Source organism: Vigna umbellata, chromosome 5 (assembly GCF_029865625.1).
Source record: "Vigna umbellata cultivar VRB3 chromosome 5, Vumbellata_1.0, whole genome shotgun sequence".
NCBI classification, from domain to species: Eukaryota; Viridiplantae; Streptophyta; class Magnoliopsida; order Fabales; family Fabaceae; genus Vigna; species Vigna umbellata.
The window spans coordinates 63035928-63156337 of record NC_142169.1 but is presented as its reverse complement, the minus strand read 5'-3'; the positions used below and the strand labels follow the sequence as shown (position 1 = coordinate 63156337).

General features: G+C 31.9%; 11 protein-coding genes across 20 annotated transcripts in view; 6 read left to right on the top strand and 5 right to left on the bottom strand.

The window, feature by feature from the left end:
• The first annotated feature begins 9678 nt into the window (after window positions 1-9678).
• GHR1 (Leucine-rich receptor-like protein kinase family protein) lies at window positions 9679-14994 on the top strand. Of its 4 annotated transcripts, none has more exons than XM_047294426.2 (6): window positions 9679-9825; window positions 9911-10013; window positions 10110-10228; window positions 10331-11700; window positions 11883-13424; window positions 14167-14994. In XM_047294426.2, the coding sequence occupies exons 4-6, from the start codon at window positions 10641-10643 to the stop codon at window positions 14748-14750; spliced, it is 3186 nt and encodes a 1061-aa protein (XP_047150382.2). In that variant the 5' UTR covers window positions 9679-9825; window positions 9911-10013; window positions 10110-10228; window positions 10331-10640; the 3' UTR covers window positions 14751-14994. The 4 variants fall into 4 exon arrangements, with proteins under 4 accessions (XP_047150382.2, XP_047150383.2, XP_047150384.2 ...); XM_047294427.2 differs by having other exon boundaries at window positions 9704-9825; window positions 9951-10013; XM_047294428.2 differs by lacking the exon at window positions 9679-9825 and having other exon boundaries at window positions 9839-10013; window positions 10336-11700.
• A 2262-nt stretch (window positions 14995-17256) lies between these two features.
• On the top strand, window positions 17257-20474 carry LOC124822435 (KRR1 family protein). Its single transcript, XM_047294437.2, has 3 exons — window positions 17257-17350; window positions 17927-20034; window positions 20210-20474. The coding sequence occupies exon 2, from the start codon at window positions 18013-18015 to the stop codon at window positions 20011-20013; it is 2001 nt and encodes a 666-aa protein (XP_047150393.2). The 5' UTR covers window positions 17257-17350; window positions 17927-18012; the 3' UTR covers window positions 20014-20034; window positions 20210-20474.
• Window positions 20475-26852, bottom strand: LOC124822434 (6-phosphogluconate dehydrogenase family protein). Its single transcript, XM_047294436.2, has 10 exons — window positions 26596-26852; window positions 26342-26430; window positions 25683-25797; window positions 24882-25032; window positions 23740-23822; window positions 23149-23244; window positions 22926-23068; window positions 22366-22450; window positions 21425-21504; window positions 20475-20679 (listed from the first exon to the last, which is right to left on the bottom strand). Exons 1-10 carry the CDS (start codon window positions 26689-26691, stop codon window positions 20583-20585), a joined length of 1035 nt encoding a protein of 344 aa, XP_047150392.1. The 5' UTR covers window positions 26692-26852; the 3' UTR covers window positions 20475-20582.
• Window positions 26853-30140: 3288 nt separating this feature from the next.
• Window positions 30141-32465, top strand: LOC124822433 (uncharacterized). Of its 2 annotated transcripts, none has more exons than XM_047294435.2 (4): window positions 30141-30299; window positions 30671-31489; window positions 31684-31842; window positions 32012-32465. In XM_047294435.2, the coding sequence occupies exons 2-4, from the start codon at window positions 30680-30682 to the stop codon at window positions 32243-32245; spliced, it is 1203 nt and encodes a 400-aa protein (XP_047150391.1). In that variant the 5' UTR covers window positions 30141-30299; window positions 30671-30679; the 3' UTR covers window positions 32246-32465. The 2 variants fall into 2 exon arrangements, with proteins under 2 accessions (XP_047150391.1, XP_047150389.1); XM_047294433.2 differs by lacking the exon at window positions 30141-30299 and adding an exon at window positions 30311-30447.
• Window positions 32466-37333: 4868 nt separating this feature from the next.
• LOC124822436 (endoribonuclease Dicer homolog 2-like) lies at window positions 37334-53545 on the bottom strand. 2 transcript variants are annotated; one of them, XM_088116268.1, is made up of 23 exons: window positions 53406-53545; window positions 53091-53196; window positions 52799-52976; window positions 52529-52642; window positions 50463-50597; window positions 48201-48285; window positions 48045-48109; window positions 47450-47587; window positions 47042-47170; window positions 46834-46954; window positions 46630-46729; window positions 44394-44589; window positions 44152-44312; window positions 43789-44007; window positions 43425-43639; window positions 43062-43333; window positions 42569-42975; window positions 42384-42487; window positions 41586-41779; window positions 40995-41204; window positions 39380-39787; window positions 38734-39012; window positions 37334-37857 (listed from the first exon to the last, which is right to left on the bottom strand). In XM_088116268.1, exons 2-23 carry the CDS (start codon window positions 53171-53173, stop codon window positions 37504-37506), a joined length of 4167 nt encoding a protein of 1388 aa, XP_087972394.1. In that variant the 5' UTR covers window positions 53174-53196; window positions 53406-53545; the 3' UTR covers window positions 37334-37503. The 2 variants fall into 2 exon arrangements, with proteins under 2 accessions (XP_087972394.1, XP_047150397.1); XM_047294441.2 differs by lacking the exon at window positions 37334-37857 and having other exon boundaries at window positions 38870-39153.
• A 6457-nt stretch (window positions 53546-60002) lies between these two features.
• Window positions 60003-76053, bottom strand: LOC124822430 (endoribonuclease Dicer homolog 2-like). 5 transcript variants are annotated; one of them, XM_088116071.1, is made up of 24 exons: window positions 75895-76053; window positions 75690-75796; window positions 75373-75550; window positions 74030-74143; window positions 73114-73248; window positions 71861-71945; window positions 71710-71774; window positions 71073-71213; window positions 70748-70876; window positions 70535-70655; window positions 70327-70426; window positions 69255-69450; window positions 69013-69173; window positions 68617-68835; window positions 68265-68479; window positions 67888-68159; window positions 67391-67797; window positions 67200-67303; window positions 66490-66683; window positions 63933-64142; window positions 61838-62245; window positions 61317-61595; window positions 61157-61229; window positions 60346-60482 (listed from the first exon to the last, which is right to left on the bottom strand). In XM_088116071.1, exons 2-23 carry the CDS (start codon window positions 75770-75772, stop codon window positions 61164-61166), a joined length of 3882 nt encoding a protein of 1293 aa, XP_087972197.1. In that variant the 5' UTR covers window positions 75773-75796; window positions 75895-76053; the 3' UTR covers window positions 60346-60482; window positions 61157-61163. The 5 variants fall into 5 exon arrangements, with proteins under 5 accessions (XP_047150385.1, XP_087972200.1, XP_087972199.1 ...); XM_088116072.1 differs by having other exon boundaries at window positions 61157-61226; XM_047294429.2 differs by lacking the exon at window positions 61157-61229 and having other exon boundaries at window positions 60003-60482; window positions 75895-76052.
• A 2718-nt stretch (window positions 76054-78771) lies between these two features.
• On the top strand, window positions 78772-82175 carry MS5 (Tetratricopeptide repeat (TPR)-like superfamily protein). The gene is made up of 5 exons (XM_047294423.2): window positions 78772-79163; window positions 79524-79736; window positions 80092-80240; window positions 80335-80403; window positions 80496-82175. The coding sequence occupies exons 1-5, from the start codon at window positions 78951-78953 to the stop codon at window positions 81715-81717; spliced, it is 1866 nt and encodes a 621-aa protein (XP_047150379.1). The 5' UTR covers window positions 78772-78950; the 3' UTR covers window positions 81718-82175.
• A 962-nt stretch (window positions 82176-83137) lies between these two features.
• LOC124822432 (histidinol dehydrogenase, chloroplastic-like) lies at window positions 83138-87942 on the top strand. The gene is made up of 13 exons (XM_047294432.2): window positions 83138-83467; window positions 83548-83600; window positions 83702-83774; window positions 84252-84353; window positions 84764-84865; window positions 84982-85053; window positions 85124-85186; window positions 85331-85372; window positions 85545-85604; window positions 85715-85825; window positions 86525-86695; window positions 87205-87295; window positions 87427-87942. Exons 1-13 carry the CDS (start codon window positions 83270-83272, stop codon window positions 87702-87704), a joined length of 1416 nt encoding a protein of 471 aa, XP_047150388.1. The 5' UTR covers window positions 83138-83269; the 3' UTR covers window positions 87705-87942.
• Window positions 87943-89130: 1188 nt separating this feature from the next.
• Window positions 89131-92829, bottom strand: ABO5 (ABA Overly-Sensitive 5). Its single transcript, XM_047294431.2, has 2 exons — window positions 92019-92829; window positions 89131-90948 (listed from the first exon to the last, which is right to left on the bottom strand). Exons 1-2 carry the CDS (start codon window positions 92751-92753, stop codon window positions 89743-89745), a joined length of 1941 nt encoding a protein of 646 aa, XP_047150387.1. The 5' UTR covers window positions 92754-92829; the 3' UTR covers window positions 89131-89742.
• Window positions 92830-94287: 1458 nt separating this feature from the next.
• Window positions 94288-99374, bottom strand: PMP (putative type 1 membrane protein). The gene is made up of 11 exons (XM_047294424.2): window positions 99218-99374; window positions 99026-99103; window positions 98345-98440; window positions 98167-98242; window positions 97990-98076; window positions 97799-97872; window positions 97595-97702; window positions 97370-97507; window positions 95605-95710; window positions 95178-95383; window positions 94288-94759 (listed from the first exon to the last, which is right to left on the bottom strand). The coding sequence occupies exons 1-11, from the start codon at window positions 99284-99286 to the stop codon at window positions 94691-94693; spliced, it is 1107 nt and encodes a 368-aa protein (XP_047150380.2). The 5' UTR covers window positions 99287-99374; the 3' UTR covers window positions 94288-94690.
• A 19651-nt stretch (window positions 99375-119025) lies between these two features.
• The window catches only part of LOC124819930 (homeobox-leucine zipper protein HDG11-like), a 4842-nt gene continuing 3457 nt past the window's right edge, over window positions 119026-120410 (top strand). Inside the window, exon 1 of the mRNA XM_088092152.1 lies at window positions 119026-119295. Within this exon, the coding sequence (XP_087948278.1) occupies window positions 119165-119295 (131 nt within the window). The 5' untranslated portion in view covers window positions 119026-119164. The remainder of the gene's footprint in view (window positions 119296-120410) is intronic.

Here is a 120410-nt window from a genome sequence, read left to right as displayed (position 1 = left end):
TCTACAACATTTGTACTAAAATATATATTTTTTAATAATGAAATTAGATATTAATTAATATTTTAACAATAGATAATCCAATAAATTGAACAAACAACAAATCTTTTAATAATAAATAATATAATAAATTAAAAAAAATTAATACCTTATTAAAAAATAAATTTTAAATATAATTTAATTTAATAAAATTAATTTATAAGATAAAATTTGTATTCATTTATATTATATTATATTAAAAATTTATTTCATCTTTAATCCATGACGAGATATATGATTTAATTTTGGTGGTCTATTATTTTGAGAATGATTTTACAATTCCTAAAATAATATTACATCCAAGTAAATTTCTACAAATGAAAAAAAAAAGTAAAAGCAAATTTCTTTCCACTTTAAAAATAAATTATTCCATCAAATTTTCAAAAGCTTTCATTTTATTCCATCAATTTATTACACTTTTTATTTTGATGAACTTTATTTGTTATCCCTTCCTTTTAAGGAACCCAGTGTATGGTTTAAAATGTTCAAGTGATAGTATTCTCCAGAGTCTGCAGCAAAGTTTTCTCAAGTGAAAATCATAACCGTTGGATTTTGTATGATAATGATCGAAGAGCTGTGATAATGTAGGAAGATGGCTGGTGAATAAGTTGCTGTAGAGGATTGGGTCCAATGTTTTAATGTTTATCACATTTGGTGTCATCCTGCATTTATTATGAGTCTGTACTACTTTGTACTAACTTAATAAAAACATCATTATTATTCTGAGGTGGTCTCCTATTCATATATATAATGAGAAAATGTTACACTTTATAAATTCTCTCGAAGCACAATTCAAATAGGCAGAACTGAAAATGGTTAATTTATTCATTTTATGGATATTGCTTTTATAGTATTTAGCAACATTTTTTAATATTTTTTCTGCCTTTAATATCCCATAATAAGATATTTAAGTTGGGTAGCTTCTGTCTTTTCTATATAAGTTAATAATCCTAAATTTTACATAAACCAGAACCCTTAAGTTTTTAAATAGATTTGAGAGTATACTAACGGAAAAAAGGTTATGTTATAACTAATTAAAAATGATTATATGTAAGTGTGTATTATGATTGTTTGGTAAGATATAGTTAATTATAATTTGGATAATCAATTCACAATTCGAAGAGCAAATCAACGAATTTGACTAACTATACACCAACCTGAATGATCAATTCTCAACTCAGAAAATAAACTAGTGAGTCTAGTCAACCATCAAACAAGTCACACAATCATACACCAGTCCAAATAGTCAAACATCCAGTTTAGATAGCAAGTCAATAAGTCTGGTTGACCACTAAAAAGGTTGGTTGACTATACACCAGCTTTGATGGTTAATAACTAATTCGGGCAGTAGGCCACTAAGCCCTTATAATCACCAAACACTTGACCTTGAATTAGATTTATTTAAATGAGCATTATTAAAGTAGATTAACCTTGAAATTGATCAACTTAAGATTAATATATGATTATTCACTTAGGTTATAATTATATCAACTTTAATTAAAAGTCTATCACAAAACCTATAAGTAAAGGTTTAATTAAATAATGTAAGTTACGTGCGTCAACCCCCAATTTAGAAAACAAACCAGCAAGTCCGGTTGACCATCAAACAAGTTGTCTAGCCATACAATAGCCTTAATGGTCAAGCACCAACTCAAAGAACATGTCACCGAGCCTGGTCGGGCACCAAAAAGGTTGGTAGACCATTCACCAGCTCGGATGGCCAAGCACTAGCTCAGAGAGCAAGCCATTGAGCCCTTATGATCACCAAATAGTCGACTTTAAATTAGATCGATCGAAATGAACATTATTAAAATATATTAACCTTAAAATTGATTAACTTAATATTAAGATATTATTATTCACAATTAGATTGTAATTAAACCAACTTTAATCAAAAGTTTACCACATAACCTATAAGTAAAGGTTTAAAGTAAAAATATAGGTTACCTACATTAACTATACCATTAATTGTTATCTATTGAACTTTAAAGTTTATATATTATCTTTTAATTTAGTGTAGTGTCTTCTGTAAAACAATATATATATATATATATATATATATATATATATATATATATATATATATATATATATATATATATTACGTTATTTATGAATAATTGTAATATGAATTTAACGTGTTTTTTCTCGAGTTAACTTTTTTTAATATTAAAAATGTAATATATTCCATAATATCTACACATTATAAAAATTGAGTTGTTACGTAATTTGAATTGATTATATTTTAAACTATCTTATTTTTTTTTAATAATTTGATTCCGATTTATTATAAAGTATTATAAATACTATTAATATTTTTATTTATTTATCAATATTATTTTTTAATTAAAATTTGTAAAAAAAAAGTCAATTGATATTGATAAAGCTTGTTTTCCTATAACATTGTATGAGATTGTTTCTTTAATTTATGTTAACCACAATTATTTAGATTATAATATTATTAATTAAAGTTATATATATATATATATATATATATATATATATATATATATATATTGATTAAAAAGCTTCTCTAATTGAAAAAAAAAATCTCAACAAGGTTTTGTTGAAAAGAATTTCGATTAACAATAAAGAAAAATTTATAACAAATTATTGATAAAAAATATTAATTAAGATAATTATAATTACACATAACAAAATTATAATAAATATTAATTAGAAAATTATAATTCATATATTGGAAAGGGCTATCTTTCTCATGGCGAATGAGAAAAGCCAACAAAAAAAAAAACTGATAAAAATATTAATAAAAACATATAACAACAAAAATATAATCGCAATAACCATAAATAAAAAAAAGTGTTCTAAAAGACCATTTTTCCCATGTTGAACGAGAAAACCTAAAAAAATAGTATTAGTCAAGATAACGATAATTACATGACAATACAAATATATTCACAATAAATATTAATAAAAAATGTTTTAAAAATATTATCTTTTCCATAAAAAAATCCTAATTAATATTGAGTTAAAAATATCATTAGTATATAACAAGAAAATAAAAACGGTAATAGGTTAAAAAAACTATTTCCTATTAATGTTAATAAAAAAAAGTCATTTTAAAAATATGTTTGTCTTAATCGAATAATCAATATACTTCAATGAAAATTGAGTTAAGAAGAAAAATAAAATAAAATACATAATTTTGAAAATATGATTTCAAATTTTACATTTTAAACAAAATTTAAAATTCTCGAGGCCATTAGCTAGTGGATATCATGATACCATTTAGTTGCATTACACCATGGCAAAAATATTCCAATAACATAATTTTTCCATTGTAAAATACTTTTTTACAGTTATACAAATAAAAATCGCATATGTGATAAAGTTTATTAATTTTATGATCATCATCTGATAAATTACAATAACAATCAATATCTAATTAATTATCGGAATAAAAGTTTTTTCCGCCAACAACAACAGCCATTAAAATAATTATATACCACACAAATTTACAGACTTACTTGTATTGTATCTATTTGAACATAAGTACAGTTTTATTTTTTATTTTTAAATAAACTTGTATTTTCAGTTTCTAACGAAATAATATTTGTCGCTTTTAACTTACATATAAAATAAATTAATCAATATTTTGTATTTACTGCTATGAACGAAAATAATATATATATTGATGGATGATGATTATTTTAAGAAAGTTATTTAAATAAAGAATGTATTTACGATAAGGTCAAAACATCTTAAAAGTGAAGTAATTGATTGGATGGTATAGATATTAAAAGGTACTTGATGAAATAAATGAAGTATTTGAAATAATGCATTAAAGTATAAGTAGATAAATATTTATTAAAATTTGACCAAAATACAGTTCAACAATCCCACTCACATTTATAAGTCCACACTTTAAATTACCCAATGCTGGGGTTTCAGATAACCGACTATTTAATATTTTACAATCTAATTCAGATATATTAAATTGCTTTGTTTTTGTTATTATTGAGTCAAAATTAATTCAATTATATAATATTATAAACTTTAGGTGTCTGTGGAGTTGTTAATTTCTCCATTTTGTGAGGCTTGGTCTTGATCAATATGAGGTGGAACTAGGAAAACAAATAGGTTAAAAAAGTTTCCTATTGAAAAAGTTTATAGAATTAAAGATTCACAAAATAATGTGGACCGAATTAATCCACAGGTTTTCTAAAAACATAAAAAAAATATTATTTTTTAAAATATATTATTAAACATATAATTAACAATTAATATGAAGAATAAATTTTCATTTTGAATTGACTTTTAAACATATAATATCAACAATTAAATTGATCTGTCACAACTATCATTCTAAACTTATTTATCTCAACATTCAACCCCAAACAGTCTGTTTCAACCATTTATCTTAATTGACCATGTTTGATATTGGTATTTTAAATCAATCTAACTAATAATAATAATAGTAATAACGAAAATATAATTATTGTTTTGATTAAATTTTATTGATATAATATTCAATATCGATAAGTGAATCACTTGTTTTTTTTTATTGAAGTTTAAAATATTATCATAGTTTTTTCTTTAAGAATAGTTTTGTTGAGTTAAGGTTTGAGTAAAACAATAGTTTAACCGACCGAATTCGAGAAAAAAAAAATAGATGCACGATATATGTTGAATGCGAAGTGATAAATAATGGAAGAATGCACTTGATGAAATGGATACTAATAATAGGATATAAAGATAGTTTTATTACTTTGTGGTACTCAATTCCATTTATATTAATATTTTAATATTATAATTTCTTAAGTATACGAAAGAAAATTACAAACCAAAACCATACTTCCTTGTCCCTTTCCGTAACTTTCATTGTTGGCCAAACTAATTCCACTTCCTGTGGAATTTCCCCCTCTCCGTATCAAATATTTTCATTTTGTGATTGGTCAAAACTTACTCCACAATCAATAATAATAATCATAAACACACCAATCACAGAATGACTAGTGTTAAAATATTGTCAAAAGAAATGTTGTTAAAGTATCATTATCCAAAACTAAATTTTGATTAACACATTTAACCCTAATGTAAATTTGTTTAACCTAATAAGTTAAAAGTTCTTATATAAAATGTTAAAATATTAAAGTTGAATGATGATAGATACCTCGTATTGAAGTTAATTATGACGAAACTAAATTAACATTTGTTTATGAGTTGACATGATTTTAAGTTTAAATATATTTTTTCTTTTAATTCTTCAATGTGTTAAAAGAAAAAACTATGATAAAATTTTAGATTTTAATTCGAATAATATTTTGAATGTGGTGATTAATTTTAACTTTGTTATATTGACGAATCTGTGATCAAAATATCAATACTGTATCTATAAACGAAAATTCATATAATTTTAAACTAAAAGATTTGTTTTAAACACTCAATAATCTTACATATTATCTTAACATACTTGAAATTGGAACATGCTCAAACTTAATCTCTATATATATAATTAATTTTTGTTCAAACTTCATAAACAATTAATTTTAGTTCATATATTTGAAACCTAATACATACAATACATTTTATATTAATTTTAGTTAATAATATTTTAGTTCTCATATATAATTAATTTTAATTGAATATACATATTTCATTTAATTGAATCTCAATTATTTAAATATGATCACTTTTGGTTTTTTTTTATTAAATTAACGTCAATAACAACTATTTGAAATATCTCAAATTTTAACATATACATATACATATTTTATTTAATTGAATCTCAATTATTTAAATATGATCACTTTTGGTTATTTTTATTAAATTAACGTTAATAACAACTATTTGAAATATCTCAAATTTTAACACATGACATATTGGATTAATGTAAATTTAACATTAAAATAAAATTAATTTTATTTAAAAATGTATTGTATAGACAGGTAAGAAAATCAACTCATAAAAATTACGACTAAATAAATCGAAGAGTCTACTTCCAACTCTACAACATTTCACAATCTTATTATTTGATTAACAAAGTAAAAAAATAGTTAAAAGATATTGGATAATAATTGAAGCAACCCTAATCAATTATCTATTTCGAAACTTTTAAATACAAAAATAAAATAAAGAAATAACTGATTATATTCATTGCACATTTAATACTTAACTTTAACAATCGATGTCTGCGAATGTAACATCCCAAAAATACAGTATTAACTATATCATAGAATAATTACATTTAATAATAATTCAGATTAGTCTTAAATTAAAAGAGGGTACAGTTACGGCCGAACGGCCTTACAAACAAATTTACACATTTAAAATGTACAGCGATACGAAACTAATACGAACGGTGTACAAAAGAAGCTATCGAACAGTCAAATAAAACCAAAAGAGGAGGTGGTTGAACGACCACCTTGCTACGCTATACTACTAACCGAATGTCCTACTGTTTGGTCTTTACTTCTACTTCTACCAAATTTTCATCTTCCAGCGCTTCTCCAACAACTCGCCCCTTTCTGCTCACATCCATACGGATGATCATTGCAACGACAAAACGAACGTACAAAACGAGACACGACAGGAAACACAGGGTAAGCTTATGTAATTTAATTCGAGCAAAAACATACATTTCAAATAATCCAACACACAAGATACATTTCAAATAATCCAACACACAAGATACATTTCAATCATGCATATCGTACAAAGCCTATTACTAGACTGACTATCCGGACGGTATGAAATCTGTGTAGCTACAGGCGTTCGTGCACCCAGGTGATGTAGTAACTGGGATGCACTCAACAGCTGCCACCCGAGGTTAGCCATATCTGTCCAAAGTACCCCTAAGGACTAGGACCTCCTACCATTCCCACACATGACCTACCCTCCTCTACGTGAAGACGAGTACTCACGGAACATCAGGATGAACAGCCAGCTTAGCATACCCATAGTCATACTTTACAATTTCCAACATTCATACATGAATCGTTCCTCCCTGGAACGATCGTCCATAATCCACAACATTTCCAACTCACATTTTCTTCATCTTTCATTAATAAATATTTAATTTAATCACCTGTACAACGATTCATGAGGATTACAAATAACGAACGTTCAACCCGAACTTGAAACCGAGTCGAACACATAGGGCGAGAGCGAACACTTGAAGTGAGACTCAGGAGTCTTCAGTTCCAGAAGGGATTTAGACTAAAGGATATTATCGGGTTGAGAAAGAAACCGAGTAAAATCAATTATCACAATAAACGAATGGAACGAGCGTTATTTAAAAGTGAGTCAATTAGATGAACTGACTTTTGAGGACTTCAATCGAATATTGAATTGACCATGCCCAGTACTGTGGCGCTATGCAATAACCAATGAATACAGATACTTCGAGACTTTCCAAGAAGAAGACTTAGGATAATTCCCATGAAGAAACCGAACGATTATGAAAACTTGGTTTAACTGAGTTTAGTATCAAGGAATCCAAAATGTCAGTCAAAGACTGAACACTATAGTGAACGAACCCTAGAGGGCTTTACGAACGCTCATATAAGGAAATTTAACTTAAGGAGATAGGACAAGGGCCAGGTATGAGACCAAACACTGGCTTAGGACGAACACTCGGTGTAAGACCATGTGCTACTAAAGGATATAAAAGACACTGGATAATTATACCAAGATACTATTGAAGTAGTATTTAAGAATAACTAAAAATATTTCAAAACAGAATATCAAGACAGAACTATGCTTGGCCGAACGCTCAAGCACAGAAGTTCGAAGTGTAGGCGCTCGTCCTCAATTAGGATTCTTCCCAAATGAAAGAATCCACTACAAATCCAAATTCACTAGAAAACCGAACGGTCAAGGACCGTTCAGTAACGTACGTACACTTTCTTAGGGGAATTCTTACCAGAATCAATATTATTCAAATTCAGTTCTTAACATATAGTTTCACACCTTTATACATTCATACCATAATCAATTTTTCATATTTCATGCCACCAAATCATAGAATTTTCATACATTTCATGCATCATAACATAGCACAAACATTTTTCATATCAAATCAAATCAACGAACGTTCATGCAACACATAGTCATATAAATTAAATTAATAAGCTTCCCTTACCTCTATTGTGAACGAGCGTACAAGATATATGATTGCGGTTTGTCTGACTAAGATTCTCCTACCCTCAACGTTCAATCAACTCTTCAAGGCAAAACAAACAACAGACAAACTGTTTCAAAAGAATACTACTAACTCATGCAACCAGGAGTTGGTTTGCATGTGCCAGGAAACGAACGACTAAAGGAGAAAAACTTACCAGATCAGAAACCGAAACTGTTCGATTTAGAATGAAGCTTAGGATGCCGGGAACGTTTCTACGGTGCCTGAACGTAGATCGGAGTAGAGGAAGGGTGAGATTTCTTAGAGAGAAGAAAGAGTTTCTAGTGAGAAGAGGATAAATGAGAAATTCAGAGTTTTGGGAAGAAGGTTGCATGCAGAAGAGAGTGGGAAAGAAATTTCAGAAAAATCATTTTTCTTCCCACGTCAAACGAGCGTCCGCTCTTCTGCTGACACCTGCATCCCACTATCTGATTTCTAATCCTCGTTGCTTGACATCTGGCGCCCGTTCAGAGAGGTTTTTGAGTGCGTTTTAATGGTTCTGACAGCGAACCTTGATCCTAAGTATTTAAACAAAAAGTATTAAAACTTAAATTAAGTAAAAAATTATAAAAATTAAAATAAATTATAAATCTTAATATAAAAACCAAATTATTAATTAATTTTTTTTATATTATTATTCAACCACAATCTTTCATCGTTTTTATAATAATCATCTTTAAAAGTATAGTACACGATTTATAATTTTTTTAACAGTGCAAACATTTAGATAGTTTTTTACTAATTAATGATATAAGTTTTTTACCTGTAACTGAAGATGAAATATGAAAATCCACCACAAAAGAAAAGGGCAGTGTGCTTTATGTGGAACCATTTCTGTCTATTCTGTTGTGGCCGATGGGCCATATCATTGGCATAGGGGAAATCCATGGTCCCATCTCCTTAACATTTCTCCATTATTCTCTCACCAACTTCACCTCTGGTGTGCTGTGCCTGTGACTCTGTCTTAATTGAATTGTGTTGGAACCATTGATAAAACAAAGAAACCCTAGTCAAAGGGGCAGTGGTGGGTCACCCCCTCACTCCTACATGGCACTGTTGACACACTCTCCAACCTTTAACCCATAAATCTTAAACTCTATTTCATAAAATCTTTTGACGTCCACTAGGAAAGTAGTGAGAGAGACTGAGATTCCCTCTTTTTTTGGCGGGTAAATCTTCATATCTTACTCATAAAAACTTTAACACCCCAAAATGGGGGCAAAAATATAAATTAAAAAGATCCTAACTTTTGTTCCCGCTTTGCCTTTTCCCCTTGCATTGCCTCCATACTAAATTGCAATGCTGAATGCAGACACTGGAAGCCTCAAAAGGATGAAATGTATAAGCTGTTTTATCTTAAAGTCTTTCATAAACTAACATTTAGGGTTCCATTTTAAGTTGCACCTATAGTCTGTTGTCACATGCATGCCAAAAGACACAGGTTAAAAAGGACAAAGGCCCTCTCTTTTTAATGTTTTGTTGTCACAATTCATTAAAGAATATTTTGGGGTCATTTACTGCTCATAAAATTTTAATACTTTGTTATCGGGTTTTAGAAAGATTTCTACCCATCAATTAAAAGCTTTTTAGCACCAAAAAGAATTTCTGGGTCCCTTCACCTTTATTGCTGCATGGAGTGTCAACCGGTACTCATTTCCCCTTTTCTCTTTACTCGGTTGTGGCTACAATGCTGCTATACTGTACTTAATTTCTGAATTTTAAACTTTAAAGGTCTAATCTTTGTGCTAACCTCTCTTGTCCGCTTCAAAAGATTGATACTTGAGGGGAGGGGTTTCAACTATATTCCACATCTTGCTCTAAGGAGGCGTTTTTGGTAAGAAACGTCATGTTTTATGTGTCAGATCTCTCAACATTCATACATTCTGTTTGGCTCATTTCAGTGCATTTTATGTTTACTTACTCTATGCAGCCTGTGGAGGTCTCTGGTGAAGAAGCTACACTGCAGTTGTAAATTTTTTTATTTTTTAGTTGAAGGGCAATGCTTCTCTTGGAACTTATGGTTTTCATCTTTTGGTGGTCTTTGAGCAAGTAAAGTTTGCGACTTTTTTTGCATTTTTCTTTTCTGTTTTAGTATTTTTGTTCTGGGTTTATTGTTTCTTACTGAATGCTGTCTGTCTTTGCTTGCCGAAGGTCAGGACACTTGTGGTTTTGAAAAATCCGTCCTTCGGGTTTGTCGGTAAATAAGCCCTTCACACATTGCGGATTGAGAAGCTTGAGAATCCACTCTCTGTTTGGGGACTGTGCTTCTTCGGTTCTTTCTAGAGTGGTGTTTTCTTTCTTCAAGAACCGAAGAAGGGTATCTTGGAACTCTATTTGTACCTTTTGTTGGTGGGGTGAACGAAAGTTGCTTATCCTTTTCAGCTAGAAGGGTGAAAGTTCTCTTTCTGTGTTCACTCGAGTGTGAGCCACACAAAAGTAAATATTCTGGTGTCTATAGACTATGAAGCCATTTAACTTTTTAGTGTTATCTTTGTATTTCTTCTCCGTGGTGGGGCAGCTTCCTTCTCAGGATATTTTAGCATTGCTGGAGTTCAAGAAAGGCATCAAACACGACCCCACTGGCTATGTGCTCAGTTCCTGGAATGAGGAATCCATTGATTTTGATGGATGCCCGTCTTCATGGAATGGAGTTTTGTGCAATGGTGGTAATGTTGCTGGGGTTGTCCTTGATAACTTGGGTCTCTCTGCTGACACAGACTTGAGTGTGTTTTCCAATCTCACCAAGCTTGTGAAACTCTCCATGTCCAACAATTCCATAACAGGAATTCTACATGGCAGCATTGCTGAGTTCAAAAGCCTTGAATTCCTGGATATTTCCAATAACCTCTTTTCCTCATCTTTGCCATTAGAAATTGGTATGTTAAGCAGTCTGCAGAACCTGTCTTTGGCTGGAAATAATTTCTCTGGTCCAATTCCGGACTCAGTGTCAGAAATGGCTTCCATCAAGTCCATGGATTTGAGCCGCAACTCTTTCTCCGGAAAGCTGCCAGTGTCGTTGACCAAGGTGACTAGCCTTGTATCTCTTAACTTGTCTCATAACAGCTTCACTGGAAAAATTCCCAAAGGTTTTGAGCTGATCCCTGCTCTTGAAAATCTTGACTTGCATGGTAATATGCTTGAAGGTAATTTGGATGTTGAATTTATGCTTTTATCGAGTGCCAGCTATGTTGATTTAAGTGAGAACATGCTGTCTAGTTCTGATTCCAAGCAGAAGTTTCTACCGCGACTATCTGAAAGTATTAAGCATCTGAATTTAAGCCACAACAAGCTTACTGGATCATTGGCCAGTGGAGTTGCAGAACCGGTTTTTGAAAACTTGAAAGTGTTAGACCTCAGTTACAATCAGTTGGATGGAGAATTGCCTGGATTTGATTTTGTTTATGATCTCCAGGTCCTCAGGCTTAGCAACAACAGGTTTTCAGGATTTATTCCTAATGGCCTACTGAAAGGAGACTCTTTGGTTTTAACTGAACTGGATTTGAGTGCCAACAATCTCTCTGGTAAATTAACAGTTCCAATTTTTTCTTTTCTCAATAAAGAACCTGTCATATTTTGCTAATGGAGTTGGTTGCTTGTGGTGTTTCACTTATCATATTTTTCTTGTGGAATTGGTTGTTTATGGTGTTGGATGAGAGTCCTTAGCTTTCATTGTAATTAATCTAATGTTCAAATTGTTTTTCAGGGCCACTAAGCATAATTACATCAACAACACTTCATTCTCTTAACCTCTCATCAAATCAGTTCACTGGCGAACTGCCACTGCTGACTGGAAGCTGTGTTGTACTTGATTTGTCAAACAACAAATTAGAGGGAAATTTAACTAGGATGTTGAAATGGGGGAATATAGAATTTCTTGATCTCAGTGGCAATCATTTGATGGGGACCATACCTGAGGAAACTCCTCAATTTTTGCGTCTAAATTATTTGAATTTATCCCATAATTCTCTTAGCAGCTCCCTTCCAAAAGTCTTGACACAGTATCCAAAGCTGATAGTTCTTGACATTAGTTTCAATCAATTAGATGGACGGTTTCTATCTGGTCTGCTCACAATGTCCTCTTTGCAAGAGCTACATCTTGAAAATAACGTGATCTCTGGTTCCATCAATTTCTCATCTTCTCCTGACCAATCCGATCTTCAGATTCTTGATCTTTCTCACAACCAGCTTGATGGCTATTTTCCTGATGAGTTTGGGTCATTAAGTGGCCTTAAAGTGCTAAATATCGCTGGAAATAATTTTTCTGGCTCTCTTCCAACCACCATTGCTGACATGAATTCACTTGACTCAATGGATATATCAGACAATCATTTTACTGGTCCTCTACCAAATAACACGCCAAAGGGGCTCCAAAACTTCAATGCTTCCGGAAATGATCTATCTGGACTCGTCCCAGAAGTTTTTAGGAAGTTTCCTAGTTCTTCTTTCTTTCCTGGTAATTCCAAGTTACATTTTCCAAATGGTCCTCCGGGATCAACTGCACCTGCTGAAGGTTCCAAGAAGAAGCATTTGAACACCATTGTTAAAGTAATAATCATAGTGTCATGTGTGGTTGCATTCTTCATATTAATCCTGCTGGCAGTCTTCATACACTATATACGGATATCAAGATCTCCACCAGAATATGATACAAGTAAGGATGTCCACAGGCCTCCTCAACCAATTATCTCGGCTCCTGTTCGAACTACTGATAGGGGTGGTGCTTTGGTTGTTTCAGCTGAGGACCTGGTGGCCACACGCAAAGAGTCACCATCTGAGGTAATCAGCTCTGATGAAAAAATGGCAGCTGTAACGGGGTTCTCTCCATCAAAACAAAGCCACTTTTCATGGTCACCAGAATCTGGTGATTCATTCACTGGTGAAAATCTTGCAAGACTAGATACGAGGTCACCAGATCGGTTGATTGGAGAGCTGCATTTTCTTGATGATTCGATAACATTGACACCAGAGGAGCTCTCGAGGGCCCCAGCTGAAGTTTTGGGAAGAAGTAGTCATGGTACTTCTTACAAGGCCACTCTGGAGAATGGTTTGTTGTTGAGAGTGAAGTGGTTGAGAGAAGGAGTAGCAAAACAGAGAAAAGAATTTGTCAAGGAAACCAAAAAATTTGCCAACATCAGACATCCAAATGTTGTGGGATTGAGAGGATATTATTGGGGCCCTACACAGCACGAGAAGCTCATCCTTTCAGATTACATCTCACCAGGAAGTCTTGCAAGCTTTCTTTATGGTAATATGTTTGCTTTTCTTCTAATGTGGCCAAACTGTTTCTTTTATTATTATAAATTTGAACCATACATAAAGGGGGCTCTTGGGGCGGTATTGGGTTGGGAGAATGAGTAAACAAGATACTCATAGGATTGAAAGGAAGGAATACCATGGTAGATTAAAAATAGTTATAATATGACATAATTGGCCAGGAAGATGATACTTGATGTCCAGATCATTAGTCTAACTTAATGTTCTTTTGAAATGTGTGAAACTTCTGGGTGGAAGTGCTTTTCATTGTAGCTTCTAGTATTAGGTTTGCTTGTTTACCAAACATATATTCTTTATCTATATTCAAGGCCTTCTATAATTTTTATTACCTAGTCTGTTATTTTTAGTCTTATTCCTTCGAATTGCATCCTGGAAGTCACTCTTCGGAGAAATACAACAAGCAAAGATGACGTTTTATAAGAAATTCCATTTTTAAAGTGTAAAAGGCTAGTTTCTCTGCACTTTTTGGATTTACTTGAATATAATATAATAATGTCTCCACTCCATGTAAGAATCTGTGGTTGCATGATTTCTACTCTACATTGAATGCTAGAATAAGTTTTGTGCCTATGAATGCTCTAATTCTGCTGCCTATCATATTTCGTTTTAGCAACCGATCAAAGTTTCTAATACTCATCTATTTAGCTTCTTGGTGTTGTGTATCATTCCTAAACATCTCTAGTTTGAACTTAATTATAAGTTTCAATTGTCAGATCGACCAGGAAGAAAAGGTCCACCTTTAACTTGGATGCAGAGACTCAAAATAGCAGTTGATGTAGCACGTGGCCTGAACTATCTCCATTTTGATCGTGCCGTCCCTCATGGGAACCTCAAAGCCACAAATGTGTTGTTAGACACAACTGATATGAATGCACGTGTCGCCGATTACTGTCTTCACCGGCTCATGACTCAAGCAGGTACTATTGAACAGATTCTCGATGCTGGGGTCTTGGGTTATCGTGCACCCGAGTTAGCTGCCTCCAAGAAGCCAATGCCCTCCTTCAAGTCAGATGTTTATGCTTTTGGAGTTATACTTTTGGAACTTCTAACCGGAAGGTGTGCTGGTGATGTGATATCTAGTGAGGAGGGAGGTGTTGATCTGACAGATTGGGTGAGGTTGCGTGTGGCAGAAGGCAGAGGCTCAGAATGTTTTGATGCTACCTTGATGCCAGAAATGAGCAATCCTGTTGTAGAGAAGGGAATGAAGGAGGTCCTTGGAATAGCCATGCGATGCATTCGATCAGTTTCTGAAAGGCCTGGCATCAAAACTATATATGAAGATCTCTCTTCTATATAGTCTGCTCATGCTAACTCTTTCAACTCTGGCATGTTGTGGGGATTAATGTCTCATTAGTGTCCCATATTTGTTCAAAGCTTGGCCTTTTAACATGTTTGTATTAACCATTTTTTAGCTGTAAAAATGGGGCATGTGCCAAATGCATATACATGGATTTTACTTGATGGTTGTGGCCATCTAATTTTGTCTTGAAATGGTTTGTGTTATGAATGATCATTTGTCTTGAAATGGTTAATTCTCTGTAGTTAGTATGTACAAACAATTCACATTTTAGTGGATTTAACTCATCCTTCAAGAGTTGATTGCCAAAGATGTTGGCATGGTTCTCAGCAAACTCTTGCTTTTCACCTTCAGGACGTTGAGAGTACACAAATCAGTAATAGTAGCATAGAACGATGCTGATTACTCTACAGTGAAGCTGTATTGTCATGTAATCACTATGGTTGTGGAAGCCATGGTTTGTCAAATTCAAGCTTTGCTTGTGTTGATTGTTAGCATCTGTTATTTACTATGATGCAATGATCTGAAGACAAATCGTTGTTTTCAAAAACATTAGATTTGATGTCATTTTAGAAACTTGTTCGAATTGTTTAGTATTTTTATTGTAAAATTGAAATTTAAATAACACGATTTTGGAAATTTTCTTTTCATAAATTTAGTTTATAATTTGCAATTAACTTTCTGAATATTTAGTTTTATTTTTTTACAACATAAAATGGTCTTATAGGATTGAAGGTATCATGTAAAGATGCTTTTTTTTTTCACACTGTTTAGTATTCGTTCTCTTAGTTTATTGTTTTAGTCATGGAAAAAAAAATGTTTACAAAATTCTCTAAAGCTTAAGTCCATATTTGGTGTACTCTAAATCAAATCTGTATTAAATTAAATGCTAAAAGTGAGAGTCAAATCATTATTAATATATTTATGGTTTAATACCTCTTTTGGTCCCTAGAAAGGGGGCCAATGTTCAATGTGGTCCCACCTTTTTTTAGAAGTTCAATGTGATCCCATCTTTTGTAAAAAGTGTGCAATCAAGTCCTTTTTGGAAACGGCGTTAAGTTTTTAACGGAGCAGCTGACAGGGTGGACTGAAGTTAGCTACGTGGCTTTGTGTGGGTAATACGTGGCAGTGAGAGGGTGATTCGTGGCTGTGAGAGGGTAAATCAGAAGTTAGGGTTTGAGTTGCAGAGAAATTAGTAATTTGGGATTTCTTCTTGGTAAGAGTCCTCTCTCGCTTGCTTCACTTCCACCATTTATTTGAGAGTTATTGCTTTTGTTTTTTTTATTAACGTTATTCTTCATTCCATCGTCCATTTCCAAAGCACAATCAAAATTTCCTTCTGGGCACCTCAAAAACAGGTTCTTTGTTTTGTTTCTTTGGGTCCCATTGAGTTGTATCATCAAAAAACAAATTTCGGAGTAAAGCAGAAAACGAGTAGGATAAGGTAAGGCAAATTGGGAACCTGGAACAAGAAAAAGGGTAAAAGAGTGATTGACTTTGAGATATTTGAATTGCTGAGTTTGCTTTGAGTTCAGTTTTCGAAGAGAAGGGGTAATATGAAGGGCAGTCGGGACATTGTTCTGGTGAGCCAATCTTGATTTTACCTAATTGTGGATGGCGTTGTAACCCCAATGCGCGTGTTGGAATCTGATTCCATTGCTTCGGTGAAAATGAGGATTCAGCAGTGCAAAGGCTTCGTGGTGAAAAAGCAGAAGTTGGTTTCCGATGGCAAAGAGATAGCCCGGATCAAGGAGTATGGTATCGTTGACGACAATGTTCTTCGCCTCTCTGATCTTCTAAGAAATCCCAAATTACTAATTTCTCTGCAACTCAAACCCTAACTTCTGATTTACCCTCTCACAGCCACGTATCACCCTCTCACTGCCACGTATTACTCACACAAAGCCACGTAGCTAACTTCAGTCCACCCTGTCAGCTGCTCCGTTAAAAACTTAACGCCGTTTCCAAAAAGGACTTGATTGCACACTTTTTACAAAAGATGGGATCACATTGAACTTCTAAAAAAAGGTGGGACCACATTGAACATTGGCCCCCTTTCTAGGGACCAAAAGAGGTATTAAACCTATATTTATTTATAAGATTATCTTGTTGACTATGATTTTATTTGAATGAATTTTATTTTTGATTAAGTCTTCTGATACTAAGATTTATTTTTAGACCGTGATTAATAAGACCGATAAATCTTTATATCTATACATTACATAACAAATGTCATTTTATTTTATAAATTGATTCTAAAATTGTAAATTACAATCGTGTTTTTCTCAGCTAAACTTTTTTTGTATAAAATACTATCTATAATATACTGTAAATGGAAAATAGAAGATAATTTTTTTCCCTTGAATAACCATTTTTTAACTAAAATGATGCACCATTATAAACTTAATTCCTTAATAATTTATTTATTGGATCGGGTGGGTGGGCGGAATCGGGTCGGGTCAGACCAGTTAGATTAAAAAAAATAAAAAACCAATTAGGGTTTGGTGGGGCATGAGAAATTCAGAAGCGAGTCTGTCTCATTAGAACCCCTCTCAGCAATGTTGGCTCCGTTCCCCAGCGTCTCAAGTTAGCCATCTACGGTGCGTCCATTGTCAACTCACAGTTTTTTTTTTCTTAATAGGATTATGTTAATTGGATTATCGTTTATTGCAATTCAAACTTTTAATGCATGTTCTGTATGTTGTTCTTTGCTTTGTATTGTATTCTATGTATTCCCTGTCATTTGACTTCGATGAGAATAAACTTGATACCGTTATCCTGTGTTCTGTACTCAATTATGTAGTCCCCAAACCACACTGCAAGTGCCCTTTATTGGATTTGTGTTCGTTATGTTGGTAATCTGTATTTTATCTCTTGGGTAATTCGTTTCTTCTAGTCTATGTTCTGCATTCTAGCTGTTTGATGATGTTCCTTACACCTAACAGGTTAATTATGTTTAATATTAACAAAAATGAAACATAAAAACAAACATATCTTTTAAATAAAGTGTTATGTTCCTGCAAACTTGAAACAATGATGTACTGTATGAGAGGATTATAGTTCTATTTCTTTCGGGTTCTTGTTTAATCCCCTACAAGTTCTGTTGCAAGATTTTTCCAATTTTCCTGTATTAACGCAAGGCTTGTTTGGTATTTATATATGTATTGAAATTTCAGATTCTATGCTGGGCATATCTTTGGAGGAGCTGTCTTTTTGGCGAGATTAATTTTGTTGTGATTAGCCTTATCACGCAGTGTAGAGAATGCCTCTTCAACTTTTTGAGGGCAGTGATTCCGAAAACGATGACATTTCAAAAATCAAGATCGACGAGGGGTATGCTCGCAAGTTTGAGCACAACAAGAAGCGGGAGGACCTCCAGCGGTTTGAGGAATTAAAAAAGAAGGGTGTTATTGATTCACCTTCATCCTCCCATTCCGGAGATGAGGAAGACTCCGAGTCTGAGTCATTAGATGATGTTGACGATGAGAAACTTGTTAATTCTACAAAGAGTGACAAGGAGCTCTTTGATGCCTTAATTAAGGTGAAGAAACAAGATCCTATTCTTAAGCAAAAGGATGTTGAGCTTTTTGGTACGGATGATAGCAGTGATGATGAAAGCGACGAGGAGGGGAATCTTAAATCAAAAGAAAAAAGGGGTGAAAAGCCAATGTATTTGAAGGATGTGATGGCAAAGCATTTGATTGAGGAGGGGGCAGATTTTGGCCATGAAGACGAAATAGATGAAAAGGGAAAGCAAAAGGCTAAGAAGGTAATGCCTTCCAAAGATGAGCATTTTGTTAATAAAGATGGGAAGAAAACTTACGGTGATGAGCAGGAGGAATTGAAAAGGTCTTTTCTGAGAGCTGTAGAAGAAGAGGGTTTGGAGGATGGTGAAGAAGAGTTTTTCACTGTAAAGGGGAAAGAGGGCGAAGAGGATAAAGTAGATAGTGATGACAAAGAGCTTGAGGAGAAGCTGGATGAATATTTTGGTGGAGATGTAGAATCAAATGAAAATTCCAAGTTTCTGAGAAGCTATTTCATGAACAAAATGTGGATTGACAGGAGTGGGAAGGATTTGGATGTTGGAGAGGACGAATTGGAAGAGATTTCTGAGGATGAGATAGAGCTCGAAAGACAGGAAGAATATGAGTATAGGTTTCAGGAAAATCCAGGAGATAGGGTGTTGGGTCATGCTCGGAAAGTGGAGGGATCAGTGAGGAAGAAGACAAATACAAGGAAGGAGCAGAGAAAGAGCAAGGAGGAGAGAATGGCTATAGCACAAAACGAGAGGGAGGAGGAGTTGAAGCATTTAAAGAATTTGAAGAAGCAGGAGATACAGGAGAAGGTTAAAAAGATAATGGAGACTGCAGGGATTAATGATGATGATCTAATCCCATTGTCTATGGCAGAAATCGAAGAGGAATTTAACCCAGAGGAGTATGATAGAATGATGAAGGCGGCATTTGATGATAAATATTACAATGCAGAGGATGCTGACCCTGACTTTTGTAGTGACAACGATGACATTGAGAAGCCAGATTTTGAAAAGGAGGATGAATTACTTGGGCTTTCTAAAGGCTGGGATGAAAGCGGATCCAATGGTGGGTTTTTAGCTGCAAGGGAAATAGTGTTGAAAGAAAAGATTGAGAATACTAGTGATGATGATCTCCCAGAAGGAGGAGATGAAGAAGGAGATGAGGAAGAAGAGAAGATTCCCGAGGAAGGTAGTCGGAAGAGGAAGCGCAAAACAGCACTTTTGGAGAAAGCAAGACAGGCAATGATGGATGAGTACTATAAATTAGATTACGAGGACACAATAGGGGACCTGAAGACAAGATTCAAGTATGCTAATACAAAACCAAATAGATTTGGCATGAGTGCCTCAGAGATACTATTAATGGATGACAAGGAATTGAGTCAATATGTTTCCTTGAAAAAGCTTGCTCCCTACCGCGATGAAGAATGGAAACTAAGCAAACAAAAAAGATACGCGCTGAAGATGAGGGCTAAGGAGCTTCTACGTGCAAAAAGTTTGGAGAAGAAGAAAAGGAAGAAGTCAAAGGTTGATTCTGGCAAGAAAACTTCGTCAAGAAGTGTTGTGGAGGAAGAAAAAGCAAGCCCGGAAGAATCAAATGTTAATACGGATAATTTGTCTAGGAAAGCCAAGAGAAGGCGACAAGGGGCTAATTTGAAGTTGTCACAGTTGAGGCTTAAGGCTTATGGTAAAATCCCCTCAAAATCCAAGCATGGAGGAAAGCACTGAAAGTGGCAATAATTTTTGCAGGTAATAATTACTTTAACGCAAGGTTAATTTGAACTAGCTATATTAAAATTCAATGGTTTAATGAAACATTTCCTTTCTGCTTAACAAGAAGTTTTATTTAATTTATTCTTGAAAAAGATTTGTCCCCCCTTCCACAACCTCGTCCGTAAGTAACTTACTTTTGGGTGTTTTGCAGAAGGAAACCAACTAACCAAGGAATTTATAATTTAGAAGAGAATTGGAGCTTTAATGTTGAAAAATACTGTGTGGTGGATGTGTTGGCCAAAGTGTTTGTGGAGAGAAGTTTTGCCCGTCGTTATATTTTCTCCGAATGATTAGAGTAAATGGAATTTGTCTGTAAACTGTCAATTGGACCAGCAATTCGTTTTGATGGTGCTCGTTTCTGTATTTTTTAACATAGCATTTAGAATTTTTGCTTTAATATATGTTTTTCTCGTGGATTCACAAGTCCTTTTTGATTTATGCCAAGTTGCAACTGATTCTACAACTTAATCGAATCCAAATGTTTACAGTTTTATGTAATACAAGTACACAACCAACGAATTAATTTACTGATCGCGGGGCTCATCTAGGCCAGAGTAGTAATGACGAAAAGCACACGAAAAGTCTTTGGCTTCATAGCCATTGCTGCAGAGCTCAGTATATCTGCACAAAATAAAGTTCATTAGTAAATAAACTGCTTCATATTCTCAGGACTAACAGAATTTGCACTCACAAGAAAGATGTTGCCAAAGAAGTTAAAGCTATATATATCTTCTGCCAAATCCGAATTATATTATACTTCGACACCAGCATAACGTGTGTGCAATTCTTTTGTAGTGGTAATGCGTTTTAAAATCTATATGAAATTAATGAATTGATTTTTTTGGATATTAATTACCAGTAAGATAGTGATTGATATTCGTTGCAGTGATAAAGGCACGTCATAGCATAACGCGAAAGTGTTGGTTCAAGCTCAACTAGTATACAAGGTATATGAAGCACATCGGATAAAGTTTCCCATTCATTCCTAATAAACTATTGAAATATGAGGACCAAACATTCATGAATTTGGGAAATACAAATAGAATCTCATCCAACATTTTCGTGACCAATTATTTACCAAAATAATTAGTTAAAAAATGTACACTGATAGAGCCGTCTCCGTATATGGCCTTCATATTCAACAGATTTATTTATCTATGTAAACAAACATAAGTTGATTTATCCAGTTGGTAGTTTGCATAATTTGTTTTGCTTTAGTAAAAACAGTGTTTTGCACCTTAATGCTTAACCAACACATTCATATTATGTTTTAAGGTCCACAACCACAACAATTTTAACCAGCGGAATTAACAGCAAAGAGTTGTACATGAAATGCAAAGGCTGTGCATGCAAAAGAGGGACTTACATCTTTTGAGCTTGCGATGTTAGTGGGAATGTGCATCCAGCCAGTTTTGCTGATTCTACTGCTAGGTTCAAATCCTTTGCCTGGAACACACAGAATTAATTTGGCTTACTTTTAAGAACCTAAAATTCAAACTCCAGCAAACACACAACACTTACACACTTGTTTATAAAACTCAAAATTAAATAAATAATAAAATTGATCTCAGAAAGAAAAAAATAATCACAATAGACTTGTCATTCAGTCTAGAAACAATTTTTTGTTATGAAAATCTTTATTAGCAAGTTATACATATTTTTGAATATGGAATCCAACATCAGGTTTCACAAAACAAAAAAGGAAGAAAGGATCCCGAGAAATGTATAATAGATCGCCAGGAGCGAAGTGAAAATAGTAAAGGAAAAGAGAAGCAGCATAAGTTAAACATCATTCATATAGGACATGCAAAAGCTCTAAAAAAGAAATTTGTGCAATAAATAAAAAATAGCTGGTAGTTCCTAGGAAGTAGCCTAATAAAACAGAGTAGAACATTGAGTTTTGTCATACACCAAAGTTTTCAAAATGGCATTTGATTAAGGTAATTTTATTAATTTCACTTGGAGTTGTTCTAGGTCTACAATCTAAATGCATCTACGAAGTTAATTATTTTTTTTCTGTTTTTCAGGACAAAAAATCGCAAATTCTTACTAATTAATTATTTAACATGTATTGAGTTACTAAAAGGGAGCATGTAAATTTCAGAAAGAACATGACCCAAGGTAGAGGGGTTTTTCAGAGAGAAAATAAAAGCTTGGTTAATTATGTCAATGAGTGGCTATTCCTGTTGAAATATATCAGTAGGTCCAAATGTTCGCTCTGTAATGACTATTCATACTATAGATTTCCAAATGATACAATTACCCAAATTAAACATGTGCAGGTAGAGTTAAACGTCAGTTACTTACCATAAGCTTGGATGCAAATCCTCCTATATAATCCCTTGACGAAGGCACCCCTTCCATCAGCCCAGGAACTGGGTTGTAAGCATCACTGTAATTCATGCAACATTAACCTTCTAAAAAATTCCTTAAAGGTTGTGAACTAATCAATATATGAAAAATTTATTGCTCAAAAAAGGAAGCATAATTTTGTTATCGGGAGAAAACTACAAGCAAAGGGTCTCAAGGAATATAACAAGACAACAGATACGAGGCCAGTCTTTTATAGGAGAAAATACCAAGAACGAGTTTGGAATATGTCCTTTGCAGTGATGCTAAGTAAAGACAACCAAGTTATGTGTCTCTCAGATGATGTACTTCAATATTACAGCCTTTTGAATTTCATGTTACTTTCATTCGTATTAGGGGAGCAATACTCCTTACCAATTCATTTATATCTACAATATGACAGTTACTAACTCTGAGGCCTTTAAGAATCTTTGCTACCACATTTTGTCAATGATGGTGGTGATTATAGTTCATCAGACAACTTCCTCTTTGAGTCGAGAGAAAAAAGAACCACGTACCTACTCCAACAACGAGCACTGGAGCAATTAAATATATTTGTCAACGTGCTAGCAGAAACACCTAGAGATTGGCCTAGAGCAAGAGCTTCTGATATTCCAAGCATGCTCACAGCCAAAGCCAAATTATTGCAGATTTTTGCTGCCTAATAACAAAACCCAAGACTAATACGTGACTTACAGTTAAACAGACATTTGGGAGACCAATAAGTAATGTGTAACTTACGGAACCACTTCCTGCTCCACCACAATGTATTGCACTTTTACCCATTGAAAAGAGTAAGGGTTTTGCAGCAAGAAATGCTTCTTCAGAACCACCAACCTGGGGAAGTTCCATTACATGTTCACTACTCAATTTTTTCCAAAAACTTACAACTTTTTTCTATGACTGTTTTAGCAGTGTTACCACATTACAACATTTTTCAATTAGCCAATAGTACCTTTGATGCATTATAAATAATATTGCGGCATGATTATAGTCAAAATTTAACATCAAATTGTGAACGAACACACTAAACTTCTGTGAACTCCTAGTTTGGTCACCAGAGCATCAATTTGGTACTTGAATGATACTTTTTTGACACCAGAATAGTCCAACAGTTATTGCAAACTTGGAACAGATTGAGACTACAATAAATGTCCCTACTTTTTCAAACACCACATTGGGAGTCTCCTCTAAAAGTAAATATCTTCAATGGGAATCGGAAAAGTTAGTCATACAATGTTCGTTTGGTTTCTGGCATCAAACAATTAAGCCAAAATTATATTGTAGTTTTATGTAGATTCTCAGAATGTTAGAATAAAACAGTAACAATACCATAAAAGTAAGTGTCCCAGCTTCAGCTGCAGTTACACTTCCAGATACCGGAGCATCTAACTTGAAAGGTCTTTCCCAATCACCTGCACAATATATAATCATTGAGTACCACAACGCTAAAGGAGTAAATTAACCTACTGATTGATTGAAATCCTAGAAGAGGAGGATGTTAGGACAACCCCTCTATACATTAATAAAGAATAATATAACAAGATAACTTATACTCTAGAAGACTTTGTCTAACACCTACACATTTTCCTTTAAGAACCATCTTCAAAATGAATACAGATTTCATTCTATTTGCAAAGCAATGACTGATGATAAAATGTGAAAATCTACTCGTGCTAAAATCTAGACAACTCAATACAACAGAAAGTGGTGGGCAATTTTCAGTTTGGAATCAGTTAGGTTATCATAGTTCTATGCTTATTTTACACATTCCTTAACTGCAGATCTGTTATTAACTTCAAAATCAATTAAAAAGTTGACGGAACATGATGCAACACAATGACTGAAATTAGATTCATCCTTATGAGAAAGACTGATAGGAATAACGTTAGAAACATTTGCCACATGTGATTGATAAAAGAAACAAACTCTGAGGTAACAACTGTTGTGAGTTTCGGAAAATAAATTACAGAATATTTATTAAATATCTGAATGGCAAGATGACAATAGAAACATTTGCCACATATGATTTACAAAGAAAATACACTCAAAGGTAGAAAGTGTTAAGAGCTCCATAAAATAAATCAAAGGATCTTTATAAAATATTTGAATGGCAAGATATATAAAATGCAGAACCCCAGCTTTGTGATTTTAACAATAGACATGATACTCTGGGTTTCTGTGTAGACCAAAATGAACAAACACAACGAGGTAAGTGTTCAACACATTCCATGAGGAGGATAAAAGTTCCACTCAAGTTTTATACAAATACCAGAATTTTGTGAATTGGATACCATAGCCATATATACAAGTGAAAGACATTTTCATAAAATGGTCAAGGATTTTCCATTAGCAACAAATCATCATGAATTAGTATGATAAAAATAACTCTGGTGCTAAAAGGAGTAAGAAATTCATACATTCGAAATTTAAGTTACAACAATTTATTTGGTTGACACTTCACTTCATGTTACCTTTCTTTTCTTTTAGAATATAATTAGAAACTGTGGCAGAAAGATTTCTTGATGTTTCTGGATCAATAGTGGATGAATCTAAGAACAACCATGGCCTTAGGAGTTTTCCACCATGAAGCAAACCATTTCTTCCAGTGTAAACATCAATCACCTACTTAAATTAAATATGGATGATATTTTGGTATTAGAACAAAGTCATATAATAACATTGGGAGCATTAAGACAATTCATTGAAACCAGACATATGCTAAATGAAATATTCAGGTGCGCACCTTAGAAAACCGTTCAGCTAAATAACAGTTTACAATTCAAGGCAGTCTGCTTTAAATATTGATGCCACGATTTATGTAAAGATAAAGCTAAATGGCAGAAAGGATACAATCAGACTATACAATAATTTGACGCAAGGATTGACTATTAAATAAGTTCATTTATATGCCTCCAAATATACATTACAAATCCAATGTTATTTCAGTTAATGTGCTACATTAGGTTAAATAGGGAGGAATTGATGACAAAAATGAGAAAATATTAGGTTTCATCATGTTACAGAATCAGAAACCACTTTTTTTGTATATATGGCAGCATTATAGGTTACATCAAACATCTTTGAAATTCTTTTTACCAAAGAAACTATATGGAGAAGTTGACAATCTTATAATCTGAGCCAGTTTACAAAAAAGTTGAAATCATAATTCAAATAATAAGTTGTCGAAGAACTATCCAAGAAACTGGAGCCATGAAAGATGTAATGTATTCACGTGTAAGGGAATGCCTTTTGAAACTAATGACCCTACTCACGTGGGCAGAAGTAGGTAACATTGTGATTACAACATCACTTGCTTCTGAAACTTCATAAGGTGTTTTCTTTGTGGGGATTCCCATCTGAGAGAACAGGTCGAGAACATCAGAGTTTCTGCAAATTTTTAAGAAATTCAATTAACAACACCTCAAGCATTCTGCCTAAATAAGTAAGATTTGAAACAACTGAACGGTTGGGATGGAGGCCCAAATAGAAAATGAGTAAGCAGTTTGAGGATTCTACAGGATGATCTTAGAATATTAGAATGTATTATAAGTTCATATTTTCAATTTCCCTACATAGTGACACTTGTTGGTCATTTTTCAGTTGCTGACATTTCCGGGTAATATAAGTGTATTCCTCGTTTACCAACAATAAAAAAATTAATCTTTAACTATTATCTTCTCAATAGTTCTTCAATGGAAGATAAGTTTAGTTTTACAGTAGTGTAACTTTCAGCTTCCTAACAAAAACCCACTTATATTAGCAGTACCATTAACTCGGACTCCCCTTATGAATCATACTCCCAAATCCATGTCCCAAATATCTATATTTTATGAATTGACCGTACAAATGAAATGAAAAAACACAGGACTCTCCGAGGACAAATTTAAGAACAAAGGCATGATCAGGAAATTGGAAATGCTTAAAAGATTACAGGTCATGAACTGTAAGACTGAATCCAGCTTTGATCAGATTATTTGCCATTCGGGACCCCATATTTCCAAGCCCAATGAATCCAATATTCTGCAGGGCATCAGCGAAGAGAAGGTGAAAATTTACAAAGCATGCATCAACTTAGCAAGTAACAAGTCAAACAAAAGGGTACATAATCATGCCCACATTAAGTGTTTTTGCATACTCAATTTCAGCTTAGCAAGGCAAAAATTAATGATAAAATTAGAGAAAAACCTGCAAGTGAGGAGGGGGACCCTGTGCCGAAGAGAAAGCGCGTAATGAAAAACATTTCGAAAGAGAAAGCAAATATTTCACCCTGCAAATCGCCATTTCTATCTGTGTTCTCTTATTTCAATTTCCAACAATGACACCTTTTTTCTTCGCAAAATCAAATGAGACACTCACACTGGAACGAAGGAACCACATGCTTTAATATAAGATCAATTTAAGTACGAAACAAACTTCAGTGTCAGCATGGATTTCTTGAGATTGACATTTCAATTTTTGTGTCAATTTCTACGTTAAAGTTTAAATCAATTACTAATTAATAAAGCCAAGTGCGACAAATACATTTTTTTTATTAAATTGAGGATAGGATGTGTTCGAAGCTTAATATTTTTTTAATTTTATTCGACATTCTATGCTATGATTTATCATTATTAATTATATCCTTCCATTTACAATCACATTTTCTTAGTGTTGAAGACAATGCTTAAAGGAATTAAAAATTTATAATATTTACTGGTACAGATTATCCAATTTGATATTAATAATAAGATATTAAGTTTATGTTTCTATACACTATTCTTTCTAATCCCTGTACAATAAACAAATGATCATTTAACACTGTTATTTTTTGTTTCGTTTTGTAAAAAAGATAAGAGATAATATTTTAAATACACTCTTTATATAATTTTCCAATTTTTATCCTTATTTAATTATTTAATCTGAAAAAAAAGAGATAAAACAAAACTTAGGATAAGTATGAATCATTCTCTGAATGTTGACACGGCATGACGACAAACTCGTCCACCTTTCAGACCATTACTATAATCTTGTTTACTTATTTTTTTAATTTTCAATTCTTTTATTTATTCCTTCAAAAAAATATTTTATTTATAAACTGTATTGGGACTGAACAACCAGAAAAATGAATCAAATGCAAATAACTTAAATATTATTGCCTGAAAATGAAACTTTAAAAAAAATTATAAGAAAAAGTTAAAACAATTACCTAATATCGAAAACGTTAATGAACTTGCCAATTTTTTTATAGTTATATGCTTAAGATCTATAACTATTTTAATTATTATCTTTATGATGAATAATGTGTAATGATTAAGATAGCTTATCTTTCTACTTTTCTTTATACTTCATTTTTTCACAAAATACGAGGTTGGCTCGTATTTGTAGCAGTTTAGTATCAATTTAATCTGAAAATGCACTTGTTATCAATTTAGTTTTGTAAACTTTATTAATAAAAGCAAACCAGTTCTCAAGTATGTAAAAGTTCATTATTGATTATATTTAGATTGTAAAGACACAATTAATTAATACAAATTAATTAATTATATTAAAACAGTAAAATAAAAAATATAATTACGGATACATATATGAGTGTATTTCTTTTATACGAAAGAATGAAGATGAAATTAAAATTTCATATTTATGATTTAAATACGAGAAGAAGATAAATAATTTTTTCTTTAAAAATAAACATAAGATAACAAGTGAGACAAGTGAAATAAACATAAGATAAATAATCACTTGTCAAAATCCAATCCTGTCTCACTTGTTTCTAGTGTTAAAGATATGAAATAAAAGATACATGTATTCATATTAACAAGTGATTTTTTTAACAAATTAATTTATAAAATAAAGATTTGCTTAAACATATATACAAGGTGCGGATATTTACTGATAAAATTCGTTAATATTTTTAAGTATTTATTATCATATTGTTTATATTATATCAAAGTTAAATTTAATTAAAATTAAATTTTAATTTATATTATATTTATAAATAATTTTGTAATTTTATTTTAAAAATTTATAAAATATTTGTAGATATTTTTTAAATACGTAAACAGATTTTGTTTTGATCGGATAGCATGTAGATACTCAACGTGATACATTGTCATACCAATACATATTATTTAATTTTGTTTTATTTTTGGTTAAAATGAGATCTTCAAAAACACGGCTGATTAATGAGAGTTGTACTCCTAATTATAATCACCCATCTTAGTTCAGAACCACAGGCTGGATTGTCCTCTTTGGATGAATTTGTTTAGCAAGTTTCTTGAAAGCTTTCTGTACCCTATAAATGAAGGGCTTCCACTTTCCATTCTACACATTTGAGTTGAATAAAAATTATAATTTTGTGAGATTTTAAGTATGAGAGTTTGATATTCTTTGTTTAGATTCTTAACTATGAAAAGGCCTTCAAGAATCACATCTTTCTGTTCTTGAATTGACACCAGATCTTTGACAGAAGCAAGACAATCTGCAAGAGCTTTTATGTGAATAAGATATTATTTCATTTTGTCGATCTTCAAGCATCATTGATCTTAACAGTGTTCTAAGTTGCCATACATATGATCGAGTTTGTTTCTGGAAGTATTCGTCATCAATTTTGTTCCAGACTTCAACACTTTTAATATATATAATTATATAAAATTTTAAAATTAACAACTTAATCTATGATCAATGTTTTTAAATAATTTTGTACAAAACAAAAAATGCAAGAGTTTTTCAATATTTTCTTGAGATGCAATATAGTGTAAGGCAATATTTGGTGAGAAGTTAATCAATGACAGATATATGATATGATGTAAGGTGATGTGTTGTTCGGAATATATAAAAGATTGAATAAGTCCATATTCAAGACCATCACAGATAACATACCTTATAATATATTTTTATAAGAATTAGTTTTTTTATTTTATTTTATAAGGATAGGAGTAAACATTCTTTTTAATGATTACAATTTAAATTCTGTATATTTATAGACAAAAACATATTGAACTTTTGATAATATTCATGATGTTTAATAATTTTTTATAGATATTAATTAATATTGATTATCAAATAAATATTTCCTAAAATTCAAATTAATCGGACTATTATATAATTACAATTTTCTTTAATACAAATAAATTATTTTTATAGTTTTGGATCTGCTTCAATTATGGGTCGAAGTTATCTATTTATTGTATCACCTCTTTTATGAAAGTTTGAATGCTTGTTTTCACTTTACCGTTTCTTTCAATTATCTGTTTTGTCAAAGATTCGATAGCTATATAATAATAAATGTATATTAAATTGTATTATTTATCTCTTTATAAAAACTGTATTTATAAATGAGTTTTAGATTAACGACTACTTAATCATGATTCACTTGATAATACTTAGATTTTGTTGTAACTTAATCAGTATTAAATTTAATAATTGTGATTGTTGTCATAGCATGTCTGACTCTCTAAACTTCCATTCTAATTGTTGAGATAGTCATAGGTACAATATCTTTTTTTTTTTATCCACAGGAAATTGCATTCAGATTAGAATATATGAAATAGGTTTAGTTGATTGAATATGATGGATGACTTACAATAAATAAATCTCTCATTAATGTTGGATAGTTACTTTTGAAGATAAAAATGTTCAAAATGTCAACGCCTTTTCGTTTTTCTTGCTGTGTTGCTACTAAATTCGAAATCTATCAATTTTGTTTACTTTATGAAAATCATTCAAACCTAAACTATCTAAATTCAATATCCATGCTTCTGGCAAACGTCATGGCTTAGAGCATACGAAAGCAAAACACTCCATCTATCGCTATAAAAACCTTTGTTCGAGGTTTACAATGAAACCACTTTAGCTGAACAATCATTTCCTAGTTACTCCTCTTTCTTGTCAAACTAATTACCCTATTTGAGGTATGTCCTTTCGTCTTCCACTGCCACTATTTTTCACTTATTGCAACATACTCTGCAATCATCTGTCATAAAAAGTTCTCAGCAACTTGAATACCCATTTGGCTCTCTTGCACGTTGACTTCATAAACCATCAAAATTAGCTAACATGGTTTGCTTCTGTTTGTTCATTAATTTTGTCTTTTTTATTATTATAATTATTTTGTTCTAAGCTTTAATACAGAAGAAATATAAGTTTTAAAATGTCCTTGTATGCATGATCTTTATTTTAGTTTTCTACTTTGGTTACTGGTTTGCTGAAGATGACACACTTTCCTTAAAATTTCTTACAGTTAACTATATTTATCTGATAAAGATTATGCATATGCTAACAGATATTCGACATGAGATTGGTTTCATGGACACTATTACTTTTGGTTTCATGCACAACATACTCATCAACTGCTATGGGGAAACCTGAGAACGACATAAAAACATCTGTTTTTTTATCACCGAGGTTTGAGCTAGGTCCAGGGTCAGTTGCAAACAAAGTTTATTTTGATGTTGACATTCCAAGGGGCCATATTGCAATCAAAAGTTTCAATGCTGAAGTGGTTGATGAGGCAGGGAAATCAGTACCTCTACAAGAAACATATCTCCATCACTGGATTGTAGTAAAATACCACCAACCTAAAAATGTGTCACTCAATAACAACCAAACACATATTGTTGAGCTGAGAAACAGTGGCTTGTGCCAGGAAAATGTTCTTGGGCAGTATTTTGGGCTTGGATCTGAAACAAGAGGAACTGCCACTGATATTCCAGACCCTTTTGGGATAGAAATTGGAAACCCTTCAGAAATTCCATATGGTTATGAGGAGAAGTGGTACATCAATGTGCATGCCATTGATACAAGGGGTGTGGAAGATAGGATGGGATGCACTGAGTGCAGGTGTGACCTATATAATGTTACAACAGATGGGAATGGAAAACCTTTGAGTCCATCTTACAAAGGAGGTTTGGATTGTTGCCCTGATGATTCTCACTGCAGGTTGGAGAAAGGCTTCAATGGTCCAAAGAGAAGCCTATATCTGAGATACACAGTGAAGTGGATCAACTGGGATAACCATGTGGTGCCCCTTAAGATTTATATACTTGATGTGACTGATATCTTGAATGTGTCCAAAGGAATCAGTCCAAATCATACTTGCAAGGTAAGTAAAATATTTTTCTAGAAACATATACTAAAGGATTATACTTTACTCTGCAAGTTAAAGTTGGATAATTATATTAACACCACATGCATTGCTTTTTATAAACTACACCTATTTTTTCTCTCTCTGTATACTATTTTTACACATTGACTTTATTAGATATAAGTAACAAAGGATTTATATATTTGGTTCAGGTTGAGTATCAGGTTGAAGCTTGCAGCAAAGGGTACAACAGTAGTAGTGCTTGCATTGATGTAAAGAAAACAAGCCTCCCAATGCAAACTGGTGGTTATGTCATATATGGTTTTGGTCATGTACACTCAGGTGCAACTGCTGCAACTCTATATGGACAGGTGCTGTTCGTCAACAATTATAGTTTTCATTCTAAACAGATCAATATTCTTGTAGTAAATGAGAAAAAATGAATGGTGCTACATATACTTTTACTCTTAAGACTAACATGATTTGTAATTTGTGAGATGTTAACTAAGTCTTTGAAATTTTGGTGTGAAAATAATTCAGGATGGGGGAGTGATTTGTTCTTCAATACCAAAATATGGAAATGGAACTGAAGCAGGAAATGAGAAAGGGTATGTTGTGGGAATGTCCACATGTTATCCTAAACCAGGTTCTATCAAAATAATAGATGGTGAAAGTCTAACTCTAGAGATTATATACAACAACAGCCAAATGCACTCTGGAGTGATGGGCCTTTTTTACATCTTGGTGGCTGAAAAACTTCCAGACAACCTTTGAAATTCTTGTGTCCTAATGATATCTCTGATATCATTTTGGAAGTGGATCCAAGACACTATTCTGTGATATCTATATGAATAACTGGAATAGAATAAAGCTAGCACAATGATTTGTAATATAATAGGTAAGTATGAATGTATTATACAAGTTACATCTTCAGATAACCATGTCAACATTCTTCTTGGAGAAAAGTACACATATATATTATCAGCTGGTTCTTTTAACATATATATGAGTGTGTTGAGTGTAGATTTTACTTTGTAAATTATATAAAGAACGAGTCAAAGTAAAATTAAAAGTTCTTTCAAGATTAAAAGGTAATATGATGATAAATTAATTTAAAATAAAAAATATACATATTCAAAAGCCAAATTAAAAAATCTCTTCTGCATATTTCATTTTATTATAAATGTTATGGAGCTGTAAATAATTTGAATTGTTTAGGAATTCCACACAAAAGACTCAAGTTTGATTTAGATTAATTTTTAAAATAAGTCAAGTTTTTAAATTTTATAATTTCGACAATTATAAGTCATGAATACCTGTAATAGAGAGAAAAATTAAACCTACAAAGACTTAATAGCATATCACATTTATATTTCTAATTGTAGATTGTTATCCAGAATTAAATATCATGTAATGACTGAATTGGTAAAGTTAAATTAATTCGCCAGAAAAAAATTCACAAAAACTAAGGGAATTAAATTTAAATTATATATGCAAATTAAACTTTCTCAGTCGCAAACAAGCTCGTCTTTTCCATAGACTAAATTAAGTAAATGAACTAACCTTAAATAAGTGAATTAACCTTAACTAATTCATTTTTATAAATCAAAACAAAATATTTAGTATTTCACTTTTCTAATAAGTTCATGTTAGACATGATTATCATTACATTTAAATTTTATTAAAAAAGAAAAGAAAATTATAAAGAATCACGTCAAACTCATAATAAAATTATATCATATAAATAGTCAAAAAATATCTAATCATAAAAAAATCTTAAAATTTTCTTCACTAAAATCAATTCATACTGTATACTATATATATTAAAAGACAAATTCTTTATACTCTATCACGAAAAAGACAAATCTTCATCATATTAAAAAAAATTATCATTAGTTAAACCTTTAACTTTTCAAAAATCGTCTTTAATTTTTAGAACTTTAGAAGATTTAATATTAATTTTCTTTGGTCCATATTTACTAGATTTCTTTGTAATTTGAACCGATTCATAATCTTTTTTAGTATTAGAATCTTCTATCTCATTAAGCATATTAACTCATTTGGAAACTATTTTCAATTTCTATGTAAAACGAGTCTCTTTATATGTCAAAAGATTAGGAAGTGTCCCTGAACTGTTATGAGTCAAATTTAATTATTGTAAATTTTACAAACTATTCACAATGAGGGTGACATCCTCCAAAGAACTAACCAAGGAATCAGATTCCATAGCACATCACCATCTAGATTCTTAATAAGAGAAGATCCATTTACAATACAAATATTATCATGATTACTCACCACTAGCTCAGGCGGTGACTGAGCAACAAGTTGTACCATAAAAGACTAAATCACAGTCTCCACCATAGCTTCCACCATTAGCTCCACCATGGGCTTTACCACTTGAGCTAAAGATCCCTTAGTCCCATCTTGTGCACTAACAATCTTTGGATGATAATGTTGTTGTATTTTTGTGTCAACGGTTTTCTCTCCACTAGAAATAACATTGGTATCCTGTTGTAACCATATAAAATTAGATAAGTCATGATTGATCATTTTACAATTTGAACAAAATAGAGATAATTTCTCATACTTCATATAAGCAATAAATGAAAATTTTGGTTTTTCCACCAAAATTTGATTAGGCAAATCAGATAACAAATTAACTTCAATCAAAACACTGCAAAGAAACCTCGAGACTTATTCTTGATATAATAATCTAAAGATAGTGTACTAATTCCTTATGCTATTGAGAGAATTGTTTTAAGTTGCCAATAATATAAAGGAAGAAAATGTATGTGAGTCCAACTTTGAGTTTTCATGAGTTTCATAAAAACAAAAACAAAATCTTTTGTCCAAGAAAAAACATGACAAATGTCAGAAGATAAATTCAAAGTTCCAATAGTCAAAACCCTTCACATCTCTTCTAAAAAAGAAAAAAGAAATCATAGAACCTTTGACAAATGGAATTGTCTTCCATTGACCCAAATGCTTTCAAGCCACATCATGTATCTTACAAAGTTCTAAATATGTAAGCAGTGTATCACATATTCTTAGATCTATAACCTAGACTTTGGGATCTAGAATGGTTGGTTTTTTTTTCTTGTAGGTGTGGTCCTAGAAAATACATTTTATAATGGAGTTCATGCTGCTAACTTTTCACCGAGGGATTCACAAGAATCCTTATCCCTACAAGTTTGAAAGAGCAGTGTATGAAGATTGCTAGGGGTTCCTATATTTAGCTAGAAAGTTAAATACAACAACAAAAAGTGAAACAATAACTTCATGAATTCATTCTAGCTATATTCATAGAGCACCGAGTAGATTTTTTTGTGAACATCTATAAGTAGATTAATAGGTTTTTGGTAGGTAATACTATTTGATTGTTTTTTATACTTACTGAAAAACTGTGCATATATTTTTTGTAAAAAGGTTAGAGCACCCTAAGTGCTCCACAATCAATATATTTCTTTGCTAATAAAAAAATGCCTATACAAATTATTTTTGCACTCCTCCAAACCAACTAGATAAGCTTTTTTAGTAATATTGAGAGATTTCTATAGTACATGAATCTATTGATCACACACTCAACACTAACACACATAAGCAACAAAGAATAACTCTATATATTCCTCTTGTATTAAAAGAAATTAGAAGAACACACCCAACTCCCGGGAACACTCTCTATCCACAAGAATAAACTCTTGTTTACACAAAGAATATCAAAAGCTAACCCTTTACAATAGTCGTTAACCTTTTTATAAGGTTCCCCCATCCTAACCAACTGTTAACTGAATTACTAACTGTTAAACACTCCCCCTAATCGCCTTACCACAATAGTAATTTCTCTTCCTCCTCTCATAAACCCTTAACACTCTATCATTACCTACCGCTTCAAGTTCAACCTTGTCCTCAAGGTTGAAGTTCGGGAATTGCTCCTTCATGGTCAGCTCATCCTCCCACGTTGCTCGTCCGAGCTCTTATCCTGGTTCCTCGTCCTTTTTCCAAGAATGTCCGTGATCTCTTGTAATTCTTGGTGAACACCTCTCATTTCTGCCTTTAATTCCTCCACCATCGTCTCCATCGAATTAAACCTTCCTTCCAGCGCATTCATTCTTTCATCCATCCTTCCCTCTAGTGCATTCATTTTTCCTTCCATCTCGCTCCACACCTTGGGATCTGGCAGGTCGGATCAATTTGATAGATTTCTTTAGTACATGAACATATCTATCACACACTCACCACTAACACACATAGGCAACAAAGAACAAAATTGTATATTCCTGTTGTATTCAAAGAAAGTACAAGAACACACCCAACTCTCAAGGGAGCACTCTTCCTCCACAGAAACAAACTCCTGTTTACACAAAATATCAAAAGTTAATCCTTTACAATAGCCCTCAACCTTTTTATAAGGTTTCCCATCCTAATCAATTGTTAACTGAATTGCTAACGATTAAGCACTCCCCCTCTAACCACCTAACCACAATATTAATTTCTCTTTCTTCTCTCATAAACCCCACTATCAAATATGGACAAAGATCATATCTCTTTATACAAAAAGAAAGTAATTGAAACAAAGAAGTATCACACGCATTATTAAAGACCTGGACAAATATACGTTTTTGTTTGTGTCCACTCATTTGAAGAAAATTTAAAGAAAAGAAAGATAGTTTTTCGTAATCTTAATCTTATAATTAGCTCCAAGGAATATCAAACCCAAAAAAAAAAAAACAGTCATACTTATGTCTCATCAAGTGGCTAACCTTCCTTTAACAACTACCTTCCAACCAAGTATGTATACCCAATCACTTCCAAGATCACGAACGAGCACTCCATATAATGCACAATCAATGTTCCACACGCAAAATCTCTACCTCTACAAGCCACCACCAAATATTAGCTAGAGTTCTTCAAATTCTCCTAAAACACCGCTTATAGGATTTGCGTCTTAATTGTTATGATACCATGTAGTCATTTTTCCCAATGTTTTTTCTTGGCGTTGTAGCAGTCTTACCACAAACAATGCAGAATTTCAAGTGACTGCTATACTTGTCCATAACTATCCTTAGAAGGATGTAACTATTAATTCTTTAAAACCCGACCTATAATTAAATCAGTCAAAATACTGTTTCCAAATAAATTATTGTGAACTTTTACATCTAAGCTATGATCAAAACTCTGTTTTAAAATTTAATAGTTTAATCAGATTGAAATTAAGGTTAAATTAATAGTAATACATTAAAAATATATAAAATGATATATATTTAGTAATGTTAAAAGTTAAAATAAAACGTAAATGCATAGGTTCTTAACATTTAAAATATATAATAAAAATAAAATATTGTCACACTTAAACTAAAATTTGAATAATACACATCAATGGGTAATAATAGTAACAAGTTTATATTTAGCAAACAACTAATATAGAATTACTTTTATTTTATAAAGTTAAAATGAAAACTTTTATTTTTTTTTATTCCCTCTGTTTTTGACCAATTTTATCAATTGATATCAATCTTATGTTTCACTGATTTTGCACTCTAATCGAATTGAAAAAAAATAAATGACTGCCAATTAATCTCAAGTATAATTTTCACTATTCAACATTTTGTAACCCCTCATATAACTTAATATGTGTTTATGAATTATATGCATGGGTATTTCAAAGTCCATTGATGTAGTTGGTCAGTGAAAATTGTTATTACGTTATGTTGCCTTTACTGCATCATACTTACGTAAACCCAATTCAATATTGTTATGCACATCTTGAAGTCAATTTTTATATGATCTAATATTACTGTATTTACCTTCAGTTTTTTCTATTTCTTGTGGAACTGATATTTTATGAAAAGAGTGAAAATGTTCTGAGATAAGTTGTGTTTTATTGGTTGTAGTGGTCAGGTTTTGCAATGATTATAGTCAAACTACTCAAAATGTGCTCATAGGCCCAATATCTACATCATACTAACATGCCTATTTACCCTTGCACAAAACAAAAAAAAGACTAAAGAAATATAAACAAATATTACAACCTACAGTGCCCCCCTAACCTCCTTCAAGGAATTCAAGATTTCCTTGCAGACTATCTTCTTGGCTGTGCCCTTCAGTGCAGAACCAATATATTCATGCTGGTGAATAACCCCATCGGCTTCTACCCCCATTTTAAATCTGGTCACACCATCCTTACGGGACACATCCTCCTGTATAATATTATAACTTCTCTTTTGGCATAGTTCATTCAACTCTCGGACGGGATGGAGCCTCAATGTTTCAGGAGTGACAAGGGGTTCTAAAAGTGGCTTTATACTCTGCCACACAACCTCCATATTGTACCCTGAATCAACTAGTATTGCTCCAGCCAGGGACTCTATAATGTCTCCAAGTACCTATCAAACAGTAGGAACAAACTTATGTGTTCTGTAATGGCTATTGCATTGCAGCAGAACATCTAGGACAGAAAATGGAATGTGCTGCAAAACTCACAGAAAGCATATACTAACATTACTTCTATAAAATTGGGTCAAAGAAGGGAATAAAGCAGCTACATCTTCAAACATGAGTCAAGACAGATAAATAATGTTTGCAAGGTCATCTAACACTGGTGAAGCACAAGATTTTGTTCGAATATACTAATAATTGTTTAATTCATTAGTATGTATATCCTTTGACATTCCACGTGTTTTGAAAACAAGGAACTGGGTCACAACTTGGAGTACTAAATAACTAACATATTACGCTACTCCAAAGTTGAATGGAAAACATACTAGAAAATCAGGAAACCAGCATCAAAAACAACGGATTTTCATTCAACTAGTTAAGAATAGGAAAACTAGTTCGATACGTTAACCTCCCCCTCTCCAACCACAATTGGTTATTAGGCATTCATAACAGTTTTTATAAGAAAACTCATACCAAATAGTATTGCTAAATAAACCCATAATGCAGGTAATTTTTCCTATCATCACTTAAAAGACTTTCTCTAAAAAGTTTATCCACCACAACAGTCAGAATTTATTTAGTTCAACATTCTCAAGGATCCTCTGAAGTAAACTTGTCTAAACAAAGCAGGAGTAAGCACTAACCACTCTGGAATTTATAGAATAGATACACCAGATAAGGCATGCGTATTTTACAGTTAAGTTCACTTTCAAGGAACTTTTTTCTCTATTGCAAGCACCATGACCATAATAATGTATGTTAGCATGCACTTTGCTAAACAATAATAACCAAGTGGACCTATGAGCTAAACTTTAACAGCTAACCTTAGGGAGTGATGTCTCTGACCCGTATCCAAAAGTTGATGCCGACGACAACTTATCAAAATTGACAAGTGTAACAGCAATATGCTTATGCAATTCTTGTGAGGCATGAAGTACATGCTTGTGTAACCCATGGTTAATAGCAGACCATGCATAACAATCATTATTTACAGAAGCTGACCTCATGTCAGTTAACTGTCCAGGTGACATGCCAGGATATCTATTATACAAATGCCAAGTAATGAGATAATCCAACACTGAATCTCCAAGAAATTCTAGTCGCTGCAGGAAGGAGGGCATATTATTCATCAATTCCGATAAAAGAAGCAAAAGTAAGAAGAATATGAGAAAAACATTGATTTATCAATACAAATGCCAAGTAATGAGATAATCCAACACTGAATCTCCAAGAAATTCTAGTCGCTGCGGGAAGGAGGGCATATTATTCATGAATTGCGATAAAAGAAGCAAAAGTAAGAAGAATATGAGAAAAAGATTGATTTATCAAGAAGGATGTGTACAATTACTATTTATTGGGTCCCACCAGGCCAGTCTGCATGGAGTTTGCGAAAGTTTATTCATGCATAATAAATACATGCTAACGTCCCTCTCTTGTTCCCATAGAATGAACAATAACTACAGTACATACCTGATAACATCTAGGAATTTCAGGAAGCATGTAGGAACCATGGGTCAAAGCTTCCACTAGAAGAGTACGGTCATTGAATGAGTACTTCAATTGTGATTCTAAATGATTGACATGCACCCGTTTCTCTGGTTGAATGTCAAAGTGTCTCTCATAGGGTATTTTATTAAAGCTAACTTTAATACCAACCCAGTCCATAAACAATAGAGCAGCCTTTTCACCACCACTGCTGAGAAAGGCACCAATTAGTGCCTCGACAACATCAGCAATGATCTTTCGATTTAATTTCCTTTCTCCCATAACATAAATTTTTTTCCCCCCACTAACCAACTCTTTCAATTTAAAACCTCTAGACTTATCACCTGGAACGGTCCAGGTATGAGGATCAAAAGGTTCATTTTGTATGAAGCCCTGCAAATCGAAATATTGCAGAATTAAGAATTCTGAAGTTTCAAGATGATAATGCAATCCTCATCATAACAATGCAGAATTCTACAACCATATAAACTCATTCGAAAATGGATTAAAGAACATCTAAGCAATACAATCAACTCCTCATGGCACAAGCTACAGATTAGAGACAAAATTACTTGTAGAAATTATTAAAATATTAATTTAATCTTTGATAAATTCTGGAAATCAAGTTTTATTCCATTCAAAAGCTCATAGCTCTTACAAGGAAAAAGACTAACACCAGCCCACACCCTAGCTCTCTTTACAACCTCAAGAAGCTTCTGCTTACACTCCATGCCAGTTTCTTCCCAAAAGACTGTACCATTTCCATGTGCTTACTCAGCATACTCAGATGCCTGCACCATTAGGGAGCAGATTTCTCTGCTCTCCTTTCTTTTTCAATTGATTATTCAAGTCTTGGGCCCACTTGGACTGTGGTCCAAAACCTTATCAGCTTCGGTTTCTTCAATTTTAGAGCTCACAATGCTCGCTGCTCAAAAAGCAAATAACATACAAAATATCGTACAAATATGATAATCATCCAAACAATTGCAACCAGTTAAGTTAAAATTATAATCTATTATCAAACTTAAAATATCAATCGATCAAACGTAGAAGACTCCTACGTTTGAAGAAACAGTAAAACCAAAATACAGATAAAAGCATCATGTTGGAAGTTTCACATCGATTAAAGATAAAGTCAATTTGTTGTATATAAGTAGGTACATATCTCATCTTACAAGTTGGTTTTGTGTGATTGAGTTAGACTTAAAGTTCATTTCTTAATATGATATCAAAGTAAATGTTAGAGCCTATTCTAGCGAGATTTGTTATTTGTTAGACATATTGTTTCACCTCTATTGAACCGTTATTGGACTACCCATTAATTTTTAGTTCCATGCTATAGATGTATATACCTTGACATGAGGGAAGTGTGTTGGAAGTCCAACATAGAATAAAGATAAGGCCAATTTATAGTACATAAGTGAGTGCAAACATCACCTTACAAGCCAGTTTTGTGGAGTTGAGTTAGACTTAAAGTCCACTTCTTAACACATACAATAAAACCATAATATAAGTTAAAAAAAAATGCTGAAAGGAAGCATCACAACATATGTACAGCACAAAAAGTGGAACAACAAAATCAGAGAGAATGAGAGAGTACCGGAAGTCCAGACCTGCACCCTAACTTACACAGGGCAGCATTAGAAATTATTTTTTTCCTTTTAATACTGAGGAGACCTTCATGTATATTTTGATAAGTGCTAAAAAGTTGTTGAGAGACAGCATATTTTAAAAAAGAATCTCCAAGAGTCTCAAGAGACTCATAATGAAAGGCCTCCTTGCAGCTTGTAGCAGTTATTGCTTCCAAGACCTACAATGCAAGTCACATATACCATTGGTTTTAAAATATTAGACAACTGGACAAACTAGCAATAACAAAATAACCAAAAGATACCAACAGAATATTTTACACTGACAAGTTTCCTCTCAATCTCTTCATTGTGCATTGATCGATGCAACATAGGCTTAAAAGAAGGACGGTCCAGAAGATATTAGTTACCTTTTAAGAATGCCCTGCTTTCTAGGTCAATTTTTTACACAACAGCTTATATATATATATATATATATATATATATATATATATATATATATATATATTAAGAACAATTAGCAGACAGATAAAATTTCCTATTCTGGATAAAAAGGAGAAATAAACTAGTCTAGATTGTATTGACAAACAGTTGTAACACACCTTGATTGTAGGAATTTCATATTGTGCGCAATGATCCAAATGCATCTTTTTCAAATTGAAAGCTCCAAGCAAAGATTCAAGACGATGCATGATTGATGGAATAAACGAGAAGGTATAAATGATACTATCTTTTATTGGCGACATGACTATAGAGCACAGTTCAGGGGGTAATTCAACAGAGGCTTTGCTTGCTTCTGAAATGAAAAACACGAAGTTAGGATTCAGATTAGATCACGCATTGTCAGAGCTTGAGACAAGCATTAAAAACAGCCACAACTTTTTTGAACACATAATACAACTATAGTTTGGAAATGAATAAAATTAGGCATTATGACATGGATAAATAAGTTATTGCTAATAGAAGGAGTAACTGCAGATACAAATTTGGTTCATATTAAGACTATAATATTAGCTTTTAAAAACAATCAAGCCAATAGAAAGGTAACAACTAAGAATAATACCCTCACGAAAAGAAGCAGAGGCCATTTTAATCCCAAAAAACTGTTCAGAAGAAATAACCAAACTAACAAGCCAGATTTCCTTTCAATTATAGTCAGCAGGCATACAGTGGCAGATATACGAAAAATCCACTTCAATAGATTTTGGTTACACAGGTAACCCTGATTTTAAGATTATTGGCATAATCAACCTCCTATATATCCACCAGAAGCAACACTTTTGTATTTATTGAAAATAAAAACCAATGCATTTCTGCACAAACCAAGACTGGTCATAATTGGTCAAATCCCACAATGGAGAGACAACCAGAAAGAAAAAATTTAAAATACAAGGTCCAACCTCCTTCCTTCCCTTGTTTGTATCCATGAATATAGTTTTTAACTGGAAATTTGTGTCTTGCTTTAATGAGTTTTTGATCTTCATATTGCAATTGAACGTGATGTCTGAAAAATTGGAAAAAGAAATAGAATAACACGAGTAGATACAGTAACCTGATAATAAACATCAATCACAAATTTATTTACTTTTGTTTGTAATACTTCTTGTAAGTAGTAATTTCACCATCCCTTAGCTTCATAGGAGAGTTTCCATCCAACTCTGTTGTACCAGTTGTGATATAAAAATGAATCCTATCACCAGCATGTGAAGTAAACACCAAAGCATCTTGTAGTCTACAAGTGCAAACTATACCACTTTTTGTCCTTATGCAGAGCGGATGATACTCACACATAATATTAGATGGATTTACCGCATTGATAGCCAACCAATTAACAATTGATTTTTCCCCTTTGCCAATAGCCGGAAGCAAGAGATAATCAATCTCAACACCACCTTCCAAACAGCATTTGTCTAAACCCATTGCCAAATTATTCATACTATTATCTATCAAAATTCTAAGCAAAGTGACCTGAAATTTCTTACATAAAAGAACCTGTAAAACAAAAAACAGACAACAAATACAATGAGTTTTCTTAACCAATTATTGTGGAAACATTAAAGGACAACTAAATAGCATACCAGATCGGGTGAAAGATCAATGGTTCCTTTGTATATCAACTTCACCGACAAGCTACCTCTGTCAAAACCCATATCGAATTGTGTGCATCCAATTTCCGGATCAAGCTCAATTCTTGTGGCAAGAAAAATATCTTGAACAGAGATATCATAGCTAAAATTTTGACTTAACTCCATCAAATAACAATGGTATGTTGTGTGACTATTATTTGACACACAATTTACCAATCCAAATGGCACATAAGCTGGTTGGTTTTCATCATAAGGTTCATTCCCTGAAAGAAATTGTTTAATGTGGAATTCATTCAATATTTAAAACCCACGGTAGTAATAGATGGACAAAAGAATAAAAGGTTTGTAAAGTACCAAATTCCTCCATCTCTGCTTCTTCAATGAAGACATCAGGAACAAGATAATCTGTCAGAGCTCCAATCTTATGCAGTTGTTTGCATGCTTCAAGGCATGCAATATTCTTTAAGAGTTTTTGGTCACCTTCAACTCGAATAGGCTGTAGAGGGCAGCTCTTGGGAAGATACAATGTGTTAGTCTCTCTGTCCCACCTTGGAGTTGGTTTGAAGTACCTGACAGTTTAATATAGATGGGATAAATGATGGGCAGGATAAAAACAAAGCAGAACAACCAGAAATATGCAAAAAGAAAGCATATCTTAAGTACATTAAACTGAAGGAAGAAAACACATGTAATAACAGCAGAAAATTAACCAACTAACCCATCTGCAGGGAGTCGTGAGCAATACAAATATATTAAACTTATGCTAGAACTAAGATTTGCAATGGCTCCAGTACTTGCAACACGATAAGACTCTTTATCATATTCTTCACCTTCAAAAGGATCACAAGGAAGGGAAGAATGGTGCAAAGACTCCTTCCTCATAATATCTGCACTAGCAAGATATTTCTCTAGCCGAGAACGAGTAACTGAATCTCCACTGTAAATTCAGAACAAAATCAAGGTTGTTTGGGTATAATTTGTTTCAAGTAGTAAATTATACAGAATTAACACTATGATTGTCTCTTGCAGAGTGCCAGGGTAGTGATAAATGTGAGGAAGGAGTAATTTAAGAAACAAATACCTCTTAACAATTAATATGTAATCTGAATTTCTCATCCTGGCACGTCCTCTGGACTGTATGAAACTGCACACGGTTGGAGATGGATCAAATCTAATGACTAAATTACAACTTTGTACGTCTAAACCCTCTTCAAGAATTGATGTTGCAACAATGATGTTGACCTGCACATTACTTTTTTTTTATTGACAAGACACTGCATATGGTTATTACAATACAGTGGATTGTTTAAGAAAGCAACATACCAATCCCATTCGAAATTCTTCCACGATTTCATTTTGTTTTCTCCTAGACTGATTTTGCAATCCAAAATTGTGTCCTGCAATGAATTTAATCTTCCAGCTACTGTATTTTGGAAGAAGGGTATTCAACAGATCCTGAAGGACAACAGCTGTAATAATCCTTTCCACAAAAATTATGCATCTCATGTCAATCAAAGCCCTGCAATTGTAGAAAAATAGTAGATCCTTCACATAAATTTAACAATAATATAAAAATGACATAACAAATATCACTACAAAAAATCAAATCAATTTAACAGTAATAAACTATGATCACTACTTACAATCAAACACCAATATCCTTATCCCACAGTAACCACATACAATCAGTCAATAAAAATAGTGGACTGATCAACTGATTAGAATAGAGTATAATAAAGATTAAAAAAAATTGGTCACAATACAAGAACTTCGGGAATAAATCAATGAGGCAGAATATTTTAGCATCCATTTGTTAGAACTTACGCACAAGAAGATAGTCCACCTAAATAGACTAGTCCATTAGGTAGAAGCGTCTCAAGGCTTTAAGTTTAAGTAAAATATCAAGTTTTTAATCAGCTAAACTTTAGACCCTAACAATGTCACACTCCCTTTAATTGTTATTGTCCAATATGACTTTCCCTCATTCAACAACAACCCAATGATAACCCTTTTCTGTTTTACATCATTACTCATCTTAGATAATGGACTTAAGTCTAACTTAACTTCATAAAACGGATTTGCAAGACAAGGTTTGTCTCCTTATATAGGATTTAGGGTTTGAGAAAGTCTTTAGTTGATGTGAGTTGGAGTCCCACACTGGATAAAAATGTGCTAGATCAGCAATATATATATATAGAAAAATACCCACAATCCTATTACTTTAAAGTTTTTGAAAACGGTGTCATGTTCTCTTATGTAGTATGATCATGACCCATTTCCCAAATATCTCACCCTCAATCTGTAACAAAATGGTATTGAAACTAATTTTGACCTAGTGAGTGATGAGTATGTCTAGATAATTTGCTGAAAAAATACATGTTTTGGAGCACAACTGATCACTACAGTTTGAACAAGTATCTTTCAAAAAAATTCGATTTAAGATATTTCTAACATAAATGAAAACACATAATTAACAAACATAACACAGGAACAAATATTCTATTGATTATAATTAATTTTCTATCTAATAAAACATATAATTTAGATATTTATATTAATTTTCCATTTTCTTTCTATTCTAAATATAAACTTGTTCTTGTTAATGGACACTATTGTATTTTGTTAAAATGTAAACCTATGTATTAAGATTAAATGTTAAGGGACCTATAAATAATGTTTTCTTATAATTTTCAGTTTAAAGTCTATGCTATTACATTTATTTAATACTATTGTATGTGATATTTGATGATTACTAATATAATTTTATTATTGTATGTGCTATTTAATGATTATTAATATAATTTTATTAATACTAGTTGGACCTCAAACTATTGAACCATTGTCTTCCCTTTTTCAATGATTGGTCCGTTGACAATTAGCAATAAAAAGTCTTGATATAATATCTGGTATATAATATATACCGATTGTATAAAAAAAGGATCACAAAAACATTCATCAGCTCTCTACCTCTAAAATTGTATGTCAGGACAAAATGTCTTGATTTCTACATTTACCAAAATATGGAGTCAACCTAGTACTAGCCAATAATTAGTCAGGAAGTGATAAGGCTTCATAAGAGTATAGTTTTATTACTCTGTCTGATCCGCTATAACATTTGCACAGCAGTGGATTTTCAATAAGCCCACTATCGATATCGTCTAAATCTTACTTTATTACAGTTGGTTATGGCTCAGTTTCCCTATATGTACAGCTATAAATAGCTGATACATAACCCTTTTGTAATGATTGAATTCATTTTCAGAATACATCCATTCTCTTCAAATTCTTTTAACTTTAATAAGCTGAATTATCAAATATTGGGACAGGTTATCATTATGTTAAATTCATCAGAGGATATCCCTATTCAGAGTTGAAGAATAAAGAAGAAAGATGAGACTAAAAGTTAAATGACAAGTGACCAACCATAGAGGCAATTACTCATCCAATAAGAAATTTAAACAAGGAAAGTCTACAAACCAGAATATCCACAATAATAACCCACATTACATGAATTTATAATGTGGTAATATTAAAGAAGAATCTTATCCATGATTATAACCTGTACTCAAGTAGAGAGTCAATAAGGCAACAAACTTTGGAGGTCAACAGCCCCATCTCCACATCAGAATCAACATTGTCACCAATGGACCACTGAGGATCTGAGCAAGAAGAAAACATTGGAAAAAGTTAGTTAACGCTATGAATACAAAGAAAAAATTTATTAAAATTTCACCATTAGTCTCCACGATTGTAGAATCATTACCACATTGAAAGTAACTTTTCAGTGTATGTACGACAGCCAAAATAAAGTTTTTAACAACTTTATCCCCAGAGTGTCCCCATGAAAATGAATCAAATTCATTGGAAGATAAAAATTCTGCTGCCTGTCACGCAAGAAAAAATTGAGAATTATGATTTATGAAACCTTGATCAGTCCAGAGTCAGAAAGTCTGCAGGAAAAAAGTGAGAACCTTCAAAGCCAGCCAAACACCAAGCTCATCCAGGCAAAACATTAAAGCACAAAAAATCTTAGTTATTCTTTTTTGTGCAGACTCAGCAACTGATCTAGTGAAATCTGAACTTTGTAAAGTGAGTTCATGCTGAGAAACAGGAAATCCATTGTCAATTACCCAAAAAGAAATAATAAACTATAGCTTATAACTTAGTACCAGCTACAAATAAAATGTGATTCTGACTAATAATTAAATATAGGAAGATTATATGACTAAAAATTGGGAATTGATTGAACACAACTTGTCACTTGATGGAATAGATAACTAAGGCAAACTCATATTTCCACTTGCAACACGTGGGGAATTTTTCTTTTTCTTAGTTGTTTCAGAGCATGTTTAGAATGTGGTGTCATTAAATGTACAAACCTGTTCTTTTAACATCTTGAGTTTAGATTCCAATTCTTCAAATAATACAAATTGAATTCCACTGTCCCTGTAAAACTTGAATACTGGTGTTGATGTTGGCATGAACTCTGTGATGACAGCTTCACTACATGTATATACCTTCATTTCAAAATGTTTTAGCAAAACCAAGGGGTTTGCACATAGCACAAATGAGCCTTAATCACATGAGAATAAATTATTCCAACCATATTGTTTCATTTCTTGAAATAAATAAACAACTTTATAGCATAGGTATATATTACAATACCTCTAGACTTGTTAAGATAGAACTGTTTTCTAAAAACTAAGAAAACAACTACCGCAAGAAATAAGTATATAAAGTATCAATTAGATAACACATGTTAATATAAATGTCCTAATGATACTTCTTGCAATAAAACTTGTAATGGAGAGCATATCGATAATCTTTGCAATGAATCTACATGTGATTATCTTTAAATTACACCAATTTATACAATTATACCAAGAAGATAGCAGACAACACTCAAACAACAGAATAAAAAGCAGAACAAAAGCAAGAAAACTTCTTGAAAGAGGGAAAGAATAAAAATACAACCTTTGAATGCATTAGAGTCATTAGTTTCCGTACATTCTCTGACCAGGATGAATCAGAACTTCCAACTGATTAAAGAAATAAAATAAAAAGGAATTCAACATTAAAGAGAAAAGGCTAGCAATGCAAGGAGCCATGTACTTTCTCTGGGCTGTGTACCTTTTGACTTAATTGGAGATGCAGTCATTCCAAAAATTCGAGGAAGGTCAGAGATACCACACTTTAATTGATGATGATAAAATTCCTGCATGAAATCAAATCTTACAAAGGTAACAAACTAACTCAACAGAAACTAGAAGCTCATGATGCTCACACACAACAAGGGACCAGCAAAGTACAATACAAGTTTACAAATTAACTAATTGTCTGCAAACCTAACAAAACAAAATAAAAATAGAAAAGCACAATACTATAGGGCAAAATCAGCAATTCAAATTAGTATTTCGTAGAGACTATGTCCCTGTTTAGGATAGACTTCAGTTTTCAAATTTTTAAAACTGTATCAAGTTTCAGTTGAGTTTTGAATTTTACTTTTTTTAATTTTTGAAATTTTAAAAACTTGTAGTAAATCAGAGATGGATAAAATGAATGCAACAATTCTATCCTACCCATTATGAACTCCCTTAAAATAGACAACGTCATATAACAAAAATTAGAAGCAATTCTTGCAGGTTCAATTCACAAATTGCAAACTCTTGATTTTAGGCTCCCAGGAATAGCAAAGGCCAATTGAAAAATCCCAAATTTTTCCAGTGAAAACACAAACAAAAGGAAAATGCAAAACAAAAATCTTTCTGTTCCATGTTTTTCAAATTTTTTACTTGGGGCAGGAACGGTGGTGACCACCATTGATGAAAGGGAACTTGCTCATTGTTCCTTCAATAACAAAAAGGTAACAAATTAAAATCAAATTATTGTTTAAGTTTCTTTTTTATTCTCTGAATTGATGAATATATCATGTAGTACATACAGAAGGAACACAATTCAATAATTTCTGTTCCTCTTAGTCATTGGCATTACCAAAACCTGCCAGAGCAAAAGAGAACAATAGCAAAACAGAACCAAGAAATAAGATGATGCACAACACCCACTCTTAGCCGTGCAAAATGTCGATAGAGTGCCTCAACGAATCAGTGATTTTGGTGGAGGTTCCACACATCTTCTAGTTGATAAAATTAGAGAAGCATAAAACTTAAAACAATAAAATAAAAAGCTTATTATTCTGAAAATCAGGTAAAAAAAACAATTCAGCTCTATTTCATCCAAACAGATTTTACATTCAGAAATATAACAGAGGTAAATGGCCAACCATGCATCAGATCACAACCTTATTACGTTTGCAGAATTCATGTTCAATATCAAGTCCTTTTAAATATTATCTTTGGAAAATGCTGTAGTTCAGAGTCCAGACCACTTGCCAACACAAGTTTAATGCACTTTATATGACAATGTATAGCAACCAGTATCATGCTTGGGGAAATAGTTCAATCAAGTGGTTATTAATAACAGTTTATCACATTGGCTTATTTTTATAAGATTCACAGTGAGGAATATTCAAAAATCAAGTAAAAACTATAATGAAGCTATAAGTTACTTCCGTAGGCTTGACAAAACACCTGCATTACTGTTTTTATTTAATGACCAAAGAAGCCCAATTTATTTAAAAACTCTTACAAATGGAAAATCCATGAATGGACCCGAAAAGTCATTTTTATTTAACAGTTTCTAAGGATGTGTGCACTTTACATGCTTGGGGTAATTGTTCAATTAAGTGGTTATTATTAATAACAGCTTATCACATAAGCTTATTTTTATAATATTCAGAGTGAGGGTTATTCAAATAAGTCAGTAAAAGCTATAAGAAAGTTATAAGCTACTTTCATAGGCTCAACAAAATGCATGCATTATGGTTAGATTTAATGCCAAAGAAGCTTATTTTAGGTAAGAACTCTTTCAAATGGCAAATCCATGAGTTAACCTAAATGTCATTTTCATTAAATAGTTTCTAGGGATGTTTGAACACTGCAGATATTACTGTAAAACCTTGTTAAGAGTTGTTCACGAACCTAATAGCTGACCCACATAATGATGGACAGTCTTTTGTTATTACTGGTATGCAACTATGCACCGCAAAGTAGAAAAATATTTGAACGCCACCAATCAACCATAGCTCATACACCAGTGCATGGTGAAAGAATGTATAGTTTCCCCCTTTACACTTGTCCACTGATCTTTGTCACTTGTTGTATTTGTATTACCCAATAAAAATGAATCTTTAAAGTCAAAGACTTAGCAAGGTAGAAGATATATAACAACATATTAATGAAGAAGTCACAACTCAAACATATTGTAACAAGAATTAGAAATAAATTCAACGACACAACCACTTAAGAGAGAAGACAGAAAGGATATAACACTTACAGTCATGATGCACGCATAAGGGTGTTTACCCCTAGCATGATGGCATTCATCCATTATTAAAACCTTAATCATGTTCAGTTTGAAGAAGCTATGCCTCAAGCAATTCAGCAATATCACAGGAGTCATGACAAGCACCTATGCATTCAAAAGCATTAGTGATAGTAATTACCAATTATCTATACAACACAAAATAAATGACACAAACATCATACTAAAATTAAGAAATTAAGCAATGTGCTTCATATTAAAGCCAATAGAATTCTTTAAAAAATAAAACTTTTGTCTTCTTTTACATTTAATTCAAGCATAAAGAGAGAAGACAAAATTATCCTTAAGCATACTATAAGCTTTAATCCAGTACAGACCTCAAAAGTAAAGAGGAAAATGTAAAAATTAGATGACATACGAAAATGAATTCCAAAACTGGCAAAAAAATAGCATGCCAGATGGAGAAATGAGTATCATTTTCAAGCCAATAGAATATTGGAAAAAAGTTAAGAAAACAATTTTACTATTTTTGTTAGGAATTGGAGAACCCAGGAACCTAACAATTTTCCATTTGTTTCAAACATAAATATAAAGACAAAACTATGCTTAAGTACTCCTAAGCTTTAAACCAGGAACAAAACTTTAAAATAAATAGGAAAATCTTAAATTAAACAACATGCAAGAAAGAATTCCACAATGACCGATGAAAAGAGTGAACAACGGCCACCAATTAAATCAATGAAGAAAGTTGAGTATTTCATATTCTCTTCAAGAGTGGCATGAGGTGCACACTAAGTTCAGAAACGGAAAACAACAAGCACCCAAATGGGGAGGGTTGTGGAGTATTACCATTATTATTTAACTCCATGAATAGGAAAGGTTTATTTAGACGTGATTTATACAGTTTTTATTGCCTTGCAATTCCTTATTTAGTTTTAGACGTACATTTTAAATAGCAGGCCACTATAGCAGTGGAGTGGAGAAGCCCCTATCCACCACAAGGGGTGCCTGGTGAAGTGGTTTAGTGTAGCAGCTGGAGCAGACCAATCTGGCTAAGAAGCAGCTGTAGGAGCGCTAAATATTGATTCCAAAAAACCCTTCTGAACAATGGTATTAGGGCTTTTTGGGAGGTTATTTTTGGTATTTATTTTAAAGCGCAAATCAAAATCTATATAGAAAAAATTATAAATTACCTTAGTCATTGATGATTGATTAATCATACCTATGGAAGGAAACTTGTATTTGATTTGTGTTCAGTATTTACTTGTATGTTTTGGTCAAAACACCAATGACTTGTAATTGTTATTCCTGAATGCCACTAAATTTGACTAATATTTGTCATTTTTGAGAATTTATAAGTATATATTATATATTATTTAGATTATATAAACAAATTCAAAATAGAGGCTTTCCCACTTTTTTTGGACTGGCCACCAATGTCTGCATGGTGCATGGCTTTTGTTTTATCGTGAGCTATTTTTCTTGTTTATCTTATGTTTAATGTATCTTCAGGTCTATAAATATAATTTTCCATGTATGCATGACATGAGTCTTACAAGTCGAGTTACAATCTTTGACAACCCCCTCCAATCCTTGAGTTTAACAAAATTGCATGCATTAAATGAGTGAATGACAACTAAAGTAGTGGAACAGTCAAACAATAATTTCAAACATGTTCCATCAAATCATTTCATTTACATTTAACAATTTAAATTTGTTTGAATTTTCAATGGAAATGATAAAAGACAATAATATATATATAACGAATCATTGAATCATGTGATTTGTATCAATACAAAATAGCCCAAATTCATTTATGTATTGTACGATGCAAAGTCATTGATGATTCATCTTATAATATAAATCAGTTGGTAGCTAAATTGTTTCGAAACAAGAGATTAAAATAATGAATCATAGAATTCAGATAACTACTGAAATAAACATTCAGCTATCTTTTTAAGTGGGGAAAAACAGGAGTACGCCATGCATGACAAATAAATGGGTTATGATCAGGCAAAACAAATCCGTAAAAAGGACAAGGCAATTTTCAGTTTTGATAAAACTGCAAAAACCATCACCTCATGTTTCTCCGTTTCTTGTTTCCAGGTAGCACCATCCCAATAATCAACTCCCATATCACCCCAATACGTTCCCACTTTCAAGTCAGTATGCATTTTCACAACTTCAGCTTGCTAAATTTACAAGTGAACAGCAATAAGTTAAAAGATAACAAAGAAAAAAGCACAGCGAAAGTAGTGGTCCATTCCATGGCTCCTCAACAGCCACATGTCAATCAAATAATGAACCTCAAATTTCAAACGGGCATCATAAGATAGGGACGGACATACTTGAGAGACCAACACAACTTGGGGAACCAAGAACACTGCAATAAAAGGAGAAGGCTTGCGCAGATGATGAGCATAGCTACGAAGAAGCATGATGGCTATCAAAGTCTTGCCTGAACCAGTCTCCAAGTACACTATAGTATTCTCACGAATAGCTTTGTCCAATGCTTCAAGTTGATAGCTACATAAAAATAAAATAAAAAAATCAAACATAAGTGAACAGATAACAATAATATATTCAAGAATGCAAATGCTTAACACGAAATGTGTTAACAAGTCTAAATATTAAACTCACCTTCTAGCAAACGGGAGAACATCACCAGTAATCTCTCCCTGCTGGGAATGGGTATCTATTTCCTTTGAAAGAACCTCTTTCATGGTTTATTTGCTCTTCGATCAACCTACATTCAAATTCCAACGCAAGAAAAACACCCAATCACAAAAATTATCCCTCTCCAAGTCACAGAAGATGAAAAACAGCGAAACAAATACAAACCCACATTATACATGATTAGTGTATGTGCTTATTTAATAGATTTTCAAAATCAAAAGAAGAAATTTCAGAAAAAAATGAACTGGGCGAGAGAAACGATAAAAGAGATGAATGTACCGCTGCTTCTCTTTTTCTTTTCTCTTCTACCGCGTGCTCTGGGAATGACCTGTGGAGTCCATACTTCAGCAAGAAACTGTAAAAAGGTTTTATGCGAACGAAAAAGTTGGTCAGAGGAATATCAGGAGATTCTTTAAAATTAAACAACAAAATAAAAACTAAAACATTGTTTGGATGCATAATGATACTTTCAATTTTTTTTTATAACATCTTAATTACTCCATAATCAATAATAAAAATCGTAAATACATGAATCAAAAATATTAAAATGTTGTAAAAAAGTATTGTAAAAGTATTATTATTTTTTGAATTCTTATGAATGAGTGAACTTTGATTTAGGCATATGTATATATTTTTCAATTTCTTCACACATTTAAGATTATAATTATTACTTTCAAATTTAATTTATTTTAAAATACAGATGAAATAGCATTTTTGACTGGAAAATTGATAAAAAAAATTTAAAATGTGCCACGGAACTGCGAATAACAATGATATATATTACTTAGAATAATTATTTTGCATCCTGGTACCCTAGTAACAGCGTGTTTCTATATATATTTTTAAAGTAAACAATAAATATATAATATAATAATACTAATATGTGGTGTAGCATATATTCGATTATGTAAATAAGTTGAAAGATAGATAAAATGCTGAGAGAAAAAAAACAGTGACAAAAGTTGCAATATGAAAAAAATGTGGATACTAATTAACGTATTTAATTAATATGTGTTATTTTTTTAATGATGGTTAAAAATAATAAATTTATTATTAGTAGTATAATTGAAAAATTAAAAAAAAATAATTTTTATAATTTTATTATGAATAGTTTTTATTTATTTTATAGGTAGTTTTATAATTAAAAAATGGTTAAATTTTAAAAGATATTAAAACTAATAATATTTAAATTCAAAGAAGCAATAAAATAAATAAAATAATTATTTTATTTTAAAAAATATTGTATTTAAAAGAAATTTGAAACCAAAAATACATGACAAATAAACTTTTATATATAAATATAAATATATAATAATAAAGATAAAAGTGTAACATTCCAAATATATAAAATTAAACTATAATAAAATTATCACAATTAATAAAATATATGACTTAACCGTTACAAAAATATAAGATTTTATTATAGTCATTTAAGCGTAACCTTAATTAAACTTTATATATTGATTCATTAGGTTCAAAACCATATATAAATATAAGGTTTGATGTTTTCAAAACAACCAAAAGAAAAGAAAATTATTAAAGAGTTATTATAAATACTACTAAACTACTCAACCATCTCTATTTAAGGTTTGTTTCACAGTCACTTTATCACCTTCTGCTCACATCCACTAGATGATTATAATCAAGACAACCAAACAAAAGAACGAATAACAAAACATAAACAGAAGATAAACTAGTGATATAAAACAATTCATATTATACATTACCATTTCGCACATTAATTACATTTCATATAAAGCAATCCAAGCATCTTAAACATGCAAAGACCTATATTGGACCATCCAGATTTAGTATGAATGCCGAGTTATGGCGAGTTGTGCACTTATGATGGTCTCTACTGTTTTGCAAAGTTATTGCCAACAAGTTTCACTCTACCACACTCACAAAGTTAGTTTGTAAAGCGTCTTAGGTCATACTGAAAGCACCTAAACTGAGACCTCCTACTCTCAGCACATGTATCAAACCTCTCTACTTGAGAATTAATGATTATTACAGTTTTGGGATAAGCCCCAAGACTAAGCTCCTCATTCCATTCATACCAACAACACTTTTATATAACACTTAAGAATCTTCCTTAGGACTCTTATACATCTCATTCCATTCAAACATGTATTCTAAACATTATCACATAGCACAACAATTTATTTTAACTTTTAGAATCATCACATAAAATAAAGGATTCAAAAACACTTAAGAACACAAGCTCACTTGTCCAACTAAAAGTCTTTGCTCGCCTAACGAGAGACAAAACAACAACCCTCCCAAGCTTGCTTAGCCTTTGCAACCCTCTGCCAAAAAACCCCAAATCTTCTTAATTAAAAGCCTGTACAAGATTCAAATGACCATAAGACAATCCCAAAAACTTAGTTTTTCTCATTTGACTATTACTTCAAAATCTTACTCATCAAAACCCTTTTTAGACCAAAATCGCCCATGACTCATCAAATCTATCCACCAGACCAATTGTATACCATCAACATTCTCACCAACAACCAATTGTATTCAATCTAAAACAGAATCATACCATACATTCAAGAATAATACCACCATTTTAACTCATCAAACACAATGAACAATGCACAAATATCTCAATAATAATTAAATCATCCTATTATACAAATAACCACAAATCATACTTTGGAAAAAAAAATTAAGCATAAACACTAATTTCCTTGCCTTACACCGAAACTACTTACCTCAGAAATTAGGGCTTAATGAAACCTAAAAAACCCTACACAACACACAATGAAGATTAGAAAGATTCCTTAGAACCATAATCAATAAGAAACTAGGAAAATTAACCAAAAAATACATGCAATGGAAATCACTATGCATGAATTCAACTTAAGAGGGGAAAACAAGAAGGAGTCGAAACTTACTTGTTCTACACTATTTAATGTTGCAGATTACCTAGTTGCGATCTCCTAAGAATTTTGTCAAACAAACGATGGAGGAGTCAGATATTTTAGAAAAAAAAAGTGAAAGAGAACTAAGAGGAAAAGTTTTAGAGATATAGCTTGTGTTTTAAATAATGAGATAATTTAAGAAATTTTATTTATATTAATAAATTATTTTAATTTAAAACACTCATGATTATTGTAAAATACCCATCAATTTTAATATTCTATTTTCTAAGTTATTATACAAAATATCATTATATTTTTTACAATAAAAAAACTTATGAAAAAACTTATAAAAAATAAAAACTAAAAATATATTTAAACTTAGAAAGTATATTTCTTTCCCGAAATTAAATTATATCTTTTACTTTTAAACCATTTACAAAAGTAATAATTAGTTAAAGTAATTTGGTGTGTTTTTGAATATTCGTTCTTGATTAAAAGTCTCATCGACATGCAATCGAGGTTAAATGAATAAATTTTCAGCATCTATATATTTAAATTTATAATATAGGGATTTCTTGGTATACACATTTTTATTTATTTATTCTCTTTAAATAACTTTATTTTTAATTAAAATAATTAATTTTCAAATTTTACCCAGCATTTTAGTATACACATTTTTTTTCTATGTTTATTCTTTATAAAAATATTATTCTAAATTAAAATAATTATTTTAGCAATTTTACACTGCTTTTTAAATTTGGTATATTTTTTACCATTTTAAAATTTAACCACTTTTTAAAATTAAAATAATTATTTATAATAAAATTGTAAAATTTATTTATATTTATTTTATAATTATAATAATAATAATTTTATTATTTTTTGTTGTTATAAAAATAATGAACATGTATTTTCACATATTAATTTATGTAAAAAATGATTTATGGATAATGTTTTCATCTCTAATTTGAGTCATTAAATAAGGAGGAGTCATTCTTTACTTTTGAGAAGTCCAAAACCTTTAACATTTGGCAATAAGCAATCATGTTAAATTGTTTGTCTTTAAATTGTTAAAGTGCAAAATAACAATTAACAAAGAATAAAGTATAAGAAAATATAAAGTATATTCTTTTCTGATAAAACTCAGTGTTACTGCTGCTGTTTTGATGCCTGCTACTGTTTAAAAAGGTACAGGTTTTGAGTATGGCAGCATGGACACATGCACGGTCAAGATATTATCTTCTTATAATTAATCATTGATTCAAAGAAAAAGTGAATACTTTCAGTGTTCCACAATGGTGGGAGAAGTTTGGTGTGATTTTATTTTGGAGGGTATAATTCGTATTTTTTAATGCGAAATACATATTTTACAATGATGTAATGTGAATTGTAAAATATATTTTAAATTTTTATTATGGATTATACTGAAAATTAAATTTATATAATTTAAAATATAAATTTACATTACAAATTATATAATCGAACATATAATTTATATTCTAGATTGTTTTCTAAATTTGCATGATAAATTATATAATATAAATTTATATTGTTGATTGTATAATCTAAAATATGGTTTATATTTTATATTATTTTTTAAATTTGTATTATAAATTATACAATATTAAATGTAAATTTGTATTATAAGTTATATGATTTAAATATATATTTACATTAGATATGAAATACAAATTTATATTTTAAATTATATAATTTAAAATATGTAAAATTAATATTTTTAATTTCTGGATTATGAAATCTAAAATATTTAAGAATGGTAGAATATGAAACTATAATTAAAATATGAAAAACAATTTGCACTATCTTTTTGGAATTTTAGAATGTACGAAGCGCAAGAAGAAAAATATAGGCCTGAAAAAAGAAATTTCCGTATTTTTATTATATTATATACCACAGACAAAGGAAGGCTAAAAACCTAATAAAATTAGAAGAAAATGGCTTATTGAACCAATTTTGTATAAAAGCCATTTTTGTTGGCGAACATAAATTCTACAATTTAAATAAATAAACTATAGTTTTTTTTATTATAAAATCTTCAAATTAATAATAACAATAATTTTCTTAAAAATTTATCATTGATAATAAATTTGTAAAATTTACTACTAAAATTATTATAATATCTGCTTTACATTATGTTTTTAATTAATAGCAATACTATTTTTCTAATATTTTGAATTTGATAATTTACAATTATTAATTTTATATAAACATAAATTTAATAAAAAAAAATTTAAAATATTATTTAAATTAATAATAATATTTTCATTAGTTCATTATTTTGAATAGAATAACCAAATTTTTATTTTATTATATAACATAGTAAAATTATTATGTTAATTTAAATTGATAATAATTATAATTTTAGTATACTTTTAAATTAATAACAAATTTATAATTTAAAAATAAAACTTTGGTATATATAAAAAAGACAATTTCTTCCTATAAATTTTTGTATTTCATATTGTATAATTGATAATGTAAATTTTGTATTTTAAAATATATAACTCAGAATGTATTATTGATTTTATATTTTAGAATATACAATGTTTGTATTTCAAATTATACCATTCAAAATACATTATTTTGTATTTCAAAAATACAGTATAATACGTACTTGATATTTTTTTTTATTGAACATTTCGAAGTATAAAAGTGATAAATGTGAAAAAGAGTTGTTTTTATACTTATAAATGAGCTCAATCTTATAATTATTCACGTTGTTCCTCATTGAAAAGTTGTAATAGGTAGTAGATTGTTATGTAAAATATTTATGGTGTGTTATTTAGACTCTGTCAGCCAATTTTCGCAAAGCGAAAGCCAAAATTCGCACTGCCAGAAGAAGAAAATTCGCATAGCGATGAAATTAAGTGGCTTTAAAAGACGTGACAGAAAGACAGAAACATTCTCTACTAACAGAAGTTTCGGACAAAATAAAGAAACGAAAACATCTCAGGAACTTCCGGAGACTACTTCAAGGCATCAAGACACCATTGTTGCAAGGGATTGCTTCAAATGTGTACGTTTTAGATGACTAGGAGTAGTTAAATTTCTCTTTCGTTCGGATTGGATGTAATGAACTCATTGTGATTTAATTTTCCTGCTCAATATATAGTTGTTCGTTCATATGCTCTTTCTTGAATTTATTATCACTGTATGAAAATATAATGTTATTTGAATGTCTTTGATTACTGGAAAGTAACTTTGAACATGTGATTTGGGATATAGGGATAGACTCAATAACTTGATATTCTTAACATCAGACTTAATGCAAATTGTATATTAAATTGACTAAGTGATTATCATTTTAATATATTAATTTAGAACTAGTTGCTAAGGGATTAGGACTAGTATGACTTGATCTGAATGTTTGAATGAAGTAATGAAATATTGAACAGAGTTTTATATTCATATGATTCATGAAACCCAATTCCAACGAAGTTTCTTTTAAATATAAATTCCTTGCACACAAACTGTTTGATAAAATTATGGAGATAAATTCATTGTATTACTTGGAACGATTTGGTATACTTGCCAAAAAGTTATCAAAAAGTTTTTGAGATGTCCCTTAAAATTATGGAGATAAAATAGAAATTAATTATAAAAAAAAACGTTAATGAAGTAATTGCTTAAATCACAATTTTTATTAGGCTGGTTACAAAATTGCATAACAACAAATAACATGTGAACTACAGTATATTTGAAGGATGAGATTTTCTTAAACTTAGTCAAATTATCTAAAAAAACAAAGTTTAGAATCATATCAGATAACAGATTCAATCCACATTTTAATAAGTTGTGAGAAATGAACTTTTCATATTACTTAAAATAGGAAGACAGTGATATGTTTATAACTGGAACATTAGAATCCAAATATCTACACTCATGAAAATTTTTATTTACCAAATGTTAACTTGTATTCCTGAATACTCATTCCGGAACTAAAAACAAAATATTAAACTATACAGTCGTTAAATAATTTTCACTGGACTTGAATTAAATTATGATTAATATTAGAACACTTGCATAAAACTAAGAAATTTTAGCAAGTCTTTTTACATCCTACAATGACTTGGTTAACCCTTGTGCATACACAATAACAACTTTTTCAAACTTATTTACCCAAATGATATCATTTCTTTAAGGAATTCAAAAGTTCCTTACAAACAATCTTCTTTGCTGTGTCCTTAAGTACAGCACCAATGTACTCATACTCATGAATAACCCCATCAGCTTCTACCTCCATTCTATAATTGGTCACACCTCCTTTGCGAGACACCACATCTTGTATAATTTTATAGCTTTTTTTCTGACAAACTTCATAAAACTCTCTGATTGGATGGAGCTTCAATGTTTCAGGTGTTACAAGGGGTTCCAAAAGTGGCTTGATGCTTTGCCACACAACCTCCTTATTATATCCTGAATCAACAAGAATGGCTCCAGCTAGAGCCTCTAAAATGTCTCCAAGTACCTACCAGATCATAGAAAAAATTTCATGAGTTTTTGCAATGATCAATACATTGTAGTTGATCATCTGAGTTAAGAGAAATGTGCTGCAAAACTCACAGAAAATATACACACATATTAAATCTATAAATTCTGCCAAAGAATTTAAATGACCCAATGACAGGAACAAAGTAGTAACATGTTTACACATGAACTATGGAAGACAACTTTTCCAGGGTCCATTAACATTGGAGAAACACAATAATTTGGTCAATTTTACTAGTAATAATTTAATTAATTAGTATAGTAATTATTTCTCCTTCGACAGTCCCAGCGACAAGGAAATGGTTCATGACATGGAGTACTGCATATAGTGAACTAATTTATATTTCATTTAGAGAAGGTCTTCCAAAATTGCAAGAAAATTGAAACATTGCTGCCCCTAAAACTAAGAAACCAATAGATATTCAAGCGACAACTTAAGAATGGAAAGCATGATGCGTCAAGTTACCCACTGATCCAACTTTTTCCCACACCCGTTCTCCAACAGTTTTTGTAGAACAATTCATGCCAAATAGTATTGCTAAATGAAAAACCATAATAATGAGATATTTATTTAAGTAGTTAGTTCAACACTCTCAAGGATCCTCCTCTGAAGTAAACTTGTATATAAACAGCAGGAGTAAGCATGTATCAAACCTGAAATTTATAGAATAGATACACCCTTATCTGCATATCCAAGTTCACTTTCAGGGAGCTCTTTCGAACACTGCTGATGGTGATGATATATGCTAGCATAAACTCCATGCTCAAACAATAATAACCAAGTGAAACTATAAACCAAATGTTTACAACTAACCTTAGGGAGCGATGTCTCACACTCGTATCCAAAAGTTGATGACGACGACAACTTCTCAAAATTGTTAAGTGTGACAGCAATATGCATATGCAGTTCTTGTGATGCATGGAGTACATGTTTGTGCAATCCATGTTTAATGGTAGACCATGCATAACAATCATTATTCACAGAAGCTGATCTCATGTCAGTTAACTGACCAGGGGACATGCCAGGATATTTATTGTACAAATACCAAGTTATCAAATAGTCAAGGACTGAATCTCCCAGAAATTCTAATCGCTGCAAGGAAGGGAATATATCATTCACAAATTGCAATAAAAGAAAAAAAAAACTTAACAAAAATACAAGGAAACAAGCTTGATAACGAGGAATGTGTAGAATTACTATTTATGAGGTCCCACCTAGACTTAAAAATGATAGGCAGTCACTATGGAATTCATGAAAGTTCATTCATACATAATAGATACATACTAATGTCACTGTCGTGTTTCGATATAATGAATAATAATCACAGTAAGTACCTGATAACATCTAGGAACTTCAGGAAGCATGTAGGAACCATGGGTTAGAGCTTCCACTAAAAGAGAACGGTCATGAAATGAGTACTTTAATTTAGATTCCAGAAATTCGACATTTACCAGCTTCTCTGGTTGAATGTCAAAGTGCCTATCATAGGCTATTTTATCAAAACTCACTTTAATCCCAACCCAATCCATAAACATCAACGCAGCTTTTTCACCACCAGTGCTGAGGAAGGCACCAATTAGTGCCTCAACAACATCAGCAATGATCTTCCGTTTTAATTTTCTTTTTCCATAAACATAATTCTTTTTCCCCTTGGTAATCAACTCTGTGTATTTAAAAGTTCTCGAATAATCACCAGGAATAATCCAGACATTAGGATCAAAAGGCGCATTTCGTATGAAGCCCTGCGAATCAAAAGAATGAGGAATTCAGAATTCTGACGTTTCAGGATGATAGTGCAATCCTAACTTGATGTAATGACGCAGAAGTCTAAAACCACACAAATTCATCACAGAAGGGATAAAGCAAAAGTTCAGCAATAGAATAAATATTGTAAACTCATGCAAAGAGCACAAATTAGGAAGCACATTACTAGCAGCAAATATTGTGAATTTTGGATTTGATTTTTGATAGGAACCCAAGAAACAATTCTGAAAATGAAGTTCTATTCCACAATGAGGAGCTCATAGCTCTTAGGGGGAAACGATCCACACCAGTCTGTACACACACACTCAACATTTTTCTGCTCACTCTCCATACTAGTCCCTGCCGGAAAAACCATATCATTTCATTGTACTCATGTGCATGCACCACTAGTGAGTAGCTCACGGCACTCCTTTCTCTTTCAGTAAACAATCAGATCTTTTCTTCTCAAAATACAAAACTGATAGAAAGTAGATCAGATTTACAGCAAGAAAACTGTTTAACTTGCAGAATTCTGAGGGTGTGCATCTCCTAATACCCAAAGGCCACAATACTCTAAAAAACGATAAGACGATCACTGCCTTCCCTTCCTCATATTAATTGGCAGCATGCTTTATTTCTCTAATCATCCCTGCCACCAACTAACTCCCTATCTAGTAATTTTACTATGGGGGATGCATATAAAACATTTGTACAAACATGACAATGACCCAAAAAATCACAATTATAATCTTCTATCAAACTTTAAGGAAAAAACAGTATTAACTAACTAATTAAAACAGCGAACCACTCATTACTTTTTGTCATTATATCAGAAACCAACTTATTCTTGTAATTTTTGGAGAAGAAATCAATCTTTAGGAAGGGAATGGGTAGCAAAAAATCCTAACCATCCGGATCACAAAATAGATATATGTGACGGAAATTTGGATTCAGGGAGATAATTCCGACACAACAAGTAACCAAGTGCAGGGAAATCAATAGCTTAATAATTTCCAGGGCAATAAGGAAAGTGCTGAATGAAATACTTTTTAGAGAAGGTAGATTGTTTGAGAATGAAAACGTGTATTCCATGGAGGCAACCAGTCATGCTAATAGAATTAATTTGTCACACGTGCCAAGAAGAGAGAAAAACCTCAAACAAATTTTGCCGAGACACTGCCACATCAGCAGAGTTTAATAACCCACTAAAAGGGAAAACATGATATGAAAAAGCTAATATATGTTGTAAAACTAGTATGCAATAACACTAAAGCAATGTATAAATTGGTGTTGCTAACACAACACATTAATGCTGTAAAAATATAAGGAAAGGATAGAGAAGAATCTTCTATACCAAATTTCAATAATCTCATCTTGATATTAACTATCCAAATCTTCTAGAATAAAATAAAATAAAATCAAATTGAGTATTCTGATTTTATCCATCAACCTTAATCTCCTAGAATCCTTATTTTGAAATTCAAATTTTACATACATAAACACTTCCTTATGATCATAAGAAATCAGCCAATATGTTTACAGAAATAGAACTTCTAAAGCAGAATAAAGACAAAAACATGCAATAAAGTTTTAAATGTAAATATGAAAAATGCTGATAGAAAGCATTTATAACAGATGCAGAGGATAAAAAATGGAATAAAAATATGAGAGAGAGATAGAAAGTACCGCAAGTCCAGAATTGCACCCTAACTTGCAGAGGGCAGTATTGGATATGATCTTTTCACGCTTCACACTAAGCAGTCCTTCATGGTGATTTTGATATGTTTTAAACAGCAATTGACTGGCAGCATATTTTAAAAAAGAATCACCAAGAGTCTCTAGAGACTCATAATGAAAGGCCTCTTTGCACCCTTTCGTAGTGATTGCTTCCAACACCTACAATGTAAAATGCAAGCACCATTTCTGTAAACATCTTTAAAATACTTGACAGCTAGAAAAGAAAAACAAGAAACAGAATCCACACATTCAGAAGACACTAATACAAATTAACCAAAAGAGGCTAGAATAAAATATTTCATACCAACAAGTTTCTTCTCAATCTCTTCATTGTGTATTTGCTGAGGTAAAAGAGGGTATAAGGAAGGAAGGCCTGAAGGAATTAGTTACCTTAACTATTCCAAATGACGTACTTCCCACGTCAATTGTTTTTTTCCAAGGGCCGTCCAGTAACGTTAGCACAACAAGAAAAGAGGGAAGAGGATGCCCTATTTAGGAGATTAGAAGAAAGGACTTCAGGGGAGAAAAAGCTAAGGGTCATGTCCAAACCCTTTTGGCAGGATCTTCGGACCATATCATAAGAATTGGAGGAAGATCTGGTGTTGCAGAAAATTAAAAATGAGATAGTTGGCAATCCAGAGGCACACACAAAATACACATTGGAACACAACAGATTACATCATAAGGGTAGATTGGTCTTATCCGCCCAATCCCCTTGGATTCCCAAGTCGTTGGTTGAATACCATATGATTCCTACAAGGGGACACTCAAGTGTTTTCAGGACATAGACGAGGGCTTCCCAATCCCTGTAATGGATGACATGAAGAAAATGGTGACAAAATTGGTGGCAACATGTGTGATCTTTCAACAACACAAGTATTTGGCTTCATCTCCTCAAGGGTTGTTGCAACCCTTGCCTATACCAAATGCAATATGGGAAGATATTAGTTTAGATTTTGTGGGAAGCTTAACTAAGTCAAATGGATTTGATACCGTTTTGGTGGTGGTTGACAGGCTGAGTAAGTATGGTCACTTCATCCCCATCAAACATCCATATTTGACTAAGTCTTTAGTGGAGATTTTTGTGAACGAGGTGGTAAACGTAAACCTACATGGAATCCCTGCTTCGATTGTCAATGATAGGGATCCCACATTCCTAAGTCTATTCTAGAAGGAAATCCTTAGATTACAAGGTACAAAAATTAAAGATGAGTACCGCCTACCATTCGGAGTCTGATGAACAAACTGAGGTGTTAAACTGAATCCTGGAAACTTACTTAAGATGGTTCTGTTCAAAACAACCAAAAGCATGGGCAAGTTTTATACCTTGGGCTGAATATTAGAATAATACCAGCCAAGTGCACCCCCTTTGAAGTAGTGTATGGCAAGCACCCACCTTCCCTCATGAGATTCATTCCTAGAGAAACAATTGTAGGAGTAGTGTCGTAGGACTTGATGACTAGGGATGAAGCCCTTAAACAACTCAAGTTCCATTTGGTTAAGGGCACAATAACAAATGACTAAATTTGCAAATAAACATTGCAGACCATCACCAATAAAAGTAGGAGATTGGGTGTATTTGAAGATTCACCCCCATAGGCAAACTTCTATGCCGAGGTTGCATCCAAAACTGTCAGCAAAATATTATGGCCCTTTTTTGGTGATATGACAGGTGGGGCCAGTCGCTTTTGGATTGCAACTATCAGAGACCCCACGTATTCATCCTGATTTCACGTATCCTAGTTGAAGCTAGCAATCAGAACTCACCAAGCGGAAAATGATTTGCCAACAGAGTTGAAAGGAAGAGTTTCCACCTGTTTTCCCATTAAAATTCTGGACAGTAGGACCTTTCCGCAAAACAAGGAATCAATATAGCAAGTCCTGATTCAATGGCAAGAGAGAGGTCCAGAGGCAGCTACATGGGAAGATGTAGCCACCAACAAGTCTCAGTTTCCAGACTTCAACCTTGAGGACAAGGTTGATGATGCAGGGGTGGGTAATGTTAGAGGATGGGATGTTTACGTGAGAAGAAAATATATGGGAAAGAATAGTTAACTGTTGGGTGGTATAAGGGTTAGTCTTATGTTAAGAAGACTACATAGGTGTGGGGGAGTCCCTTGCTGCGGGATATGTTTTTGCTTCTGTTAGAGAGTGTTGACAGGATTGTTGAATCCTGTGAGGAAGGATACTGGGATCCTTGGCAGTGTACTTGTTGCTTTTCCTTGTTCCACGAATAATACGTGGGTTACTACTAAGTTTTGTTCGTTAGAATTGCGAATAATACATTTCTTCTAACAAGAACTAATCAACATCACACACACGTTCATACACACATATACATAAATATGTATGTATACATATAGTCAAATAATTCATTTTCACTACCATTTTTTTTATTTAATATTTATTAAGGACAAATGACAGAAAGACACAAAATTGTCAATTCTGGAGAAAAACATGGAAATATAATAATTTCTAAATATAACAATGAGCAGTTATAACACACCTTGGTTGTTTGAATTTCATTTTCTGTGCAATGATCTGAGTACATCTTTTTTAAGTTGAAAGCTGAAAGCAATGATTCAAGCCGATGCATGATTGATGGAATAAATGAGAAGGAATAAATTACACCATCTGTTATCGGTGACATTACTATAGAGCATAGTTCTGGGGGTAATTCAACGAAGGAATGGCTTGCTTCTGAAACAGAAAACATAATGTTAGGAGTCAGATTGGATAATATATGGGTAGTGTTTTGATAAGATTTTCTTATGTTGTAGAGGGGTTTTTAGGTTATATATATGATATGAGTCTTACTCCATATAAAGGATTAACACCACTTTTAATCAAAAGCCTTAAATCAATAGGTTTATGGTCTTTTCTCTTATATAGTATTTAACTTAGTCATTTCTACCTAACGTGGGATTTTGACTCACTTGGATTATTCCCAACATGATTGAAGCAAGTACTAGACTACAAGTATAATTCGGCATCATGATATTGATAAATAAATAAACATTAATAGAAGCAGTGTGATACAAATCATATTCATATTAAGTTTATAACAATGCTTCTGTGTATTAAAAAAGAAAATCAAAAGACATCTTTCATTCATATGAGGACAGCAAAGGCAGAAAAATATAATTGGTCCAATCTCTCCAAGGAGAGATCAAGGAACAAAATAAAACAAACAAATTGAAAAATCAAGGGTCAGACCTCTTTCCTTTCGCTGTCTGAGTCCATGACAGTGATTTTTAACTTGAAACTTGTGTTTTGCTTTGAGAAGCCGCTGATGTTCAAATTGCAATTGAATACCATGACTGAAAATTGGGGAAAAGAAAAAAAAATAACCACTCTAGTGGATTAAGCAACAAGAGAATAAGCATCAATCACAAATATGCACTTACTATTGATCAAAGTACTTCTTGTATGTAGTTATTTCACCATTCCTTAGGATCATATGCGAGTTTGTGTCCAATTCCATAACACCAGTAGTGATATAGAAATAAATGTTACCAGCAGCATGTGAAGTACACACCAATGCATTCTGTAGCTTACAAGTGCAAACTAGACCACTTTTTGTACTTATGTGGGGTTGATGATACTTACACCTAATATTAGATGGATTTACAGAATTAACAATTAACCAATCAATTTTTGAATTTGGATGTTTACCAGTAGCTGGAAGCAGAAGATAATCAATCTCAAGATCATCTTTCAAAAAGCATTTGTCTAAACCAGTTGTGAACTTATCCATACAATTGTCTATCAGAATTCTAAGCAAAGTGACCTGGAATTTTTTACATAAAAGAACCTGTAAAACAAAAAACAAACAATAAATACAGACTTTTCTTAACACTTCCAAATATGCCAAATACAATTAAAGGACAACAAGACAACATACCTGATCTAAGGAAAGATTAATGGTTCCTTTGTGACTTAACTTTACCGAGACACTACCTTTATCAAAATCCATATCAAATTGCATGCATCCAATTTCTGGATCAAGCTTAATTCTTAAGGCAAGAAAAAGATCTTGCACAGATGTATGATAGCAAAATTTTTGACTGAACTCCATCAAATAACAATGGTAAGTTGTGTGACTACTATTTGGCACACAATTGACCAATTCAAATGGAGCATAAATTGGTTGGTTTTCATCATAATGTTCATTCCCTGCAATAATGTTTCGATGAGGAATGCATTCAAATGAACAAATAAGTTTTAAGGAAGGCAGAGGCCGTAATAGAAGGAGGAGAATGAATAAGTCATGCTAGTTACCAAATTCCTCCATCTCTGCTTCTTCAATGACAATATCAGGAACAAGATTATCTGTCAGAGCTCCAATCTTGTGAAGTTGTTTGCATGCTTCAAGGCATGCAATATTCTTTAAGAGATTTTTGTCACCTTCTACATGAATAGGCTTTAGCGGACAGCTCTTGGGAAGATATAAAGTTGCGGTCTCTTTGTCCCACCTTGGAGCTGGTTTAAAGTACCTGAGAGTTAAATCTAGATGGGATAAATGATGAAAAACAAGATAAAAATAAAGCCAGAATGTAAAGAAAGCATATCTGAGATTCCTAAAATAAAGGAGACAAACATTTAGTAAGGGGGAAAAAATGAAATAACTGACCCATCTGCAGGGAGCCGTGAGCAATACAAGTGAATCAAACTAATGCTAGAACTAAGATTTGCAAAGGCATCAGTGTTTGCAACGCGATAAGTTTCTTCGTCAAATTGATCACCTTCTAAAGGATCACATGGAAGTGAAGAATAACGTAATGCCTCCTTCCTCATAATATCCCCACTTGCAAGGTATTTCTCTAGTCGAGAACATGTAGCTGAATCCCCACTGCAATTCAAAATAAAGTAATGGAGTTTTGGGAAAATTTACTTTAACTGTGTATAGGTTTGACTATAGAATTTTGTCTCAGATTTGACTCTATAATCCTGCCTCTCAGCTGGATAATTAGCACATGTGCAAGTACTACAGCAATAATGATGCTGAGAATTGTAAAAAAGGAACTACCTCTTAACTATTAATAAGTAATCTGAATTTTTCATTCTGGCTCGCCCTCGGGACTGTATAAAACTACACACTGTAGGAGATGGATCAAATCTAATAACTAGATTGCAAGTCTGAACATCTAAACCTTCTTCAAGAATTGATGTTGCAACAATGATGTTAACCTGCACATTCAATTTTTTGTTGTAGATAAGACCTGCATTTGGTTATTATGATACAGTGGATTGCTTAAGAAATCATCATACCAAACCCAAATGAAATTCTTCCACAATTTTATTTTGTTCTTTCCTAGACTGATTTTGTAATCGATATTTGTGTCCAGCAATGAATTTTGTCTTCCAGTTATTGATTGTTGGAAGTAAGGTATTCAATAGATCCTGAAGGACAATGGCTGTAACGACCCTTTGCACAAAAATTATGCATCTTATGTCAGTCAAACCCCTGCAATTGTAGCATATAAAGTAGATCCATATAAGAGATTTAATCATCATGATAGCATAAAAAAGCTTACTACATTCAATCAAACAAAAACAATAGCATTATCCCACTGGAACTGCATATACAATCAAAAGGTAAACTAATTAGAGTAATAAATCAAAAGAAGATTAATAAAGAATGGGGTTTAATATATTATGTCACAGTCCAAAATCTCAGTCACAGAAAAAGTTGGAGTTTAACATATTAGGTCACAATGCGAATTTTGTGACAAAATTAATATAGGGTACAGTGTTCAACACTCATCCCAATCTGAAGCTAGCACTAACAGGCTTAGATTCCAAAAACTAGGCCCGTTTAAGACTCATGTTATATCCCAAACTCTACCTGGTGTCACAACATTTTAAAACCCAACATCATTTCAACTTTATACACTTTCCATAACAGATAAATAGCTATAGTTTTCAAAGAAGTAATCTAAAGATCCATCAGTTTTCTACCTTTCAAATTTTGTCATATAGCACAAAATATCCAAATCTATACAAGTTGTCAAAATAGAGTCAACCTAGTACTAGCCTAAGTATTTGCTGGGACATAAGTGAGCTGAAGAATGAATTATTGGTGACAGGTTAAGATTAGGTTAAATCCATCCAATGAACAGCCCTATCCAGAGCTGAAGAATAAAGGAGATATATGAGACTTCACACTATCTAACCAAATGACCAACCATAAAGGCATTTAACCGTCCAATAAGAAACTTAAACCATCTTAACAAGCACAAGGAGAGCTTAGAGGCCAGAACATCCATAAAAATAACCCATATTACATGATTTCAGAACCACATCATAAATCTTTAAAAAGAAACCTGCTCATGATTATAACCTGTACTCAAGTAGAGAGTCAATAAGACAACAAACTTTGGTGGTCAACAGCCCCATCTCCACATCAGATTTAATATTGTTGCCAATAGACCACTGAGGACCTGAGCAAGAAGAAAGCATTGTGTAAAAATTAATTAATGCTAGAAATACAAGTAAGAGATTTATAGTTGAAATTTCATCATTTTTCTCAATGGTTGTAGAATAATTACCGCATGGTAAGTAAGTTTTCAGTGTCTGCACACAAGCCAAAATAAAGTTTTTAACAACTGTATCCCCACAATGTCCCCATGAAAATGATTCGAATTCATTGGATGACAAAGATTCTGCAGCCTGTCACTTAAACAAACAGTTGTCGTCAATTATATTTATGAAATCTTGAAGAATCATGAGTCATGAAATCTGTGCAGAAGAAAGGAGAGAACCTTTAAAGTCAACCAAACACCAAGCTCATCCAGGCAAAACATTAAAGCGCAAAAAATCTTTGCTATTCTTTTTTCTGCAGACTCAGCAGATGATTTAGTGAAATCTGAACTTCTTAGAGTGGATCCATGCTGAGAAGCAGAATATCCCTTGTTAGTAAACTCAAGAAAAAATAAACTATGACATAAAGAGAGTAGCACAACAGAAAGATAATAAGACAGAACTTATAAAGGACCAGAGTCAGTTCCATTTTTGACACAAGGGGATTTTTCTTTCTATTAATTGTTAGAGTTTATATCAAAAGCTGATATCCTTAAATGTACACACCTGCTCTTTTAATATCTTGAGTTTCAAAGCTAAGTCTTCAAATAAAGCAAATTGAATTCCACTGTCCCTATAAAACTTGAATTTTGGTGTTGATGATGGCATGAACTCTGCGAGGACAGCTTCACTTACACATGTATATACCTTCATTACAAAATAGATGTCAAAGAAAATAATACATAGCAGGACTATATGGTAGCACATCAACAAAAACAATTACTAATCACATGAGAATAAATTATTCCCACCATATTGTCTCATTTCTTCAAATAAATAAAGAAATAACTTTCAAATATAGGTACTGGTTCAAATACCTCTAGGCATGTTAATACATTGGGTCACGAATGGTCACAAATGTTTCCTAAAACCTAGGAAAATAACTGCTAAAAATAACTAGAAAGAATCAAATAAGTTAACATAAATTTAATCTTTTTGGTACTTTCTCACAAAATCTATCACTTGGAGGCTCAATCAATAGTCTCTGTACTGTATCTATATACATATGGTTATCTTTAATTACAACAATTATTTATAATTTACAGGAAGAATATAGTTGATAACACTCAAACAACACGATAACATGACTAGAAAGAAGAAAGTAAATAAAATTGTACAACAGAGGGAGAAAATAAAGGGCAACCTTAGAATGCATTAGTGTAATTAGAGTCCGAATATTCTCTGACCAGGATAATTCCGAATTTCCGACTGGATTAAAAAAGAAAAAGCAACATTAGAGAAAGAAAAAAAATCTGGCAATTCAAGGAGGTACAAATTTTCTCTAAACTGAATACCTTTTGACTTAATTGGAGATGCAGTCATCCCAAAAATTCGAGGGAGATCGGTGACACCTAAATTTAATTGGTGATGATAGAACTCCTGCAAGAAATCAAATCTTACAAAGGTAATCAACAAACTCATGATGCATATGAATAACAAGCAAAGACCAACTTACAATACATGGTTGTAATTGTCCTCCGAAAAAAAAAAGTTACAACTCTTATAGAACAAAATAAAATCAGAAAAATCATGATAGTATTGAATAAAGTCAACAATTTAAACTAAAGTCTCAAGTAATAAAGTAACACGATCAGCAATACATCAAATTTTCAGAAGCCATGCAACAGGTCACACCACCTCACTACATCCATTAAATTTGCCATGATGGGTTTTTTGGTATTACTCTTGGTAGACACATGGCTTTTTGATGCAGAGCATTTAGCTATTATGAATGTTATTGAAATTGCTCATTGAAAGAAACAGTTAAATTTGAAGAATGAGAGTGATAGTACGAGCCCAGTCCATGCATTCACTACTTTTAGTATTGTTTCGTGAAGACAACCTAGATGGGATTGCAGATAGCACAGTGATGCTAATGCATACTTACTTTTAAAAACAACATCAAGTCCTTCTTCAAATTATTTTGGAAAATGCAGTAGTTCAGAGTCCAGATCAGTTACTGACTCGATAAGTTTACTATAATTTATGACAACGACATATTGAAACCAATAAGATGTTTGAAAAAAAAATTCATAGGCTTAACCAAGCACCTGCACAAGTGTTTGGTGTTAATATCAAGAGAAACCCATGTAAGTAATGTAAAAAATCTTCCAAACGCCCCCAAGTCTATGAATCTACCTAAATTTCTTTTTCATCAGATAGTTTCTAGAGATAAGTGCACACCACATGTATAACTGTAGCAAACTAATATAAGAGTTGTTTATAAAAGTAATAGCTGACCCACACCGGAGGGTCTTTTTTTATTATTGGTATTCATGTCATAGAAGAAGGTGGATACTTTACCGTCACCAATCAACAACAGCTCGCACATAACCCTACCCAGTCTGTACACCAGCCTTGTGGCTGAGGATTTAATTTTCCCACTTAATAATGAATCTTAAGGACAATGATTTAGAAAGGTTAAACTTATATTTCAACATGCTAATGAAGAAGTCAAAGTTCACATATATTATATGATAAAAATTAGTAAGAAATTCAAAGACGCAAACCAGTGAAGATTAAAAGAAGGAAACGATATAACACTTACAGTCATGATGCAGGCGTAAGGGTGTTTGCCCCTAGCATGATGGCACTCGTCCATTATTAAAACCTTAATCATATTAAGTTTGAGGAAGCTATGCCTCAGGCAACTCAGCAATATTGCAGGAGTCATGACAAGCACCTAAACATTGAAAGGGCAATTCAGTAGTATTGCAGGAGTCCTGACAAACACCTAAACATTGTAAAGAATTACTTACAGTAATTACCAACTATCCATGCGGCATACAAAAAATAAATTTCAGAAACATCATACTATAAGTAACAAATGACTCAATGAACATCATATTCGAGTCAACTGAATAATAGGAAAAAGAAAGCATTTGTGTTCTGTTTCATTTGGATCAAGCATAAAGATAGAAGCAGAAAACTATGTCTAAGTATTCTATAAGCTTTAACCTAGTACATACTTCACAAATCAAAAGGACAATGCAAAAAAATTAGACAATATGAAATGAATTCCAAAAGTAACAAAAAAAAAAAGAGTTTGTGGTCAGGTGTTCATCAATAAACTCAAAAAAGAAAATGGAGTATTTCTTGTGTTCTCATGGAAAGTGGCGTAGGGTGTCACGAGAGATTAGTTATGTAAAAATATTAAGTTCAGAAAATAAAAACAACCATAAATTTTATTTGCATGACAAGGAAAGGCTCGTATAGGCTTGAATTATACAGTTTTTATTCTCTTCTAGTTGCATAATTAGGTTAGATGTGGTCTCTACACATGATTTATAATCACCGCTCCCTAATTACCAAACTAGAAATAAGCATTCAGCCACCTTTCAAGTAAGGGGACGCAGGAACATGCCACACAAGGCACATACAGATGGATTATGATTAAGTAGAGCATGTTCATACAGTTAACAAGGGCATCTTTCAGTCTTGATAGAAATGAAAAAAACCCTGACCTCATGTTTCTCCACTTCTTGTTTCCACATAGCAGCGTCCCAGAAGTCAACTCCCATGGCTCCCCAATACGTTCCCACTTTTAAATCAGTATGCTTTTTCACGACTTCAGATTGCTAAAGTGAATCAATAACAAGTTAAAAAGACAATGAATACAAAAGGCTAAGAAGCAAAAATACTGATCCATTAATGTATTTTATTATGTCTTTATTACTCTTTATTCTTGTTGGAAGTATTACATCGACTAAAGATAAGACCAATTTAGAGTATATATGTGGGTGTAGACCTCACCTTACAAGCTGGTTTTGTGAGTTGATTTAGGCTTAAAGTCCACTTCTTACCATGGTATCAGAGCCATTGTTAGAGCCTATACTAGCAATATTTGTTGTTTGTTGGATATATTGTTCCACCCGCTATCAGATCACCCATTAATGTCTAGTCTCACACACGAGAGGTATATACACATGGATTATTCTTTCCCAAAGACTCATCTTTATATCTTGTGGCATACAATGATATTGATTGGGCAGGCTAACCAGATACTTGTCGGTCTACTACAGGTTGGTGTATGTTTCTTGGTGTTGTCTTAATTTCTTGGAAATGTAAGAAGTAAGATTGTGTCTATAAATCTTCTACTGAGGCTGAATATCCTTCAGTGTCATTTGCTTGAGTTGAAATTTGTGGTTATGTGGTCTTTTGGAGCAGCTTGGGTTTTCTCAACCTACATCAACACCTATGCATGCCGATAATACGAGTGCTATGCATATTGTTGTAAATATAGTGTTTCATGAATATCCCAAACATATTGAAGTAGATTGTCATTATATTCGGGAAGCCTTAACCAACATTGTCATCTCTCTACCTTACATTTCTATTGATCTTCAAGTTGCTGATATGTTTACTAAAACCTTGTCTTGACAGCACCAACAGTTTCTTGTTGGCAAATTGTTATTGGTCGACTTACCAGCATCAATTTAAGGGGGATGTTAATGTATTTTATCATGTCTTTATTAGATTATTTTCTACCTTTAGTAGATTGCTGTTAGGATTTATCATAAATTACTCCCTATAAATAGGAAACCTCCTATAATCCTCCCTTTATTGCATATCTCTTGCGATCTCCCATGTTAATGTAAACACATTATATGCTGCCTATTTAAGAAAAGAAGGTTGCAAAATACATAAAGCTTTTCGAAGGAAAGAAATCATGTTATATACTATGCTCTCTTGCCTTGATATTTAGACAATGCTTTCTTGCCTTGATATCTTGACAATGACAAAGCTATAAAAAAATGTATCTCAAATTCGAAAAAGGCATCATCATCACAGAGAAAAAGTGACATACTTGAGAAACCAACACAACTTGGGGAACCAAGAACACTGCAATAGAAGAAGAAGGCTTTCTCAGATGATGAGCATAGCTGCGAAGAAGCATGATCGCTATCAAAGTCTTGCCGGAACCAGTCTCCAGGTACACTATGGTATTCTCACGCAAAGCATTATCCAATGCTTCAAGTTGATAGCTACTCAAAAAACAAAAACCAATCAAAAGAAATGAGAGAGATTATAACAACAACAATAATACATTCAGACATCCGTGTATTAACGCGCACGCATTCAACCCTAGAAAAGTTAACAGGAACATCCTTGTATTAAACTCACCTTCTAGCAAATGGAAGAACATCACGTGTATTGTTCTGCTGCTGTGTGTTGTCAATAACATCCCCCACGAGTGCCTCTTCCATGCTCTGTTTGCCTCCTTGATCACCCTACATTCAAATTCCAGTGAAAGAAAAACACCCCATTAGAGAAACTATCTTCTCTACGTCATGGAAGATGCAAGAAGGCATAAAACTAAACTCATTACTCAAAGAAACTGATTGAAAATGGGTAGTGCAAAAGGTCAAGTTTTCCCTCTGAGAAGTTTGAGTGTGTATTTAAGAGGTTTTAGGAAATAACTGTAGATACTACTTCTTCCAAAAGCAGCTTCGGATGGAAGGAACCGAGGAGTCACTCTAACTCTGACTTTAAACCCTGTCGTTTGTGATATAAGTAGAAATCTCGTGGAAAATAATGAGAATTCGGTGTCACTGTCTTCCCTGACACATGACACATGAAAGAGCTAGTTTGGTTTAGCTTTTTTTTTTCACTGTCTGGTCTAAATAAAGGTCGTATGTTGACAACAGTGAACAGAATTGAACATAGCAGAATATTTCTTATTAGAATCTTCGAAATTTAAAGTTGAATGAATACCTTTCTGTTTTTTTCACTGTTTTCTCTTTTTCTTTTTTCTCCTCCTGATGGTATTGAGTGTAGATTCATGAGTAAATGAGAATTTGTAGATGTATCTGAAGACAAAATTAAGAAAAAGAAAAGAAAAACAGAGAGTATGATGAGAAAATTTTTAAATTTAAACACCGGAAATAAAATACATGATAAATTAAATTTATGTTTTTAACTATTCAAATTCATTACTAAATAAGATAAAATATATTGTTACTTGTGTTTTGATTATCTAGTCTTCTTTTATTTTATTATTTTCCCATTTTTTTCCATACCAAGTCAAAAACAATCTATTTATTCATTATCCATTTCTTGTATTCATAGCTAAATTTATCTAATTTATTCAGATATATCAAAAATCATCACAAATTCACAAGTAAATTTATCAAGTTTTTTCTCTATTATTAAGTAATGAGCGAAAATTAATTTAACCAAATCTTTTTGGGTTTTAAAATGTTCAAAAATTATTTTCTAAGATATCCATCCATGAAAATTTGTTAGTGGACGGATTGGATCCCATTTTTATTGAATAAAAAGGATTGAATTGAATTTTTACTCGATTAAAATATATTAACAAAAAGCTTATTCAAATTATTGTAATTGGGAATAAAATTTATCCTGTTCAACTTTTCATCCTTAATTAGCGCATGACATATCTCGAATTTATAGTTATGGGATTACAATTTTTCTAAATAAATTATCGAAGTTAAAGGGTAAATTTGGAATCAACGTCTAATAATACATTTTTGGATAACATTTTTATTGTTGATTGAAAATTAAAAAAAAAATATATAAGAGACTCGTTTGTTGAACCTTAATTAGGGTTAAGAAGAAAATTTCCTTACCAATTTGAAGTTCGAATTCGATGTTGAGTATTAAAAAGAGTAATTGACTACTTTGTCCCTCCACGGTATCTATTGTGAATGAAGAGCACGAAAATAAAACTATGATGATAGATCTAATTTGCATACGGCGCATTAGGTTTAGATGAAGTATTGTTAGATAATTCCTCTTTATATATACTGTTATATATACGTTTTTGTATATACTGTAACTTAAACTTAAAATTAAAATATTAGAATACGTTGGAGTCTTTTGCAATTTAATAAATCGAATACCATAAAAAATAAAAGTATAATGAAATTAAAGATTAAAACATCCTCATCAAAATAATAAATGGGTTTTACTTAATTACAAGAAACATAAAAATTGACCGTAGGACAGATCATATATATCTTTAACATATTTTGTAAAAAAAACTATATCTTAAAATATATTTTATAAGTTAATCTTAAATCTATTTATTAAATTGATATCAAAATTATATTAACAGTTGTATGTATTTATCATAAATTATATTAAAATTTTCATAAACTCTTAACATATTCCTTAAATTTAAAATCAAATTCAAGAAATTAGTGTATAGTTCAGCAATGAAATCACAACGTTCTCATATTAATACCATAAGTTAAATACTATATTAATTATGAACTTATTACATTATTAATATTATATAGTTTTTATTCATTAATTACATATTTATTACATTATTAAATTATATGACTCATGGGTTAATTGTTTTTACACATACCCCACTCACCGCAGTAGGCAAGAGGCAATAAAAATAGGTTTCAATTGTATTAGAAAATAAAGAGCATGAAAATGTATAAAATAAATCGATCATATAAACTGCATCCTGCAAAAATCTGAAGTTATATATAAATAATTGATATCAAGATCTTATGATGGAAACATTACAAAAAAATTGGAAACTTTGATTGTAAAATAAAATAATATTAATTTATTTTCTTAATTATCATAATAATTATTTAAATTATTTACATATTTTTAGTTAGAAAAAATACACTATGCGAGAGGCTTGGTACGTGATAATTTTGTTTTATACCAATGATTGTGATTTTCTGAAAAAATATTAAATTTATTTGATATCAATGTTGGGGCTATTATTATATTACATTTTTTTTTTGTCAAAGTAAAAAAATTAAAAATGAACTCTTTCTGAATAAGAAAAACTCATCCTGTAAAAATCCGTTTTGAAAAAAAAACATAGATGGAATGAACATACAAAAAGAGAATGAACAATGGACTTAAGTTTAAAGTTTATTTATTATGAGGTTTTTTTAATATTTTATTTTCAAAATAAATTATAAAAATTATATTTTGATAATTCTATTACGAAAATAATGTTTCGAAATTTCTAAAATTCTGAAATATCACTTTAAAAATTATGGAGATGAAATTAAAAATTATAGGGGTACAGAAATAAAAAGTGTCTGAAGGTATAATGAAGAGTAATTTAGGCCCAATTTGGAAGCCCAAATATAAAAGATGTCACAAGTGAAAAACGCTGGCCCAATAACCCCAACGGCTAGTAATTATAAAACGGCTACTTTCTTTTACAAATTTTTCTTTCACCTTTCTTTTCTCGTTTCGTTTTCCTTTCACTTTCTATCGTTGAAGCACTCATTGCTGGTGTGCTTTTCCCACTCTGTTAAATTGGTTCTCTTTCTCTCTTTCGCCTTCACACCCTTCAACTAGAAGGAAGAAGAAGAAGAAGTGGGGTTCTCTTCTGTTGAAGAATTCAGTTTTAGTCATCTGGTTAAGAAAGTTCTTGTCGCCATGCTGTTTGAAAGAGGCTCGCCGGCGAGGTGCTTCATGACACCGCCGCCGCAGCCGCCGTCTCCATGGAAGACCATACGTTCACGCTCTCCCAGTGTGCCATTTTCAGAGAGAAAGAAATCACCAAGCTCTTTGAATAAAAATGATCTTTTTCATATAATTCACAAGGTCCCTTCCGGGGACTCACCTTATGTTAAAGCCAAGCAAGTTCAGGTAACTTTTTTTTTCTTCTTTTTGTTGTTGTTGAATTTGGATGGTTTTCCTTATTGGGGCACGTGCTGTTCTTGCTTGTTCCTTCACTTCTTGGTCTTGAGGTTATTTTCGCGGGAAAGAAAGTTTTTGTGACATTTATTTTCTTTTGTTCTTTGGTGTTTCTTTTTTTGTTAAAGAATGTGATAGCATCTGATGGTCTAAGTAATTAAGACCCTCAGTGTTTTGCCATTAGAGAATTCAGGGGGTGGGCGTGAATGACAACTTGAATTGTTAAGGGATTCATTGGTTTGTTTTGTTTCCTTCATTGGTCTTGTTAAGGGATCTGAGAACTTGACTGTTAATATGATTTTTCTTTTACAGTTAGTAGATAAGGATCCGGGAAGAGCAATTTCCTTGTTTTGGGCTGCCATCAATGCTGGAGATCGTGTTGAAAGTGCCTTGAAGGACATGGCCTTGGTAATGAAGCAACTGAATAGGTCCGATGAGGCAATTGAAGCCATCAAATCTTTCCGTCATCTTTGTCCTTCGGAATCTCAGGATTCTCTTGACAACATTTTGGTTGAACTGTTTAAGGTAAAAGCTGGTGGATCCTGTTTTGTTTGTTGCTGTTTTTTGTGTCGTTAACTGAATTAAGCTTTAAACCGCCTGTGTCTGATGTTACAATCTTGCATAGTGGGGTAAGACCGTTGTTGTTGCATGTATGTTGCTATACATAACATAGTGGGATAAGAAGCTTACTGTTGTTGACTTAGGGATTGGATGTATGTTGGTACACCTTTATTACTGGAATAAGGCAATTGTTGTCGTATGTATATTGAAACACCTCAACTAGTGGAGTATGACTGTTGTAAGTTTTTATATATGTTGGTACACCTGAACACATAGTGAGACAAGACTAAAATTGTTCTATGGTATGTTGTTGAAACAGAGGTCAGGCAGGGTTGATGAGGAGATCGCCATGCTTCATCACAAGTTGAAGCTAATTGAAGATGGCATAACCTTTGTGGGAAGGACTACAAAACAAGCAAGGTCTCAAGGGAAGAAGATTCAAATAACTGCTGAGCAAGAGATATCAAGGTTTTTCTTTTACATGCGTGCTGTTTTTTCATTTTGCATTAAGTTTATGGACCTTGCACCTTTACTTGACTTTGAATTTCTCTGTATTATGCAGAATACTGGGCAACTTGGCCTGGGCTTACTTGCAAAAAGAAGACTATAAAACTGCTGAAGAACATTACCGGTGAGCCTTTAAGATGCAATAAAAAGTGGAATTTATGTTTTATCTCTTTTACTTTGAAGAGAAAAGTAACAGTTCCTTGTTTGTCTTTACAGGAAAGCATTGTCTTTTGAGGTTGATAGGAACAAACAGTGCAATTTGGCAATATGTTTGATGCATATGAACAAGATCAAAGAAGCAAAGTTTCTACTCCAGGCAGTACGCACCGCTACAAAAAATAGAAAGATGGACGAGTCCTTTGCTAAATCATTTGAACGCGCTTCTCAGATGCTAATTGAGATAGAGACGACATCATCATCATCAGATAATGCACCATTTTCAATGACGAGTTTGCCTCGGTGCTCTTCACAAGGCTTTGAGAACTCAACTAGGAAGAGCTCTGATAGAGTTAAGAGACCTGATGAGGGGGATGTATCTCATGCCAGGAGGAGATTGTACCAATCCCCTGATCCTGGTAGAAGAGACCTGAATCTGTATGTTCCTTGCACAAAGCCAAAAAGATGTTCATGGGGCTTCAACAATGGATATCGAAGGGAAGCTTGGGGAGATGTCCATTCAGATTCTAAATCTTCATTTGGGACTCCTCCCAAAGATAAGCATGTCACGAGGATGCTGAACGCAAGAGAAAATGGTTTGTCTTCACCTGCCAGTGAAAAATGGAGGGCAAGTACACTGGAAGGTCCTGCTCTACTGAAGCATGAAGATACAACAGTAACAAGTTCTGATTTGTTACACACTTTGAATACAGAAGCAGCAGTGGAGTTTACTGACCAGGAGAAATCTTCTGCAGGAGACAGTGGCCATAGATATATCATGTCAGAATCACATGCCATGGTTGAGAATGATATCGATGACTTTGCTTCCGGAAATGGAAAACCATATGAGAAGAAGAGTTGGGCAGACATAGTAGAAGAAGAACAAAACGAAGAGAATGACTTCTTCAGTGGATACATCAATTTTGATGGTGAGGACGGTGTAGAAGTGTTTAATGATGAAAATGAAGACTCCAACATAATCTATCAAAGTCCTTGGCCACATAATCAGCCTGAATGGTCAAGCAAAAAGCTTGAATCTTTGGAACAGAAAGATGAATACTATGCATCTGGGAGTGCCATTTTGTCAAGGAATCCAACAGCAAGGCGTTCTCTGTGTTTCAACCCGGAACTGAGTTCAGAATCAGCATCAAAATCACCAAACAAAGTTTCAGACTTGGAAATTCGGGACTCATCGGGTGGGGAGAAGAAGCTAACTAGGAGAAGCAGGTTACAGGTGTTTCAGGATATTACTCTTCTCCCTGAAACCCCACGATTAGTCTAAGATTTATTTGTCTCTACACAAGTATCCTCATGGATGGGGAAGGATCACATTGTTGGCTTAAATAAGGATCGTATGGATGGAGAATGATCACACTGGTAAGAGTTATTGGTTTAATTACAGGATCATGGATCACAATTATTGAAAGAAGTTATCCATTAAGGTAGCTTATTCTTTCATTCAAACTCATTTTTTATTTGTAATAAGTTCTGTAGATCCATGTTCATCTACCAGAATTCGGTAAAATAGTTGCCTCCGGTTGTATTGAAACTGGAAGAGTGCCAATATTTCTGGTACACTCACAGATTGTTCTTCAATTTACTAGTTTCATTACTGACATTATGCACTGCTCCTTCTACAATGAATAGAAAAAAAAAATGTGCTTCTCTTTGTTCCTATATTAGGATTTGCAACTTATTTTCATGTTTACAAAAAGTGTACAAGTTTCTCTAGTGGTATTGAGACTGAAAGAATGGCTACTTCTGGTACCAATTTTCTCACAATCAATGAAAGAAAACTAGTATGCATTGATCTTTCTACGGGCAATCTCTGAAAAATCACTTTTTTTGCCTTTTATAATTTTGGTAGAGGTGTCAAACGAATTAAATTAACTCTAGAAATTTTCTGATCTGAGTGACACACCATAAATTGATAGATTAAGTGAATTAACTTGTTTACGCAAGTTTTATTCTCTGAACTTTGTTCATGTATTGATCAAAATCCTATTTATACCAATACAATAAAGATGTTCACCAATTTAAGAATTTAAGTGATTAGAAGGTGATAATATAAGATTAGTAAGTGAGTTAAATTAACACTGTCACTTAAAAGTCATGTCACTAAATTTTAAAAAAAAAAACTTAACGACAAATACTTAATTTAAAAATATAAATTTATTAAATACTTAATACATCACAAAATTTTATTTTCCAACTTTATGCCATAGTTAAAACATAATTATTGCAATCAATCAAAATATTTGTGTGGAGATCATGTCCAATTTTTACATTTGGGTAACAAATTAGAGTTCTTATTCTTTTAAGTGAGTTTAATTTTGATATGTTTTTTCCTGTAAAATACTTACGGTGTAAAAAACATTACAAATCATTCCACCATCATATTGAAAATTATATTTAAAGTGTTTTTTCATTAATTAATAGTATAATTTTTCACATTAGCAATATATTAAAATTAAACCCTTATTAGAATGGCTATTATAACATTAAATGTTTTGATTATACATCAATCTACAGGTGAATAACAGAATAACTGTTTATACTATCAGTATATTGTAATTAAATTAAAAAAACTTCAACACATTCTTTGACTCTCATATAAAATAAAATTAACACAATCTTTTTTTATTTTTCTAAACTTTCCAAGTGATGACAAATACTTAAGTTTCTGTAATCAATACTTGAAAAATCAACAAAAAACTCGTAGCCTTATATCGAAGCGAAGCGGCAAGCGAACTTAGCAGAGTGGTACTCTCACTCTCAGTCAGTCCAACTCCGACCGACCACAGAAGCATTTCAACAACGTTGTCTACACTACCATGGAATCTGCGCTTACAGCTTCTAACTGGAACCGCTCTTTGATTCGAATCCAAAACACTAGACAACGCTTCCGTGCCACGCGCCCCACTGTAATACGGTGTTCTATCAACTCGTATCGTTTGTCCAAACTCACTCCCTCCGAGCTTCAGAGCCTCAAGAGCCGACCCCGCATCGATTTCTCTTCAATTTTCAGTGTGGTGAGTAATGGGCTTTTCTCTTTCCCTTTCCTTTCAGATGGGTCACGCTCAAAATTTTTCCTTTTCTTGCCCCTTTTCAGGTTAACCCCATTGTCGATGACGTTCACAAAAGGGGGGACGTTGCAGTTAAAGAGTTCGACTCTTCTTCTTTGAATGCCATCTATGATCATGATATTCTTTGTGTGTAGTTTCTTACCTTCTTTGCTTATGTAACTTCACCTATGTGTTTTGTAGGTATACTTCAAAGTTTGACAAAGTTGAACTTGAAAAGATTGTTGAGATTGTCTCGGATCTCCCTGACCCCGTGGTATGTTTGTTTCAATATCCATACCTTGTCAAGGCATGTTTGAATTGAAAAAGAAGTTTTAGTTTTCATTATTTTGCTTTTCCTTTCAATTATAAAAATGTCGCCTTATTGTATTTCTTGTATTCAACTGTTTGTATATGAAATGGTGGAAACACTGTCAACCAATTAGAAATTCTCATGCATGATAAGTTTATTGCGTTTTTGTAAAAACAACTTTAGAACTCTACCTAGATTGGTTGACATTATAAAAATCTCTCTCTGCATAGAAATTGATCTTTAACTATTTTAAATACAAATTTTTGAAAAGAAATGAACTAAGTAAAAATAAAAACCCTCTAAATGCATATAAATTGGTCTTAACTATTTCTTAGTGTTTTGGTTGAAGATGTGCCTCTTATTACTATCCACTTTCTGTTTCGGTGATGTTGGTTTGGGTTCAACTATTATAATGGTTGTTTTGTGCCTTTTCTTTTTCAGCTCGATCCTCCTATTAAGGAAGCTTTTGACGTTGCCTACAACAATATTTATGCATTTCATTCTGCTCAGAAGTCACCTGAGAAAAGTGTTGAAAACATGAAAGTATGTCTATGCTCTTGCTTATAGGCTGGCTAGGTTGGGTGGACGACCAGGGGCTTAATGATTTAAGGCTGCATTGACACTTAGCATAATTAAACTTATTCTTGTGTGTTATTGAGTCAAAATAAGAAATATTTGGTGGTAGAATCTAGTTAATGTAGCTAAGTCTTGCAGCATTATCTAGGAATGGTTAAATAATACTAGTACTGGAAAGATAGAATGGATATAGGATATTTTTCAGTTGTGATTATGTACTTTTTCTGTCCTTTGTAAGTCTCTATCTTTTTATTTTTTTTTTAAATTGTTTTTATGTCACGTCATGTCATTTGATTATTATGCCTACATGTTTATTTGTTCTCGAGTTCTTCTTATTACCCAATTTATGTGAATCTTGAGTTTTCTGAAAATCCCAGGGGGTCCAATGCAAAAGAGTTGCAAGAAGTATTAACTCCGTGGGTCTTTATGTTCCAGGGGGAACTGCTGTATTACCTTCAACAGCTTTGATGCTTGCAGTTGTACGTTTAATAATATTTCAGTACCTCTTATGTCTTTCAATATTATATAATTTTTTTATTGTGTACTTGATTTATCTTGCCCGATTTAGCTGATGGTTAATTATTTTGTATACCAGCCTGCACAAATTGCAGGATGTAAAACTATTGTTCTTGCAAATCCTCCAACTCGGGATGGCACTACATGCAAGGTGTTTATCTATTTTGTATGGAAGTTGTAGTTATGATGTTCTTCTTGTTCTGACCAGTGTTTTTCTGCAGGAGGTATTGTATTGTGCAAAGAAGGCCGGGGTAACTCACATTCTCAAAGCTGGAGGAGCACAGGTTCGAAGCATGATAGTATATAAGATAGCATTTATCTGGTTTTGTAATCTGAATCTACTATCGTTATATTTATCTTTATTCTATATGTTTGTATCATTCTTCATAAATTAAACATGATTCATATGCCATTTCTCTTCATTGTAGGCCATATCTGCTATGGCTTGGGGAACAGAAACTTGTCCAAAGGTGGCTAGCCTCTCCTTTAACCAATCTTTGTCGTTTGCTTCTCCATGATAGTTAATGGATTCAACTTTATTTCCTACTATTTGTTTTCTCTGTAATATCAAACTTATCATATCACCCCTTCGTATTTGTTTGATAATTTTAATTTTAATTATGAATGTGGTGAAATTTGCAGGTTGAAAAGATTTTTGGCCCTGGAAACCAATATGTCACTGCTGCAAAAATGATACTTCAAGTAACCATAGTTTTATTATATTACAATATATGATCTATTTTCTCTATTAGATTTCGTTTGTTGAATCTTAAATCTTCTTCATCTCTTTACCTTTTGAAAGTCTTCTGCAGAACAGTGAAGCCATGATTTCCATTGACATGCCGGCTGGTCCATCTGAAGTTTTGGTCATTGCAGACGAGCATGCTGTTCCATCTCATGTAGCAGCTGATTTGCTTTCGCAGGTTCAATAAGTTTTAATAATACCTCCTATTTGTTTTACTTGCAAAACATTGTTCACCAATTCACATTCATTATGAAAATTTGTAATCTTTCTTTGTCATCAGCTTAGAAACAAAAGTCATGTTCTAAAGTAATTTTTACGTTATTCTAAAAGGTTTTATTTCTAGTTTCTACATAATGATAGTTTTCCAAAATTCAATATAGAGTGAATTCATAATACGTGTGACATAGGAAATAATAATTAATTGAAGATTAATCACCATATCTGGAAAACAACCAAATTTATAAACTATGGAGATGGGGTATAGAAGCATTTGTTTGTTTGTTTGTTAAAAATCTGATTATGATTTAGGGCAGTCTTAGTCGCCATTGAAGGTGCAATGAATACACCACACTGGAGTGAACATATTGAACACTTTTCTTCAGTTAAGGTTCATTCTGCAAAAACTTAAAATCGTACATAAACCTTAAACAAGACCCCAAACCTGCTAAAAATCCAGCTCTGATCATAAACAGTATATAAGAAATCAATACGATGTTCAAAGTCTCAAACATGCATGCTTCTCCATCATCCTGCCAAGATATGAGTTGAGGTTGATAAATCATCCCTTGTCGTCTGCATGCATTCTTTTTAGATGATTCGTAACATTTTAAGCTTCTTGTATACTGCCGATGTATATGGTTCTAATTAGAATTTTCAGGCTGAGCATGGTCCAGACAGTCAAGTGGTTCTTGTGATTACTGGAGATGGTGTGGATCTGAATGCAATACAGGAGGAACTCAGCAAGCAGTGCCAGAGTCTTCCTAGAGGCGAGTTTGCCTCTAAAGCTCTGAGCCACAGTTTTATTGTGCATGCACGTGATATGCTTGAGGTCAGTCCTGTTATCTTGTTTCTTTGTTGACCTATTAAAAGCAGAGTGACTTGATCAGGATTAGTAAGTATCAAGGTAGAGAGGGAGGAGAACAATTTCTTTTGAATAACTAGGCCAGGCTGTTAGGTTTATGTGCCTGTATTTACAAATTGCACAGCCAGTGCTATTATGCATAATATTGGTTATACTTTTGTCGAGGAGCAATATAAGCCAGTCAAATTATCTTATAAACCCTACAGTGGTTTCCAAACATTTTTAAGAGAAAATCAAAAAGAGAAGAACAAGTAAGATAGGTCCACCCTAAAAATACAAAATAGCTTATGATGCACCTCTTTAAATGTTACGACGATCTCTTGATAGGTCATAACTTTCTCTGAATATATCTTTATTTATTTTTCGATCAACTAATAATTTATATTTATGTTCCGAATCTCCTCTCGGGTTATGTCTCAATTCACCTAACATTATTGTTAAGTTCCAAAAGTAAAAGTTATTTTAGCATCTTTCAGGCTATCAATTTCTCAAACTTATATGCACCTGAGCATCTAATTATCAACGTGAAGGATGCAGAGAAGTGGGAGAGTTTTATTGAGAATGCAGGTACTGCTACCTTTTGTTGCTTCTTTTTTTTATTATTGAGGGATGATGAGCTTTTATTCCTTGTCAAAGATACTTGTGTCTGTAATCTCTTAGAGGATCAAATTCCTTTTTGTTTTTTGCCACCTCTGTAGGTTCTGTGTTTTTAGGGCCTTGGACTCCTGAGAGTGTTGGTGATTATGCAAGCGGCACAAACCATGTCCTTCCTACTTATGGGTATGCGAGGATGTATGGTGGTGTGTCATTGGACTCCTTCATGAAGTACATAACTGTGCAGTCTCTCACAGAGGAGGGTCTAAGAAATCTTGGGCCATATGTAGCTACCATGGCTGAAGTTGAAGGCCTTGAAGCCCACAAGCGAGCAGTTACCTTGAGACTTCAGGACATAGAAGCCAAGAAGGTTTCAAGATGAGATAATGCTTCAATCCATTGTTCTCTTTATCTCTTGTAAGCTACCAACTTAGTTTTTGCAAAGTCTAGGGCAATTTGCATGATGAGATTACCTAGATTTAGGTGGTATTAATAGCTAGAGGTTATCATTTCAAGTTTATGTAACTAATGTTGGATTTATATTACAAATACGACTGCCTAATTAGGTGATCTTAGCTTTTTATCAATCAATAAATGAATCCTATGCATTTGCTGGACCATTATTTTCCTTGATAAGCTTGCTCAACTGTAACTGTTCTCCATGGAGTCCATGGCCAATAAAGTATTAGTTTCATGACTAAAGGGGCTTGAGAAAACTTGTAGAGAGAGAAACCTCGATGTCAAGAGTGAAGTGAAATCTTGTAAGACTAAGGAAAATATTTTCTTAATGAGTGTCTTTAACACATGTTAAAACATCTGTTACCATTTATTAGATTTTTCTATTACATAGAACTTAAAATTTGTACGATTTTAATCTGACTAATCTAATTAGTGTGTTACTAATGATTAGCAGAATAGGAACTATAAATTATTTGTTAGAAACGAAATTATATTATATTAAGATAGAAGTGTAATTTTATATATGGTTTTTAAGCAATTAAAAACATTTAATATGGTGGATAAAAGGTTATTGGTACAATCATTGTTAATATCCTTTTAATTAAATCATTTTTTATTTTGACATCCTTCAAGTAACATGTTAAAATACTTGCTCGATAAGTATTTCTTTGTGAAAAAGGGGCTTTCTACTTATGAGAGTTCATTTTCAATTGTATGAATATTTTGTGGGACTTCAGTGATAGATTGTGTTCATTGGGCATGCAATCCTTATGCAGCAGATGTGAACCCTAAAAAGCAGCAAGTTCTTTGAGCAAATTTATGAATTTCTGTTTAAAAACATTTGTACAATGCAATCCTCTATTGATGGGTATTGGATGGGATGTTCCTAGTTGAGTTCGGCCGAAAATGGGTGTTTTAATTTCTTTTGAATGATTAGTGCGAGGGTCATTTCTTCTCATATCTTAAAAATTTAATCAGCGGTTGACTCTCATTCTCAAATGGATAATATTGAATGTAAATGATATTCCTTTTTTAAATGAAAAAAAGGTATTGGATGATTTCTTTTTAAATACAGGAAGGTTCAACTTCGTATGCGTTTATTTACACGGTGAAAATCGAAAATCGCCTTAAAAAATGCAATGCAGAGATATTTTACTTATAAAGGGAAGCATTAATTATTCTTTACTGATTACTTAACATACTCTCGTCCAAACAGGCTTTAGCATCCTTACTTGAATTGCCGTATGTTTAAAGGTTTGGGTAAGTTTTGACACATAATAATAAGCATAGAAGAAACGAACTTTTCATGTTTAAGAAAACATACTTTATAAAGGACTAGCAGAAAATAGTTAGAGAAGGTGTAAAATGGTAGAATATTTCATTTCAATTCCTGTAATTTACACTATACAATAACATCCTCACTCAAAAAAAAAAAAAAAAATAAGGTATGCTAGAAGAAAGCAAGTTATTGTCTTTTGATGTAAATAAATAATCGGTTAGTAAATGGCTAGAAGTACAAGAATCACCAATATAAAACCTAAGAAAAATAAGTGATGTTTCACCCATAAAGTTTTCTCTCACTATTTATGTATGAATGGATAAAACTATGTAAGTCTTTTCCCCCCCAATTTTTCCTGCCTAAGATGATGTCTCTGTTATTATATGAAGTTGAAACAGACCCTATGACAAAGAATGATACCCTTCTTCATTGAACACCCAAGGGCAAAGTCCAAAATCCCCAAGGAAGGAATGTTTTAGTGTGTTACCCAACAAACATCCTAGTCCACCGAATCTCGACCAAACTGCAATCACAGGTCTTCAAGCAGTGTCGACTGGTTGCAACCAAGTTCATCGATGGCCATAATCATAAAATGCTTGGAAATCACACCGCTATCGTAGATTAAATAGCATTAGAAGAAACCTGTGTAAGCACAATGAACAACAATTACTTTGTTCCTCTATCATCTTAAAGGGCTAACAACCCAGCCTGTAATAGGATTCTGTCGCCGAAATCTCAACTTCCCATGTCCACCACTTTGCAATCGCTCGAGCACTGTATACGTAATCGAATCTGGTGTCAACCCTTGCTGCTTAAGTTTTGAATAAAGGTCCACTGCCTCAGCAGTTCTTCCACACCTTTCAAGACAGTCAAGCAAAATATTATACGTGATCAAGTTAGGAGTGCATTCTTCAGCAAGCATTTCATCAAACAACCTACATGCCATCTCGACTTTATCCGTCTTGCCAAAGCACTCAATAAGTGTGCTATAGGTCACAACATCAGGATTTAATCCTTTCTCTTGCATCTCTTTAAATCTCATGTGAGCTTCATCAATATCCCCATTCTTTCCAAGGCAATTGATCAAAGAGTTATAGGAAATGACATCAGGCTTACAATCACTATTCTCTAGTTCTTCAAAAAATTTAACAGCAATGTCTACTCTTCCAGCCCTGCCAAAGCTGGAGATCAAAATATTGTATGTAAATATATCTGGTGGGGGACCATCCTGTTTCATCTTTTCATAAAGATCATGAATATGTGATATTTGTTTCAACCTGCCAAGAGCTGTGAATGCCGTATTATACATAATAGTATCAGTGGTTATACCCTTTTCATGAATTTTATTCAGAAGGTCTATGGCTTCTGTCATTTTGCCAGCACTGCATAAACTCTCCAACATGGACATACAAGCATCTTTGTCACCCTTGTCATGAAAGTTCCACATGTTACAAAATAACCTATGTGCTTCCGAAGCATGACCCAATTTGCTTAAAGTCCTAACAAAGTATGAATATATCTGCTTGTTAATATATTTCTTTGATATATCAACAATATTGTCTAGCTCATTAAGCTTCCCCTCAGCAACCAGAAGATTCAAAATCACACTGTACGTGAACTCATTAGGCTGACAATCGTTCTCCACCATCTTAGAGAAAAGCAGAATGGCCTTGTCAACCATTCGCCCTTTGGCAAGCGCCTCAATCATAGTATTATAACCAATCAAATTAGGAGTACAGCCTTTTGCTAGCATTGCTTGGAAAAACGCCAGTGACTCCTCAGTTTTGCATGCTTTCCCAGTCATTCTGATCATAATAGTATAAGTGAACACATCTGGCTCACAATATCTCCGCTTCATATCCTCGAAAACTTTATATGCTTTATCCACCTGCCAAAACAATGCATACACATGATAACTGACGAACAGGAGCAACAGATGTAAATGTACTTCCAAAAACAGTTTACAAAACTTGTGGCAGTCAATTAGATGTTCATCATCTATTATACAAACTTATCTTAGAGCCTGCTGAACAACATACCAATGCAAACTTCTGAAGTGTACTTCTAAAAACAGTACAACACTAGTGGAACTCTATTAGATGTTCATCAATCTATTTATACAAACCTAACTTAGAGCCGCAGAGCAACATACCAATGCAAACTTCAGACAGAAAAGAGCACAAATGGCAAGTTCAGAAGCAATTATTAACAACTTATTTGAGTTAGTATTATGATATAAACAGTTGAGTAACACTCAATTTGAATAAAGTTTACATAACATAAGCACTTGTAGAAGAACAAAATAAGGTAGAATGAATTGAGTTTATCCCTAAGCTAACATTCATCTGTACACTTAACTTTTTATAAAAAGCCTCTCATTTAACTTCTCCAAAAGCTGAGTAAGTTAATTTTAGCATATAAGAAAAGATCAATTCATTTACCTTCTTATTTTTCTTGTCCTAAGTATTTACAAAGATGTATCCAAACAGAATCCAATTGTTAGAGAGAGCTTATGACATTTTATTAGTTATTTTCAACTTATTTCCACGAACTTCTTGCTAAAGCAACTTACAACTAATATGAAAACAATTCAATCATATCTTTCCTTTGATTTCAGAACAATTTATACAAAGTGGTAACATGATGAATACGTTTGCTAAGATGTCTGAAATCCTGAGCAATAATCTAGAGTGCTAACCTATAATAAAAACGTCAGAAATAAAAAAGATAAGTTTCTCCAAAAGTTAAAAGTAGTCTATCTAGAAATTAAAAATGAAAATTTAGAAAAGACAACTTCTAAATATTCTACAGATTAACTTATATATAAACTAATTTTATATTATGGAAAAGACTAATTTATCTTTTTTAGAAGTTTTTACGGTGTCTTGGGGAGTGTTAGTGTAGTTAATCCAATCAACAAGAAAAACCAGAAAGGGAGAACAGAAAGCAACTGCAAACCTTCTCATCCTTGGCCAAAGCATCCAAAAGCATGTTGTAGCCAAAAATGTCCAACTTATACCCACGCCTAATCATATCCCGATAAACCTGAAAAGCAGTAGAAGAATCCCGGGACCTCAAGTAGGCTTGGAGCAAGCACTTGTAGGTGTAAGCGTTGAGTCTGAGGTCCCACTTCTTGACGAGTGCAACGCAGCGTTCCAAGTCCTCGCCAGAGCCGAAGAAGCCGACGAGGATGTTGACAGTGGAAATGGAGCCGCGGACGGCATGGCGGTGCATGTGGCTGAGGAGGTCGCGGGCCTGGTCGAAGCGAGCTGGGTTGGTGGACTTGGAGAGAATGAGGAAGAGGCGGTTGTAGGTGAAGGACTCATGACGGAAATCGGGGGAGAGGGAGGGGCAGAAGTGGAAGAATTTGAGGGCGAGCGAAGGGCTCTTCAGGTTTTTCAGTATTTCGGAGGCTTCGAGGGGGGAGAGAGAGAGGGAGAGAGACTGGAGGTAATCGGAGAGGTCGGAGAAGGGGTCGGAGAAGGAGGACGGCGGAGGGGAGAGGAGGATTTGGGTGGCTTTGCAGATGAGGTCACGGCGGGGGAGGAGGTAGCCTCGCGGGTCGGAGGGGAGGGGCGGTGGCGGAGTCACCTCCGCCGCGAGGGAGCGGCCAGTGGGGGCGGTGGAAGTGATCCTGGCGGTGTACTTTGTGGCGAAGCAGCGGCGGAGATGGAAGATGTGTGGGGTTTTCATTTGCGGTTGGGTTTGGTGGGGTTATTGGGACAGTGTTGGGTTCTACTTCCTCACCATGCTTGCTTGCTTCCTCTTCCAAAATGCAAGCTTTTGTAATTTGCATAAGAGGAATATTTTAATATTAAGGAAAACAAGAAAAATCAGATAAAATTATAATTATTAATGTTATTATAGTATTTTATTTTAAAAGTTTGAAAATATTTTAATTGTGAAATAAATCATATTATAATAAATAATTTAAATATTGACATCCATACAGAAAAGTTACATGTTATTTTTGAAATACAGTGAGATGACTTTGATGTGGAAAGTATTCGGCATGTTATAAAAAAATTTGGAAAATAAAAGAAGATATTAAATATATAAAATATATTAAAATGAGAAAATCTTTTTATTTATATATTAGTTTATATAGAAAGAGAACTAAAACCACATTAGGAGAAGGTAAAGCTCGTCACTGGCCATAGTATACTTTTAAATGACTGATATAAGAAAAGGCAATATATGAAGAATTTATTTAAAAGCCTATTTTTTTTCTTTGAAGTTCAACTGTATTTGTTACTGATGAAAACTAATGTAGATCACAATGGGGAACATTCAAATGGCTGACTTACACCATATTAAACGAAAAATGTTAAAACAATCCATTTCTTTATTATAATTCATTCCATTCAATTTATTAATTACAACAAAAAAAATTATTTCATTTATTGGAGATTATTTCATTTATTGGATATTATTTATCACTTACTACTTTTTAAAATCTTCTCATTAATAAACAAAAATTAATCTAACTATTATTTTATTTATATTTTTTAAATTTCTAAAATGTATTTTTAGAATTCTCTCTACAAAATATAAATTCAAACATTGCTTTAAAATATTTTAAAAAAATTCTTTTGGAAATAAAAGTAATTCATTTTAAACCATACTATATAATAAGAGAAAAAAATTAATATGAGAAACATGTAATAATTTCAAATGCAATCATTTTTTAATTTCTTTTTGCACCATTGTTATAAGTAGTTAACAATATAAGTTATCCTTACAAATTAAAAAAAAAAGAATTTGTTTTCTACATGAGCAGTATCACTCAAACATAAACACGGTTTAAATTATTTCATTTACGAATATTTTCAAAATAAATTTTAAATGTATAACATTACAAATCCAAACTAAGTTAATTAATTTTATCAGACATTAGTAAATGTTTGTTTCTTATATATAAAACGTGTGGAAGTATAGTTTTTTAGATAAATTGGATATCCATCCATAAAATATTTATTGGCTCAATGAATTCTTATAATAATGAAATAGATAATTTTAAATAATTTTTACTAGATAATAGTGAATTAATGCGTTACTTCTATGAATCTATTATAGTCGAAATTAAAAGTTATCAGATCAGTTTTATCTATCCATAAAATCAATTGGCAACCGTATAGTGGAACATAATGCCAGTACATGGTGGGCTCGTGTTATATGAAAATAATGATGTGCTTGTTATTTAGAAACTAGAAGATAAACAAGTCTCTATGAAAATTCATTATTTTACAATAAAATTGAAATTATTTGGACCAAAATGTCAATCACAGGTTACACCCATTATTGTAATGGTTGGAATAATCGCACATCTATGACTATCTACGCCCTGACTAAACACGGGGTACAGTGCTTCACATTCAAACAATAATACAATAATCCCCTATTCTCTAAGACCCAAATCCTGACTGATTGGACGAGTTTCCAATGATTCATGAATATAATTTGCTACACCGGTGGTCCATTAAACACAAGTAACTAATGGTTTAACATTAATATAATCTCGCACACAGATTAGAGGCATCAAGAAAAAGACCCCCAATTACAAGGTTCAACGGCAGCCGGGTTCTCCTTTCGTTGGTTGAAAAGATTGATCTTGGTTCGCGCACCCATGCCTAATCAAGCTTGACATTAGAATATAGAAGCGTGTCCCTTGTGAGCGGCATATTCAAGAGGTAGCATATCTGCCAGCAAACAAATAAATTAGTAAAATATTATACACCAATTTTAACATTACTTATCCACCATTGTATCGTTTGACAGATTCCTCTATGCATCAATCTCAAATCCACCATTGTATCTTAAATGACGGATCCTAAAGGACCTATTTGCGTAATTTATTATCCCACTCATGAGTCATACTTTCCAAAGAGAGACCCATGGTTAATTGAAAGAAACTGACACTTCTGATAACAGTGTCCACTGAATTTCCCTGAACAATTTACCCTGCCCCAGCTGAAATCAAAATAAAAAATCTTCCAATATTCAGCTAGACTGTAATGACATTTTAAACCAAACACAAAAGATGTTTCTTTCACTTTTTCATGTTTTTATCTAATAATATGATTATGGTATTACTATTTATTTTTATCTAATACTTACCCCCATAAGGGTTGAAACGAGCAATAGAATTCCTGTTACCCAAGCAAGGGTTCTCCTAACCAACACCACTTCTGGCAATGTTGCATTGAGTGCACTTGTTTCGGCCAACCATCGAGCAGTGTGGTGAGGAGTAAAGATTACATCAAACTTCTTTTCCAACTCCTCTGTAGTAGCCACATGACAGTAGATTATTCCAACAATTTGACCTGCTCAGTAATTGATCATTAAGAGGTTAAAATAAAGCAAATAAACTTTTTAAATCAATATTGCTCACATCTGATGATCAGAAGAATATGAATTATTAGCTAAGAGGCTGCTAGTTATTTGACTAGGTTTTCTACATTAAAGCAAATCATTGCCAATATTGCAAGGCTTTAATGTAAAATAAAAAATCATACAACAATTATTTAAGCCTGGCAAAATTCACCTTTATATGCTTCCTGCAATGAACTAACTATCTTTGACAAAGTTGCATATAGCACTTCAATTCCATGCTCAGCAATACTTTCAGTCTCATATTGCTCTTGCAAAACCTGGCCCATGTTAGTCAACAAAAAAAAATATCTCAATAACAATAACAGTCAACACATCGCAGATACATATGAACAAAGCATTATGCCATAGACTGAAGAATAAAGTGGAAAAGTAAGTGTATATTTTATTGATTATCAGTTATGTTCACAAACTTAATAGCAAAAAAAGGAATGCTCACTGTCTCAAGTATGCAATATTACTTTTGTTTTATTTTTACATATAGAGATAGATAAAGAAATAAAAGTAATAATGTAATCAAGGCTCCTTTTGTCATGGTAATGAAATTAGGAATTAAAAATTTACTATGCGGGGAGACCCTAAGCATTGGAGAAATATGTCTCGAAGACATGTGATACATGTAAATTGAGAAAAAGTACTAGGAAGAAAATTGACTCTAATACTGTGTATTGAAAGAACTGTCACTCTTTCAGAGTTGCATTCAACTGCTACTACTGAGTTTAATGAGATTAGCTACACATTTTTCCCAATACTTAATTAAATACTAAAATAGCAGTTAAATGAGTTTAATGCACTGCTGAACCGAAACAAACAAACATAAAAGTGTTATTGTGTTGTTGTACATTATCAAATAACAAAACAAGATAAACAAATTCTTTTAATTTGGAAAAGTTCAAGTCATTGACTGTGTGTAGAAATGCAATCCAACTTCAAGATGAATTATATTAGCTATTTCTTCTTTTTAAAACCTGTTGCTATATACAGAAGTGCAGTGACCGCATGAAGAGTTTTTGAGAAAAAATGCCAGATCTGGAAATCTTAAAAGCCTGCAGTCTTTAGATTTAGAAGTAACAAACTAGTAGCTTTGCAATATCTTTTTATTTTTTATCTAAATCATAGTGTAATGAACTGGTTTGGGCATAGTTCAATTCAATTCAATTAGTATGAAGTTTAAGAATAAGAAAAGTGTTGATTTGAATCTGAAAAATAGTATTTTAGAATGCACTTCAATTAGAGCAAAAGAACAAGTTCAGTTGGGTTAAAGAAAGTCCAGTTTAAATATTTCAAATAAAGTTCACAGTTTAGAAACAGTACAGATCAAATTTACTCACTTTGTTTTTCAATTCAGTCGATTCCTGAAAACTATATTTCAGTTTAATTCCACTATCACACAATTCAATGCAGTTTAACCTTTTTGAACACCCCCTCTAGCCAAGAATGCAGCCATGTCTCTTGCTGAGTGTTCCATTTCATTGCTATTGTGCATATTGTGGAAAATGATGGAAAGCCAATAAACCACTATATATATATATATATATATATATATATATATATATATATATATATATATATATATATATATTAGATAATGCTGCACATAAATATGATGGAAACTATAAAATTATGACAGTATTGTAACTTTACTCCTAATACATAATTGCCAGCATTTGATGGTTACACATAACTGCCATCCTACAGTTATACAGAACTAATTACTACCAGTTATTTTTTTCTACACATAATTCTAGAGTTTCTAATACAGATCTGTTTTCTGTTGCGGTTAATTTCTACACAACTGTCTTAAGTGGCCCTAACTCAGTTTCTGGGAAAATAGTGCAAGTTACATGTCAGTTATTCCAGAAATTCAAAGGAAAAAATGGTTAAAAACAAGAAAGTGAGTGAAGAAGAACATGGCATACCTTAATGCCATTGAAGCATCCCATTAACAGCTCGGCTGGACTCTTTGTAGTCTGTGATAAATCATCATGCAGTTGAATTGCTCTTTTTACGTCATGCATAAGAGACATAAGACCAAAAACAAACATCCTTTCAGCTTTCTGCAAACGCACATGTGGAAACCCCTCAGTCAGTCTTAACAACTTCACATTTAAGCAGAAAAATATACCTTAAAATCTTCATCATACCTCTGACATACGGAAATTCACTGAGGCACCATTTGCCAATGGAATGGAAAGCACTCCATTTAATGGCACAAAGGCATCGGGAACATATGATCCATCTATCAAAGATGACTAAGAAAACAAGACAAAGTCATTTTCACGTATAATGTGATAATCAAATAATATGGAAATAGCTCATAGACATGGATAATATAAATCAAAACTAACAAAATCTCTGATTTCTTTGTCAGTCCAGAATTCCAGTTGATCATCCAAAGAAACAACAGAAACATCGCTTTCATCTGCATAAATTTAAACAAAATGAAAATGAAATGCTTCTTACAAAAAATTAGTAAATGCCTACCACCATTTTCATCATATTCTATTTCTCTTCAAAAATGTACTTTTTAAAGCCTCACCTGGGAGTTCAATGTCAACTTTATCTGAATTTATACTCCAAAATGAATTGCTGAACATTGGACTATCCTGAGCAATTTTCCCAAGACCTGCATGCATAATTCACTACAATTATATTTTTATGAAATAGAGGACATAATATAGAAATTGATTATTATAGTTAATCGATGGCCAGAGACCATTGATTCCATTCACTTCCAGCAAAAATACAGCACGAGGCCTCTTGAATGGGTTAGGACTCAGAACCTTGTTCAACTGCAGAAAGAAATAATATTATCATCAATCAAACCTAATATAAGTACGATGTAACATGACTAATGTGGTGAAAACAGAACACCACTAATGATTTCAAATGACCTTGGATGAGCTGGCAGCTGAAAGGGTGGAAGGAGGAGCAAAACCAAGCAAAACTGACACAACAGCGCTAACATCCTGAAGCAAGAATGAAGGTTGCTGCAAAGTGGAATTGCACCACTCAGTGAGATCATCATTATTGATTTAAGCGTTGAACAGAATGCAGTAATATCAATCGTGAAACTAAGGGGAACATGGAAAAGATGAAAATGAAGAGAATATTCACCTTTAAATTCAACAGAAATCAATGTCCCCAAAATGAACAAATGTGTAGGTAAAATTATAATATAAGTTGCAGTAATATAGTTAAAACCGTGTCTATAAATATCATTTGGAAAAATTTAGATAGGACTCCAACTCATACAATATAAACAAGAGAAGATGTTGCAATTCAGTTCTCACATCTAACGAGAGTTCGTATTCATTTGTCAAGTGTCACTTCCCCCCACGTTTCCAACAGTAACAACTAGGCCGAAGGCTCATATTGCATGATTTATTCATAAGACTCCAAAATGGATTTTAATTTATTTATTTTTAAATTTGTACGCACCTGATTTTCAAAATCAACTCAAATCGAAGTTCGGTAGAACCGTATTCAATTAAACAACTGATGTTCGCATCGGTCAGCGAGATGAATTGGAATGTAACATAAAATGCAGAAACGAGAAAAAGAAGAATCGGAACCTCATCATTTGATGATCTGGCGCGAAGGAATTGATGACTGGAACTATCAACGAAGGTGAGTGAACCAGAAGCCTCACCCTGCGATAACACAAACAACCGAATAAAAGAAAGAGGAAATCGTTAGATCGAAACCGCCATCGAGTGCGTACGGGCTTGCCAGATTAAAGAGATTACAGAGAAAGAGAAACTAACCCTGATTTGAGGACAGAATAAGGAGACAACGAGGACGACGCTCCAAATAACGGAAACGCGAAACTCCATCGCAGAGAGAAAGATAGAGAGATCCAGAGGTTCTACTTCAGCAACGTGCTTGTTGTTTCTTGCAATAATGAAACAGCCAATAGCACAGGCTCGTTTGGGCTTTCTTACATTGGGTTGGAGTTTCTTTTAGCACCCATCTTTTCTTTTCTAATCTCCACATCACAAAACTTCCAATATTTTCTTGGGTCAAAATGATTTAAAATTCATAACTTGAAAAAATATTATGAAAGGTGTAATTTGAAATTTATAAAATTTTAATTTTTTTTTATAAATTTGGGAATTTTAATTGATTTTATTTTACTGTTTTAGTCTATTGAATATTTAAATTTTTTTATTTAAGTGACATTTACTTGTCTTTCCCTCTTGATATATGTAAAATTTTGAAATCAATATAAAATGATATTATTTTAATACAAAACGACAAATTACTTTTATTAGTTTTATTAAAAACATATTGAATGACAAGAAAATATTATCGTGGTTTACATTAATACTCCTAATAACAAATCCTTGATTATTAAATGATGACATAAAAATCATGTAAGAATATAACAATCTTGTCCAAATATTTTCAATAAAAATAATAGAAATTATTTTTCATTTTATACTAACTATAATATCATTTTACATTAATAAAAAAATATCACACCTCTTAGCCATAACAAGTAAACAAAAATATAGTCGATCAAATCACTTAGTTATAAAAAATTAAACACTTAATTAAAAAGTCTAATTCTTTTTAGTATTAAATAAATAACAAAAAATAATTAAGATTGCATTGAAAATAAATTAAGTCATTAAAAAATATATTAACAGTCTATAAATATATTTTAAATTATACAATCTAAATTATTTTATTTTCATTTAAAATATATTTTCAAATGTAAACATATATTTTAAATTACATAATAAAAAAATATAATAAACTTTACAATTTAGTATATCTTTTTAAATTGTATAATTTAGAAATATATTTTAAATTTTTTAATTTAAAATATATTTTCAAATTGTGAAATATATTATAATTTTTGAACCTAATGAATTAAACTTCAATACTTTTGCATAAGAAATAACCTTTTAGATTATATCATAGTTAAGTTAGAGGTTCGGTAAAACCATTAGTCTATTGGATAGGAATCAAAGCAAGATAAATTAACAAGATCAAATCTACTTAGAAATGCTATTTATTAACTTTTTTAAATATTATTGATTTTAAAAATATAACAATTTGTAACTATTAGAAGTCTTACATGGATGAGTTAAGATCAATTTACAGTGAGTTCAAACATTATCTTATAAGTTGTTTCGTAAGATTAAATTAAATTTAAAATTTACTATTTAAAATGATATTTCTTTATACTATATTTCAAATTATATTAACATTTTATACTTTAATTTATATATTTAATTTAAAATTATGGAGACAATAAGCACTAGGCACAATTCATAAAATGAAGTCAACTATCACTATATGTAATGCGGGTCTATCAGGCATGTTGTCACACCTTATTAAAACTAAACATATTGTCTGCATGTCCTAGTTAGCTCACTTTAGTCTACTTGTGGCCTACATTTTCTATGTATATATCTATTTTTTTCCCATGTTAGCACCATTTTTTACTAGTTTTTTATTTGTTGCTTTGAGATAGATAATCTAGAGTCACTGGTGCAAAAAATATTTATAATGTTATGCGTTGAACGTCTAACTACTCAATAGTCAACCCTAAAAATGACCGATGACAATTTTGTAAATAAATATAATTATTAAACGTTGTTTATAATTATTAGTCGACATAAAAGGATATAAAACGTCGAATACCTTAGCGTTAGACGTCAAAAAGTTAGTGAATTCAATAAAAATTTGAGTTGGAGATTGAAAATTAATTCACTTTATCTTAGCGCTAAGACCCTCTCCTCTGCTCAAACTTTTATCGAACGAAATTTGACGACCATCACATGAAATTTGACGACCATCAAATGCATGTTAATTAACTACTTTATGTATGATTTTCGTTTTGTTTTCACCGGTTATTTTTGTGTTCTTGTCCTTCATAGACGCATTTTTTTTTCTCTCACTGGTGGCAACACTTTATTATGATGAACCCACATTTGCAAAGGTTAATTTTCGTTTTCGTTTTAAAGAAATTTGTTGAACTTATTTGTTGTTTGTTGTTTGTTATTTGTTGTTTGTTACTTTTATTTGTTGTTGATTTTATATTACCGTTCATAGTTCTGCTTTTTTAGGTCTCGTAGAGTTGTAAAAAAGGATTACAATTAATTAAAAAAAATAAAAAAATTTTATTAACATCGTATATTTACAAAATTTAAAGTCGAAATTTTTAAATTCGACGTCAATTTAGCGTCTCCCAATATGACGTCGTTCTTGAATTTGATGTGAAAGGCAAAAAATATTCAACGTTGTTGTACGTTGTTTTTGTATTAATGAATTGATCTTCATTATTTTCTTGTTATTTCAAAGCATTCTTGATATTTAAAAGTCTTAATCCCTTGCTCCCATTACTCATAATTGATATTTACATGTCATAATTCTTTACTCTCAATATTTGTATATTCTATACGAGTTTCCTCTATCAAAACTCCATCCCTTGATTACATATTTTTTTTAGTTTCTAACTTATTATGAAATGTATTTTATGCATGTAAATGAGCTAAGACACCAATAAGACTAAGTAAAGTTTACTTTTGAGTATTTATTTATTAATCAGATCCTTAGTTTTATTTATGAGATAGCAAAATTCTCTTTTGCATCTTAATCATTTATTTTGCAATATATATATATATATATATATATATATATATATATATATATATATATATATATATATATTTTTGATTATATGGTGCCAGTTGTCTACTTCCCTTAAAGTTGCTTCCTTGAAGGAAAAGTTTAAATACAATATGAAAAATTTATTTATCAATTTTGTATCTCTCAACCATTTGTTTTCCCAAAATTTATTTTTACTACTTGTTTCTATTTCCTAGATTATGTTCTCTTCTAATCATATTTCAATTGTCCTTCTTTAGATATCTTCCTTATATATTTCCACCACCATGAATCATGTTGATAACGTCTATTTTTATGTGTTTTGTGTGTTTGTTTTTATTAATAAAATGAATTTTTTTTATATATTTTATCTTGTTTTATCTTTAAGTTTAATGTGTTTTGTGTGTTTTAGTTAGTTTATACTTGTTTTACCTCTAATATCTCTTTTAAGTGTGTTAAATAAATGAATAAGAAACATTTATGGTGGAAAGGAAACATAGCTAGATAAGAAAAGATGAAATTTTAAAGCAAATATCCATGTTGGGCAGCGCCAATCGCATTCATTGCTACAAAGTTAAATAACAATTAATGCTATAAAGAAGCCTTACGTTGAGCGACACAAAAGAGGTGTTAAGTGCCACCTAGTCTAGTAGAGTTGACACTGAGCGGTGGTTTGACAAGGATTTTTCCCATTTTATCAAATGAAAAGCAATAATGATATGCCACTCAGCAATGACATTATTGACATGTCAAAATAAGTTATTTATCTATGTCTTTTGTAAGGATTTGAGTAATTCTCTTTCTCCCACACTTTCTCTCCACCTTGAGCAATCATGAGGAGTTCTTAAAGACTATTTGGGTTGCTAGAAAGCTCTCTGATTTCTTTTTTGGGGTTTCAATCTTCATTTATGGTGTTTTTCTCCTTTTAGGGTTGATGAGAGAGAATCTATGAATTGAAGATATTGATGCAAAGGGGAGACACGATTAATGCATAAAGTAGTTGCTAAGAACCTTGAAAAAGGGCACTAGTAAAAAAAGCGGATTTTGTCGCCCCATATACGCTTCGGTTATTGAGAAATCGAAGCGTACAAGGTTATATGCCTCGGTTCCCATTCAACCCGAGGTTTAAAAGCTATATTGCTTCGGTTAACACAAAACCGGTGCCTATACACCTATGCTGCACAGGCTGAAAAATCTGACACGTAATTACTGCCTCGGTTTGCTACGAAACCGGTGCCTAAACCCTTCCTATTGCTTCGTTTGGAATGAGACCGAAGCCTATACACCTCTGCTGGTCACTCTATTGACTCGGTTAAGGGTAGAACCGAGGCCTATTACCCGGTCAAATCACTCACCTAACCCGCTTTTTCATTTCCTCTGACACTCTCATCATCTCACTCTCATCTCCCCTCTCGTTCCCTCGTCCCACTCTCATCTGCCCTCTCGCCCTCTGCCTCTGCCCTCTCGCCCTCTCGCCTTTTCGCCCTCTCGCCCTCTGTCCTCTCGCCCTCTCGCCCTCTACCCTCTGCCCTCTGCCCTCTCGCCCTCTCGCCCTCTCGCCCTCTACCCTCTGCCCTCTGCCCTCTTGTCGTCTGCCATCTCGCCCTCTTCCCTCTCGCCGCAAGCCGCTACCGTTCCACAGTGCTCGAGAAAGGGATCTCCTCATCGCAAGCCTTTCATCGTCACGGTAAGCCTTCTACACTCACAAAATCATCTCCGTTAGGGTTTCTTCTCCTTTTCACCATTTCCCTTCGATTCCACCGATTAAAAGCTTGTTTTCACCGTTAGAAACTTTTTCCACCGATTAAACTTTGATTTACACTGATCAATCGGTCCATAATAAGTTTCCTTTTTCTTCTAGGGTTTCTAGGGCGGAAGAGGGCTTTAAGGGCGGCGACGGCGGTAGTGGATGGAGGTTTGCGAGCAGTGGCGAGGCTGTTGTTGTTGTTAAGGTCGAGGAGGACGAGGCGTTTGCAGAGGCATGCGGCAGTGGAAGAAATTTGGCTTCTCTGGCTTTCTGTTTCATCTGAGTTTCTTTGTTTCATATGAGTTTCTTCTGTTGTTGTAATATTGCTTCTGAGTATATAATTTTGCTGCTTCTGTAGAGAGAATTTTGACATTGGATGTTGTAGTATTGTGTCTTGGAATATTGTTGTTTCATCTGAGTATGTAATATTGTTGTTTTATCTGAGAATGTAATATTGTTGTTTCTTCTGAGTATATGTAATTTGTTGATTCATCTCTGAGTTTCATATCTGAGTTTCATCTCTCGCTTTCATCTCTGGCTTTCTGTTTCATTTTTAACGTTTTTCGGGTTCTGGAGTTTGAAATTAGAATCAGAAAAAAAAAATCCTACTACCTCGGTTTAGGTTCTAACCGAGGCCGTAGAGACAGACAACATAACTCGGTTTGGAACCGAGGCAAAAAGGCTACCACTTTTTGCCTCGCCTGAATATGCCTCGGTTCAAAAACCGATGCCTATGAGTGAAATTAACCGGTGCCGTATCCTCTTCCTGTACTAGTGGGGTGTGCATCTCTTTTTGGTTTCAATTTCATCCTTATCTCTTTAATTTGTAAATCATAAGTTTTTATCATGCTAACCCTATTTATTGAGATTAAATTTAGTGAACAATTCTTGTGTATTTTTTTTCTGTTAGTGTGTGTATATATATATATATATATACATATATATATATATATACATATATATATATATATACATATATATATACATATATATATATATATATATATATATATATATATATATATATATATATATTATATGCTTCTCCAATTTAAGTTAGTATTGATCCCATGACTTGTTTGTGGTCCTTGAAGTGTTGGAAAACGTCTTTTAAACCTATAACTAAAATTAAATACCTAATGGAGCTTTATTTAGAGATAGAAGTTGACTAATTAATAATTCTAAGACTCTTGACTTAAGACATAATTATTTATTGATAATCTAATGGATTAGACTGTGATGAATTATTATAGGTTCAAAGTTACTAGGAATAAGATTTTAGTATTTTTATGAGTGATTTTAACGTGGAAAATGAAATTGAGATATTTATAAATGCATGAGAATGAAACCTAATATTGATAATTGTAAATACTTTATATTAAATTCATGTTGCATACCAACTGTTTGATAAATATACAAACAAAGTTTTTTTGTATTTTTGTAGACTTTGTTGTCTAATTGAACTGTGAATTGTGAAATTTGTCATATATTATTCAAGTTCATGTGAAGAAAAATATAGTTACTGAAAATGGTTCAAACCGAAGCAGAGTTTTGTTGTTGGTATACCTCGTGCAAACCTCGCTCTGTGTAATCAGTTTCTTTGTTACATTTATATAACAACTGAATACCTCTTTTTTGTTTTGCTTATGTAGATGAGTGAAGAGCTGCATGTTCTTTCACCTTTAGTTCCATCTCGGGAAATGTTCTTCCTTCGTTATTGTGAACAGATTGAAGCACATTCATGGGTGATAGTAGATGTTTCTGTTGACTGCACCAATGGGAACAGCAATCCTAAGTATTGGAGGTTTCCCTCTGGATGCATAATTCATGAAATTTCAAATGAGTTGTGCTGGGTGAGTATTATACATAGATAAAATGCATTGGTGAACTAAGTTACCACTACTATATGTATTGCTATTATAATTAGGTCATTATTTTCATCATGGGTGTATATGTATGTACGTGGATGAAATGTGAATGATGATTTAAACAAATTTGTGTTATAAAATCTTATATTGCTTCTAGATTTCCTGGGTTGAACATGTGGAAGTGGATGAGAGGATTGAAACGCATCAACTATACAAAGATGTAGTTAATAACAGCATTGCATATGGAGCAGAACGATGGCTGTTGGAACTTCAAAGAATGTGTGCAAGATTTACAAGTATTGGAGATGAAATACCTGATTATGACATCAATGGAGGTTCTTATTTCTAGCTTTATTCCAAACCTGTTAATATTTATGCATACCTAATTAAGACTATATCTGACATGAATTTTCAGTGATACCTGTTATCGGAGGAAGAAAAAATATGAAGTTTTCTCATCAAATGGTGAAAAACTTCTATGGAATTTTAAACATTTCAAGTAAGACAGAGTACATTGAACATTTAGCTGAGGAGAATACTAATATTATGATTCTTGCTCGGAAATACACAAACTCAAGTCAATCAAATGTCATGATTATATTCTTGTTACTCCCTTCGGAATATGTTTTTGACTTCTTTAGAGATCCAACAAAACGTGCTAAGGTTCAGAAATTCAACCTATTCTTTTTGTTATCAATGTATAATTTTTCTTTACTAGTCTATTTATTTGTTACTTTTTTTATTTAACAATGGGATGTTATGTGTTATGAGAGTCCAGTGCACGAAATTGCACGTGTCTCGATTGGAATTAACCCTAGCAACTACATATAGATTATACAGGTACTCAATTAACATATTATTAGTGAATCGTTATATATTGAAATAATTAGAATAATAGCTTTAGCTGAGCTTTTAATCAAATTAGTGTTAGTTACTTTTTTTTTATAGACTTTGTTAAACTAACTTATATATTTCATTTTAATTCCTAACTTATTTGTAGATGTTTTCTATGCATGTAAATGAGCTAAGACACCAATAAGAGTAGTAAAGTTTGCTTTTGAGTATTTATTTATTAATCAGATCCATTGTTTTATTTGTGAGATAGCAACATCTTTATCATTTATTTTGCAAAAAAAAAATATATATATTCTTTTGATTCCATATATTTTATATAATTGCAACCTACACACCTCCAAACACTAATCTCTTTTTCATTCAACTCCCATAGTCTAAATTGGAGAAAATGACATTTTGTTGTAAAGAATAAATTACTCATATAAAAGTTTCTTCCCCTGTTTATCCTCCTCTTTTGTAAATTACAAATTATTTTGTTATTACTTTATTTTGTAACATCTTCCCTGCAAAGTAACATATAAATGATGGTAAAGCCTTAGTTTTACAAAACAAATCATGTCATTCAATGTCTTTCCTTCTGTTATCATTTTGTATTTTCTTGTATCTATATTTTACGGTATAATTTTTGTGTGTCCTCATCTCTTCATTGCCATTCATCTCATGTTCTCTTGCTAAGTTTGATTTCTTCCCACTCTTGCATCATTGTATGCAAATGACTATTCTCCCATTAAAACCAATCACATCTCCAAACAAGTGTATGATTCTTTTGGTGCCAGTTGTCTATTTCCTTTAAAGTTGCTTCTTTAAAGGAAAAATTTAAATACAATTTGGAAAATTTATTTATCAATTGGATATCTCCTTAACCATTTGTTTCCCAAAATTTATTTTTACTACTTGTTTCTATTTCCTATATTATGTTCTCTTCTAATCAGTATTCCCATTGTCCTTCTTTACATATCTTTCTTATATATTTCCACTACCATGAATCATGTTGATAACATTTATTTTTACTTGTTATGTGTGTTTGTTTTTATTAATAAAATCAATTTTTTTATATATTTTAGCTTGTTTTATCCTTAAGTTTAATGTGTTTTTGTATGTTTTAGTTAGTTTATACTTGTTTTACCTCTAATATCTCTTTTAAGTGTGTTAAATAAATGAATAAAAAACATTTATGGTGGAAAGAAAACATAGTTAAATAAGAAAAGATGGAACTTTAAAGCAAATATCCATGTTGGCTCGCGCCAATCGCATTCAATGCTGCAAAGTCAAATAACAATTAATGCTACAAAAGAGCCTTGGGTTGAGCGACACAAAAGAGGTGTTGAGTGCCACTTTATCCAGCAGAGTTGACAATGAGCGGTGGTTTGACAAAGATTTTTCACATTTTATTAAATGAAAAACAATAATAATATGCCAGCGAGCGATGACATTATTGACATGTCAAAATAAGTTATTTATTTATGTCTTTTGCAAGGATTTGGGTAATTCTTTTCCTCCCTCACTTTCTCTCCACCTTGAGTAACCATGAGGAGTTCTTAAAGGCTATCTGGGTTGCTAGAAAGCTCTCTGATTTCTTTTTTGGGGTTTCAATATTCATTTATGGTATTTTTCTCCTTTTAAGGTTGATGAGAGAGATCTATGAATTGAAGATGTTGATGCAAAGGGGAGACACGATTAATGCATAAAGTAGTTGCTAAGAACCTTGAAAAAGCGTGTGCATATCTTTTTGGTTTCAATTTCTTTCTTATCTCTTTAATTTGTAAACCATAAGTTGTTAAATTTAATGCTAACCCTATTTATTGAGATTAAATTTAATGAAATATTCTTGTGTATTTTTTTTTGTTATTGTGTGTGTGTATATATATATATATATATATATATATATATATATATATATATATATATATATATATATATATGTATCTATATATGCTTATCCAATTTTAAGTTAGTATTTGATTTTTGTGTTTAATGCTGACTGTGTATTGATCCCATAACTTGTGTGTGGTCCTTGAAGTGTTGGAAAACGTCTTTTAAACCTATAATTAAAATTGAATACCTAATGGAGCTTTATTTAGAAATAGAAGTTGATTAATTAGTAATTCTAAGACTCTTGAACTTAAGACAGTTATTTGTTGATAATCTAATGGATTAAGACTTTGATGAATTATTATAGGTTTAAAGTTATTAGGAATAAGATTTGAGTATTTTTATGAGTGATTTTAACATGAAAATGAAATTGAGATATTTATAAATGCTATGAGAATGAAATCTAATATTGATAATTGTAAATACTTTATATTAAATTCATGTTGCATACCAACTGTTTGATAAATATAGAAAAAGAGCTTCTTTGTATTTTTGTAGACTTTGTTATTTAATTGAATTGTGAATTATGAAAATTGTCATGTATTATTCAAGTCCATGCGAAGAAAAATATATTTATTACTTATAACCTACCATGCACTTGTCGTTTTTCATTAACTTATTTTGTCACTTTTATTGTTTAGACTTCTCCTTATTTCATATTTTGGTTCCAAAACATCCCTCTTGTCGTTTTTCATTAACTTATTTTGTCACTTTTATTGTTTAGACTTCTCCTTATTTCATATTTTGGTTCCAAAACATCCCTTGTTAAACCTCATTTTTCAATTCCTAATCTTCACATTTATTCTCCTAATAAAATTATATTAAAAGCTTCCTCATTCTTTCTTTCATTGATTTGCATATGTTTTTTCAGTTAATTCATGCTATTGTCTTACCGTAACTTCTCCATCTCTATGAAAAAAATTACTCTGAATTTTTATAATTTCATTCCTAACTAAGGACATTTTAATTTTAAATAATGATAAAAAAATAAAGGTAAGAAAATTATGATTGATTTTATTATGCACACCCTCCTGACAAATGATAAATGCTTTCCATTCCATTTTACAAGTCTTTTCTTTATTTTCTCTATCATTCCTTTCCAAAGTCCTTTTGAGGTTTTTCCTCACTGGCATTTCCATATATATACTAGTACAAAAATTGTGTACAACGTTGAATATTTTGGACTTTTAACGGTGAATTCACGAACAATGTCACATTAGGAGATGTTAAATTAATGTCGACTTTAAAAAATTCGACGTTAAATTAACGTAATTAACGTCAATTTTTGCCAATATACAACGTTAACTTAATGTCTAATTTTGTCAATATATACGACGTTAATCAATTTTTTTGTTTTTTTAATTAATTGTGATCCTTTTTTACAACTCTACGAGATCTGAAAAGCAAAAAAATACACAAATTTCAGTTTTTGGTATTTTATAAAACAAAAACTATGAACGTGTAGTATCAAGAACAAACAACAATAACCAACAACAAACAAGTTCAATCAAACAACAACAACAAGTTCAACCAAACAACAACACACAAGTTTAACCAAACAACAACTAACAATTCAAACAAGTTCAACAAAAAAAACAACAAATAAGTTTTTCAAAACGAAAACGAAAATTAACCTTCAAAGGGTGGGTTCGTTGGAATAAAGTGTTGTCACCAGTGACAGAGAAAGCAGAATGCGCCTGTGAAGGAAGAGAACACAAAAATAATCGGTTAAAACAAACGAAAATCATACATAAAGTAATTAATTAACATGCATTTGTATCAAATGAAAGAAATATTACATGTGATGGACGTTAAACTTTGTTCGAGATAAGTTTGAGAAGAGAAAAGGGTCCCGCGCGCTTCTATTTTCTATATTATGTTCTCTTCTAATCAGTATTCCCATTGTCCTTCTTTACCTATCTTTCTTATATATTTCCACTACCATGAATCATGTTGATAACATTTATTTTTACTTGTTATGTGTGTTTGTTTTTATTAATAAAATCAATTTTTTTATATATTTTAGCTTGTTTTATCCTTAAGTTTAATGTGTTTTTGTATGTTTTAGTTAGTTTATACTTGTTTTACCTCTAATATCTCTTTTAAGTGTGTTAAATAAATGAATAAAAAACATTTATGGTGGAAAGAAAACATAGTTAAATAAGAAAAGATGGAACTTTAAAGCAAATATCCATGTTGGGTCGCGCCAATCGCATTCAATGCTGCAAAGTCAAATAACAATTAATGCTACAAAAGAGCCTTGGGTTGAGCGACACAAAAGAGGTGTTGAGTGCCACTTTATCCAGCAGAGTTGACAATGAGCGGTGGTTTGACAAAGATTTTTCACATTTTATTAAATGAAAAACAATAATAATATGCCAGCGAGCGATGACATTATTGACATGTCAAAATAAGTTATTTATTTATGTCTTTTGCAAGGATTTGGGTAATTCTTTTCCTCCCTCACTTTCTCTCCACCTTGAGTAACCATGAGGAGTTCTTAAAGGCTATCTGGGTTGCTAGAAAGCTCTCTGATTTCTTTTTTGGGGTTTCAATATTCATTTATGGTATTTTTCTCCTTTTAAGGTTGATGAGAGAGATCTATGAATTGAAGATGTTGATGCAAAGGGGAGACACGATTAATGCATAAAGTAGTTGCTAAGAACCTTGAAAAAGCGTGTGCATATCTTTTTGGTTTCAATTTCTTTCTTATCTCTTTAATTTGTAAACCATAAGTTGTTAAATTTAATGCTAACCCTATTTATTGAGATTAAATTTAATGAAATATTCTTGTGTATTTTTTTTTGTTATTGTGTGTGTGTATATATATATATATATATATATATATATATATATATGTATCTATATATGCTTATCCAATTTTAAGTTAGTATTTGATTTTTGTGTTTAATGCTGACTGTGTATTGATCCCATAACTTGTGTGTGGTCCTTGAAGTGTTGGAAAACGTCTTTTAAACCTATAATTAAAATTGAATACCTAATGGAGCTTTATTTAGAAATAGAAGTTGATTAATTAGTAATTCTAAGACTCTTGAACTTAAGACAGTTATTTGTTGATAATCTAATGGATTAAGACTTTGATGAATTATTATAGGTTTAAAGTTATTAGGAATAAGATTTGAGTATTTTTATGAGTGATTTTAACATGAAAATGAAATTGAGATATTTATAAATGCTATGAGAATGAAATCTAATATTGATAATTGTAAATACTTTATATTAAATTCATGTTGCATACCAACTGTTTGATAAATATAGAAAAAGAGCTTCTTTGTATTTTTGTAGACTTTGTTATTTAATTGAATTGTGAATTATGAAAATTGTCATGTATTATTCAAGTCCATGCGAAGAAAAATATATTTATTACTTATAACCTACCATGCACTTGTCGTTTTTCATTAACTTATTTTGTCACTTTTATTGTTTAGACTTCTCCTTATTTCATATTTTGGTTCCAAAACATCCCTCTTGTCGTTTTTCATTAACTTATTTTGTCACTTTTATTGTTTAGACTTCTCCTTATTTCATATTTTGGTTCCAAAACATCCCTTGTTAAACCTCATTTTTCAATTCCTAATCTTCACATTTATTCTCCTAATAAAATTATATTAAAAGCTTCCTCATTCTTTCTTTCATTGATTTGCATATGTTTTTTCAGTTAATTCATGCTATTGTCTTACCGTAACTTCTCCATCTCTATGAAAAAAATTACTCTGAATTTTTATAATTTCATTCCTAACTAAGGACATTTTAATTTTAAATAATGATAAAAAAATAAAGGTAAGAAAATTATGATTGATTTTATTATGCACACCCTCCTGACAAATGATAAATGCTTTCCATTCCATTTTACAAGTCTTTTCTTTATTTTCTCTATCATTCCTTTCCAAAGTCCTTTTGAGGTTTTTCCTCACTGGCATTTCCATATATATACTAGTACAAAAATTGTGTACAACGTTGAATATTTTGGACTTTTAACGGTGAATTCACGAACAATGTCACATTAGGAGATGTTAAATTAATGTCGACTTTAAAAAATTCGACGTTAAATTAACGTAATTAACGTCAATTTTTGCCAATATACAACGTTAACTTAATGTCTAATTTAATCAATATATACGACGTTAATCAATTTTTTTGTTTTTTTAATTAATTGTGATCCTTTTTTACAACTCTACGAGATCTGAAAAGCAAAAAAATACACAAATTTCAGTTTTTGGTATTTTATAAAACAAAAACTATGAACGTGTAGTATCAAGAACAAACAACAATAACCAACAACAAACAAGTTCAATCAAACAACAACAACAAGTTCAACCAAACAACAACACACAAGTTTAACCAAACAACAACTAACAATTCAAACAAGTTCAACAAAAAAAACAACAAATAAGTTTTTCAAAACGAAAACGAAAATTAACCTTCAAAAGGTGGGTTCGTTGGAATAAAGTGTTGTCACCAGTGACAGAGAAAGCAGAATGCGCCTGTGAAGGAAGAGAACACAAAAATAATCGGTTAAAACAAACGAAAATCATACATAAAGTAATTAATTAACATGCATTTGTATCAAATGAAAGAAATATTACATGTGATGGACGTTAAACTTTGTTCGAGATAAGTTTGAGAAGAGAAAAGGGTCCCGCGCGCTTCTATTTTCTATATTATGTTCTCTTCTAATCAGTATTCCCATTGTCCTTCTTTACCTATCTTTCTTCTATATTTCCACTACCATGAATCATGTTGATAACATTTATTTTTACTTGTTATGTGTGTTTGTTTTTATTAATAAAATCAATTTTTTTATATATTTTAGCTTGTTTTATCCTTAAGTTTAATGTGTTTTTGTATGTTTTAGTTAGTTTATACTTGTTTTACCTCTAATATCTCTTTTAAGTGTGTTAAATAAATGAATAAAAAACATTTATGGTGGAAAGAAAACATAGTTAAATAAGAAAAGATGGAACTTTAAAGCAAATATCCATGTTGGGTCGCGCCAATCGCATTCAATGCTGCAAAGTCAAATAACAATTAATGCTACAAAAGAGCCTTGGGTTGAGCGACACAAAAGAGGTGTTGAGTGCCACTTTATCCAGCAGAGTTGACAATGAGCGGTGGTTTGACAAAGATTTTTCACATTTTATTAAATGAAAAACAATAATAATATGCCAGCGAGCGATGACATTATTGACATGTCAAAATAAGTTATTTATTTATGTCTTTTGCAAGGATTTGGGTAATTCTTTTCCTCCCTCACTTTCTCTCCACCTTGAGTAACCATGAGGAGTTCTTAAAGGCTATCTGGGTTGCTAGAAAGCTCTCTGATTTCTTTTTTGGGGTTTCAATATTCATTTATGGTATTTTTCTCCTTTTAAGGTTGATGAGAGAGATCTATGAATTGAAGATGTTGATGCAAAGGGGAGACACGATTAATGCATAAAGTAGTTGCTAAGAACCTTGAAAAAGCGTGTGCATATCTTTTTGGTTTCAATTTCTTTCTTATCTCTTTAATTTGTAAACCATAAGTTGTTAAATTTAATGCTAACCCTATTTATTGAGATTAAATTTAATGAAATATTCTTGTGTATTTTTTTTTGTTATTGTGTGTGTGTATATATATATATATATATATATATATATATATATATATATATATATATATATATATATATATATATATATGTATCTATATATGCTTATCCAATTTTAAGTTAGTATTTGATTTTTGTGTTTAATGCTGACTGTGTATTGATCCCATAACTTGTGTGTGGTCCTTGAAGTGTTGGAAAACGTCTTTTAAACCTATAATTAAAATTGAATACCTAATGGAGCTTTATTTAGAAATAGAAGTTGATTAATTAGTAATTCTAAGACTCTTGAACTTAAGACAGTTATTTGTTGATAATCTAATGGATTAAGACTTTGATGAATTATTATAGGTTTAAAGTTATTAGGAATAAGATTTGAGTATTTTTATGAGTGATTTTAACATGAAAATGAAATTGAGATATTTATAAATGCTATGAGAATGAAATCTAATATTGATAATTGTAAATACTTTATATTAAATTCATGTTGCATACCAACTGTTTGATAAATATAGAAAAAGAGCTTCTTTGTATTTTTGTAGACTTTGTTATTTAATTGAATTGTGAATTATGAAAATTGTCATGTATTATTCAAGTCCATGCGAAGAAAAATATATTTATTACTTATAACCTACCATGCACTTGTCGTTTTTCATTAACTTATTTTGTCACTTTTATTGTTTAGACTTCTCCTTATTTCATATTTTGGTTCCAAAACATCCCTCTTGTCGTTTTTCATTAACTTATTTTGTCACTTTTATTGTTTAGACTTCTCCTTATTTCATATTTTGGTTCCAAAACATCCCTTGTTAAACCTCATTTTTCAATTCCTAATCTTCACATTTATTCTCCTAATAAAATTATATTAAAAGCTTCCTCATTCTTTCTTTCATTGATTTGCATATGTTTTTTCAGTTAATTCATGCTATTGTCTTACCGTAACTTCTCCATCTCTATGAAAAAAATTACTCTGAATTTTTATAATTTCATTCCTAACTAAGGACATTTTAATTTTAAATAATGATAAAAAAATAAAGGTAAGAAAATTATGATTGATTTTATTATGCACACCCTCCTGACAAATGATAAATGCTTTCCATTCCATTTTACAAGTCTTTTCTTTATTTTCTCTATCATTCCTTTCCAAAGTCCTTTTGAGGTTTTTCCTCACTGGCATTTCCATATATATACTAGTACAAAAATTGTGTACAACGTTGAATATTTTGGACTTTTAACGGTGAATTCACGAACAATGTCACATTAGGAGATGTTAAATTAATGTCGACTTTAAAAAATTCGACGTTAAATTAACGTAATTAACGTCAATTTTTGCCAATATACAACGTTAACTTAATGTCTAATTTTGTCAATATATACGACGTTAATCAATTTTTTTGTTTTTTTAATTAATTGTGATCCTTTTTTACAACTCTACGAGATCTGAAAAGCAAAAAAATACACAAATTTCAGTTTTTGGTATTTTATAAAACAAAAACTATGAACGTGTAGTATCAAGAACAAACAACAATAACCAACAACAAACAAGTTCAATCAAACAACAACAACAAGTTCAACCAAACAACAACACACAAGTTTAACCAAACAACAACTAACAATTCAAACAAGTTCAACAAAAAAAACAACAAATAAGTTTTTCAAAACGAAAACGAAAATTAACCTTCAAAAGGTGGGTTCGTTGGAATAAAGTGTTGTCACCAGTGACAGAGAAAGCAGAATGCGCCTGTGAAGGAAGAGAACACAAAAATAATCGGTCAAAACAAACGAAAATCATACATAAAGTAATTAATTAACATGCATTTGTATCAAATGAAAGAAATATTACATGTGATGGACGTTAAACTTTGTTCGAGATAAGTTTGAGAAGAGAAAAGGTCCCGCGCTCTAAGATGAAGAATTTTCAATCTTCCGCTCAAATTTTTATTGAATTCAGTAACCTTTTAATGTCTAGCGCTCGGACATTCGACATTTTATATCCTTTTACGTCGAATTACAATTCTACATGATGTTTAATATTTGCATTTATTTACAAAAACCCGCGTTGATTTTTAACGTTGGCTATTTAGTGGTTGGACGTTAAGGCCTTGTTCACTTGAATGGATTTACAATTCTAAATGATCTTTAATATTTGCATTTATTTACAAAAATACCAGCGGTCATTTTTAACGTTGACTATTTAGTAGTTGGACGTTAAGACCTTGTTCATTTGAATGGATTTGGGGGAGAGTGATTGACGGGATTTGAAGGTAAATTTTTTTGTTGTTTATTTGAGTGGATTTGGAGGTAAGTGAGAGTGGATTTAGAAGTAAAATTTATGAGGATTAATGTAGGATTTGATTAACATGACAGATTAAAAAAATTTGCTTCCAAATTCACTTTCATTCATCTCTAAATTCACTCAAATAAACAAAAAAAAATTATCATAAGTTTAAACGCGTATACGCTATTTTTTAGTAGTAATACAAACAGATAATTGATCATTTATGCTCCAATTTAAGTTTTCTTAAATCCTAAATCTCAGTATTTAATTGCATTAATCTATTTACATTAGACGGATGACCACATATTTAATTATCCATTGCATTAACATAATTTGTTATCTAAATATAAGTTTATTAAGTTAAAAGGATACTAAGATATTATAAATAAGATAAATCCAATATATTTATTGTTAATTAATTGTATACTTTTATACTTAATTAAGTAATTAACTAATTTTAGTCTTAAATGTTTTTATAATTACAAATAGTCGACAAACGAAGATTGAAAAAAATACATCCAAAATAAAAGAGAACGAAATTAAAAACAAAGATACACAATTGAGAAAGATAATATTATTGTTCTAAGTTATTTACCTCTAATATTAACACTTTTAACGAAGAGAAATATTTTTTTAACAATTTTCTTTTAACAATTTTTTTTTGACAATTATTTTATAATAACCTATATGGTAACTTGTGATTAGTCTGTTTTAAATATACAGACCAATAAAATAGTGACACATAATTTATTATAAAAAAGTTGTTAAAATAAATTATGTCATTTTTTATAGGAGTATGAATAGACACACCACAAAAATTGCACACATAAATTTAACATTACTTACATGATTTTTACAATTGATATATTAATTGGTTTAAAGATGAATTTAACCAAAACATTGCATTAACCAAAGTGTTGTGATTATGAAAAAAAGAAAAAAAACTTTTAAGATGCCATGTGTCTCCATCATGTCCATCCACTCTTTTTGAGTTGCATCAGAACCGATTATTCTCACTTAGGCCTTGTTCACTTGAATGGATTTGGGGGAGAGTAATTAAGGGAATTGAGAGGATTTGAAGATAAATTTTTTTGTTGTTTATTTGAGTGAATTTGGAGGTAAGTGAGAATGAATTTGAAAGTAAAGTTTGTGAGAATTAGTGTAAGATTTGATTGATGTGACAGATTAAAAAAATTTACTTCCAAATCCACTTTCATTTACCTTTAAATTCACTCAAATAAATAACAAAAAAATGTATCTTCAAATCCTCTCAAATCTCCAATTACTCTCCTCCAAATCCATTCAAATGAACAAGCCTTAAAAAAATTGAATTATTTAAATAATTATATCAACTTGTTTAACCAATCAGATTTAGTCCACGTATGCAAATATGTTAATAATTAATTATTTATGTTCTTAAAAGGTCGGTGGAAATTTCGTGGAAATTTCACAAAACCTTTTAATTACTATTTAGTGTTCGGAAATGTTATAACAATTGATATTTTAATTCATACATAAATTTAATTATCAGTTATACATATTTAACTAAAACGTTACACAAGTTTAAAATAAGTACTGTTCAACAAATAAATAAATAACAGGTGGAAGTGTAAAATGAGTGTGCATTACAAGGAGGTGTACGTTTATCATTTTTCTTTCTATAATAGATTATTGTAGGCTTAAAATTGTTGTTATTTTACAAACCTTATTTTTTTTATATTAAATATAAATAAAAATAACAGAATAACATTGATTTTAAATGGAATAATCTTAAAACTTTAATTTTTTGTACTTTCTTTCTTCTTTTAATTATTTTTTTGTTTTATTTACTCTCTCAATATTTATTTTTCTACAACAAACACAATCCTCAAAAACATTAATTAGCATTTAACTTGTAATAAATATATTAAAAGTCATACACAACCAATCATTAAATAAATGTGTAAACTGTTTTACACTCTTAACCTTTAATATATGCATAACTGTCGGTAGTTGATTAATTGATTTTATCATCCACATTTATTACTTTATTTTCGGTTTAACTTTTTTAATATTATAATAAAAAGAACATAAATTTAATTCAATTAATGTCTGTGAAGACAATTACTGGGAGCATATAAATATGATATAATAAAGCAATATAAATAAAGGGTTCATTTAATGAGTTTTTGTAATAGATGAAGAAAACAAATTCTGAAAAGCATTACAAATTGATTGCTTACAACATCTTGAATTTGACTGGCTCTCACCAATGACTTCCTTCAACCCAATAACATTAAATTGAAAGATTCCTCTTCATTACAAATGCAAGCAGAAACTCAACCCCACCACTTTCATATTTCACAAAACCACAAAACCAAAACCAAACCAAACCCGCGTTTCAATCCACCAAATCCAAAATTCGGTTTCAGTGACTTTGTTTTTTAGTTTCACATTTTCCCAGTTCTCTCCCCTTTTGCATGCAGATGAGTTGTCATGTGCTTGGCAAAAAGGCAAGGCTAGCAAAACCATCGGTTACATATTCTGAGTTTTTCATTCAATAACATTACATTTTCTTTTCCTAATTTCTGTAATTTTTGTTTTTTTCTACAGCTATAGCTGTTACTAGGTTGGAGTGATGATATCTTAGTATGTGGGGTTATACAAGTTGAGACCTTTCATTTCCGTTCACCATTAATCTAAGGAAAAAGGTGGTGAAAATCTCATCAGTATTTTCTTTATCAGCTTTTATTGCCTTTGTCATACTGAAATGCAAAGGGTTGGCATCTATAAAGTCCCTTCTTCAGAATTCACATAACTCACCCCAGAAAAAGTTCAAAAACCAAACTCAGAAGTTTAGTCTCTTTTGCAGGTGAATTGAAAAAAAAATGGATTTTGCCATGGGAGCTGCAGGTGGATCTGGAGATGATAAACACAATCACAATCACAATAAGAGCTCAAACAAAGGGAAAAAGGCCTACCATGGTCACAACTCTGATAGAACTTCTAAGCTTGAAGAGTAAGATCACTTTTTTACTTCCTCAACAACTTCTTTCTTTTATTTATTTCAAGTTTTCAATTATGAACGATGTGTAAAAAAGGGCTAATTTCTAGATCTACCATCCATATATCTCTTCCTGTATCATAAAATTTGTGCAGTTTTTATCTTGTTCAATTATTTATGACGAAAATCACCATTTTCCGTGGTTTGGTCCTGCTTTTGCCTTTGCTTTGTTTAATAGTTTTAATGGATGAAATTCACTACTTTTTTTTGTAATTTATATTTTTATTAATTTTAATTTGTGACCAATCTTATGTCTCTTCATTTAATGAGAAGAAGTTGATTTCGTTTTGACTTCCTTTTGATCTTGATCTCGTGAAAGATGAGAGTGGGCATGCCGTGAGTTTAGAAATTTGAAATATAATTCATTTCCTTTATATTTAGTAAGGTTTAAAAGAAACAGGAGTGATAAAATAGTTGAATGCAATGTATTAAGCGAATATCATTGAGAAAGATTGGTTCATTGACCCATATTTAAAAAAAAAATGAGATTAATTTTAATGTTATTAATGTTGTTGGGGAAAATCTTAATGATTATGAGTGTTTGGTCATGAGTTTTCTTAATTTTAATTAAATTACCATAATAACAACTTTAAATTTAATTACCAGTTAAACAGTTTATCTTTTCCATCTATATCTGAATTAGACATTTTTTTTGAACATGCTATGGCCTCAACATTTACAATGTTCCTATCCTTTGAATATGTTTAATCTTTTTTCTTTCTTGAATACGCTATGTTGTAAAAGCCTTTCAAAATTGAAAGGTACCCACTTAAATACTTTTCATTTTTTGAATATGCAATGGTGTTCCAACCCAGAATGTTTATATACAAAAAAAAAAAGCAAATATTCATAACAACAAAATATGAGTACTCTCCTTCGAACAAGACTTTTCCATACACAATCAAATTTATTATAAATCAAAATGACCTTACATTTTATGTTTCTGTTGGCATTCATCTATAGAGTCAAATTATATTTCCCCTTATAGATTATCTCTCACATGTTAGTAAGAAATAACATATATTTTTCTCATAAGTCTCTGATTTAGTAAAAAGTAAAAAAATTAAATA

Coding starts and splice junctions, on each gene's coding strand:
- GHR1 (XM_047294426.2), top strand. CDS start 10,641: ATGAAGCCATTTAACTTTTTAGTGTTATCTTTGTATTTCTTCTCCGTG. Junction 11,701..11,882: donor GAGTGCCAACAATCTCTCTG/GTAAATTAACAG, acceptor ATTGTTTTTCAG/GGCCACTAAGCATAATTACA. Junction 13,425..14,166: donor TCTTGCAAGCTTTCTTTATG/GTAATATGTTTG, acceptor TTCAATTGTCAG/ATCGACCAGGAAGAAAAGGT.
- LOC124822435 (XM_047294437.2), top strand. CDS start 18,013: ATGCCTCTTCAACTTTTTGAGGGCAGTGATTCCGAAAACGATGACATT.
- LOC124822434 (XM_047294436.2), bottom strand. CDS start 26,691: ATGGCGATTTGCAGGGTGAAATATTTGCTTTCTCTTTCGAAATGTTTT. Junction 25,798..26,341: donor AGTCTTACAGTTCATGACCT/GTAATCTTTTAA, acceptor AAAAATTTGCAG/AAACTCTGATGTTCTCGACC. Junction 25,033..25,682: donor TGTTACCTACTTCTGCCCAC/GTGAGTAGGGTC, acceptor TAATTTAAGTAG/GTGATTGATGTTTACACTGG.
- LOC124822433 (XM_047294433.2), top strand. Junction 31,490..31,683: donor GTCCAAATCATACTTGCAAG/GTAAGTAAAATA, acceptor TATTTGGTTCAG/GTTGAGTATCAGGTTGAAGC. Junction 31,843..32,011: donor CTGCAACTCTATATGGACAG/GTGCTGTTCGTC, acceptor AAAATAATTCAG/GATGGGGGAGTGATTTGTTC.
- LOC124822436 (XM_088116268.1), bottom strand. CDS start 53,173: ATGAAAGAGGTTCTTTCAAAGGAAATAGATACCCATTCCCAGCAGGGA. Junction 47,171..47,449: donor TCAAGATGTTAAAAGAACAG/GTTTGTACATTT, acceptor CCTGTTTCTCAG/CATGAACTCACTTTACAAAG. Junction 37,858..38,733: donor CAGAGACATCACTCCCTAAG/GTTAGCTGTTAA, acceptor ACTGTTTGATAG/GTACTTGGAGACATTATAGA.
- LOC124822430 (XM_088116074.1), bottom strand. CDS start 75,772: ATGGAAGAGGCACTCGTGGGGGATGTTATTGACAACACACAGCAGCAG. Junction 66,684..67,199: donor CAGACAGCGAAAGGAAAGAG/GTCTGACCCTTG, acceptor TTTCTGTTTCAG/AAGCAAGCCATTCCTTCGTT. Junction 60,483..61,316: donor GTGAGACATCGCTCCCTAAG/GTTAGTTGTAAA, acceptor ATGATCTGGTAG/GTACTTGGAGACATTTTAGA.
- MS5 (XM_047294423.2), top strand. CDS start 78,951: ATGCTGTTTGAAAGAGGCTCGCCGGCGAGGTGCTTCATGACACCGCCG. Junction 79,737..80,091: donor TTTTGGTTGAACTGTTTAAG/GTAAAAGCTGGT, acceptor TTGTTGAAACAG/AGGTCAGGCAGGGTTGATGA. Junction 80,404..80,495: donor ACTGCTGAAGAACATTACCG/GTGAGCCTTTAA, acceptor TTGTCTTTACAG/GAAAGCATTGTCTTTTGAGG.
- LOC124822432 (XM_047294432.2), top strand. CDS start 83,270: ATGGAATCTGCGCTTACAGCTTCTAACTGGAACCGCTCTTTGATTCGA. Junction 84,354..84,763: donor AAAGTGTTGAAAACATGAAA/GTATGTCTATGC, acceptor TGAAAATCCCAG/GGGGTCCAATGCAAAAGAGT. Junction 85,605..85,714: donor CTGCAAAAATGATACTTCAA/GTAACCATAGTT, acceptor AGTCTTCTGCAG/AACAGTGAAGCCATGATTTC.
- ABO5 (XM_047294431.2), bottom strand. CDS start 92,753: ATGAAAACCCCACACATCTTCCATCTCCGCCGCTGCTTCGCCACAAAG. Junction 90,949..92,018: donor CTTTGGCCAAGGATGAGAAG/GTTTGCAGTTGC, acceptor TTGTTTTGGCAG/GTGGATAAAGCATATAAAGT.
- PMP (XM_047294424.2), bottom strand. CDS start 99,286: ATGGAGTTTCGCGTTTCCGTTATTTGGAGCGTCGTCCTCGTTGTCTCC. Junction 97,873..97,989: donor AGTTGACATTGAACTCCCAG/GTGAGGCTTTAA, acceptor AAATTTATGCAG/ATGAAAGCGATGTTTCTGTT. Junction 97,703..97,798: donor ACAAAGAAATCAGAGATTTT/GTTAGTTTTGAT, acceptor TTGTTTTCTTAG/TCATCTTTGATAGATGGATC.